The sequence below is a fragment of the Microcebus murinus genome, chromosome 9 (assembly GCF_040939455.1).
Source record: "Microcebus murinus isolate Inina chromosome 9, M.murinus_Inina_mat1.0, whole genome shotgun sequence".
Classification (NCBI taxonomy): Eukaryota; Metazoa; Chordata; class Mammalia; order Primates; family Cheirogaleidae; genus Microcebus; species Microcebus murinus.
Window position 1 is genome coordinate 16,149,794 of NC_134112.1, and position 111,208 is coordinate 16,261,001.

The window sequence follows — 111,208 nt, forward strand, 5'->3', positions numbered from 1 at the left end:
TCTTAAAATCCTCCAAAAGAGACTGAAAATCATTTTATTAATGGAAAGAGCTTTCCAAAGAAACCTAAACATGGTGCCTTTATCTGAATATATGCTACAGTGTTCATTGAAGGACAACTCACATATGTATCTGTTCTGCATTATGGCCCTTGCCCATATGGGCTGGCACTGTTTCCACAACTCACAGATACCATCTCAACTTGAGATCTGGAAACAAAATCATTGTCTGTCCAATGCAAACAATGCAATGGAGCATACTGTCCTGTCCTTGTGCTAACCACATAAAGACTGCTTTAAAACCACCAGTTCAGGCTTTAAAACTTTATAAATATCTTGCCCTAATTTCTCTTTTTGAGACACTACTCAGACTCCATCAAGAGCTGGTTTTGCTTGACCAGCAAGCTCTTCTGATGGTTTTTTGAAGAGTTATCATTTGACACAGTGAATTTCTACAGCGACCTTCTGAAAGTTGAAGGTTTTAAATTACCATTTTAGAGAAGAGAAATTCGAGGGTCTGAGAAACTCAGTAACTGACCACACATTTTATATGCTCGAATTAAATAATGGCAGATGGTGAATACACATCATAGTCTGTTGAATAATAGGAATTTATTCTTTCACCCATTAATTCATTATTTCAACATACATTTATTGAATGCCCTCAAGCCTCAGTTCACAATGACAAATAAGACAAAAACAAAAATATTCCTTTATGACGCTTAAAGTCTAGTGAATGAGATAGAAAAAGCGAGGCAAAACCCAAAGAATAAACAATGTAAGTTTTGCTAATAATAAATGCTCTGAAGAATATAAAGCATTTAAGAGGTAAGGAATGAGGAGCTACAAGCATAGATAGGGAAAGCAGAATGACTTTCTGAGCAATGACGCTGGAGAGATGTGAATGACATGAAGGAACCAGCCATTTGAAGAAACCTCCCAGGTCAGAGGAAAGAGCAAATGCAAAACTTTTGAGGCAAAAACAAAGGAACATAAAGAAGTTGCATGAGAGGGACAGGGGGTCATGGAGTTTATATTTTAATCTGAGTGGGATGGAAACCATTGAGAAAGTTTCAGTGGAGACTAACATGACCTAATTTATAGTTTTAAATGATAAATAGCTAATATGTGTGGGGAATTGACTATAGCTCAGCAAAAATCGAAGCAAGGAGAGGGAAGCTTTTGTTGTAGCCCAAGAAGGCGGTAGTAGCAGAACCTGTGCACAGTGGTCAGATGAGAGACATGTTCTAAGGGCAGAGTCATCAGTCCTAGACGGCGGAGGGTCTGTGGTTGTGAACGAAAGGCAGGCTGCCTGTGTTGCATCTAGATTCAAATCTACCCTCTGCTGCCCTGCCACAAAACTAGAACATTTCTCCCTTGCTAATAGACAAGATGCCAAAGTATGTTTCATCATCACAAGGTGCCGAACAGACTGGGGAGGGGGCAGGAGGAGGAACAGGCTTTTCTCCCTGGTTCTGGCATGTGCTCTCTCAGCAGCCTCCTGCAGTGAACCTAATGCATGCAACACATGCCACCTCCTGACCAGGTGGTCAGCTACCCCTACACCTTAAGGGCAGTTTACAAGGGCATCCAGCTCCTTGGGCAGATTCCCAGGGTCGTGTAAGGTTCCGTTTCTCCCCTCGGATAGCTTTTCATAATACTCCTACATGTGTTTTCCAGAGAGTTCCATCAGCACAGCACCTCCATGATCCGGAGGGCCCTGGCTACACACTTTCCAACAAGGTCTGAATTTCAGCCCTGGCCGGGAGGGTAGGGAGGAGGATCCTTTATCCAGATTTGTTTCTTCTTTACATGCTCTGCCTCTGATCTGAAGATAGTAGCTGTTCCCTGTGTCTCCTATTTTTGTATTCTTTAGAATTCTTTTTACCTCTTAGTAGCTAATTCCCCATTACTTCAATCTCCTGTGATAGCTAATGATTCTTTATATTAAACTTCCCCTGTTCAAATTACCATGTGGTTTCTGTTTCATAATTGGATCTTGACGAATACAAAGGGCATTGAGAATAATTTCTTGGTATTTGGTCAGAGCAAATGGGTAAAAAAGTGTTGCCATTAACTGAGATGGGGGAGGCTGCTGAGGAGAAGAAATCAATGTTCTGCTCTGGTTAAGTTAAATTGAAGCTGCTTATTACTATAAGTGGAGGCTGTTTTATATGTGTGGCAGGGATGTAGGAGAGAGGACAGAGCAAAGGACATAAATTGGAGAAGATCAGCAAACAGATCACATTCAAAGCCACAGGACGGGCTGGGATTGCTTGGTGGAGTGTATAGAGAAGGGAAGGTTGCTAAGGACTGCGCCCTCTGGAACTCCCACCTTTAGAGTCTGAGAAAAAGAGAATGAATGCCAAAGAAATTGAAATGGAGTAACTAATGAGGTAGGAGAAAACCCAAGAGCAAGAGGCATTTTAGTAATTAAATTTCATTTGAAGAAAGTATTTCAATAAAAAGAGATTGCTCAACTGTATCCTACTTTGAGACTAAGAGGTGAACTTGTAATTAACCATTGGGTTTGTAAATTGATATCATCAATGACTTTGACAAGATCGGTATGGCGGAGAAGGGTGCAAAACAAACCATGGAAATGGGCCAAGGAAATAATGGGAGGTGAAGAACTGGAAGCAGAGAATGCAGACAATTCTTTCAATGAATTTTTTTATAGAAAGCTTACGGAGGGAAGCAAAGCAATGGCCTGGCATTGACTGGAGGCAGCAGAGTACAAGGCGTGGTTTTGTTTCATTACTACAAGGTCTTTTATGCAGATGTGGATGGTGCAGTAGAAAGAGAAAGTGATGGTGCCAGATGCTGAGGCCACAGCTGCAGGGGCAAAGCCCTGAGTGGACAGTTGAGGTAGGGGGGATCCACGGGAAGAGTAGATATATTTACACACCAACACTCACAATTTTGTGGGTTCACAATTTGGGAGCATCTTTATTTCAAAAATGATTTGCATTGATCTTTTAGAGCAGTGTCTTAAATTTAAATATCTTAAAATGTTTTATGGTTTCAAAGCATCACAGTGGATAAATCCATTTATATCATACTCTGTAGTTGCTTTGATTGTTTTCATTTAGCTCAGTAAGTCTGAGCTGAATAAGTGGACTCTTGTGTTTTCTAGTAACTCTGCTTGACTTTCCTTGGCAATTTGGATAGTATCCTCATTGTGCCTTCTGTGAACTTACTTGCAACACAATTCATGGCATACACATTTTTACCCTGTCAGGTCTTTTTAAGAACAAACAGACCAATTGGAACAAACTTCAGTTTGACCTGTTCAACATTCTTAACCTTTTAATATCCATAAAAGGCAGAAGTAATTTAAAGATCAAAGTATATTATACGTCAATACTTTCAGGGAAATTCAATGTGTGCTCACATCTTGAATGTTTATAACTAACTTCAATCTCAGATACAAATTTCTTTTTCTTTTAAACTTTGGCAGATCTTCATGAGGCAGTGTGTCATCTGGGGTGACTTTACTGATAGCAACAGCAGATACAAGACTCTTTCTGTCTCCATGGTATACCAAGACTGGCCAAAGGGCATCTAAGGCCAAGGCCTGGAAACTGACCAATGTTGTCAAGAAAAATATCTCTGTGTGGTCCTTAGCGCAACCACTGTCTTGCAGATTACATGATCACAATCTTATGATTAATGTTTATCCTATTTCTATTCCATTATGATATAATACAAATAAAGTGATGCATAAAAGGTATTTCAGAATATATCGCTGAACATAGTTCACTTTAAGAAAGACTCACTACGTTAATACTGAATTTCCTGTTTCCTTGGATAAACAAAGATTCTATAATGAACCACTGCCTGTCATTTGTGGTCACTCAGAGGTTCATTAACCTTGAGGGGACGGGGTTTATGCACAAGGACAGGGCAGTTTCTTTGCCCCAGAGTCATTTTGGGTACACAGGGCTGGATACTTTATGCAAGGGCGTTGCTAACCCTGCAGAAGAAACTCCAGCTCCGGGAGAGTTTTCCATCATCCATACGGCCCCTCTCCTGCCCTCAGGCAGCTGTCACTGGGAACCTGTGATCAATCTCCAAACTTGATATTTAAGTGGGAGCCTCTAAAAGCATGTGATAAAAAGAAGCTGCTGAGAAGAAGCCACTGACACAGTTGATATAGAAAATTAAGGCCCGGCTGATCTCTTATGTATGAATACGTGAACGAAGGAGAATAAACTATGTGGGGCCAAATCACCTGAAATACTCAAATGGTAGGAAAAGCCCCTTTGAAAACAATTCTCTGAATGAGACAGAAAAATTGTAGACAGTGCTCATCACTTTTGAACCATTCATAACATTTTCTGTAGAACAAGAGGTTAAATGTGATGTTGTACGTTAATAGGTTATGACAAAAATGGAAATGGTAAGAGAGATGGAAATTTAATTTTAGGAACGTTTATTAAATAATGTGAAACCAAACATGGCTGTGTGGAGAGAGGGGAAGGTAATTCCTACTGAACACATATCTGGCTCTCTCCCAATTCTAACTGAAATGACAAAGGAATAGTAACATAGGGGTTAGGTGGGGGTTAGACCATAAGCACAAGAAGCCAGGGAAGGCTGCCTTCCTATTGTAAGATTTGTAAGACTCATCAATGAAATTTTTCCTAAGCTCAGTGCTTAGTTGATCATGTTCTAAAAGGAAAGTTAGGATTTGTCAGCAATTGGCCTCCAGAAAAGATAACTTGGCCTCCAGCTTGGCAAGTAGAGTTGATCTCCTACCTGGGGAAGACCCTGGTGTCTAAGAAATAATGGCTTTGGGTTTTGGAGTAATAAACCCTGAAATGGAGAGGAAAATCCCCCACAAGTCCCTTTGTCTACACGGGAGCATGCACAATAATTTCCCTGCTTATGGAGTTCTTAGCCATGATTATTTTCAACCAAAATCTAATAGGCATTGCCACCCGTCTTCAGGCACTTAGGCTGTAAAAAACATATACTAATACTTTAGTAATTGTTTTTTTCTTTCTTTCTTTCTTTTAGAGGTGAACATTTCTCTTGGCTGGTTTTGTGGTATATTGGTTCTTCGTCCTTAAAATTCAAAGCATTCTCTAGGATATGTTTGGACATAAAGTCCTTTCCATTTGCTTTCCAGATACTCAGGAGGTAGCCCCATTAGGAGGACTGAAGTCTTTCTACATCTCAGAGGAGGTGTTTTTCCTTTCTAATACTTTAACTTTGTCCATAGGCTCAGTTCTTGCCTGTTAAAGTTCTTGTTACATATATTAAATCTCCTAATCTTTAAAAAAATTTTATTGTGATAAATATGCACAACCTAAAATCAACCTCTTAGCCATTCTTAAATATATAGTTCAGTGGTGTGTCTCAGAGTGAAGGGCAATGCTGTTAAAGTCATGAAATTCTGCAAAGGACAAATCAGGGAGTGAGATACCCAGCTGGACTGTGTGCTTTGTGTGTGCAATTGGACATTATTCCAGAGCTAACCTAGTTATCTTTCTGGACCTTCCTGAACTTGAGATTTTGTGGTACTGAAAGATGGTACCAAGATTTGAAGAAGGTAAGTGTGGTCTTTGATGAGTTTTCTCCTCTTGACATGTAAGATGATGCTATCCTGAGAACAAAAGGGAAACTCTTTTGACTCTTTTGACTTAGGGATGGGCAGAAAGATCCTTGTCCAAAATCTCTTGTCAGGCAGCCAATGGTCACATCTTTGTAACCATGCACTGCCCTCTGTGAGATTTATGGCCCAGATTAGAAATGAAAAGCAGGAATCATTCATTGCCAATGACATAAAATACTAGGACAAACTTCAAAGAAAACAAACCACACTCTCCAGCCTCTTCTTACCCCCGTTCAGAACTATCTTCCTTCTGTGTTGCCTCCATGGCCCTGTCTTTTTCCCAAGAACTGTCCCTGCTTGCTCAGAACTCTGGAGCAAGGCAACCCCCACCTGCTCCCAATGGGTGGTTCCCAGAGCCAGGCCCTTTTTTCCTGCTGGTTCTTCTGATTCCCTTGGTTTCTGAGACCTGCAGGAGCCCTTTGGCATGCTGAGCACTACCCAAGCAGACCTGCCATCCCTGGGCCCCTTTACCATAGAGCTCTCATTACCAACTATTACACAATTCTCTAGTCACCCCTCTCACCAGGAAAGTTTCCTTCTTGCTAGCAGTCCTAATAGATGTGACAGTGCTTGGCAGATGCTTTATGTTATAAGAGGAAAGTGGGTAAAATCTACCTAATCAAAGCTATAGCAGCTTCACAAATGTTCATCTCACTAACCTCACACCCAAAAGCTGCAACTGAGAGTAGATGGCTTCCAAAAGGCTGAATCTTAACCCAAGAATCAGTTTTAATGGCAGCTTCATGGAGGAGGATTTGGGGAGGCAGGAGGGATTTGCTAGCTCCTCCTGAATCACTCCACCCAAAGCCCATTTCACCTGTAAGTGAAACTGTCTCTTTCTTCCTAATTCATATGAAGTGGAGGAGGCAGGCCAGGGGACTCCATGACATTTTCACAGGCAAATTAAGAAATACACAAAAGCTGAGTAAAGTCTCTTTTAATGGGTGCCAGAAGCAACCTATCTTTCTGGGCCTCAAAAACTATTATCCTTGGGTTCAAAATCTGGTAGATAGTGACCAGGAGCCACTAAGAGTTATGAGGCTCAGAGAAATGCCTTTTTCTTACTAAAGAAAATACATGCCTATATTATCTTTGAATTTTCTTGAAAGTTACATTGAATCACTGTAGAAACAAAAGAGATAAGTTAGAATTAAATCAAGATGAGGTAAGTATTCACAAAATATAGGAATAACAGGAAAAATATGTTAAAATTTGTAAATCTCCCTTTGTGGTCTCTCAGTGGTTCTCAACCTTCTCAGACCCAATGCCTTGATTTGGCTCACAAATATTTGATAAGGCTTTTTACCATTCTAAAACAAAATTCATAAAAAATTTTATCATTATAAAATGAAATTTATATCCTTCTTACACTAATAATGTAAACATATGTATAATGTTCTAATTGTAATATAGGTGAGTAATGAAAGGAAAAGTTAATTGTAGTAAAATAATATGCATTTTCAGTGTGTAAACACTCAGACATGATCACAAAAGAAAGGACAAAAAGAGATAATCTGATGTGGCATCTTTATTCACTATCTCCCTAAATACTAATATTGCTTACGGGTGTGTTGTGTCCTATTTTAATGCCATAGATGGTGTTGCTATAAATCATTAATGATTTTTCAAAGTCATTAACAACTCTTGGTAAAGTTCTAAGGAAATAAAATAAAATCTTCCTTTAATATCCATGATAGCTACATTTCCAGAAAATTGAAACCATACCCAAGATACCATGTGTTTATGAATACTGAATAAAACCCAATAACTGCTCTCATTATTCTGAGTGTGTTTCACTTTATGAATGTCCAGCACAACATTCAAATATGAATCAAGACCTGATAATTCTTTATTGTACAGAGAGTTGTGTGCAAGACAAGATGTCTAGTCCCTGCACCCCCCGGAAATATTTATATTACTCTCTTGTAATGGTGATATCCAACAATGGCTCTGAAGGCCAATATCATCTGCACTCCCATGGGAGATTCATTTCAATAGCAATTAAAGATAGAAAATAGGCCAATTATTTTTTTTTATTTATTCTATCAATACTGATGAATAAGATATGTTGTAGAATATCGTATTTCTATATTTTGAGTAATATTTCTTACAGGTCTACAGAAATAGGCCCTTTATTATAATATATTCATACAGAGAAAACCAGAATTGCCTGACTTCAACATATCTAAAATCGGGGAGAGAAAATAATACAATCTACAAGATAAAATGATGATAGCGACAATATTAACATAAGAAAAAAAGCCTAATGAAATCCCCACAAATAACTTTTTAAATTTAAATATTTTTCTATGTTTCTTTATTTTCTTATTTATTTTACAGGTGTTACAAATTTTCTCAAAACTTTTATGGGTCATAGTAGTTGTCTTACAAATTTTATGAGTCAACGTGAGAAAGAAAAAAAACTAAGAAAATAAATGGGAACAAAAGACAAATAAGAAATAAAATAAATAAAACTTTTTGAAAATGGAAAGATAAAAGAAAATTTATAACAGGAAAAAATTTGAAACAAGTCAAGTTTGAACTATATTGATACTTTTTCTTCCTCAGATTTAATTTCTCTTACTCTTAGAAACTCACACAGGTTTTTCTTATTCATCTGATAAACTGTGGATTTATTGAGTGATAACAAATTAAGAAAGACCTTTAAATCTGGAAGATTTACCTTGATGAAAAAGAAAAAGTTCCCTTAATTCATTCAGTTCTTCTTGTCATATCATTAATTACTTCAGGTTTTCTGAAGCATTAAATACAAAACTGGATCGGTTCCTGGGAAAGTTTTGAGAGTATGAAATACTGAGGGAAAAAGAAAAATGGGGAGGAGGAAAAAACCCAAAAAGCAAAAACCTGTGTATCAACCTAGCCAGTAATAGAGGTTCTTGAAATAAAATCAATTTAACATGCACATGTCACAAGCTATGAATCAAATTTTGCAAAAATTTACTCCAAATTTGATAAGAAAACCAAATTATGTAATGTTTTAAAGAATTATAATTTTATTACTTTCAAGTATGTTTATTCATCCATTCCTCAAATATTCAGAAAACCTTCTTCATGCAGCCTAATCTCACAGGGTCTAAATTAATGGAGTTTTTAATATATTTCCCCAAAGTCCTTTTTTATTTAGTTTTCATTTATTTAAAAACACATAACTTTAGGGGAGTAAGGGAACTCTAAAGATTTCAGTATAACTTTCTTTTCTCAAAGAAAATCTAAATCAACTGTGGCCTAGGACTTTTAGAAATTCTCTCAAAAATCAGAAAAGGAAAAAAAATTAATCACTTCCCTTGGGAATTCATTTTAATGCCTGGTAGTATATTAGGCAAGAATATTCTCTAAGTTATATTTTTACCATTACTTATATGTGTTCTGTAAACTTTGGAATGATTTTGGGGGCAATAGTGCAGTTAGTGATATTGAGGAAGTTGAGTCCCAGGTCCTTAAACCTGACCTGTCAAAGGACAAATCTAGAAAATCTTGTTTTAGCAGAAGGCCATGAGTTCTTTTTGCTTGATTCTTAGATAATTGACTTCCCTTCAGAGCTATGATAATCTAGAAAAATTTCTTACCATTCTCTTATCTTATTTGTTTTTGTCAGGGTGTGAGATGAATGGGACATCTCATCTCGTTAGCCAAGTAGAGTTTGTGCCTTTGGAGCTAAATTGTGACCGGGATCAACCTTCCTAAGGTGAAGTAGAGTGAAAAGAGTTGCATCCAATCCAAAGCCTAAAAAAAGGCCATGTTTCCAATGGAGGAAATTCGAATGAGGTAATGAAACTCTAAAACTCTTTAGACCCATGTTGCCTGAATGGGCCAAGCAGAACATTCTGTATTGGAAAATAGTGCAGAATTGAGACTCCAGGTGGATTCAGCATTCCTGGTCTTTGTATAGGCATCATTCAGAGACCATAGGAATGAAACAAGGACCAGGATGAGTGCGCTCTGACGTTGTATAGTCCTCTGTTTGGCTAGATCAAGGCACGGTTTTGCATCATGTAATGCAATACCATTCTTACGTTCCCTGTGCCCATTTTTACTCCAAATATAAAGGAAGTAATTATGAATACCGTAGTCTGTGGCTAACGGCACAAAATGTGATTCCATAGGTCAATTATCTTTTGCTTAAACCAACGGCTTCCCCCAAAAACAAACAGCAGCAAGTCACAACAGCTGATTGCTGTTATACTCAAGAGGATTTCATTATAAAACACAACATTGCTTTCACAGTCATTGGCATGGCCCACAACTTTTAAGTAGTAGATCCTAAAGAACTGGTAGGGGAGGAAACAAAAAACGATGATCCCTATAAAAAATAGATTTTTCAGTTGAGCCCAGAACTCCTGGTGGGATAGTAAGGAGTGGCCTAGCTTCCGCACCATCGACAAGATGATGAAGAGCTGGAAGACCAAGAGAATCACCGCAATGGCTATGACAATCACGACTATCATATAGTTGATGACTTGCACGGACACGTAAGAAAGTTCTTTGTGGAATTTAAAACAGTGATGCTCATTGTACTTCTCCTGAGCTCCATACTGGGAAACAACCAGGGGTACCACAATGACGATCACCAGCACCCACATGGCAGTGCTGGCAGCCACAGCATGCAGCTTTCTGTAGAATTCCACTTTGTCCTTGCACTTGAAGAAGATGAGGTACCTGGTAACCAGGATCACCACGTAGAACAGGAAGGTGAGGTACATGTGGATGTGCAGCATGGAGCTCACGAACTTGCAGAAGGGCAGCCCGAACGTCCAAGTCTCCTTGATGAGGTAGGTCAAGCGGAAAGGCACCGTCAGCAGAAAAACACTGTGGACCACCACCAAGTTAACGACTGCCGTGGTGGTCACAGAGCGGGTGTTCATTTTCACCAGCAGGAACAGAATGGAGATGACACCCATTAGCCCTCCGATGAGCACTACGAAGTAGAGCCGGGTTAAGTGGGGCATCATTGTAGAATTGCAAGAGGAATTCCTGGAGATGTTGTGGCCAGCCATACTTCCCAAGTCTCCTGGAAGAGACAAAGCATCAGGGTAACTGACAAACTCCCAGAGCTTTCTTCATATCTCCTTTATAGCACTGACAAAGTGACTTTGTAGTGTACCTGTTTACATGACGTAAACTTTGTGTGCTTCAAGAATGAAGATTATGTCATATGCCTGTTTGTATGCACTAGACCTAAAACACCATAAGCCATTGATTTGTAATCTTTAATAGGAATAAAAATGTAATTGTAATCTTTAAGATGCCCCCAGAGACAAGTATATATGTATGTAGACAAAACAATTTGCATAAAACTTCAGGAGGGTTGCAGACCACCTGGAGCTGATACATTGACACTAGTACCACAGTAACCCCTGAGAAAAATTGTAAGATGAATGGAAGGGTGAGTGGATGCATGAAGTACACAGCATATTTCTTTTTCTTTTAGGCATGATTCTAATTCTCTAATTCCTTCTAACTCATTAGCAAATGACCCAAGAGTAAATACTCATTTAAGATACTGATTAATTTGACAAAATATCAACTAAGTCAGACAGGCAGCAGCAAGCAATAGGAAGCTTTACCTGTATTTCTCATTACAGTCAGATGATCATCTAACAGGGAGCCCTCAATTAAATTTTTCCCACTGGGCCCCACCGAAAATGTAGCATGTCTCCTAATTCTCCCATCCCCTGCCCTCAAATGCCTTGCAAATTCATAAAAGAGACACTGTCATTTCTCCTCTGGACTCCTGAAAGATCCCCCTCCTTAAATACTCTCAGTGCTTTCTAATTCATTGTTCATATTCTAATTCATCACTTTCTATAAAAGATTTAGTAATCTTTTAATTTCACTAAGCAAGTCATGTCACATTCCTTATTTAAATCCCTTCCAATGGTTTTTCATCTCTTTTAAGATAAAGATTAATATCCTTACATGCCTACAGTGTACTGGGTTACAGTGGCAAGGTCTGATCCCTTGAGACCTGATTAATCCAGAGATGAAATCGGCAGGCTTTGACGGATTGGATATGGGGAAATGAGGGAAAGGGAAGTGTCTTGATCACTTCAGATTTCTGACATGAACAATTATGTCACTAGAGGTGTCTTTACTGACACCAGGGAGACTCATATGTGAGGAAGAACAGTAACTGAATTATGCACTGACCTTTGTACCACATTTGCAATTGTTCTTACTCATTTCTCAAATGTTTCTTCATGCAATCGAATATTACCCAACAATTAAAAGGAACCAATTCCTAATACATGCAATACTGATAAATCTCAAAAACATTGTACTAAATGATGTATTTTCAATGGGCAATAGTGCCCTGCCTCCTCAAAGGGGCAAAAAATTGTTCTTCAGGTGTGAAAAAAAATTAATTTTATATCTAAGTGTGTGTATGTATGTACATATACACAGATATATAGATATACCTGTGGTATCGAAATTTCATTAGGAGGAGAAGAGAATTAGGAAAAATTTCTTGAGGGTATAGTAATACAAAAAAAGCTAAGAAACACTGTACTAAATAAAAGATGCTAGCCACAAAAACTAGATATTGTATGATTTCTTTTTTCTGGAAAAGGCAAAACTAATGTTACAGAAAGCAGATTAGTGTAGCCTGGGGTCCAGGTTTTAGGGGAAGGGATTGGCTTCAAAGAGGCATGTAGGGACATATGGGGTGATGAAAATGTTTTATATGTCAGTTACCATTGTAGTTATTTGTCAAAGCTCATTGAATTGTATACTTAAAATTGCTGAATTTTACCGCATATAATTTATACCTCAATAAAACTGTTTTTTTAAAAAATAATAATAACTTAAATCCAGGGAGTCTCTGCATTTGTGGGCATGGATTACAATTCAAAGAATTGCAACCCACTTAAGTGGGCATTTTCTTACGGCTCTGCAAGAGGTTGTCTCTTGTTATACTTGTGTTATCTCTCTACTTGCCTTTTATTTTTCTTGGTAGGAAAGTAATTTCATCAGGTAGACATGAAATTATGCTGTGTTCGCATCTGAGTCAAGAGTCGGTGTGCCACCATAAGTTCTTCTCATCCTTTCCTTCAGCTATTGGCCTGGTAGGGCTGACTCCTGAAGGAAGAAAGTAAAATCAATAACATATCACTTATCTCAAGTCCTCTTTCTTATCATAAACTGTCATCATCGCTCTCTTTAGGATATCGGAAATGCATGTTAAACGTCTTCTATATGTGAGGACTACACCACATGCTTGTTGTCCCTTGTTTCATTTAATTCAACCCTCACAACAGTCCTATGAGTTGTGTAATGCACTATTATATGGAATTTACAGATACACATGCATACACATACACACACACACAACTTATTATAAATCATGGGGAAACATTGTGAGTCTCCTAGGCCCAAGTTTCTGAATTTTGACATAAAAAGGATGGGAGGCCATGAAGAAATTTTGTTCTTCTCACATGGTTCTCTGCCAATATATCATCTTGAAAGCTGCTTTTTCCTCTTTTGGGATTTCTTACTTTCTCATTCCCTTTACTTAATTTAGAGCGAAACCTGTAGGTTAGCTAACCTCCATATCCATTCTAACACTTTCTGGCTTGCCTTTCTCTACAGACATTTGCAGTGAGAGTGTTTGTAAGTCACTTAGTCTCTGTAGTCTCTGGCGCTATTGCAGAACTTGGAGTGAGCAATGCCAATATGCGGAGACATTAGATCATTTGGCAAGACAGGAGGGGAATTGTCCGGTTCCTCTGAGACAGCTATGCAGAATTCAGGATTTCAAATCTTAAGATCATATATTAAACACAATTTCAATCAGAAATTACATTAAATGTAAATAGAGTAAACAGCCCAATTAAAAGACAAAGTTTGTTAGAATGACTTAAAGAAACAGGATCCAGCTATATGGTGTTTACAAAAGACACGCAGTAAATCTAAGACTCACAATAAAAGTGATATATTTATTATGAAATGTCCTTGTTATTTCTAATAATGATACTTCTTGAAGATGTATCTTTTCTGATACATCTAAATTTTTTTGTCCAGTGTTTGTACTTTATAACTTTTTCCATTCTTTTACTCACAGCCTTTATGATTCTTATATTTAAAATGTGCTTTTGTGGGGGAAATGGGCATTTATTGAAACCTTAAAATCTGTACCCCCATAATGTACCAAAATAAAAAAAATAATTAAAAAAAAATGTGCTTTTGTAAACAAAACTTACTTTCGCCTCTTCCCTTAAAATCTACAAATCCAGAGCATTTTAATTCCATTTACCCCCTACCTCCTTCCATTTTATGGTTTTCATGCATTTTAATTCTACATATATTTTAAATCCCACACAACAATATAAATATTATTGTATTGTACAGCTAACATTCAACCCATGGTCATTAATTTTTATCCACTTAGCTTACTTATCCATTTCTCTTTATTCTTCTTGCATATCTGTGTTTTCATCAGGGACAACTTTCCTTCGGCTCAAGAACTCCATTTAAACTATGTTTTAGTACAAGTCTCTTAGAGTTGAATTCTCTCAGTTTTTGTGTGTATGTGTCTGAAAATGCTATTATTTTTATCTTCATTTTTAGGCTGTAATTGCAAGGCATAAAAGCTGAGGTTGGCATTTTCTTTCGGTACTTTAAAGATGTTATTACATTATCTTCTGATTTTCATTATCGAGACTTCAGTTGCCAATATTGCTATTGCTTCTATTATAGTTGTGTGTCTTTTTTCCTTTAGTGTTTTTTTTTTTTTTTTGAGACAGAGTCTCACTTTTTTTTTTTTTTTTTTTATTTTGGTATATTATGGGGGTACAGATTTTAAGGTTTCAATAAATGCCCATTTCCCCCCTCCCCCCAAAAGTCTGAGTCTCCATCATGACCATCCCTCAGATGGTGCACATCTCACTCACTATGTATGTATATACCCGCCCCCCTCCCCCCTCCCACCTGCCCAATACCCTATTACTGTAGCACCTATGTGTCCACTTAGGTGCTACTCAGTTAATACCAGTTTGCTGGAGAATATATCTGGTGCTTGTTTTTCCATTCTTGGGATACTTCACTTAGTAGTATGGGTTCCAGCTCTAACCAGGAAAATATAAGGTGTGCTATATCACCATTGTTTCTTAGAGCTGAATAGTACTCCATGGTGTACATATACCACATTTTATTAATCCATTCTTGGATTGATGGGCACTTGGGCTGTTTCCACAGCCTTGCAATTATGAATTGTGCTGCTATAAACATTCGAGTGCAGGTGTCTTTTTTGTAGAGTGTCACTGGATCATTTGGGTAGATACCCAGCAATGGGATTGCTGGATCAAATGGTAGATTCACTTGTATCGCTTTAAGGTATCTCCATATTGCTTTCCACAGAGGTTGAACTAGTTTGCAGTCCCACCAGCAGTGTAGGAGTGTTCCTCTCTCTCCGCAACCACGCCAGCATTTATTGTTTGGAGATTTTTTGATAAAGGCCATTCTCACTGGGGTTAAGTGATATCTCATTGTGGTTTTGATTTGCATTTCCCTGATGATTAGAGATGTTGAGCATTTCTTCATATGTTTGTTGGCCATTCTTCTGTCTTCTTTAGAAAAATTTCTGTTCAAGTCCTTTGCCCACTTTTTAATGGGGTTATTTGATTTTTTCTTCCTAATTTTCGTGAGTTCTAAGTATATTCTAGTTATCAGTCCCTTATCGGATGCATAGGATGCAAAAATTTTCTCCCATTCTGTAGGTTGTCTGTTTACTTTCATGACTATTTCTTTGGCTGTGCAGAAGCTTTGTAGTTTGATCATGTCCCATTTATTTATTTTTGTTGCTGCTGTGATTGCCTTTGGGGACTTCTTCATAAACTCTTTGCCCAGGCCGATGTCTAGGAGAGTGTTTCCAACTTTTTCCTCTAGAGTTCTAATAGTTTCATATCTTAGGTTTAAGTCTGTTATCCAGCGTGAGTTGGTTTTTGTGAGAGGTGAAAGGTGTGGGTCCTGTTTTAGCCTTCTACAGGTGGCTATCCAGTTTTCCCAGCACCATTTATTGAAGAGGGATTCTTTTCCCCATCACATGTTTTTGTCTGCTTTGTCAAAGATGAGATGGCTATATGAGGATGGTTTTATATCAGGATTCTCACATCTGTTCCACTGGTCAATATTCCTGTTTTTGTGCCAATACCATATTGTTTTAATTACTACAGCTTTGTAGTATAGTTTGATATCTGGCTTATTAATGCCTCCCATTTTGTTTTTGTTGCCTAGAATTGCTCTTGGTATTCGGGGTCTTCTTTGGTTCCATACGAAGCGTAAAAGTATTTTTTCTATATCTGTGAAGAATGCTGATGGGATTTTAATAGGTATTGCATTGAATCTGTAGATCAGTTTGGGTAGTATAGACATTTTGATGATATTGAGTCTGCCGATCCACGAGCATGGTATGGATTTCCATCTGTTTACATCCTCTGCTATATCCTTCCTCAGTGTTTCATAGTTCTCCCTGTAGAGGTCTTTTACCTCTTTGGTTAAATATATTCCTAGGTACTTTAATTTCTTTGTTGCTATTGTGAAGGGAATTGAGTCTTTGATTTGGTTCTCAATTAGATTGTTGTTGGCGTATATGAATGCCTCTGATTTCTGTGTATTAATTTTGTATCCTGAGACTTTACTAAATTCATTGATCAGTTCCAGGAGTTTCTTGGTTGAATCCTTGGGGTTTTCTAGATACAATATCATATCATCAGCAAACAGTGAAAGTTTGATCTCTTCTGCCCCTATTTGGATACCTTTGATTCCATTTTCCTGTCTGATTGCTGTAGCCAAGACTTCCAGCACTATGTTGAACAGAAGTGGAGATAGTGGGCAGCCTTGTCTGGTTCCAGTTCTAAGTGGGAATGATTTCAATCTTTCCCCATTCAGTATGATGTTGGCTATGGGTCTGTCATATATGGCTTGTATCATTTTTAGGTATGTCCCTTCTATGCCTATTTTCTTAAGTGTTCGTATCATGAAAGGGTGTTGAATTTTGTCAAAAGCTTTTTCTGCATCTATTGAAAGGATCATGTGGTCTTTGTTTTTGCTTCTGTTTATGTGGTGGATTGCATTTATAGATTTACGTATGTTGAACCATCCCTGCATCCCTGGAATGAAGCCCACTTGGTCGTGGTGGATTAATTTTTTGATAAGTGTCTGGATTCGGTTAGCTAAGATTTTGTTGAAAATTTTTGCATCTATATTCATTAGGGATATTGGTCTGTAGTTTTCTTTTTTTGTTGCATCCTTTCCTGGTTTTGGTATCAGAGTAATATTCGCTTCATAAAAGGTGTCGGGGAGGTTTCCGTTCTTCTCGATGTTGTGGAATAGTTTCTGCAAGATAGGTACTAGTTCTTCTTTGTAAGTATGGTAAAATTCAGGTGTGAAGCCATCTGGACCGGGACTTTTCTTTTTAGGGAGATTTTTAATTGCTGTTTCTATTTCAGCTGTTGAGATTGGTCTGTTCAGGGAATCTATTTCTTCCTGGTTGAGCCTAGGGAGGCTGTGTGTTTCTAGAAATTTGTCCATTTCCTCCACATTTTCCAGTTTGTGTGCATAAAGATTTTTGTAGTATTCATAAATTGTATCTTGTATCTCTTTGGGATCAGTTGTGATATCTCCTTTTTTATTCCTGATGGAGCTTATTAGAGATTTCTCTTTTCTGCTTTTCGTTAGCTTAGCCAACGGCGTGTCAATCTTGTTTATTTTTTCAAAGAACCAACTTTTTGTTTTATTAATCTCCTGAATAGCTTTCCTGTTTTCAATTTCGTTTAGTTCTGATTTGATCTTGTTGATTTCACTTCTTCTGCTGGGTTTGGGGTTGGTCTGTTCTTCTTTTTCCAGCTCTTTGAGTCGTTTCATTAGATTGTCTATTTGTGATCTTCTTGCCTTTTGGTTATAGGCATTTATGGAGATAAACTTTCCTCTCAGAACTGCTTTAGCTGTGTCCCAGAGGAGTTGATAACTTGTCTCTCCATTGTCGTTTTCTTCATAGAAGTTTTTTATTTCCGTCTTGATTTCTTCATTTACGAAGTAATCATTTAGTAGGAGGTTGTTTAATTTCCACGTTTTTGTGTAGAAATGTGAGTTTCTGTTAGGGTTGATTTCTAGTTTTATTCCACTGTGATCTGAGAAGGTACATGGTATGATTTCTATTTTTTTAAATATCTTGAGATTTTCTTTGTGTCCTAGGATATGGTCAATCTTAGAGAATGTCCCGTGAGCTGATGAGAAGAACGTATATTCAGTGGATTTTGGGTAGAATGTTCTGTAGATGTCTGTCAGACCCAATTGTTCTAGAGTTTTGTTTAAGTCCATTATTTCTTTATTAATTTTCTGTTTGGAGGATCTGTCTCGTGCCGTCAGTGGGGTGTTGAAATCCCCGGCGATTATGGAGTTGCTATTAATCCATTTGCTTAGCTCCAGTAAGGTTTGCTTTATGAATCTGGGTGCACCTAAGTTGGGTGCATATATATTTAAAATTGTTATCTCTTCTTGTTGGACTGTGCCCTTCACCATTATATAATGACCCTCTTTGTCTTTTACTACTTTTGTTGGTTTAAAAACTAAATCGTCTGAAATTAGAACTGCCACACCAGCCTTCTTTTGGCTTCTATTTGCTTGGAATATTGATCTCCACCCTTTTATTTTTAGTCTATGTGCATCCTTGCAGGTTAAATGTATTTCCTGAAGACAGCATATACTTGGCCTGTATTTTCTTATCCATTCAGCCAGCCTATGTCTCTTGAGTGGAGAGTTTAAGCCATTCACATTTATTGAGAGAACTGATAGGTAAGGTAGATTACTGATCTTTCTGTTGGGTTGGATGATGTTGCTATGATTTCTGTCTTGAGCCATTGTAATATCTGGCCTTTAATATCTTTGGGTTTTGGTTGTTTTTATATCCGTGGATTATTATTATGATGTTCCGTGCATAACGCTGTTTTAAGTACTTCTTGTAGGGCTGGTCTTGTCTTGGTGAATTCTCTGAGCCTTTGCTTGTCTGAGAATGTTTTTATTTCTCCTTCATATATGAAGCTTAGTTTTGCAGGGAATAATATTCTAGGCTGGGCATTGTTTTGTTTCAAAAGAGTGAGAATGGGGCCCCAGTCTCTCCTTGCTTGTAAAGTCTCATTAGAGAAGTCTGTTGTTATTCGAATTGGCTTTCCCTTGTATGTCACTTGCTTCTTTTGTCTTACAGCTCTTAGAAGGGCCTCTTTAGTTGATACTTTTGTCAGTCTGATGACTGCATGACGTGACGTCTTCCTGTTTGCATTGAATCTCCCAGGGGTCCTCTGGGCTTCTTGAACTTGTATATCGAGATTTTGAGCAAGGCCTGGGAAATTTTCCTCTATTATATCTTCAAAAAGCTTGTCCAGCCCTTGAGTGTTGTCTTCCTCCCCTTCGGCTAAACCTATGACCCTCACGTTAGGTTTTTTCACATAATCCCACAGCTCTTGTAGACTTTGCTCTTTTCTCTTGTTTCTCTGCTCTATTTCTGTGACTGATTTATTTAATTGGAGGGTGTTATCTTCAAGCTCTGAGATTCTTTCTTCTGCTTCATCTACCCTGTTCTTGAGACTTTCCACTGTATTTTGTAGTTCCTTGAATTGATTCTTCATTTCCAGGAGTTCGGTTACACTTTTCTTCAATGTGTCTATTTCTTTTCTCATATCCTGGAGACTTTTTGTGGTTTCTTGGTGTTGGTTGTTGAGTTGTTGTTGCAGCTGGGTGAGTGTTCTTATGTTCCACATACGAAATTCCTCTTCTGTCATATTGGTTGCCTGATTTTGGTCGGTGTCCGTTTCTAGGGGGCTGGTGCTCCTCTTTGGGGGTGTGTTTTCCGTTTGGTTCTTCATATTTCCTGAGTTCTTTCGCTGATTTCTTCCCATGTCGATCAGTTGTTGTTTCTTTCCTTAGGTTATTGTTTGGGTATTCACACACCTTGTTTAGTTTCTGAGGCGTTAGTTGGTGCCTGTGGGTGAAATTGGACCACTCCCTGTATATTGAGTCAGTGGGTGCCGTGGAAAGGCTGTGCAAGATGCCGTCCCTGTCAGTAGGTGGCGTTTGCTTGGAGGAACAGGCTATGGTGTTGATTTTGAGTCCTGTTATCAGCTCTCATTCTGGGCGGAGCTGGGTTGGGTAAGCCTGCCCTCAGGCCGTTAGCAGGGGTCAAAGTTCTGTTCTCTGCTGTCAGGGCGGGGCTGGAATGGTCCCGCTCAGCCAGAAAGTCTGGGTGTGGGGGTGGGGCTGTCTGAGACCCGCAGTCTGCAGCAGGCCTCGCTTCTTTCCACCCTCCCCAACTCCGCAGCTACTCCTGGGCCTCTGCCAGCAGGCCAGACCACAAGCCACCAGGCCTCCCCGGACTGTGATGCCGGCGGGGAGGTTCCCTGCACAGGAACGCCACCTGGGTTGGGCGCATGGCTTCCTCCTGGGAGGAGGGTTGCCCTCTAGGACGCCGATCTGCCCCTGGAGGCACACAGACCTCAGTAGGCTGTTCACGTATAATCCTTCTGTGCCCCGGGCAATGCTAGCCCTCGGTGCAGGGGATCTGGTCTGCAGGTCCAACCTCTGGGTCCCAGAGTTCAAACTGTATTCCCACCAGGGAGAGGATTTCTGGTCCTAATTCACCCACAGGGAGCCCAAGCTGGGTCTATGTCTCTCAGCCTCTGAGTCGGCACCGTTTTCCTGGGAACACGGTGCCCGCAGCACCTGGGAGCGCGGGCAGGGTCCCAAACGGGAAGGTCCCGTTCCCTGGAGGTGCCTCCGGCTGGTGGCTGTATTGTCTCTCTGGGCAGCCGCGGGTAGGGTCGGCGGAGGGGAGGAGGAGGCAATATGGCGCCTGCCGCGCGGCTCTCCATGCACACGGAGTTGCCCGGAGGAAGTTGGGAACCTGGTGCCACGTCTGCTACAGGCTCACCGTTGGCAGGCGGCGGCAGTCTCTGGGCTGATGTCCGCAGGTCTCTCCACCCGCTGGGGAGCCCACCAGCAGTCCCGAATGCAGGGGAGGGGAAACAGCAGGTCCACCTACCCTTGCCGCTGGTCTCCGGGCTGCTCCGGTGGTCTCAGCCTCCAGTTCTCCTCTGCAGCCTCCTCCCGTGGAGTCTCCCAGGGTCTCAGGTACCCCTCCTTCCGGCCCTTGTCCGCTGTATGCTCGTCTTCTTGCTTCTTTCCTCTAGTTTCTGCTAGAATCGGTCTTTTCTGCAGAGACCCTCTGTCTGGCGGTGTTATTCGTCCGCCATCTTGCTCCGCCCCTCCAGAGTCTCACTTTGTTGCCCAGGCTAGAGTGAGTGCCGTGGCGTCAGCCTGGCTCACAGCAACCTCAATCTCCTGGGCTCAGCGACCCTTCTGCCTCAGCCTCCCGAGTAGTTGGGACTACAGGCATGCGCCACCATGCCCGGCTAATTTTTTGTATATATATTTTTAGTTGGTCAATTAATTTCTTTCTATTTTTAGTAGAGACGGGGTCTCGCTCAGGCTGGTTTCGAACTCCTGACCTTGAGCGATTCGCCCGCCTCGGCCTCCCAAAGTGCTAGGATTACAGGCGTGAGCCACTGCGCCTGGCCTTCCTTTAGTGTTTTAAGAAAGATTTTTGTGTGTGTTTATGCCTGGATGGGTGTTGTTTTCTATATTTTTACTGCTTGTGGATTCTCATTGTTTCTAAAATCTATAAGTTAATATCTTTAGTTACTTTGGGGAAATTATCAGTATTATCCCTACAAAGATTGTTTTGCCTCAGTCTCTTCTCTATTCTTACACTTCCGTATTTGTGTTGGACATTTTCACTGTTTCACATTTTGTCTAATTTTTCCTGAATTCTATATACATTTTTTCCATCTTTGCTTCCATTTAGATGTATTCTTCATCAGTTATTCTATCTTTGGCTGTGTCTACTCTGCTGTTTAACCAACTAGAGTTCATAATATCAGATATAAAATATTTTTATTTCTAGAATGTGTAATTTTTTTATACATTCTACTTTGTAAAGTTCTCTCATCTATTTCATTTTCTTCATCTTTTCCTCTAATTTCTTAAATACTTTCATTGTAATTATTTTATAAGCCTTGTCAGGAACATTTATAGATGCATTTCTATTATCTGTTGCTTTCTCTTGGTTTTCCATTATGAGATCTTATCATTTGGCATGTCTAGTAATTTACTATTTCTAGACATTATTAGCAGTAATTTAAGTTCTGTTTAAAACAATGTAGAGTTTCTAGATGGTGTTCCTTTCTTCCAGAGTGGGGTCATCCTTTCCTTCACTATAGTTAGATTATTTTGAGCCAAAGCTTATTTGCAGTTCTAATGAAGCTTAGTGTACTTCTGGGTGTCCTTAGCCTTTTTATACTTGCAACCATGGCCAAAAGTATTATCTTTGATCCCTTTTTATGATGGATCTGGCCTTACCTCAAATCTTTGTCTTTAAAAACTGCTAACATCTCTGCTATGTTTTTCAGAAGGTTTCAGGCTTAGGATTTCAGTCCCCCACCCTAAAGAGCCCCATAACTCATCAAAATGTCATCATGTGTTGGTGAAGAACTTGAATTCTCAGCTTTGAAATAAATGGATAATGCGACTGTGGTGAAAGAAGTTGCTTAATTCAGCTCACCAATGTGAGCTCTTCTTTCCTCTGGGGTCATGGCCTCTTTACTCATCGCCTCAGCTGTGCTCCACTGTCTTCAAGCAAATAACCTCCGTATTTTATTTTATTTGGCTTTTCAGATTGATCTTGGTGGGAACTCTGATCAGCTGATAGCCATTCCATCCCACGAAGATGCAGAAGGTAATGCAATTTTTAATGTTTTCGTATCACAATAAATTCTCCTGGTCTTGAAATTAATTGAGTTTAACAATAAAAGAAAGGAAACTTCTTCCCCACCATGCAAAGATTATTTCTTTATTATAAAAATAAATTTATTATGAAATTATTATTAAATAAATAAGTTTTATAGTAATGTGCTTCGTAAAATTTAAAGTGCATTCTCTGGTCCCTGCTTACAGCAGCCATGCGACCACACTCCATAACATCCTCACCTTCGCTCTCTGAGCTTGGGTCACATTGGATTCTTCAGGTTCTTCAATGCCCCAAGCTCCTTTTCACCTTGGCACTAACACCTCTTCTCTGCCCTCCGCATCCATCTACTAATTCCTTAGATCTCAAGTCTGGTGTCAGTTCCTTAGGTCAGTTTTCTCTGACCCCCATACTGGATAAGGTCTGCCTGACTTTCTCTCTCAGAATTCTCTCTACAAGTATGGCTAAATAATCATCTGAGTAAATGTTGGCAGTAGCCAACACTTAGAAGAAGATGGTCCCTAAGTATTAGGAGAGAAATAACTAAATGTTCATAACATGTAGCTAAGAGCACAGAGTATTTCAATTCTTGCTTCTGCTACTGTTTGTAGCATTACTGTGGGAAAATTACTTAACCTATCTCAGGCTTATTTCTCTCACCTAAAATGTGGATAATCCTTACCTACCTCATATAGTCATTATGAGACAAAATAGATCATTTATGCAAAGGTTTTAAACAATATACAACATAACAATTAATAGTTTCTATTGATTACTTTATGAGATAAATAATAAACCCAAACTATAAAGTGGAAAAATCTTAATATTGCAAACTTCTGCTCTTCCAAGAGGAATAGAAAATCGGTTTGACAATAGCTGAAACAGTAACAATCATATAATACTAGTAATACCTCTCTGTGATTTTCCCCAACAATGTCCGTGGTCCACGTGCTGAAGTACTATCTGTTATGGTGACATCACAGTTATTCCTAAGAACTGGAGCTTCTTTCTGTTCCAAAACCTAGGACCCAAGCTGTTTACAGTAACATTCCTTACGAGGCTGGGTGAGAATAGAGCACCTATAGCTACAGCCGCAAACCACTCAGCTAGCCAAGCACCCCCCATTGTCCCAGCCCAGGCCCATCCACATACTTTATATTACTCCTTCCTGACTTGCCACCAGGCATCTGGTTTTGATTTTCTGCCTGACCTGACACACTTTGGCTCACTCCCACCAGTGCCCTCATGACTCAGATTCAGCTCTCTTGACCCATCTGCCAATATTTTCCATTGGCCTTACTTTGAAACCTGATTTTCCCTTCTAGATAAAACTCTCCTTAAGTCTTGGGTCCCCCGTTCCCTCTTTCTTCTTTCCTGTGGTTGCAGCTCCACCTCAAATTTTGGAACAACCAGCTCCAACTCATGAGGCTTTGTCTTCATCTTGGGAGATTCTGCATGAACCATTTGCTGTTCCAACCCTCTCTGGATGATCCATCTTGCTCTTGTGAGTAGTTTCGCTCTGCTCCTTTGTCCAAATTCTATTTCTGGGACCCCTTGGCTGTGCTGTTTACCTGGACATCAACTTCATAACCTATATGTTGCCCCTATATTGCAATCTTGAGGGTCAAGCTTCCTGATCCCACCTGCCTACGGACACCTGTCCTGAGACTGGGTTCTGAGAGGTTTTCCAGATGATTCCTTGTGTGTCTGCCTGTACCCAGCATGTTTCCAGCTTCAAGATTGCTTTTTTACTTTCTCTATCCACATTTAATCAGTGTATCATGCAAGAATACCAGATGGTCTGCCTCAAATTGCAGCTTCTCCATTCTGCCCCATAGATCCCAGCTGAAATAATCCTTCTGCTAAACTGTGCCATGCACTCTCTCAATCTGCCTGCTGGGGGCGCACTCTCACTTCCCATCACTCCCAAGGAGAAGAGCTCTGACTCAGGCCTAAGTAACAATGAAGAAAGAGAGGAAAGGTTAAAAACTTTCTTTCTTTCTAGAGTGAGGAGGTTAAAAACTTCTTTCTTCCTAGAATGTTCATCTTTTCTTTTCAAACTCTTCCTCTTTGGCTCTTTGTACAAGGCACTTGCTTTTTTACTGCTCTCTTGGAGACTACTTCATCTCATATAATGAGCATTCTACCCCGAAGATGGTTCACCAGCATTAGAAAGCCAAGAAAGAACTATTATAGAATGGGCCAAACAAAGAAGACAATGAAGCATTTAAAAAAGTTTTTGAGATTCAAAGGTAGAAAGAAAGGCCAAATGAGGATGGGGGCCAAATTTCTTTATATAAAAAAATATATGTGTGCAAGGAGTATCTCTCTGCATATGGGATATAACTCTAGGGATTGATAGTAATTTTTAATTAGTTGACCTTAAAATGTTCCCTCTCCTCTCCTTTCTTTCTCAGAGAGACAACCTATTCTTTGTGTGCATGACTTGCTTACAGTGACTGCAGAGCTAGATAGTCAGCTCCCCACCTGGGTAGGTACAAGGGCATTGCTACATGTCCATAACAACCTCTTCTCTGAACCCTGAGAAGGGATGGGCACATGGGACCAACAACAATATTTTATCAATATTACCTCAAAAAATTCTATCCTTTAAAGTTGACACATTAATATCTGCAGATAAATCTCATTTGAGTTTTTGATTCTACTAGCGTCTTTATCTTGCAGGTCACACTTTTTTGTACGGTGATTAATCTCAATGGAAATTAATAACAACACTGATTCAACCAAAGTAAATATATTTGTTTGAACCTAGACTGTTAAATATTTCCTAAAGCTATTAATCTATGTGTCTGTTAGAGTTGGATGCTCACAAATAATGGAGAAAATTTCAAGCTTTTGCACAGAATAGAAAGTTCAAAGCCTTAAAAACCTTGCAAGGAAAAGTTTTTATTGCAAAAAAAACCTTGAGTATACACAAAAATAATAAATACTGCTCAGAAATGCTTCCAATGCCTCACTTCAGAATAATAGCTTGCTCATTAGAACAGTCCCTGAGAGTGCAGGAAAGCCAGGGTACCATCTGAGAGACGTGGTCAAGTGTGGAGCATTGAGCTGGCCAGGTTTGTGACAAACAGGCCTAGGAGACAAACACCTGGCCAGGACCAGGTCACCTGAAACAATGGAGCCAGCACCTGCAGTCACAAGGACAAGCACAGCTGATGGCTTTGAAGTGTGTTACATGCAAAACTTGCCAAATACTGTTAAATAAATGCATGCAGATAAGAAATATACAGTCTCTTATTAAATGAGAAGTTCTTTCTTTCTTTCCTGAGGTGGAATTTAGATGATATGTGTTTGGATTTTTTTAATATTCGGGATCAGGTTTTGAAATTAGCCCTGAGCTTTGGGACACAGACACTTTGAAGAGAAAACAAAACCTGAAGCCTAGAAGGTCCCCAGGATAGAATGTTTGAGACACACTGGTTATTACCTAACACCCAATCTTTGCAGAAAAAAATGACACTTCCAGTATTTGGTACCTGTTGGATGGCTAATATATGTGTAATGATTCAGTGAAGTCATGAAAGGAACAGAAAGATATCAGGAAGATGGGGCTGGGAGAGAAAGAGGAGGAAGAGGTAGAGAAAGCAAAGGAAAGGAATAAGAAGAAGGAGGAGGAGAAGGAGGAGGAGAAGGGAGAAGAGGAAGGTAGGCTCTGAGGTCCCAGCCAGCCATGCTGTTGTCACACTCTGGCGTTGAGCTGGCTGTAGTATTTTCCTGGGTTCAGGTCTTTTCACCTGGAAGTGATGCAAATGCCTTAGTTATTTACCCAGTTGATTGTCTCATAAGATAGGAACTGTTTGCCAGGGAGTGCAGCTGATCCCCTGCAAGGCCCAAACAAAGGTGAGAGAGGTAGTTTCTGCTTCCATGGAGACAATCCTCCTAATACAAGGAGCCAGGGAGTTATGTTTTTTTAAAAACAACATTCATTTGTTGGTGTTACTTAAATATCTCACACATATATCTTCATTGTGTTTCCTCTTCCCAAAACACTCCACTTTTTTCAAATGCTCCTGCATATCTTCGAGATACAAACTCAGATTCCATTCCCCCCCCCCACCGAGGCCCTTGAGGTTTTTCTCAACTGCTTTCTCATACACCTCTCATTCCTTCCATCATGGTTTCACTAATTCCTCTGTTTTAATTCTTTATTTTAGTCATTTGTGCACTTGTTTTTAACTTTCCATTTCTTTCAACACTAGCAGGATTTTTTAAAACAGTGGGCATAAATTGTTAACTGAATGGGTGAAATAATGGTGAAAAATTGCCTTGACTTTATTAAGCATTTTGGGATACAAAATGGGCCACATTGGTATCTAGACCAATAACTAATGTTAAGATCTTAGAAATAAACTTGGACATGTAGCCAACTCTTCCAAGGGACATGGTCTGGCTGTCTGTGGACCACCTTGTCCTAGACAGGGACCCTTTCTTTATCCCTGTCAGTGACCCAGAAGGTCATCATGATGCCTTGCCTCAAACTCTTGATTTTCTCTCATTCCTCCACTTAATACTTTGGTTCCTTTTAGTGAAAAGGACAAATTTGGAGTACCCACCATGTCATACAAGCCCTTGGCAATCTGGCCTCAGCTTATATTTCAAGGCACACCTCTTCTACAGACTCTCTGTCTTCACCCTCCTTCTATGCCCCAGACGTACTTGCCATTCCTGGAATGTTCTATTTCATACCTCCAGGTTGTCTCTTATTTCTGTGGGCTTCAAATATACAGCTAGACACATATAGTAAAGGCCAAATTACATCACTTCTGATTTCATTTCTCTTTCAAAAATTTCCCTGGCCAACCATTGTATATGGGAGATGTAGACACGTCTTTGCCTGACATACTGGGTCAGGTCCCAGTGCTCTTTGGAGCTCTAAACCAGCTTCTCCCCACCTCACTGGACCACCAAGATTCTGCTGTCCTGCCTGCATGATCGCGTCATGGTTTCTGCTCTGACCTTAGCTCACACTTAGACTAAGGAGAGCTCCTTAGATCTGCCTGAGGGTTGGCTGGTGGCTATTTCCTTGTGCCTTGCCAGTTCCTTGCCCAATGCCTTGCCCACAACCTTGCTTGGGCTTTGGTGGTCATTGCCCATGGCCTGAGGACTGCTCCAATGTTAGAAGTGAGACATGGAAGTAGCTTTTGTGGCTGTTTTATAAAGAATCCATGACAGAGCCAACATTGGAGACCAGCCTACAAAATAAGAGTTCTATAAAATTTTTAGAATCCTACAAAATAGCATTAAGCAATCCAAATCCTCATGAGTGAGTAGCTCTATGTCACCAGGCTTCCCCAACCCTTTTTCTAAACAGAAGAACAGCTATAATCTACTCTGGGATTTCTCATTTCATTTGTTAAACAAATGTTATCATTTTAGGTGTCTATCGTATAGTAGGTAGTAAAGATTCTAAAATGAATAAAGCATATCCCTGCATTTAAATCTCTTTCTATTTGGTAGAAGAGAAAGAGACACAAATTATTTACAGGAACACCTACAGGTACATAAAAATGCTACAAGAATTCAGAAAGAGGAATAGTTAGTATAAGATGTAGTGGAAAGTGAGCACATCAAAGTGGAGTAACAAATGCTTGGCTACAGATATGTAGCAGGTACTGGTTCTTGAGGGATGCACTGAAGTTCTGGATGTAGAGAGAAGATAAAGCCCTCCAAGGAAAGACAAGAGTCTGACCAAAGGCTTGGCTGTGCCTGGAACATTAGATAAATAAAGAGAGCACAGGTGAATGCCTATAGATGAGAATGACCAAATAGCCACTATAAGGATATCCTATTTTAGCCTGAAAACTATGAGATATACAGAGTATTTTAGGATCTCAAATGGCATTTTAATATTTCAATTTCAAAAGCTTATTTGGCATTGCTTCTGAGTCTTTTGGCTAAGATCAAGTGTAAAATCTCATTTGGCAACAGAATGGAGAGTTGGAGGAGGTTTGGTCAGGTTTAAATTATAAGCGTTGGTGCAAGTTGGCACCACCTAGGAAAATTTGCCTCCAAAACTAAACAAAAATTGAAGATTCTGAGGTTGGCAGGGGAAGGTAAGTGCTCCAGGCATATTCCTCAGTAAGTGATGTTAAATTCAGCAATAAAAAGACAAGGAAAAGTCACATTTTAGGAAAGCAAATAACACATTAGATGGACACCAAGTTTCCCAGACAAAAGAACTAACAGACTAGTTTGCTAAAAGGGCGAAGAGGAAAAAATTAACTTTAAATGCGCTTGGAAAGAAGAGAAAGATGTAAAATAAAATTCAGAGTTGTTATTGAAATTAAAAAAACGTACCAAAGTACATAATTAGTGAGCTCGTAAGAAGGTTCAGAGGATTTTCACAGATGGAACCACAAAAGACCAAACGATGGGAGATTTAAAAGAAAATGTAAGAAACCCTCAGGGCAAAACTAGAAGTTCCAGCATCATCTGGAGATAGCAGGATAAAATGCAATGCTTAGATAAATAATTAAAGAACATCTCCTACACATAAAAAAAGATGAAATCTTTATGTTGAAAGGTCCCACCTGGTGCTGAACTGAACTAATAGAAAAGATGCATATTTAGACACATGAAGATGGAATTTCAAATCACAAAGAACAAACTCACATATCCACTTTGATGTCTAATAAACATCTCAAACTTAGTATATCCAAAGCTTAACTCCTGCACCTTCCTCCTCCTCACTGCAGGCATGTACATAAACTTGTTCCTTGCCATGTCCTCCAACTTTCAGGAAATAGTAACTCTAATTTCCAGTTGCTTGAGTGAAAAATCTTAGTCATCCCGGTTTCTGTTTCTCCCCTAATTTTTTTTTTTCCTTGTGACAGACTCACTCTGTTGCCCAGGCTAGAGTGCTATGGCATCAGCCTAGCTCACTGCAACCTCACACTCCTGGGTTCAAGTGATCCTCCTGCCTCAGCCTCCCAAGTAGCTGGGACTACAGGCACTCACCACCATGCCCAGATAATTTTTTTGTTTCTATTTTTAATTGCCCAGCTAATCTTTTCTCTTCTCTTCTCTTCTCTTCTCTTCTCTTCTCTTCTCTTCTCTTCTCTTCTCTTCTCTTCTCTTCTCTGCTCTGCTCTGCTCTTCTCTTCTCTTCTCTTCTCTTCTCTTCTCTTCTCTTCTCTTCTCTTCTCTTTCTTTCTTTTCTTTTTGTAGAGAGGAGGTCTTGCTCTAGCCCAAGCTGGTCTCAAACTCTTAACCTCAAGCCTCCCACCTTAGCCTCCCAGAGTGCTAGGATTACAGGCATGAGCCACTGCGCCCAGCCATTTTCTCCCCAAATTTACCTCCATTCCTTTAGTACTCCCACCCCCTCCCTTTCATAATAATCTACAAAGATTATGTAACCTTAACATTTGTACCCCCATAATATGCTGAAATAAAAAAATAATAATAATAATAAAGACAGCAATCTAACACAATTCTCAGGGCCAGAGTTATAGGGGGGAAAACTTTTTTGGTTTCTCTTCTGAAGGTTACATACAGAAACTCCCTATGTGACAAATCACTTCCCCTGAAAGTAAAAAAAAAAAAAAAAGAAAGAAAATCTACAAAGAATCCCTGGACCAGATTTTCTCTCTAAAGGATAACTGGTACAACTGGCAAAATATGACAAGAGTCTGCAGATTAATAGAATTATATCAATGTTATTTTCCTGACCTTGATCATTGTCTGTGGTTTTTTTTAAAGAATATCTTGATCTTAGGAAATATACACTGCATACTATGGGGATAAGGGCATCATGTCTTTAATTTATTCTTAAATTGATCAAAAAAATTATAATGTGTATACAAAAAAAAGGGAAAAGCCAATGTGGTGAAGATTATAATTGTGGAATCTCGGCGAAGAGTATATTGGAGTACTTTATGCCATTCGTACAATGTTTCTGAAAATGGTCTGTGTAGAATTATTTCTAAATTCAAAAGTTACAAAAGATTGAACAAAATAAATCTAACGTTGGTGTACCCTTCACCAGTCACGTTGCTACAACTATGATTTAAGCCACATCATCTCTCCATGGGATTATTACACAAACTCATGAATTCTCCCTTCTTTTACTCCTGTCTCCCCTCTAGTCTGTTCCCAACTCAGCAACCGGAGTAATCTTTCAAAATTTAAGTCTGAAGATGTCATTCTACTTATCCCCATCCTTCAGTGGCTTTTCATCTTACTCAGAGTCAAATCAAGATTTGGGAATGGTCTAGAAGGACTTAGGGGATGTGAGCCCTCCTCCCTACTTGTTGTCTCTAGGACCTCACCTCCTACAGTGTCCCCCTCATTGGTACAGCCAACTGAATGTGATGACACCTTGTTTTTCCTCAAACATCCCTGGCATGCCCCTACCTCAGGGCCTTTGCACATGAAGTTCTTTCTTGAGTAGTGCTCTTCCCCCAGGTATCTGCACAGCTTGCTCCCTCACTCCATGTCTCTGGACATAGGTCACTCCAGTGATTCCTTTCCGGGTCTTACTGTTTGACATGTTGACACACAGCACACCTCAGCCCTCTTCCCTACTTCATTGTTCTGCACAGCCTGTGTCCATGACAGACCACTTACTCACTTGACTTGTGTGTTTGTTTGCCTTCCTGTTGCTCCCTCTACTAGAAGTCAAGAAACTTGAGTCCAAGGAATTCAGTTCTGTTCACCTTTTTGCCTCTGGCATCTGGAATAGTGTTTTGCATATAATAGCTTTTTAATAAATAATTGTCGAATGAATGAAACTAGACATCCTAAAGTTCCCATAGAGGGAAAAAAAAACACCGGATAATCTTTAAAAGAATTGGAAACAAATTGGTATTGGACTTGTGACATATTAAATGCTGAAAAAAAATTTGAATGGTTTTGAAAGATTATTTTGAATTTATAATCGTGCTTTCAACCAAACTAGCAATCAAGAGAGAGAAGAGGAAAGGCATTTCCTGATACATGAACACTCAAAAAGTTTATCTCTCTCAAACCATCCCTGAATTGTTACTGTCTATTCCAGTAAAATGAAAAAGGAACCCAAAAAGGGGAAATACAAGATACTAAAAATATACTAGCAAGCCAAAATGTAAGTGAAACACAATGAAATTTAAAATGTTAATAGTGACCACATGAAACTAAAACACTCATTGGCTTCAACATGGTGGGAGTGGGGAAAATAAAAGGAAATTTGCATGGTAAGATTGGGGAGGAGGTTAAAGGTATGATTTAACTGCAGAGAAATGAAATAAAATATGAATTTAAACTCTGGGTGAAAATTTAAGGACAACTGCTTGATGAATAAAAATGGGATACATGGCTTAGATATTATGAGAAGGAAAAATGAAACGTAGCAAACACAATGAATGCAATCAAAAGCAGGAAGGAACAAAAGGAACAGAAAACAAGTAAACATGGTGAATAGACAAATTTAAAAAGAAAACAATAAAAAGTCCAGACATATCTGAAATCATACTCAATATATATGATTTAAAATTGCTTTCATTTATAGATTTGCATATCTTGAACCATCCCTGCATCTCTGGAATAAAGCCCATTTGGTCGTGATGGATTATTTTTGGGATAAGCATCTGAATTCGGTTTGCTGGGATTTTTTTTTCAGAATTTTTGCATCTATATTTATAAGTGATATTGGTCTGCAGTTTTCTTTTTTTGTTGCGTTCCTTCCTGGTTTTGATATAAGGGTGACGTTGGCTATATAAAACATGTTGGGGAGGCTTCCTTCCTTCTCCATGTTGTGGAATAATTTCTGCAAGATAGGCACCAGTTCTCCTTTATAGGTCTGGTAAAATTCAGGTATGAAACCATCTGGTCTGGGAGTTTTCTTTTTAGGAAGGTTTTTTTATTGCTGCTTCAATTTCAGTACTTGATATTGGTCTGTTCAGAAATTCTATTTCTTCTTGATTGAGCCTAGGGAGGCTGTGTGTTTCTAAGAATATGTCCATTTCCTCCACATTTTCAAGTTTATGTGCATAGAGGTTTTATAGTATTCATAGATGATATTTTGTATTTCCATGGTATCAGTTTTAATTTCTCCATTTTTATTCCTGATGGAATTTATTATAGTCTTTTCTTTTGTGCTTCTCATTAATCTAGCAAGAGGCATGTCAATTTTGTTTATTTTTTAAACAAACCAACATTTTGTTCTAATAATCTTCCATATAGTTTGTTATTGATTTCATTTAGTTCTTCTCTGAAATTTGTTATTTCTTTTCTTCTGCTGGGTTTGAGATTGGTTTGATCATCCTTTTCTAGTTCTTTGAGATGATTCATTAGATGGCTGATTTGTGATCTTTCTGTCTTTTGGATGTAGGCATTTATGGATATAAATTTTCCTCTCAGGACTGCTTTAGTGGTGTCCCATATTTTGATAAATTCTGTCTCCTTTATCATTTAGTTCAAATAATGTTTTAATGTCTATCTTAATTTCCTCCTTACTCAATAATCGTTCAGCAGAAGGTTGTTTAGTTTCCACGTCTTTGTGTAGAGATGAGTGTTTCTGTTGGAGTTGATTTCTAATTTTATTCCACTGTGGTCTGAGAAGATGCATGCTATAATTTCTATTTTTTCAAATTTGTTTAGACATGTTTTGTGTCCTAGGATATGGTCAATCTTAGAGCATGGACATGAGCTGTTAAGAAAAATGTATATTCTGTGGTTTGGGTGTAGAATGTTCTGTAAATGTCAGTCAGGCCCATTTGTTCTAGAATTCTATTTAAGTACTTTGTTTCTTTGTTTATTTTCTGTTTGGAGGATCTGTCCTGTTCTGCCAGAGGGGTGTTGAAGTCTCCAGCTATTATGGTGCTGCTGTTTATCATTTTGTTTAGATCAAGTAGGATTTGCTTTATGAATCTGGGTGCACCTGAATTGGTGCATAAATATTCAGAATTGTTATGTCTTCTTATTGAATTGTACCCTTCACCATCATATAGTGACCATCTTTGTCTTTCATTATTTTTGTTGATTTGATAACTAAGATATCTGAAATCAGAACTGCTATGCCAGCTTTCTTTTGGCTTCCATTTGCATGGAATATTGTTTTCCATCCCTTCACCTTGAGCCTGAATTCAGGCTCAAGGTGAAGGGATGGAAAACAACCTTGTGGGTTAGATGCGTTTCTTGAAGACAGCAGATACTTGGCTTGTGTATATTTATCCATTTGGCTGGCCTACAAATAGTGAACCATATCTTGATAAAGCCATTATTTAAAAGAAAGAGAGAGAGAGAGAGAATGTCTGAACTGAGAGTTGGGGTTGAGGAAGGAGAGGAGAAATATTGGCAGAGAATTAAGACAGAGAATCAATCCCTGGTGCTAGTGACATCTTCACGTCAAGGGTAGAGCAAGGAGTGTACGGCTCACTCATGCTTCCATGGTTAGAGGACTAGGTGGACACAGTGCCAGGAACCCAGAGCTCTGGGTGACCAAGTCCTGCTCAGGATCAAAAGCCTGGCCCCTCTGATGCTGTTGCTCACTCCTCTTTGCTCCCCATCCACCACCCCTGGTTTCACTGCCTCCTGCCACACCCTGAACTGACAAGACCACAGATTCATTTTCCTGACCACTCAGTACGAGGGAATCAGCCCTCCTATCCTAACCGTTTTCTTCTTAGACTTATCACTGTCTTCTTACTTGTAATACTCCACACCCACCCCTGCAATACTCCACACCCACCCCTGCCCCCAAGAAGGAAACACCCACAAGAGCCGCCACTGTGTCTCCAGGACAGGAGGGACCCTTGTGCCAGGAATCAGAAGACAAAAGCACAAAATCTCAGTGTTGGAGTGAAACCTAGAGATCACAGCATCCGAAGCACCGTTAAACTGAGGGAGTCACTGCAGCCCACACAGGGACTTCCCAAAGCTAGCATGAATCATCACCGGCTAGATTTCAGGTCCTGCATTCCCTTGACGCAGCCCTGCTGCAGGGGGACTGCAGAAGCCCAGCGAGTCGGATGGCAGCTCCTGAGTGGCAGAGCCAGGCTTTAAGCCCACCCTCCTCTACCTCACTTCAAGGACACGAGTTAGGAGCCGCGATGGACATCCAGCCCCAGCTGGAAGCGGCAGAACAGGCTGTTCTGAGAAAAGGTTGTTGGTGGACAAATGTCTTCCCTGCCTTTGAGCTGTCCTTAGAAGAAATTACGTCTTGTTGTGTTTGTTGAAAACAGATAGGAGCAGTCACTTTAATCGCTCACTCTGGGAAAGCCAAGCAGCAGTTCATCCATAATAAATTGAGGAGAGACTCTAGGATGACAGCTCCCATATTACGGACCGACTCAAGGTTCCTAAAAGAAAAATCTGTTGGAAAGTATCACAAGCAGTGTGGGAAACAACAAAAAGAAATGTCAACTCTGAAGCAACCCATTTGAGAGAATTATATGCCTCAGTAGCATATAAAAAGTCCCCCTCCCTTTTCCCTATTTGTACTTTCTCGCAGTCCTCTTCCTTTGCACATCCTATTTCTGAATTTTGAAAGGACTCCCCAGAATTTTCAATTACAATCGTAAAAAATGCGTGTTCTGGTGGTTTTAATAAAGTTAAATCTGCAGCCTCACTCATCCAAAACATCAATTTCAACCAACAAGCAGCATTCTGGGTTTGAGCCATTCTTTCTCCCCTCCCTTGGGGAGTTCAGCATTGTCACTGACATTATAACTGATGAGGACACAACTTATAGTTAGTTCCCTACAAGGGACTGGGTGCTGAGGTCTGGGCCCCATGGGGTTGAAACTCAGAGGCTTTTCATCTGTGCAGAGTGAGAGCCACAAGCCACCCGAGACACCTGCGCCACCACCTGCTTTCTCCAAAATAAGGAGCAGAGCATCCTTCGCCCTCCCAAGAAGAGCTTTGCACAGTTCTATAGGTATGGAAACACGCTGTGAATTGTGGTCGTCACGTATAAGCCCCAACTCCTTGCTGGAAATCTTGCTTCAAAGAAATCTCTTGTTGTCCAGGTATTGCTCTTTGTTCCCAGGAAATGTTAAATCTGAGGAATTATGTTCCTGGAATTCCTGAGTGCCCATTGCTGCCGTGGCTGCCTTGCCACCCTCACCGTACCACCTGGCCCACTTAATTCACTGAACCCTGGAAGACAGAGAAACGTGTCAGATCGACATGACTGTATGGACGCTTAGCGAGGAGGCCTTCAGACAACAATGCAACTGACTTCCTTGCCTCCCAGCTTCCTTATGGCCCACGAAACACCGAAACCTAGTAAAGCAAGAATAGGAAATCACAAAGAAGGCTGTTTTTCATGTTATCACTTCATTGAGTCACTCTGAGCGTGAGTCACAAGTGGAGTTTCTCCTTCCTCGCACTGTGACCACTCCGTACGCTGAACCGTCCACTGGCTCATCTCTGCCATGAGCCTGTTTCTTCTGACTAACTACCAGGGTTTTATTTGCTTTTCTTCCCTCAGCATTTCTGATTTTTTAAAATATCTTATTACAAAAAGAGGCAACTAAATTAATGACACTGAAGAAAAACTAGAAGATGAACAGAACGTTTCCACTCTTTTAAATATTAGTATATTTTCTGCTAGTATCTTTTCATGCCGTTATGTTAGATTATTAGAGAGATCATTATAATCTCATTGCATCTCTATTTTCAAACCCATATTTTTCACTATCAATGCATCAACATACTTGATGATTCTCACTGTTAGACAATTGCAGAACATCTTACCAAAGTAAATGTCTCCAAAGATACTTAACCGAATTCTCAGTGACGGTACGTTTCTAACTTACTGTTGTTATAAATAACTCTAGAATAAATATTTTCATGAACTCAGCATTTTACATATTTTGGATTATTTCCAGAAGGTGGTGTCCAAAAAAGAGTGGTCCTATGGCATAAAAATATTTGTGGATATAGATTTATGGTGCCAAATTGCATTACATTGATAGCCACAAAATATTTCCTTAAAGTCAAAAGTTTATTCTTGCCTTCTAATTTAAATTACTCCAGTGGAGGTGTTTTACAATATATTATCCAGATGACTTCAATCAGCCATCAACCTTTACTAGCTGATCTTGTAGGCAAAATTCTGAAAAGAGCAAGACAATAGGCTCTGGATAAAATACCATCTCCAAGTAACTCATTGCCCCTTGAGACACACCCCATATGCTCAGGCCTCAGCGAGCTAGGCCAACAGTGAAAGAAAACTCTTCCAAAAGTTCTACAGGCGTTCTGTCCAAATCCTGCCTTTCTTTCACAACTGAATAGAGCCCTGGAGAAATCATTGACATATGTCTTGGAGCCCAGTATAATCTGCCAAGTTCAATTGCCATGCCAACAGAAAACCTGGGGAGGACCAGCAATGGAAAATGGTTTTAGAAAATGTAGAGCTTCTTGATTAAGGGAAAGAGGGTATTTCATCTGGAAAATTAACCAATATCTATGGTTGGAAAATACCACACCTCCAAGATAAACTTTATATATAATAAGCTCATTCGGAGCAGTAAGACCTCCCTCAAATCAAAGTTCCTGAGAAATTAACCAGGCAAATCTATTGAGGCTCAACCTTATTCCATCTTCTGTACCAAGTACCTCTGGGTTTATGCCTTCTCATTAGTAATGGGTGCATCTATTGCAGCACAATTTGTTGATAACTATAGCGTCCAGGTCTTGAGTCTCTCCTTGGTTCCTGGCACTATGATAGAAATTTCATATACATTACTTATAATCCTCCTAGGAAGTCTAAACATGGGTAATTTTATCCCAGATATTAAGAAATGAAGAAATTGAAGCTCAGGAAAGTTAAGCAACTTCTCCAGGATCACTGAGCTAACAAGTGACAGCCCTGAAATGTTAGCATCAGGCTGTTTGAATCTGAAGCCCAAATGCTCTGCACCTAATCACAGGGTCACAGTAGCACAGACGTCCCCCTCCTGTGGGGAAAAAAAGGTTGACATTCTTTCCCTACTCCATCCCTACTCTTCTGATGGGGGCAGAGGGATAGGATTCAATCCTTGTTTTTCCACTGCATTGTTTATATCTCTGTGACCAGATATCAGGGTATTTAATGGCAATTAATTTAAATACTAGCAGACTTGGAGAAGTAATTAAAACAGGCCCACACAATATTCTCTAAAGCCAATAAATGTTTCAAAAGCAGTTCATTAGATTGCAATGTAAGACAAAAACAAAACTGCATTAAAAACTTAATTACCAAAGTTTAATTTGTCCTAGAGAGAATCCTGAGCCATTTTCTTAATTTCTTTTCATCTTTGAACTCTACGTCCTTAATTCCCCCTTTGTGAGACTAGAACTCATGCTGAGAGATTGGCCCCACTCATGATCTCAGCCCCAGAGGGCCACATGTAGCCATCCATGGGCATCAGGGGCTGGTGTCTGTGAGCTTCTGTGCCTAGTGAGATCCACATGAGTGCTGGGGTGTGGCCCTCTTCTCGAAACGCCAGGCTGGAGTCATGCCCATCTTGCTCTGCCTGTCTTCTGTCCGCCTCCTGGTTCAGTTTCCCTCCCAGCCACTGCTGGGTGTTAAATCTCCCTGAACCCTGTCCATCTCTGCTCCCTCTGGCACTCTTTTCTTCACTTCAGGGCCCCGGCAGCAGTTTAGATGTTCCTCTCTGGTCAACAACCCTCCCGACACCAGCCACACCCTCAGATGCCAGTTCCAGCCTGGCTCTGATGCTGTCTGGGGGCCGCTTCCACTGTTATTCCTGCTGCCTCTGTTTCCAAGGGCTGCTCGTGCTTTCCTTGCCCTGCCTTATTCCTGACGGAATCCCTGGAGAGATCAGAGCTCTGCCTCACACTCTCGTTGCCTTACCTCCTCCCTTCAATAGCTTACTCCCTGCCCTATCCCACAGGGGTTGAAGTAATTTTCCTCAAAAATCCCTGGGGAGGGAGGCAATTCCCACGTAATCCTTAGCCCCTTTTTTTCTGGTTTGCCACCCAGCTGCTTCTGAGCTGCACATTCCAAACATGGCCAAGGTGAACTCTGAGATTGGATGATTCAGACCCTTGCAACAGCAACTCATGACCCGCAGATGTGTGTGGCAAAGGGTGAGGGTCATTATTTTGGAGAAAGGAACTAAGTTGCTAGGAGCATTTTGGTCCTCTGTACAAGACAATGAAGACCCATTTGTTCATTGTCAAGCACAGGGTGAGGTCCATGTTAGAGTTAGAATGGGCAGAGGAAGCTACTGGCCATCAATGCTGGATGCAAGAAAAAGAGGTGCAGATATCCAAACATGATTAGAAAATTTCCCAGCAGATTTTTGTACAAAAAACTCATCACCGAATCTGATGGCCACATGAGATGGCCACTCCTGAGTCTATGATTTGACCAAGCCTCAGCTTTTGAGGTCATCTCTTACTGCAGCTCTTAGTTCACACAGACTTCCTTGCACCTTAGACTTAACCAACACCATCTTGTGGTGGTCTTGGGTGCCAAGGCGAAAGGCATTTCTTTCTGGGCCCGAACTCTGATTCTGGATGTCAGAATAAAGATACAGGTACAGATACAGATCTGCATGGACGTTTTCAAGTACAACTTGGACATGCTTCACAGCTCAGCCTTCCTAGACCACGGGAGAAATTTAAGAGCATTCAATGAAGGTCCTCACGTATAAGCAGTAAACTTAACTCTTCGTGCCTCCATAATGCACACCCCGCCACACACACATGCATAAAACTTCTCAGGGAATCCTAAAACAGAAGAGTAGCATGAATCTGAGCCCTGCTTGAAACGTCACGTCTTCAGTGCTGTTCAGCTGCTGCTGTGTGTCCAGGGCCTTAACAATGTCCCTTAGCTAAGGTGCAAGGAACCAGGGAGATCTTCACAATCTCTATCGCCCTTGAGATCTCAGAAGAGCTCACATAAGTGGACATGGGCAGGGGTCTAGTACCAGTTCATCTCTCATTCACTCCTTCTCAGGACAACCATCATGTTTCCTTTGCCAATCAGCAGCTTCCGCATGAAGCTCCATGAACAGGGATCACTCCATTTGTGTTAAATCAGCCACTCCAGCAGAAATGACTTTCTAACCCACATCTCCTCCAAAGCTTCTACTTCATCTTGAATTGAGATTATTTTCTTCATAGCACTTAAATCAATGTATAACTGCAAATGTACTTGTTAACTTGCATATTGATTGACCATTTTCCTCGTTAGACTAGAAACTCCATGAGGTCAATGACCATGAGTGCTTAGTCCATCACTAGTATGATGCTGGGTACACAGCAAACACCAAACATTTTGTTGAAAAGTTGCTGAATTTTCTGGGCGTCTAACTTTCTGCACTAGTTATAAACTTTTTAATGGTGGAAACTCTCAATATAATTGACTTATTTCTGCTTAGAGAAAAGAAGAAATATTTCACAAGGCTATGAGATGTGGCATCCATTTCCTGGTATATTTATTACACAATTATATTTAATAATTATATTTATAAGAAATATGAAAAATTACATTTAATCTAAGAAACGTGTTTGCCCAAGAGATGCATAAAAACTGTACAGTAATGAATGAGGGTCACAAAGTGAAAGGAGACCAGTCGGCCTTCAAGTAGCTTATGATTTAGTGAAGGAGACAAACGTGTGTAGCAGAAATATATGAAGGTAGAATAAGACAGCATAGAGAGAGCTGTAACTATACATGATAGCCTAGATATCTTACACTATACATGAGAGCATAGTGCTGGGAGAACATGCCAAATTGGGAGGAGGAAAAATCCAGGAAGGCTTCCTAGGAGAAGTTGCCTTTGAAGTAAAACTGAAAGATGGAAAGGATTTGGCATGCAGAGAAGAAGGGAAAGAAGGAGGAGGCAAGAAATGTCAGGGGATCAAGTAGCATGAGCCATGAAGGGCAGACACCAAACATTGAAAGGTTTGTTGATGAACAATGTGGTCTTCTCCCCTAAGGCCTGAAATGTATCAATCAGCAAATACACAACCTCCACCTAGACTTGGACCATCTAGTCCTCATTTTTCAGATATGCCCTCAACTCACTTAACTTTTTGGGAGAAGAGAGGTTTTAGTAAGTAATATATTTGCAATTCTCCTTCATGCATTCGGTTTTAGACCCTACACTAAAGTCTTCTAGTCTAAAGACTAGAAGAAAGAAGTATAGCTTTTCTCTTTCTTAGATTTGAGAATAGTTGTTCATTGGCCCTCTCACAAGGCCTCATCCGCATTTTCTGGGCCACATTCCCTGGTGATACCTATTATGTGTTTAGAAAATGAAGTAAGTTTTAACCTTAGTAGGAAACACCCATAATAAGCAAAGCCCATCCGCCACCAGATGTGTTCATGGATTAGACACGGCCTTATTCTTTTATGATCATCATGGAAATTTGAGACACATTAACTAGGGGAACCTCCCACATCCCCTCCAGGGAACATTATACAGAGCTCAGCCCTACGAAATGCTCACAACACCTTCAGCGCCTTGGCAGGCACTTTATCCTTCTCCAGTCTGTAAACGAAACCCCTCCCCTTAATATGTAGAAACAAAGAATTTGAGTTGAAAACTTAGCTGAAAGATCCGGTACTTTATGTCCTCTTTTAGAACAAAAGAGATATAAGTAAATAAGTGTCATTCAAATTTTACTTATATAACTATTTATTCAACTATAAATAGAAATTCTTAAAAGGGAACCATATAGATGGAGAGAAAACATGCTTTGTAGCACACTGGTTTCCTTACCAAACAGAGCTAACTCAACAAAGAATACAAAAGTTACCCCTTTCAGCCAACAAGAAATGATACTTTTGTCCACACGCTTCTAATTTTTTAACCATCCTCATTGGAAGGCATCCTTATTCCAAATAAAACAGTGAAATTGGGTAATTTTTGTTCTTTGGAGCCCTATATTTTCCATTAAAGCCCTGAGCATCACCTCTTCTAATCTCTTTTTCCATTCTCAGCAACATATCAAGCATGGCTAAAAATATTTCTAAGTAGTCCTTCGTGTTCTAAGTCATCTTTCACATCCCCCCATAATTTTCCATTATTTCCCCCAAAAAGTAGTTCTCCTACCCACCCTAATAGTTAGTTGCCACTTTTATATCACATCATTTCAAGTTTTGATTATAGTTGTTAATTCAGCTCCTCCTTCTCCATAATAAATGATAGACATATTCCTAGGCAGGACAGGAACTATGTCTAATTCTTTTCAGTTTTCCCCATAGTTCTCAGCAACGCTGCTCTCTAGATGCTTCACTAAAAGAATGAATGATGTTGGGGGAAGCTGTGTTTGCCACTCTCCCCACACTCCCATGTCTGCTGTCCTCAAAACCTGTTATTTCCATTTCAAGATCCATGTCTTTGTGAAGACGTTGCCTCCATGTCTCAACTCCAAGGGTGGGATTCTTCACGTGGGCTGAGCTAAACTGAGCAGCACATTTCACCGCCACCTCCCCACTAATCACGATTATTAGTTCAGGATGGACATAGACCTAAGATGGTCCAATCAGAATGAATTTCAGCACTCTTTCTAGGAATGCTGAGCAAAGGCATATTCATTTGATTTAGGTAGTGGAATATGTGTATTTGAGGCCTAGACATGCTGTAGACATTTTACTACCGTAACAGAAGTCAATATATTTAACTAATACTCAGCTCCTGATGCTAATATCTTCTGGCAACAGACGTTTAGGTATCTGGTATAGGATCCATGTTTTAATATGAAAGAAAACAGGAGACAGAAGGTCCTACCAAATTTGGAACCCATCAAAGTAAAAAAAAAAAAAAAGCTTGAGTTCTATCTAGTTTGCATTAATCAAAATGTCATTGTTTCCTCATGTGTAATATGGGACTGAAAATGAAATAAAATGACATAAAGCATCCAGCAGAAGGCTGGATTCTGAGCAGCCACTCCAAAAATATCAATAGTTTCACTTCCATTTCCCTCTCATCTAAAGCTCTTTTTTCCCTAAAAAGTAAAAACAAAAAACAAACAAAAAAACCCACCAATAAATATCAATAGTCCATAATTCTTGTTATAATATATTTTGCAGAATTCAGGATAAAGACAAATAATACCCAGGAAGTGAATTTCATCTTTCAACCTTCATGAGGATAAAACTAACCCATAGCAGGACTCACTGGGCTCTTCAAAACATTTCGTGCTTGAGACAGATTAATGAGAAGTCTTTGTGAAGTACCTAACAGCTTACATCCTGTTTCCACATAGCAGACTAACCACCCATGGCGTAACAGTGCTTGCTACACAAATGGCAATGAAAACAACGAAAAGAAAAATAAACTTGATTTTTGGCCATCTCTTTACAGCAAAATGTGTTCATTGGAAAAGGAGGACAACATAAGGGAAAAACTCCAATTTCCTTTCTTCAAGATTATTTAGATAAATTCAAGTTAGTTTGGCTTCTTTTTGGATTATTCTTTAATTTAAATTGTCCATGAAGTTGCATAATCAACTAGTTACCAAAAGTCCTAAGTTATTAAAAAATCCTATTACAAATCTAATGCTCTAGAACTTAGTAGACCACATGACTGCATAATAATAATCTTCTACCAACTTATTTTTATGTTGTTACAATGTGAGGAACACTCACTCTATTATTATTTCCATACTTTTTTAAAACCTTATCAAGAATGCATTCCTTTGGAGTCCGAGTTTACTGCCTAGTTCCATTAACAATAAGTGTAGACTATCATACCTTTAATCACCATGATTAAACATAGTAATTTAGATAATATAAGAGAAAAATATGCTGAGGCTGCATCCCAGCCCCACCACTTATTGACTGCGTAAATCTCTTCATGTCAAAGTATTAGTTGCCTCAGCTTTATAAAGGATAATAATAATAATAATAATTGGTGCCTTGCCAAACCCATAGGTTCTCAAGAGAGTAAAAAGGGATTGCACTAAAATTTGCCACCAAAAAAATCTGGCAGAAAACCTCCTATTGATTGTATCTCAGAAGAAAATCTAGAAATCCAAGTGTGGGGCTTGGGGAGGAAGATGATGAAACAAAAGACAAGTGGAAAATAGTAGAAAAATTGCAGCCAAACTGTATTTGAGTTCTGATGCTAAAACTGACTTTGGTCTCAAGCAATTTATTTAATCTCCCTGAGTTTAGTTGTGTGTATGTAATGTGGATTACACTATCAATATTGCAGAATTGTTGGAAGGGTTAAATAATACAACAGAGATGTAAAGGATCCTGTTTAGAGTCTTGCATTACGAGACTCTCTAAGAGTGGCAACTAAAATTACACAGAATATTCAAGGAGAAAAATAAGGTTTTAGTCATGTCAATATATAACTGGTGGGTATTCTGAGAGTGAATCGCAGGCCCTTTAGCGGCAACTTTAAAGACAGCGTATATTTAAAGTGACAGAACAAGTGCAAATACAGAGTCTAAGAATTTTAATTGACTAATAAGTTTCGATGTGGACAATGAAGCATTGGAACCATGCAGAACACAGAAAAAGAATTAAAAGAATCTAGACAGCAAAAGAACAAAAGGAATCTGGACAAGACCAACCAGATATGGACACATTGGCTGAAGTTTTTTTTTAACAGCTTATTCATAAGAAAGCATTATAAATTATGCTTTCTTACAGATAAACTGAATCCAATGGTCTTTTATCTGAACTTCCTTATATGTAATAATCTTTAACTTAACTGGTAATATATTATATGTGTGTGTGTGTGTGTGTGTGTGTGTTCGTGTTGTGAGCATTATTTGCCCAATTCTTCACCCCTTTGCTGTATGCACACCCCTGACATGTGAGTTTGCAGTTTCTCCCACCACGGGAACAGAATGTATTTCTGGCCCCCTTGATTTTGTGTTTGGCCAGGTGACTTGCTTTGGCCGATAGACCAAGGTGGAAGTCACATTGTGCCAGGTTTAATCTTAGGCCTTGAGAAGTGGTGTTCCTGTACATCTAACCTGTGCCTGTATCATTACCGTGAGAAGAGCATGCTAGATGAGGTCCCCGATCCCAGAGGAAGACACACGGAGAGGAGCAAAGCCACCCAGGACAGCCTGCGGGAGTCAGCAGACACCAGACCCAACTTAGCCTAGACCAATCAGCTGACGCTCAGCCAGTACCTAGGGGCAAGGGGATAAATGATTTCGCTCTGAGCTATCGAGTCTTGAGATGACTTATTATGCAGCACTTTGCTGGCAGTGGCTAACTGAACACAGTGTTCTGAAGAAGCATCTTGTCTTTTAAATTATGGTCCCCATATGCTCATGCATTGCTACCAGAAGGGTAACCACTCTTTCTCATCTTTCAGGTATCAGATTTCTTTCATTTAAAAAAATAAAAATAAAAACACCTTTGATTCATGACCTGACATTCTTGATGTGATGCATTACCCAGAGAAATAGCGGCAGGTGGTGTGAGGAGTAAATGGCAGTTCTGCATCGATGGTCCAAACCAAAGCAATATTCAGTAGGCAAAATTGATCACCATATTACCCTTCTTTTCTTTGCTTTTTTTTTTCTTAGTCTTTACTATTTGTCCCACCTAGCCCTCTTGCAAACACATCCTGAGTCCCTTAACCACCTTTAACCCTAGGTGCTTCTCCCTACAACATGCACCACCAATGAGGGGTGAGCCCAGGAAATACACAGGTGAAGAAGTTACTGTTATCAGGGAATCCTAGGTGAGAACCCAACTGCTACTGTCTTGCTCATGTCCCAAAGGCCAGAAAGTGTCTCAGTCCCCAGTGATGCTCCACCCATTCTCCTTGGGACTTCTTTCTAGTGCAGATTCTATCTCTCTGGAATCTGCCTTTCGGATTTTCAGATTTTACTGCTAATCAAGTAACAGGACATGAGGAAGATAGATCTCCAGGGAGAATTACAAAACTTCCAGAAACTTTAAAGTCCCAAAGGTGGTTCTTAGACTGAGACATATGAATTGTTATGAACTGTACGCATCTTCCCTGAGTTTGCAGGTATCTGTCATCTATTGTTACCTATTGTTACCATACAGAGAAGACTGAGTTTTCTAAACCCACTGTCACTTCTGGCTACAATTAATCAAACCTTTAGGCCCTTATTCAGGCAAATCAGTGTGCTCTTTTGTCTAGAGTTAAAAATTTGCATCTCTGGGTTACTTAGGTTGCTAGATCACTCCCTGTTCAAGAATGTGTAAACACATCTCCTAGGAAGTATTCAGAGCCAAGAAAGGGACACAGGCAGAGGCTGTGGGATTTCAGAGAAAGATTGTCTCCAGTTAGGAGACTCACATGAAATCTCCTGGTGTTGTCTGAAGTGGTTTTAAATTGAGATCCATGGCTTACATTTGCCAGGAAAGGTAGAATTTTTCTTAAGAACTTATTTTTAAAAGGAATTATCCCAAGGGCATGAACCTGTGATGAAAAATTGAAGACCCCAATAGATTCGGGAAGGTAGCTGAGTTGTCTTCTTGTATCACATCAGGTAGATGATCACCTAGTCAACTCACAATTTACCTGCTCCTGATGCCATGCCTTGATTTTTCTAGCATCTACTCCCCGGTAGCACAAATTGAGTTCATCTGTACTTCAGCAAGAAGATGCTCACTTTGGCTGTTTGTTAGGCAACGCGTAGATCAGTGCCACTCAAATTAATCAGTACATTGGTAGCATCAACATCAGGGCCCCACCCAGACCTACTGAATCAGAATCTCTGGAGTAAGGATCAGCATCCAGGCATTAACAATACCTCCAGGTGATTCGTGGTCATATTAAAATTTTAGAACCATTGATTTGCATCACCTTGAGCAAATCACCTCTCCAGCGTTAGTGTATCTTTCTACAAAATGAAGAGGTCAACTTGAATGCTTTCAGTAGATCCTTGTAGCTCCATTATTCTGTGGTTTACTTCAATAACATCAGTCTCTCCCCTTGTTTCGTTTTTTTCCTTTCTGATTCCTAGGTTGTTGCAAAGTATAAAGGAAGACTTTGAGAGCCAGATCACATGGCAAGCCATTCCCATTCTCACCGGAAAGAACCTAGAAACCTATTAGTTATAATAATCACACCATTTGACTAAGCAGATATAGAGTTCTGATACTCAAGGGGAAAAAGTCATACTGTTATATAAATAAGTAAATGCAATTAAAATTGTGTAAGCAAAACAAAAATTCCTTTCTATTATTTCCTAGCTCTGTCTGGAAATAGTAACCATCAGAGTAACAATGATTCCCTGGCTCCCAGACTGTGGGCATTCAATCAAACACCATTGCCCACTCAAAGTCACCAGAGCCACCTGCTGGATAAAAGGGGAGTGGGATCATACCTTTAAAAAGATACACTAGACAAATCAACAAATGCCATGTACAGATCTTGTGTGCAACTCACTCAAGAAATCAACTGAAAAAATATATGAGACAATCAGGAAAATTTGAACTGTAATTGGCAATTTGGTGATTTTTAAGTAATTATTTTAGACAAGATAATAGTATTTTAGTTTTTCAAACATCACCTTTTAGAGGCATGTACCAAAATATTTATACATATAATGATATCACATCTGGGATTTTCTGGAATTTTCTTCTAGATGATGCAGTTGTAGGAGTTGGAGGGGAGACAATAAACCAGAGCAGCCTTAAGTGGAGTGTACACAGCTGGGTGTAGCTGACTAATGGGTACATGGGTTTATTGCTCTCTACTGTGCAATATATTCCAAATTTTCCATAATAACATTTCTAAATTAGTAATCTGAAAACAAAAAATTAAGGGCAGAACACATTTTCAAAAAAAAAAAAAAAAGTCCAAACAAAAAAGATGATTATACTTCCATATTCTATTATGAAAAGTGAAGTATGATTAAATTCAATGCCTCAGAAGGAAACGATGCCAGCAGGGCATCCTCTAGATCACCAAGTACTCTCAGTTTCTCCTTTCGGAACCCTTCCTTGTTCCACCCCCTGCAAAGAAGCCTCATGAACAGGGAATCCACACTGTGAAACAAATGCTGAGAGAATGCCTAGTGCAGGCATGCAGGGCACACAGCAGGCATTCAATTCCCTCAGTGAAAAGAAAAAAAAAAAAAGCTCAGCATGGAAGAAGGAGAAGCAAGTTGACAAACAGACATGCATTAGTCCCTGCTGCTGTGTTCCCTACTCTCTTATCCAATACCCAAGCCTCCCTCATCCTTTAGTGCTTACCTTGACCCGTTGGGAGTTACTTGTGATTGTCTAATCTTTGCCCTTGGAGGGAAACATCTACTTCAGACTGCCTTTTACAGAGGTTTCTTTTACCATGTCTTTAACGAGTTGCGTTGACAAGGTAAAGCGATCATGCACAGTGAAAATTAAAACAATATCTTTCTCATCTATAAAATTAGTAAGTTAAAAATATTGTGACAATCTTCAATGCTGGCAAAGATAAGGTGATGCTGCTCATTAGCGCTGAAATTGGTACATTTCTAATAATCAGTCGGGCAACGTGTGGCAAGTTCATTGACAGAAATCATGCTCTTTTGGGTAGCAACCCCTCTTCTAGGAATTGCAAAAAGTAATACCAGCAATAGGTACAAAATATATACACTATATGCAAAGAGATTTGTAAACAATAAATTAAGTAAATTATGCTGCAATTACATGATCTACTATGCCATTATGATGATGCTTACTAAGAATACTAAAAAAAATAGAATATTTCTATGATAAATAAAGAAGACAATGCTGTATACACAATATACTCTCTACTATATAATCTGAATATATGTATTTATTGAAAGTAACTATGCCAAATATTTAAGCATGGTTGCTTCAGGCAATTGGATCACGAATAATTTTTATTTCTTCCTTTTTGTATACAATATTTTCCAAATTTTCTGCAATAATACTATTTTCATAATCATAACAATATTTTTAAACTATTGGTTCTTCTATCTCCACCATGCAAAAATGCCCCATATTTTGTACTTGTCTGACGATAATGACTTTTATGACAGAAACAAAACAATAGTCTTAGATACACTCAATATAGGTGCTATAGCTTGGTATCTACATATAATTTTCCGTGGCTCCACTAAAATATAGTTTAATGACAGCTCCATCTCAGGGTCATTTAGAAAATAAATGAGATACTATATATGAAAAAAAAAGCCCTCATAAGCTTTAAGTTCATAGTTTCCTTTGTACATAAAATGTGGAGAAGGCTTTGGTGAGATACTCTACTAGAACATGCATCTATGAAACATAAAAATGGTAGCCATTAGAATGACTTATTTAAGTGGATACTTTAAGTAAGACATTTGGGTTTTGACATCTTATTGCTCTTCTACCTCTCTGGGTGGCTCTTACATAATGAAGTTAATGGTTATGCAAGGGAAGGACCCTGTCTGTATGGGGTCAATACCCCGTGGATCCTCTTAGTTCCCCCTCCCTAGTTTCCTGAAGCAATCTGCCTTTTCCTGGAAGGAACTGTAACTTTGCTGCAAGCACAGTGTGATAGTACTGCCCTCAGATATGATAAGAGTGCTGATTTTTCCAGGTCTTGTAAGGTCAGCTTCAGTGTTCACCACTCTCTGAAAATGACACCTTGCATGGTCACCACCATGACAGTACTTCTTCTAAACCATGGAGGAAGAAGTGTGTCTTCCTCGTACAAAAATAAATTCAAGAACAGCAACTCTATGCTTCATTCAAACACTGTTGCTTTTACCCAGCTCTTTTCCCAAGCAATTTGTCAGGAGACAGTTTGAAATAAATGGTGGCAAAAATGGAGACTAGACTCTGAGCTCAGTTAAATAACTAAATTAATGCTTTATCTCGATTCACCCACTTGCTCTCATTATGCTTCAGTGTGGCCACTAATAAAGTTATTTCCTTAAATCTGTTGGGCTGCTGTGACGGTTTCAATGAGCTAACTTCTATATCCAAAGTATCTTAGAGGTCACAGACACTCTCCAATGTTCTCTTCCATTTAGCAAATTTCTTTAATATCTGGAAACTTCCAGGGCCAGAAAATCCACACTCTGTTTTAAAGGCAGTCTGTGGTATTTTTAGAGAACAATAATTGCTGGATAGTTATTTATCATGTTGTACAGAAGTGGATCTCCCTATAACAACCCGTTGTAGTCATAGCTGTGTTCTTAGAAGCTTTACAATGTAAATATTTTTGCTTTCTAGCTGATATTTCCTCACCAACTGAATCTTTCCATCTTCTTTCTTTGCTCTCAAACTCCATCTTCCTCTATACCCTGCCATCTTTTCTTATTCAGGCAAGTAACTAAGGCTAGCATGGTCAATGACTATAGGCGTTGTCTCTGGAATCTTGCCTTTGTCACTTACTAGCTGGGCCATCTTGGGAAACTTACTTAATATCCCTATACTTCATTTTCCTTATCTGTAAATTGGGATGATTATGTTACCTATTTGATGAAGCTGTACTAAATGTTTTGTCTGCATGCAGATAATCTACATAAAACACATCATAGGACTTGGCATAGAGATTAGACTGATAAATGCTTATTGTTGATGAAAGTAATAAAGATGGTATGGTTTCCATGACCTTCCTCATATAGCCAGGCTATTTGGACACTCTAGTTTGCCAATGACCTTCATAAATGATAATGCCACAATTAGAGGCATACAAATGTTTATCATCAGGAAAACTCAGGACAAAATGAGATGCTTACCACCTGATCTGAATATCAGCTATCTGAAATTGAGTAAGTTAATTAATATCTCTAAACCAACATCTATAAAAGGAGGATAATGATAATAACATCATCTACCTTGTTAGGTACTAAGTATTTGCAAATCATGGTTCTAGGCACTAAATTTACTTAAATAGTCTTGGCAAGTAGTAAACATTTAATATTATTAAAACAGAAGAAGTTCTGGGAGGTTCAGGATCCAGCTGGCTGCCTGTACTGTGATATTTTTCTCATGGCACAGTGTCTGAGGTTACTCTGCTTTTGAGAAATGCCACATGGGTCTGACCACAGCTCTGCCTGGCTCTACCACCAGATATTTTTTAACAGGAAGGACATAAAGGGAAGGAAAGAAAGAGAAAGAGGAAGAGGCAGTGGAGTGAACGAGAAGTGGGGAACTCACTGGGTGGGTGGGTGCTTGCTCTCAGGAGGGAGCAAAGGGAAAGCACCAAGATAGGAAGGTCTCTTATTGTCCTTTGTCCATGTGCAGCTTCTTTGCAAGGATCTATGGTCAGTTATTAAGATTTGTATGAAAAAAAAAATGTATTTAAAAAAATACCCTACAAAATTCACACGGTCGCTTGCTTACAGAGAGGCAGTGGTGTGGAAAGCAAAGAACATGAACTTCGGTACCAACACATTTTTCCCCTTTTTATAGTCACATTTTACTGACACCCATCATTAAACCTCTTCATTTGAACACCAGATTCACCTGAATTTCTGCCAAGTGTTGCCTTTAATCCATTAGAGTAGAATCTTCTTATAGATTCTTTTTGCCATTGAGTTGTGAATTCATTAGTATCACCATTAAAGTTAAAAGAGGTGTGGGGGGTTGGGAGGAGATATTCCCACTTCCTCCTGGTACTTACAGAAGCATGGAGGGTTGAAAAAAGTTGTCTTCACTGGGAGAATTTATCCTCAAGCCTTCTTCTTGAATCTGGATAAACGCTGTTAAAAAATGCGTGTAAGTATTTTCATTTTCAGAGTATACTGATGTGCCTGAATCCATCAGTGTTTTAAATTTTGGAAGTTCACCTATCCCAAACCAGTGGTTCTCAATCTATTGACAGATTTGCACCATTTTACTTCTTCTATGCAGCCCCTAGAGTCCCTTGCCACAGGGTTTAGTGTTAGATGCACCAATAATAAGAGGTAACATTTGACAGTGTGTGGGTAGAACTGAAAAAAAGCCATTACTTTTCTTGTGTCAACAGCAGGCAGGCCCAACAGTGTCAAAAGAAAGGAGACCTGCAGTTCTGCCAATGGCTCCCTCTAACCCACCCATCTTGAAGCATAAGCAGCTGCAGGCTTCAGTGGTGGTTTCCAAAGATTCACACATTCCCTGATGTCTGGAACAGGAGCAACAGCTTTCTCTGATCTTCACTCTCTCAGCCTTTGCAGTGCTGTTGCAGCCTCTGATTCCCTACGTTAGATCCCTTCCTGTTTGAAACACCTAGAGCGGTTTCAGTTTTCTCGTGATAGCCTAGCTGATGTAGCAGTACTGGCTGCACTGCAGAATTGCCTGGGAAGCTTTTTAAAAACAGCGATGCTTGGCCCTTGCTTCTGGGAATAGGATTTCAGTATCTATATTTTTAAAATTCTCTCCAAATATTTTCTCAGTAGGCATCCAAGGAGGAAAATCATCGTCAACTTTGGTCTCTTTTCTGTCAGACCTTCATTGCAAAGTCACTTTAAATCAGATTTATCAAGTCAGAGAACTCACTGTATTCCTTTCCTTCAATTTGTTTTTCCAACACATTGAGAAGAGGCCAGTACAGGCAATTTCCAATGTAAAAACCCTGTATTTATGGATGTACCTTCCTTAGGACAACTAACACAAGGTAGTTCCCCCTTCCGTAGCATGCTCCCCAGAATTTCCTTTCTCTGCTGGGGTCTTAGAAATAATATTGTAAATGAAAAACACATTCTCTAGATGTATTTATGCTGCAGTATAAATAATTTATCAATTATGGCTTACATAGGTTAGTCTTGTGATCAAACCAACATTTTTTTTTTGATCAAATAGTTTTTTTTATTTATTTTTATTTTTTTTATTTCGGCATATGATGGGGGTACAGATTTTAAGGTTTCAATAAATGCCCCTCTCCCCCCACAAGTCTGAGTCTCCAGCATGACCATCCCCCAGACGGTGCACATCTCACTCATTATATTGTTCTCTATAGAGAAAAATACTCTTCAAAAAGCAAACCGCTGAATTCAGACAAATTTTTGGAACTAATCCTATTCCTAAGTTGTGGACTGTCCAACTCCTAAAGCTGCAGGTTGAGGTCTATATTCCATTCAGAGCTTTAACAGATTGTTCCAGATTTAATATTTTTGAATTATTTATAATAGATGTTAAAGTAAACTTTATTCAGCTTCTTAAAGAAATATCTAAATGATACCAAAGATATATTCAACTGTACCTATATTTTTTCATTTATTCAACAAATATTAGAGTGCCAATTGCATAACAAGTACTGAGCTTGTCACTGAGAATTTAATAACTGAGATATGGAACTCATAGGACAATATAGTAAGTGTTGAGCTCAGTTCACGGTAGAATGTATTCTTAAAATGCTGAATTATCTTTTAAACATCTTTTTTAAAGTCATGGAAGAGTTGGAAGTAAATAAAACATCTTAGTTGGAAAAAATAACTTTATAAAGCATAAACCCAGAAATGTAAGCTGGTGAGTACTGAAAGTGGCTGATCTGAAAGTATCTGTCAGTCCTGGAGACCTAGAACCTTCAGGTTAACAGACCAGTGTACACAGGACAGGAGACAAAGCCAGGGTCCCATGTGGCGTGTAAAGTCAAATTAGACCCAACCACACAAAGCCACAACCCAAGAAAAGTAATATACTTGGCAAAAATCCTACCTCAGGGAAAAACACAGTATACTTGCTTGTCTCAGCTTTAGCTTCAGGTGGAAGGGAAAAATAAATTCTCCCCAAACAATTCATAACTATAATCCAGACTTCTCACAGATTAGAGAAAGGAATCTTTAGTCAGTGGGCCTAAAAAAAAAAATCCCATGTTGAAAATTTAATTTGAAATATCTAGAGTTTCTGGGTATCTGGCTGAAGCAAATGCCAATGCATATGCAAATGTATAAAAAATAAAAGAATATATTACTCTTCTACACATTGGTCTAGGCAAAGAATTTATGACGAAGACCCCAAAGGCAATTACAACAGCAACACAAATAAACAAATGGGACCTGATCAAATTAAAAAGCTTCTGTACAGCCAAAGAAACAGTCAAGAGAGCAAACAGACAACCCACAGAATGGGAGAAAATTTTCACAAGCTACACGTCTGATAAAGGGCTGATAACTAGAATCTATTTAGAACTCAGGAAAATGAGCAAGAAAAAAAATCAAACAATCCTATCAAAAAATGGGCAAAGGACTTGAACAGAAACTTTTCTAAAGAAGACAGAAGAATGGCCAACAAACATATGAAAAACTACTCAATATCTCTAATCATCAGGGAAATGCAAATCAAAACCACAATGAGATATCACTTAACTCCAGTGAGAATGGCCTTAATCAAAAAGTCCCCAAACAACAAATGCTGGTGTGGATGTGGAGAGACAGGAACACTCCTACACTGCTGGTAGGACTGCAAACTAGTTCAACCTCTGTGGAAAGCAATATGGAGATACCTCAAAGCAATACAAGTAGATCTACCATTTGATCCAGCAATTCCACTACTGGGCATCTACCCAAAAGATCAAAAGTCACTTTATGAAAAAGACACCTGCACTTGAATGTTCATAGCAGCACAATTCACAACTGCAAAGCTATGGAAACAACCCAAGTGCCCATCAATTCATGAGTGGATTAATTAAATGTTGTATATGTATACCATGGAATACTACTCAGCTTTAAGAAACAATGGTGATATAGCACCTCTTGTATATTCCTGGATACAGCTGGAACCCATTCTACTAAGTGAAGTATCTCAAGAATGGAAAAACCAGCACCACATGTACTCACCAGCAAATTGGTATTAACAGGTCAACACCTAAGTGGACATATAGGAGTAACATTTATCGGGTGTCGGGAGGGTGGGAGGGGGGAGGAGGGGATGGGTATATACAACCACAACGAGTAAGATGTGCAACATTTGGGGGATGGACATGCTTGAAGCTCTTACTCAAGGGGGGGAGGAGGGCTGGGCAATATAAGTAACCTTAACACTTGTACCCCCATAATAAGCTAAAATTTAAAAAAGTAAACAATTTTTTTCAAATGACCAGGCATTTTGAAAAATAATCCAAAAGTACCCTTGGAAAATTATATTTTGAAAATGAAAAATATATCAATAGAACCAGAATCTCAAAGGACATATTAGAAAAAAAATAAAAATTGGTACACTGTATAATAGAGATTTAAAAATTGCTGAGAATGCAACACAGAAAACAAAATAAGAACAAATACACTGTGCAAGCTTCATATCACTTTACACATATTTTCTTTTGTAATCCTTACAACAATCCTACGAAGTAGATACTAATGCTTCCTCATTTTAGAGCTGAGGAAACTGAGGCTAAGAAACTTGCCCAATTTCATATACATACAAAGACTTAGAGCTATCGGTTCAACCCAGAGAGCTTGGCTTCAATTCTGTTTCTTAACAACTCTGCCTTGTTCCTCAAGAAAGATGGGATCACAAAAAAGGAGTCACCAGAGGTGAAAGTTGTCCCAGAATACATGGTACAGAGAGCAAAGTAAAGGCCATTTTTTGAGAGATAATGGCTGAGAATTTTCCAGAATTGATAAAAAAATATCAATCATTAGATTTGGTAAGGTCAAAAGTTCTTAAGCAGGATGAATTAAAAAGAAACCATAAGCATAGAAGACACAACAGAGTGAAACTGCAAAATACTACCACAGAGAAAGAAACTGATATTAAAGCAGCCTATTAAGAAGACAGATCACTAAAAAGAAAAATCCTTTACACAGACAGGAGACTTCCTAAAAGTGGCAGTGGAAGGCAGGAGAGAGTAGCCTATTATCCTAAAAACAATGAGTGAAAATAACCCTTAACCTACAATGTATACCTAGCAAAGAATGTGAGCCAAGTAAAGACCTTTGCAAACAAAGCTGGAAAGTGAATAGTAGCGATTTACCCTTACTAAAGAACTCAAGGAGCATAAGTTCAAAAACGAAGAAAAGTTACACGAGGAGGAAAATCTAATAAAGGAAAAAAGATGAATCAAACACTGCCAATATATAGGTAAATTGAAACATATTTTGCATAAATCAATAATAATAACATCTAGTTTATTGGGTTAAAGCACAAAACAATACTAAAATACTAGGCAACAATATTAAATAACTTGGGAAGGCCTTTTCTATCAGTGTTTTCCAAGGTATGTGTATTGTTCGGGAAGAAAGTAAGACATTGCTCAACTTTGGGTTTCTTAAATTTATATGGAAATTCATATTTATTTGATAGCACTAAAAGAATAGAAATAGATTGCAAATCTCCCAAACTGGTAAAGGTAAAGAGAGAGAGAGAGAGAGAAACTGAAGAAATACAAGCTTAATTAATTCAAAAATTAAAAAAGGAAATGAAGGAAGGAAGAAAAGAAAGAAGAGAGATAGGAAGGGAGCGAGTGAAGGATGAAGAAAGGAAAGGACGGAGAAAAAAATGAAACCTACAAAAATTTATATAAATAGCAAAAAAATTAAAAGGTAGAAATAGATGCACATTTCATTAATAAATAATTTATGCATACCAAACTCCATAATTTTTTTTAAAAAGATGATCACACTTAATATCTAAAAATCCATTAGACATCCATTACTTAGATACATCTTAAACAAAAGGACCCAGAAAGGAAAGAATATATTAAAAAATTATAACTGAGCCAGATGCAGTGGTTCATGCCTGTAATTCTAGCACTTTGGGAGACCAAACGGGGAGGATTACTTCAGTCCAGAAGTTCAGGTCTAGTCTGGGCAATGGCTAGACCCTGTCTCTATAAAAAAATCTAAAAAAAAGAAAAGAAAAAAATGCTACAACTGGGAAACACTAATTAAAAAAAGAAAGAAATTGATATGTCTATACTATCATTATTATAAAACAGGCTTTAAACCACCTAAGATAAATGTGGTAACAGAAATAGTAGAACCTCTTTGGAGGGAGAGAGAGGGTACTTAATTCTTTCTAGAAAGGTCAGGGAAGAACTGGAAAAAGTTGAAGGAAAAAAAGAAAATAAACATTTGACTAACATTTGTTGAGCAATTGCTTAATCTTGGCTCTAAGCTAGGGGGTTTATTTGCATTCTCTCCTTTTAATCCTTAGACAACTCTCTACCATATGAATTATTATACCTCTAGGTTAAGCAAATTTTCTAAAGGCTCATACGTGGTTGAGAAGAAAATTAAATCCAATTCTGTCAAACCAAAATACTCACCATGTGATAACTCTGAGCCTTAAAGATGTGTGCATGATCTTGACAGATAACATGCAGGATACCAGTCAAATTTGAAATTCAGATAAACCACAAATAATTATTTTTGCATAAATATTCCATGCAATATTGGGAACATATTTATACTAAAAATTATTTACCATTTATCTAAAATTTCAAATTTAATTGGGAGTCTTGTATTTTTAGTTTCTAAATTTGGCAACTCTGGGTAGGGGGTGAAGTAGAAGGGTGGACGAGTGGATCCAAGGTGGAAAGGTGTTTCTCAGAGGTCTCTCCTTGGGTCATGAAGCAAGTCTCCCTCCATTGCCCTCCCAACAACCTACTCAAACATAAAATATATATATATACAGAGAGAGATTACTATTTTCCTATTATTATTTATTTATATTTATTATTACTATTTCGTAAATATTCAATAAGGTGTTGGAGAAGGAAAGAGACTTAGGGAAAATATTCATACATTCTCTTTCTTCTGTATTCCATTTGGAGCACTTGGGAGACTTGTTTTCCCTTGCCCAATCACAATAAATCATGAGATTTACTCTGCCTGAGTTTGAATATACTCCTCGGAGTGTATCCGCCGTAACAATGACATAGCTCCATGCACCATGGGGTGTATATTTGCGTTCTAGCACAAGCCAAAGGTACAAACGCTGGCTGGACTAGAAGAATAAAGTATCCAGGCTGGATATAATCAGACAGGATTTCCTGGGGCAAGTAAGGTTTAAAGTAAGCTTGGTTGTAGGAGAAAAAACATAAGTCATACTCTTCTAAAACAAAGCATTGGGTAATGGCAATATTAAAGATTTGAAAATCTGGCTTCAAATTCCATCTGATGTAGATAATATACTTGTGAGATCATTGGAATATTTTCTACACCTATCCATAAAAATATGTAGAAACTGGGTATATATATATTTTTATTTATTTCAGCATATTATGGGGGTACAATTTTTTTTTATTTCAGCATATTATGGGGGTACAAATGTTAAGGTTACGTATGTTGCCCATGCCCCAACTCCCCCCTCGAGTCAGAGCTTCAAGCGTGACCATCCCCCAAACGTTGCACATCTCACTGATTACGTTTGTATATACTCATCCCTTCCTGCCCCCTCCCACCCGCCCGACACCCAATAAATGCTATTCTTATATGTCCACTTAGGTGTTGATCCGTTAATACCAATTTGCTAGGTATATGCTGTAAATTAATGTGTATATTATAGGACTATGAGGTTTGTTTCATTAATTCACCTGAAAAATATCATTGTGTGATATTGGACTAAATATATAAAATCACAAAAATGCATGTGTGCCGGTTCCTTGCACACATTTGTTTTTCACATTTGGAGAAAGGACTGAGAGCAGTGGCCTAGCACGTGGTGGGAAAGGTTCGGAGTGAACCTCTGCTACCATACACCTCACCTCATCTCTCCACCTTCAAGCTGCAGCGGGGATAATCGGACATGGTGCAGGGAGGTGATCTTCGTGTTCAGTTGGGACATTACGGTGTGCCTTGCTGAAAGAGGAGTCTATAAAAAGGGAATTGGCAGCTAAGGCCAGACACGAATGCCTCTCCAATGCTATGGTACTGAACTCCAATTTCCACATTCACCTCGTAACCTTAATTTTTCAAAAAAAAAAGGTAAAACATAGCAAAATACACTCTGCACTAAATTTATCCTGATCACATAATCTCATTTCGATGATTCAAAAGGCAATCCAAGGATCTTCCTACACCTCCAGACTATCAACTCAACCATCTATTAAAATTGAGGTATAGGCTACAGAGGCAAGAATGTGAGGCTCAGCACCAGCTCCACCACTGAGAATGAGTCTCTCAGCCTCTCTGATCTTTGGTTTAGCAAACAAGGGTTATGCTTTAAGGACCAATGAAAGGCAGGGCCAAGGATGGTGCCTGACACACTGAAGCACAAGAAAACTGGCACTTTAGCCTCGAAAGCTCCAGTTGTCCCTACCTAGGATCTGAAAAGCAAATGGCAGGAGGCACCAAGCTTAGAAACATGGGATGAGAAACAAGCGGCCACCCAACCACCAGCTTCATAACCACCTGAGGAGATTGCTCAGGCCACTGTTGTCCAGAGCCTCATCGCAGACCACCAGATCTGAATCTGTGGAGAGACCCAGAAATCGATGCCAATAATAAGTGGTTCGGGTGATTCTGATACAAACCCACCTTGAGAATCACCGCCTTAATGTGCCTGAGTGTAAGATTCTTTGTTGCTCATCCAAATTCCATCCACGCATCCAGACTCAGTTAAGAGTCTCATCTCTTGGATCTCTCCAACTTCGCTGGCCTCTCTCCTCCCTAAAGTACCACAGCACTCAGGGTCCACGTCGGGCAACTCGTGCCTGAGCATGTCCACCTAGGACATAGAGTCAAAATTCACTCTCCTGATCTGACCTTGAGCCTTGATAACATCCTAGCATTGTAAAGGAAAAATGCCCTCAAACCTGGCCTGGGACAAAGCTTTTTTTGTGTAACCCAATTCACCACTTTCATCTGAGAAGCAACTCACACACTTGATAAAAGGCTTTAAATTTTTTTCTAACAAACCTTAATAGTATTAGGACATATTCTAGAAAACTAGCTACAACACTAGCTACCCACTCAGTCATTTGGCTAATGATGTTTACTTGATATTCTTTTTCTGTTTATGCTAATGAAGATTATCTAATCGCTCTTTTTATGTAAATGTCTCTGCCAAGAGCAAAGTCTTTGAATTCGCCCATTTTCAATCTCTTCCCATGTAGAAAATTTGACACTAAACTTGTAATTTCTCTTAATTCAATTTTTTGGAAAAAAAATAGTAATATAAGAATTATTATACCTATCTCCTGTGTATAAGTCATAATAAAGCATTTGACAAGTAGAGATTTTCATAAGACTTCTGATCTTGGCATTTGTTTTGCATGTGTCAATTGTGTCCTTTCAACCAGATTATAGTCCTTTGAAATGCATGGGTTATAAATATTTTTGAATATGCCTATCCATCTATTTATCAGTAGCATTATATGATAGATCAGTATTATAAAGAGTGAAGTAGATATAATGGTCCTTATTTTACTATTATAAATTTTTTCCAGAAAACTCAAGAGAACCTAAATATTAATATATTTGTGTCAAATTTGCTTCATCTAAAATGAGTAGGAAGGGTGTATGGGGGAGGAAAAGCAGAGAGAATAAACATCAAATAGATGTGACAATTGTTTTATCTTTTTTTAAATTTTTGCATTCATGCCTAAATCTCTAAGTTAGGCCATTGCATAGAGTAAAGACAGCTCTGCAAGAATATTACAACCAAATGATGAGATAAAATCTGCACTAAAATTATCTTTGGTGCAAGGCAGAATATGATGTGACATGTGAGTGCCACCGTGCTGGATGACACAGAGAGATGGGAACAAGTCCATCTGCCCACATCAGTGGTCCTTGTGGATCAGTGGACACTAGAAGTCCCACAGAGGAAAATGAAGTGTTGAATACTGGGCATAGATCACAACATTCCAAAGAAAAGGATGGGCAGTATGTGATTCCAGGAGCAACAAGTTGGAGAATAATGGGAGGTTATGCATGAAAAGTGCATAGTAAGGAATTCTCAGACTAGATTTCATTGCGGATTTTCCTTGACTTACAATGGGGTTATATCCCTATAAATCCATCATAAGTTGAAAATGCATTAAATATATTTACTACACCTAAACTACCAAACATCACAGCTTAGCCTAACCTATAATACTTTAAAAGTGCTCAGAACACTTACATAAGCCTACAGTTGGGCAAAATCATCTAACACAAAGCCTATTTTATAGTAAAGTTATTATAAGGAATTTTGAACCCAAATTCAAAATTCAGAGTATAGTTTCTACTGAGTGAGTAGCGCTTTCACACCATCATAAAGTCAAAAAATCTTAAGTTGAACCACTGTAGATTGAGGTTTGGCTGCACTTCCAAACCAGAGGTGGCTGGAAGCCAGGCTATACCGGTAACGTTTTCACTTGGCTCCAAGAAAGGAAGAAAAATTTTTTCTTTAAGCAAAAAAACAAACATTATATAATTTCATTTATATATGTAACCTAAAATACTCAAATCATAGAGCCTGAGAGCAGAATAGAGATTACCAGGGGATAACCTCTCCTGCCAGGTAGTAACCACATGAAGAGTTGGCACATTCAAGCAGGACAGAAGCGTGGAAAGAAAAAGCAGAGCCAGTGACGTCAGCAACATGGCCGACTAGAGGCCCCCAGCACTCATCCTCACCCCAAAGACACAAAACAACCAACAAACAATTATATTTTAACAAAAATAAGTAAAGGAGAGTGCCAGAGTTCCTGAAAGGAGTAACAGAAACCAGAGTGTACACAGAAACTCAAGACAGCCACATAGAGAATGGAGGAAAGACCCCAGACCCCACAATCCCAGCCCCCAGCCAGGATCAGCCAGGAACCGGGAGGACTTTCTCCTTGTGGCCAAAAAGTGAGCAAGAGGACCCCAGCAGCCCCCATCACCACCCTGGACACCTACAGTCCTCACCGCCGGCGTCCCCTGCAGTCCCCACAGGCACGAAGCCCAGCTGAGGGAGCTGCCTGGAGTCCACACAGCTGTGCTGTCCCAGAGAAGGAGCAGACACTGTGCACACCCCCAGTGGCCCATATGGCAGCTGTGTTATGTCATCTTGCAACTGGGACCACTGCTGGAGTGTGTCTGCTCGGGGGCAGGTAGCCACTGCTCCTCTTCATTCCCGAGGCTAAGCGGCCACTGCATCACTCCAGCCATGGCCCTACATCCCAAACTGAGCTGCGAGCAGCTGTTATACCCTTCCCCTTGGGCCAAGTGGCAGTGGAGCCACTCCACCTACCCTCCCCTCAGCCCCCAGGGCTGGAGCTCAAGCTGTGCACTCCCTCTTGGGGAAACCGCGGCAGAACAGCTCCATACACCTCTTCCGGTCACAGCTGCGCCCTGCCCCTAGGGGCCTGAGCAGGAGCTGCACACTGCTCCCAGGGATACTGCTGCCTTAGCAGTTCTGCTGTCACAGTTACTGCCGAGCCCTTCCCCAGGGGCCTGTTGAAGTTTGTATATTGGACCCAACAAACCTCCTGTTGAAATTTGATCCCCAATGTTGGACACGGAGCCTAATGGGAGGTGTCTGGATCATGGGAGCAGATCTGTCCTGAAGGGCTTGATCCCATCCTTGACATAATGAGTGAGTTCTTGCTCCATAATTCTTATGAGAGTCCCCTCCAGAGCTGCATGAACACCTAATGCAACAAGTATCCAGGCAAGCAAGCATCTTCAGAAGGACTAAAAATCAGGTGAGCGATCATACTACCTTGATATAATTTTGAAATTATATCAAGGGAAGAAGCACAGAAGAGAGCAAAAAAGACAGTCTTGCGTTGCCTACGCCACCCCTCCCCCATCCCCTGGCAGTGCCACACCAGCACGTGGAGTGGCGGGGAGAGAATCTGCGTGCCCGGGAGAGGGAGAGTGAAGTGATTGTAGGTCTTTGAATTGAAACTCAGGGCTGCCCTGGCAAAGGGGAACACAGCACGGGGCAGAATTCTGCCATTGCCCATGGAGGGAGCATTTTGCCTAGCCCAGCCATGGAAATCCTCTGCCCCGCAGCCTGAGGATACAGTCTTTGGGCAGTTCCTGTGGCTGTGCTGGCTCAGAGCCAGTGGACTTGGGGTGCACATGACCCAGTGAGATGCCAGCAACTGCGGCCAAGCCAGTGCCTGTGTCACCCCTTACCCAAGCACAAGCAGTGTGGCTCATGGAGAGTCTTCTTCCGCTTGAGGAAAGGAAAGGGAAGAGCTCATAGGACTTTGTTTTGCAACTTTGGTACCAGATCAGCCACAGGAAAATAAAGCTCCAAGCAGACTCCTGAGGCCCCTGAATCCAGGCCTTAGTTCCTGGGTGACATTTCTGGACCCACCCCGGGCCAGAAGGAAACAAGCTGCTTTGAAGGGAAGGAGCCAGTCCAGGCAGGATTCACCAACTCCTGACTTGAATAAACATGAGAGGTAGGCAGGCAACAGTCACCACTGACTTTGGGTGAGACTGGACTGGCTTCAGGTGTGACCTGGCGCTGGTGGCCAGGAGGGAGTGCCCATGTCACTCCTCCCCCAACTCCAGCAGCCCAGCACAGAGAGTGAGGGAAGAGAGTGAGAGACTGTACCTGGTAATGCAGGGAATTTTCTTGTATCTTACCCAAGCTCACCACTGTGGCATCATGAGGAGTCTGCAAGAGTGACAGCATTACTGGGTTTGGGGCACTCTCCAGTGCTGATATGGCTGCACTGACCAAAGACTTAGATCACAACACTCTATTCTCTTTGAATATCTGGAAAGCCTTATCAAGAAGGACAGATACAAACAAGCCTAGACTATGAAGATTAAAATAAATACCTAACTCTTCAATGCCCAGACATTGATGCACAGCCACAAGCATCAAGAATATCCAGGAAAACATGACCTCACCAAACATACTAAATAAGGTTCCAGTGACCAATCCTGGAGTGATGGAGTTATGTGACCTTTCAGACAAAGAATTCAAAATAACTGTCCTGAGGAAGCTCAATGGACTTCAAGAAAACACAGGGAAGGAATTCAGAAGCCTATCAGAGAAATTTAACAAAGAGATTGAAATAATTTTAAAAATCAAGCAGAAATTCTAGGGCTTAAGGATTCAATTGACAAACTGAGAAATGCATGAGAGTCTCTCAACAGCAGAATTGACCAAGCAGAAGAAAGAATTAGTGAGCCTAGAGACCGGCTATTTAAAAATACACGGAAGATAAAAAAAAGAATAAATAAGAATGAAGCACACTTATAAGATATAAAAAAAATAGCTTTATAAAAGAAAGTCTAAGAGATATTGGCCTTAAAGGGAAGGTAGAGAGAGAGAGAGAGAGAGAGAGAGAGAGAGAGAGAGAGAGAGAGAGAGAGATTGTAGCAGAAAGTTTATTCAAAGAAATAACAATAGAGAACTTTCTAAACCTAGAGAAAGATATCAATATTCAGGTAAGAGAGATTTATAAGCAGATTTAACCCAAACAAGGCAACCTCAAAGCATTTAATAATCAAGCTCTCAAAGATCACAGATAAAGAAAAAGTTATAAGGAAAGCAAGTAAAAGATACCGTATAAAGGAGCTCCAATATCTCTGGCAGCAAACTTCTCCATGGAAATTTTACAGTCCAGAAGAGAGTGTCATGACATATTCAAAGTGCTGAAGGAAAGTAAAAACCTTAATCTTTACGAATATTGTGTCTTGCAAAAATGTCCTTCAAACATGAAGGAGAAATAAAGACTTTCCCAGACAAACAAAAGCTGAGGGATTTCATCAACACCAGAGCGAGCTCTCCTACAAGAAATGATAAGAGTTCTTCAATCTGAAAGAAAAGGACATTAATGAACAATAACAAATCTTCTGAAGGCAAACAACTCACTGGTAACAGTAAATACAGACTACCCTATTGCTGTAATTACAATGTATAAGCCACTTGTATCTTGCATATGAAGAATAAAAGACAAACCTATCAAAAATAACAGCTTCATGAGAGATAGTCTAAAAAGATATGGATGGAAACAACAAAAAGTTAAAAAGCAGGGGGAGTGGACTTAAAGGGCAGACTTACTGTTAATTTCTCTTTGCTTATTTATTTGTTTGTAAGCAGAGTTGTCATAGGTTTAAAATAATTGGTTATAAAATATTTTTAGCAAGCCTCATGGTAACCTCAAATAAAAAACCTACAGCAGATACACAAAAAAATAAAAGGCAAGAAATTAAAACACACTGCCAGAGAAAATCACTTTTAACAAAAGAAAACAGCAGGAAGGAAGGAAGGAAGAAAGAAAGACAGGACCACAAAACAACCAAAAAATCAAATAACAACATGACAGTAGAAAGTCCTTATCTATCAATATTAACACTGAATACGAATAAACTCCCCAATCAAAAGACAGAGAATGGCTGAATGGATAAGAAAGCAAGAGGCAAGTATATGTTGTCTGTAAAAAACATACTTCACCTATAAAGACACACACATACTGAAAATAATGGCTTAGAAAAAGATATTCCATGCAAATAGATAGCAAAAAAGAACAGGAGTAGCTATACTTCTATCACATAAAATATATTTCAACACAAAAACTGTAAAGAGAGGCAAAGAGGGTCATTATTTAATGATAAAGGGGTCAATTCACCAAGAGAATATAACAATTCTAAATATATATGCACCCACCACTGGAGCACCCAAATATGTAAAGCAAATATTATCAGAGCTAAAGAGAGACAGAGACCTCAATGAAATAATCACTGGAGACCTCAACACCCCACTTTCAACATTGGACAAATCATCCAGACAGAAAATCAGCAATGAAACATTGAACTTACTCTGCGCTATAGACCAAATGGACTTAACAGATACTTACAGTTGCAGAATTCACATTCTTCTCCTCAGCTCATGGAACATTTTCAAGGATAGACCATGAAAACAAGTCCACAAAACAAGTCTCAAAAAATTCAAAAAAACTGAAATCATGCCAAGTATTTTCTCTAACCACAATGAAATAAAACTAAAAATCCATAACAAAAGGAACATTGGAAAATATACCACATGAAAATTAAACAATATACTCCTGAACGACCAGTGGGTTGATTAAGAGATTAAGAATGAAATTTAAAAATTTTCTAAAAGCAAATGAAAGTGAAAACACAATATATCAAAACCTATGGGACACAGCAGAAGCAGTAATAAGAAGAAAGTTTATAGTAATAAGGGTCTATATCAGAAAAGTAAAAAAGCCTTAAGTTAAAAACTCTAACAATGCATCTCAGAACTAGAAAAACAAGAGCAAACAAAAAACCCCAAATTAGTAGAAGAAAAGAAATAATAAAGATCAGAGAAGAAATAAATGAAATGAAAATAATACAGAAGACCAATGAAACAAAGAGTTGGTTTTTTGAAAAGATAAACAAAATAGACACATTCTTAGCCCAAATAACTAAGAAAAAAAGAAAGAACACCCAAAAAATAAAATCAGAGATGAAAAGGAGACATTACAATGGATACTATAGAAATACAAATAATGATTAGAGACTACTATGAGCAATTATATGGCAATAAATTGGAAAAACTAGAAGAAATGGATAAATTTCTAGACACATACAACCTACCAAGATTGAACCTGGAAGAAAATGAAAATCTGAATAAGCCAATAACTTTCAAAATATATGGAAATTAAACAACATGCTCCTGAATGACCAATGGATCATGAAGAAATTACAAAGGAAATTTAAAATTTTTTAAAACAAATAAAAAGAGAAACACAACATACCAAAATTTATGAAATACAGTAAAAGCAGTATTAAGAGGGAAGGTTATAGCAATAAATGCCTACATCAAAAAAGTAGAAAGATTTCAAATAAACAACTTAACAATGTATCTCTAGGAACTAAAAAAGCAGGAACAAACCTGACCCAAAATTAGTACAAATAAAGAAATAATAAAAGTCAAAGCAGAAATAAACAAAATTACCAATGGAACAGAACTGAGAATCCAGATATAAAACCATCCTCATATAGCCATCTAATGTTTGACAAAGCAGACAAAAACATATACTGGGGAAAAGAATCTTTATTCAATAAATGGTGCTGGGAAAACTAGATAGCCACATGTAGAAGACTGAAACAGGATCCACTCCTGTTTCACAAAAATCACCTCACACTGGGTAACAGACTTAAACCTAAGGCGTGAAACTATTAGAATTCTAGAAGAAAATATTGGAAAAACTCTTATAAATATTGGCCTAGGCAAAAAATTTATGAAGAAGACCCCTAAGGCAATCAAAGCAACAACAAAAATAAATAAATGGGACCTGATCAAATTAAAAAGCTTCTGCACAGCCAAGGAAACTATCATGAGAACAAACAGACAACCTACAGAATGGGAGAAAATATTTGCCTGTTACACTTCCAATAAAGGGCTGATAACTAGAATCTGTATAGAACTCAGGAAAACCAGCAAGGAAAAAAATCAAACAACCCTATCAAAAAGTGGGCAAAGGACATAAACAGAAGCTTTTCAAAAGAAGATAGACTAATGACCAAAAAAAATGTGAAAAAATGTTCAACATCTCTAATCATCAGAGAAATGCAAATCAAAACCACAATGAGATATCACATATCTCCAGTGAGAATGGCCTTTATCAAAAAGCCCCCAAACAATAAATGTTGGCGTGGATGCAGAGAGATAGAAACATTCATACACTGCTGGCAGGACTGCATACTAATGCAACATCTGTGGAAAGTAATATGGGCTACCCCAAAGAACTACAAGTAGAACTACCATTTGATCCAGCAATCCCGTTACTGGATATCTACTCAAAGGAAAAAAAGAAATTCTGTAAAAAAGACACCTGCACTTGAATGTTTATAGCAGCACAGTTCACAATTGCAAAGGTGTGGAAACAACCCAGGTACGCATCAATACATGAGTGGATTCATAAAATGTGGTATATGTATACCATGGAGTTCTGCTCAGCCACAAAAAACAATGGTGATATAGCACCTCTTGTATTATTCTGGGTAAAGCTGGAACCCATTCTACTAAGTGAAGTATCACAAGAATGGAAACACAAGCACCACGTGCACTCACCATCAAATTGGTATGAACTGATCAACACGTATGTGCACATATAGTAATAACATTTATCCGGTGTCGGTCAGATAAGAGGAAGGGATGGGTATATACACACCTAATGGGTGTGGTGCTCACCATCTGGAAGATGGACACGCTCAAAGCTCTAACTTGTGTGGGGCAAAGGCAATATATGTAACCTAAACATTTGTACCCCTGTAATATGCTGAAATAAAAAAAAAAAAAGATTGAAATAAGAATACAAAAGATTAAAGAAAAAAAGTTGGGTGTTTTTGAAAAGATAAACAAAATGGACAAACTCTCCAAGAGAAAATGCCCCAAGAAATAAAATCAGAAACAAAAAAGGAGACATTACAATTGATACCACAGAAATACAAAGGATCATTAGAGACTACTATGAACAACTGTACACCAAAACATTGGAAAACCTAGCAAAAATGGTAAGGTTGAATCAAGAAGACATAAAAAACCTGAGCAGACCAGTTAAAAGTAACTGATTCAAAAGATTGAATCCATAATAAAAAGTCTCCCATCAAAGAAAAAAAGGCCCAGGATATCATGGCTTCACTGCTGAATTCCATTAATACCAAACATTTAAAAAATAACTGATGCTAATCCTTTTCAAACTATTCCAGAAATTTGAAGAGGAGGGAATTTTTCTAAACTCATTCTATACAGCCAGACAAGAATACAACCAAAAAAGGAAACTATAGGCCAATCTCCCTATTGAACATAGATGCAAAAATCATCAGCAAAATACTAGCAAACCAAATCCCGCAGCACCTTAAAAAGCTCACTCACCACAATCAACTGGGATTTATCCCAGAGATAGAAGATAGATTCAGCACACATAAGTGGATAAATATGACATATCACGTCAACAGTATGAAGGAGAAAAACCATATGATCATCTCAATGGATGTTGAAAAAGCATTTGATAAAAATCAAACATCCTTTCATTAGATTACTAGGAGATAGGGGAAGAAAAAAGTCAAAATGATTGTTTAATAGAGTTTCAGTTTGGGATAATGAAAAAGTTCTGGAAATGTTGGTGGTTGTGGTTTCACAACAAAGTGAATATACTTAAGCCACTGAACTGTGTGCTATAAATGTTTAAAATGGCAAATGTTATGTACTTTACCACAATAATAATTTTAAAAGAAACAAAAAAAAGAATTTTTCTTTAGGGCAGACCCTCCCTTTAGTCAAGAAAGGACAATTTTGGTAAGCCCTTAACTAAGTAATACAAATGGAAGGTAAGTGCATCTCGCAGTATTGGAGGTACTTCAGACCTTGATGGACCACATTTCTGTTCAATGGACCTCCCTCTTGTCAGACATGATTATGATACTAACTTGTTCTGGCATCCTCTAGCTGGGTCGTAACATGTAGGGGGAAGAACCTATTATAAATTTGTGGAAATGAAGGCAAGGAGGAGTGAGGACTTCTGGCCAGGAATGATGAGTAGGTCCCAGTAGCATGACCCCAGGCCAGGGCTAAAATGAGACACAGGAACATCCAGGAGGAGGAAGAGCTGATACCTCTAGAAGGCATTCTCTAACTTCAAGGTTTACATAGCCCTCTACTTCGTTGTGATTTTTTTGAAGTTGTCATCAAGCCTTCAATATAGTTTTGGGGTCAGCAAACTATAGCCTGTGGGCTGACCACTTGTTTTTTTCTTTATTTTTTTTTTATTCTTTTTCCAGCATATTATGGGGGTACAAATGTTAAGGTTACGTATATTTCCCTTCCCCCCCTCCCTGCGTCAGAGCTTCAAGCGTGTCCATCCCACAGTTGGTGCACAGAAACAATGGTGATTATCACCTCTTGTATTTTCCTGGCTAGAGCTGGAACCCATTCTACTAAGTGAAGTATCCCAAGAATGGAAAAATAAGCACCACATGTACTCACCATCAAATTGGTATTAACCGATCAACACATAAGTGGACATATAGGAATAACATCTATCGGGTGTTGGGCAGGTGGCAGGGTAGGGAATGGTTGTATAAGTACAAAATGACCGCTTGTTTTGTAAGAAAAAATTTTGTCTAATCACAGCCATGCTGATTCATGTGTGCACTTCTACATTGGCTGCTTTCACAATACAATCTCTAGTTGAGTAGCTGCAACAGAGATTGCGGGGCTCACAACCTAAAATGTTTACTAGCTGGTCCTTTAAGAAAAAGTTTGCCTCAAGAAAAAGGGATGTCTCAGATTTAAGTCAGCTGTGTTGGAGAGGGAACGGAAGGGGCCTTGTCCATCTTTTGGAGCAAAGCCTTCCAGGGAGGTGCAGAGGCCATCTGGAGATAGAGCTTGGAGCAGCAGTTGGAGCTACCTTGGGGTGCAGGCTACCTTGTTTGGATTTGGAGAACACGCAAGCACACCTATAGAGAGTCTCAGAAATCCTTGGGGAGGGAACTAAGTTTCCTACCATCATATAAAGGAGACCTTGGACCATGAGACATGGTTGAGGTACCATTAACACAAGTTTTGGTCTTTGCACAACATCTGTGACTAATCTCAATCCTCAAAGAGATCCATGAATATGTCCTCAGTGCAAACGCTAAACATGTGAACAAATGGTGCTATTTAATGTGGAGTCATACCACCCAGGCTCGCTCGGTAATTACATCCCAAAGCAATAGTACATTGCCGTTTTCCTAACAGCTTCTGAGGTGGAGGGAGTGGAATGCACTCTTTTGAGTTAGGATGTTTCTGGCATAACACTGGGTACATACAGAGCTAAGCAAACATTTCATTAATATTTCTTTAAATATTTGAATCTTAGATTTCCTGCTGAAAAGTGAAAGAACCATAAACCAGCTATTACAGATTGAATTTCTTTATGTGATAAAATTATTCCTGGAGAGAGAAAAGAGGTATTTTTGGATTGACCACAAATGATTCCCCTGCCCCATGGAGCTGTGGGAAATCTCCGGCAAACAGTGCTCTGACTTTGGTGTTAACAGTTGGGTAGGCAATGGAGCTCAGTTTGAATTTCTTTATCAGGAAGCAGAGCAGTGTCCTAAGTTCTTAGATCTGACTTTTGTACATCCCAGAAAAGTCTACCATTTATGCATAATTCCCCAGCTGGTACAGTCTCCTTCCATCTTTAGGCACAATGGCCTCAGACACTGAGGGCAATGCTATTCATTAACAAAATTCCACTCTCCACTCACCACATCTCAAAGAGTACGTTACTGGAAACTTTGTAAGAAATATTTCTCTCTCCCATGTAAATTAATTTCCCAAGAACCTACTCTTTTTTTTAAGTGACTTAATCACCAGGAAATGCAATATTTAGTTGATCAAGTATTTTGAAATCACAGTTACACTCAAATTTGAAAAGAGAAGCAATCTTTGGACTTAGCAACTACTGGTTTTAGAGCATTTGGGGTTCCACGCCTTCATTCAGTATCTGTGACACATAATGTCGATGATGGTGTTTTTACCTTTCCATTTATTCATTCATTCATATATCCATTCCAAGGAGGTTGGGTTTTTACTATGTATCAAATACTATTCTTGAATACAAAGGTGCAAAAAAAGAAAACATAATTTCTGCCCTTAAGCAAATTATATTTTTAGGAAAGAGGCTATGCTTAGATTAAGTTTGGTTATGATTGTCATGAATAATACCACTGTAATCCAAAATAAGATGGGATAATAAAATTTCGCAAATAATTTGGCGTAATTCATGTATTAGTTTTGAAGACACTCTGCAAAGTAGTGTCTCAGAAATATTTGACCAGTTGAGGCTAGGTGTGGTGGCTCACATCTGTAATCCTAGCACTTTGGGAGGCTGAGACAGGAGGATGGCTTGAGGTCAGGAGTTCAAGCCCAGCCTAAGAAATATAGCAAGACCCCCGTCTCTACAAAAACAGTGGTGGTACACACAAGGTACAGCTACTTGGGAGGCTGAGGCAGGAGGATCACTTGAGTCCAGGAGTTTGAGGTTGCTGTGAGCTATGATCACACCATTGCCCTCGTGCATGGGCAACAAAGCGAGACCCTATCTCCAAAAAGAGAAATATTTGACCAATAGAGGAATTTCTCTCAATGTTATTACTTTAAAGGATATCACTGATTTGTATTATTCTTTAAGGTATTTTAACACATTATTTTAGTAATAATGTGCTATGCTTCTTATGGTGCTAGCACAGTGGCTTATACATAGGAGACTGCAATAAATATTTTATAGGTTCATTGAATTTTAGATTTGGAAAGCACTTTTAGAAATAAGCTAGTCCTATGACCATTAACTTTAATTGGGTTTTGGACCATTTTGAAAATCGGATGAAATCTGTGCACCTTTTTACTCATTTACAAAAGAGCACATACTCACGTACACTCAGAGTTTTGTATACCATTTTAGAGGATTGGAGTATCACCCTGAAGACCACCCATGAACACCCTTAGGGTTTCATAATGTCAAGTTGAACATTTCTAATCTAGTCTATGTCTTCCATTTTATAATTTTTGAAAATCACTGCTTAGAAGAAAGGTTGGAAAACTATGGCCCTTAAGCCAAATCTGGCCCACCTCTCGTTTTTATACAGCTTGTGAGCTAAGAATGGTTTTAACATTTTTAAATTGTTACATTTTAAATAGTTATGTAAGTACCTACACACTATTTTCAATTTTACCTCTTGGCCTTCAAAGCTTAAAATATTTACTCTCTAGCCCCTTACAGAAAATTTTTATCAACCTCTGGCCTGGAATTGTTAGATAATATTCCTCAATCATTTACCCAATTACTGGAGAGGACTAGCATTCATACCACCTGATCCCTCATCCATTAGTCTTCTCATTACTCCTATTGATTGATTAAAATCTTGACAAATTGAGTGATTTAAATTCAATAAAAAAGTAAATAAAAAGTTATAATTTTGGAGTACTTAATAAATAATTTCTGAGATAAGTAATCATGCAATTGTGTAGGAAGCTGAAGTCCAGGGAATTAATTAGCCCATCAAAAATCATGTTACAAATTTGTGCCAGGAAAAAGATTAAATGGCCATATTCTGATTCAGTGTTACTAACATTTTTTTTTTAATTTTGCATTATATTCCATTCCACGTATTTGAAGCACATTACTTCTTGTAAATAAGAAATAATGGTATAGAATGAATTTCACTTAAAGTAAAATTATTTAAACAGATGTTGCTCTAAACTTTTATTTATGTGATTTTGAAATGTATCTTCAGATTCTTCCTGTTATGCGGTACTTTAAAAGTGGCATAAAAAGAAATACAACCATCATTTTATATGTTATTTTGAATATGCTTCTTTTAGATATTTCTAAGTACCTGATTGTAATTGGATGTTTCCTTCTTTTGATTAGAGCTGCTGGAATGGTTTCAAACTAAATACTAAAATATTGCCAGTAATAGAGTTAAAATATTTTCATAATGAAAAAAATTAAGGCATCACTTAAAAGTATTTAAGTAATTATATGTAAATACAATTCAATAGTGTGAGGTCCCCTAGGGACTTCTGACTTATGTGATGTTTTCAGCCAGAGTCCTTTTTTTTTGAGAGAGAGAGAGAGATTCTGAAGCCATTTTTGTCCATATTTAATTCCTAATAAAAACTGAGTTTTACCTTGTGATTAATGTGTTTACACAGGAAGATTAGAACAATTCTCAATTCTTTCTATAAAGGAGAAGTTGTGGTCAGAGTATATAAGCTTGTTTTTGTTAGCAAGACTATCTGAATATTTTGAATTAGAACTATACCAACAAGCTCAGTGTGCTTTCTCTATATGCCAATTTCATTCAAATGTCCCCCACCCCAAGCCTTCTGCACTTACCTTGAAAGGCCAGATTCCTCAGGGGCAGGTGCAGAGATAGGCCACATGTCTGACTTCCAAATAGGATTCTTTTCTAACGACAAGGCTGCCGTGGCACTTTCATGGTCTGTGTGCATTTGCAAATGCCAGCCACAGCTCACGACATAAAAGGAAGCTAACGTGTTCTGAGTTCCTCAGAGCGTCAACAGACCACAAAACCTCAAACCATTTCAAACACACTAGCCTTGAAAAGCCAAACTCTTACAGATGAACAGTCAAGATCGGGACATCACAGAAAGGCTAAGAAATACTTATGAAGATATTACGACTACTGAGTCCAGTTTTTAAAATTTTATTCAAACTAAATTTTACAGAGACTAGAGCAAAAAGACAGGGCTGTTGTCAAAAAGAGGATAAACTGTGAAACTGTGTTGTATTTATGGTAATATGTATATATGTTTCCTTTCAGTATGGAGAAAATTTTCCGAGTTGTTCTTTACCCTATTGGTAACCTAGGTTCCTACTCTTATAATTTTAGTGATTAGCTGTGTTATTGATATATGTCATTGACTAGCATATGACACTATAATCATTTTATTTAATTAGAATTAAGAAAGAGGATATGTAAAACCAGAGTGTGTTATAGTGGCAGGGGAAGGAAATGAATTTTTCACCACCTTAGTTTTTTAGACTCTCAACACTGTTTCCAAAAGAAGCTGTACACAATGTGGTCATAGAAATACAATGAAAATAGTGAAAAAAAAAGTAAGTTCCCCAAACTGCTCTAACTTGCCTACCATGCTATGACAACCCTATAAATTAATACTTTATATATGTTATAATTATCTTATAAATCATATAATAGTATTATATAGAAGTTTGTGAGTTAAAATGCTAATTTATTACGTATTAGGTTATTAAGTATGGAATGTCCGATTTCCTTAAATTTGACAGTTGATATCTCTGACATTTCACTTTGACACTTCTTTTTTTTTATTATTGTGAAGGTGCATCCTCATTCTTTCAAACACACATTTTGGCTTGTGATTATCTTTCAATTTTTTTTTAGAGCAATTTTTGTGAAACCATGGATAAATCAAAAATTCGTGTCACTTTTGAATATCAGTTCTGTCGTGGAACCAGTGTAGCACAGACAGCTCTAAATATCAATGAAGTGTTTGGGAAGGATGTGGCTAATGAACGCATGGTACCCTGATGGTTTGAGAAGTTCCATTCTGGTGATTTTAATCTTGAAAATGAGCCACATGAGTGATCTGATACCAAGGTGGATGTGATCTGATTTGATATCAAGGTGGGCTGAAAGCTGTAGTGGAAGTGAATCCATCTCAACCTACATGTGAATTAGCAGCAAGGTTTGACGTTACTATTCCAACAATATTAGACCATTTGAATCAAATCAGCAAGATAAAGAATCTGGATAGATGGGTTCCACAGGAATTAAATGAGCATAAGAAGAAAAATGATCTCAAACTTTGCCTTTCTTTGCTGTCATGTCATAAAGGCAAACCATTTATATATCGTATTGTTAGATGTGATAAAAAAAATGGATTCTTTTTGATAATCACAAGCATTTGGCATAATAGTTGGATAAAGATGAAATGCCAAAACACAATCCAAAACCAAATATTCATCAAAAGAAAGCTAATGGTGTCTGTTTGGTGGTCCAGTGCTGGTATTATCCACTACAGCTTCATGAAACCTGGTCAATCGATCATAGCAGAGGTCTACTGCAACCAGTTGGATGAAATGATGAGGATGCTTGTGATTAAGCAGCCAAGTTGGTCAAGCAGCCAAGATTGGTCAATAGTGTCACGCCAATCCTCTTGCAAGACCACATGTTGCAAAAAACAACTCTGCTAAAACTACAGATGCTGGACTTGGAAACTGTGTCATTCACTGTATTCACCAGCCCTTGCACCAACTGACTACCACTTCTTCCAGGCTTTGGGCCACTACTTGCAAGGAAAAATGTTTAATTCTCAATAAGCTGTGGAATTGCCTTTCACAATTTCATCACCACTTGCTCTTCAAGCTTCTTTGCTACTGGCATAAGCAACCCCCCGTTAAGATGGCAAAACTGTGTCAATGGTTTAGGCACACACATACTTTGATTAATTGTACTGCTTCTTGTTTAAGATATAATAGCTAAACTTTTGATCAAAATAAGATATTTCATACTTAATATCAACATTTAAAACATATTCCCATTTTTAAACTCTATTTCGACATTTCAGAATTTCAGAAAGAAATTATTTATAAAGGTATGAAATTAATACTGGGCCTGGGTTCTCTCTACTTTAAGGGTCCTAAGTAAAATTATAATTTTGGTAATTTTGAATTATCTCTGGTCTCCTTTACAATGCTGGAGCATTAATACTAAATTTTTGCTGTTCTTTCTTTGTCGATGTTCACATTTCTTATTCCAAATATAATGTTGTAAATGCTTCTAACTTTGTCTTTTCAATTTGCAGGGAAGGTCTCTACATCAGGAAGTCCTCAATTTGAGCAGATGTGCACTCTTTCTGTTATATGAGTAAAAATGCAATGTGCTTCAAAATAGCTTATTCTAGAGAGATTTCAAGCTTTAGTAATTGTAGAGAAGATTGTTGCAGACAAACCCTCCTACTGAGACTAGCCTTAAAAAAAGGAAAAGAACACAAAAATTATGAATTTGAAGGCTTTAGAAAGCAGTCCAGCCATTGAGAACTTGAAGATATAAAATCCCCAGGAGAAGGGAAGTACATAATACTAAACCTGATTTTCAACTCTGCTTTTTAAAATTATTATTATTTTATTTCAGCATATTACAGGGATACAAATGTTTAGGTTACATATGTTGCCTTTGCTTCACCTGAGTCAGAGCTTCAAGCATGTCCATCCCCCTACACAGTGTGCACCGCACCCATTAGGTATTAATATTCCCATCCCCTCCTCTCCTCTCCCACTTTCCTGATACCCGATGAATGTTACTACTATATGTGCACATAAGTATTGATCATTTAATACCAATTTGATGGTGATGAGTACATGTGGTGCTTGTTTTTCCATTCCTGGGATACTTCACTTAGTAGAATGGGTCCTACTTCTATCCAGGATAATACAAGAGGTGCTAGATCATCATTGGTTTTGTGGCTGAGTAGAACTCCATGATATACATATATCACATTTTATTAATCCACTCATGTCAACTCTGCTTTTTTACTCAAGGTATTGCTGCTTTGCAACTGGATGCTGAGAAGTGGAGAAATTGAGCAGAAAGGGGTTGGCTAAGATGCTCAGAAGTGAAGGATGTTTGGGTTAAGGGGCAAAACTAGAGTTCAGAGACTACCAAGGAGGTGGTGCAAGTACCTCAAGCTTTCGGTTGGGCTACAGCTTAGGAGAAGGCATGAACTAGTCATAGAAATACCATCAGAAAATTGAAGCCCGATTTCAAGTCAACTAAATGAACTAGGTCATTAGATAATCACTAGATAGATTAGGGGATTTACCACCATTTTAACAACCTCTTCACATACTAAAAATTCTGGAGGATGATAACATTACCCAGATCAGCAAATTGTCTCTCAGACGTTTGATATACAATGTCCAAATTTCAACAACTATTTACAGGCATGTCAGAAGATAAGACTAAACAATCAAAAACATGAAAATAAACAGGAAAGAGAAACAAACACATGAGATACAGAATTGATGGGATTTAAAATAGCTGTGATTAATAGTTTGATGAAAGTAGATGAAATATAGAGAATTTATACTGGAAACTATTTTTAAAAAATCAAATGGAAAATTTGAAACAGAAAAATAAAACAACTAAAATTAAATACTCACTTGATAGGGACTAATAGACGATTTGACAGATAAGATCATAGAATGGGAACATAGGTTAGTAGAAAATAGCAGATTGAAGAATAGAGACAAAAAATGGATAAACAGTACATAAAATCACACAAACGACTTAGAAGACATAGGTAAAAGGTTTAACATGCTTATAATGTGTGCTCCAGAAAGAAGAGGAAATATTTGGAAGAAAAAATATTTTAAACAGCAATAAATTTTACAATTTGAAAATTTAAAAAGATGCAGACTCAAGAAGCATTATAAATTCCAAACAGGGTAGAAACAAAGAAGTCCACCTAAGTACTCTCATATTAAAATTGCTGAAAGTTAAAAATGAAGAAAAAAAGTCTTAAAATCAATTTGAAAAAGGAAAAAAACTTTTAAATGAGCAATAGTAAGAGTGAACACAGATGTCTCAACAATAGCTATGGAACCCAAAGGAAATAGAATAGCATCTTCAAAATTATGAAAGAAAATAACTGACAAGTTAGAGTTCTTTATGCAATGAAAATATTCATTATCTTGATGACAAAACAGTAACATTTTCAGACAAATCAAAACTGTGATATTTTGTACCCTGCTGACATGCACTAAGGGAAATACTAAAAGTGGCTCCAAAGGTACAAAGTTGATCTTACCTGGAAGTCAGAGCGACATGTAGCAATGAAGAGGAATAGAAAGAGTAAATGTGTAGGTAAACCTAAATAAATATTGAAGATATAAGGTAGCCATAGTAATAATGCCTACCAGTATGTAAAATATAAGTAGAATCCATATTCATGACAATAAAAGGATAAAGCACGGGAGAGATACAAATTGAATTAATGTGTTCTAAAATCCTTGCATCTTCTTGAAGGCACTAAAAGTACTAATTGATTTTAGACTTTAATCAGTCAAAAATGCTCATTGTAATATCTGGAATAACCCAAAAAGAATAACAAAATAACATGTAATTAGCAAGATAAAATAGAAAAGAAGGGAATGAAAGAGTATCAATCCAAAAAATGTCAAAAAGTAGAGAAAAGGAATACAAAATGGATAGACCAGCAGAAAACAAAGAGTAAGAGAGTTAACATTACATCTCAGATATTATAATTATATGCAAATGTACTGAGCACATATAAATTAGACTTTTTTTTTCGGACTATTATGGGGGTACAGATTTTAAGATTTCAATAAATGCCCATTTCCCCCCCTCCCCCCAAAAGTCTGAGTCTCCATCATGACCATCCCCCAGTTGGTGCACATCTCACTCATTATGTATGTATATACCCGCCCCCCTCCCCCCTCCTACCTGCCCAATACCCTATTACTGTAGTACCTATGTGTCCACTTAGGTGCTACTCAGTTAATACCAGTTTGCTGGAGAATATATCTGGTGCTTGTTTTACCATTCTTGGGATACTTCACTTAGTAGTATGGGTTCCAGCTCTAACCAGGAAAATATAAGATGTGCTATATCACCATTGTTTCTTAGAGCTGAATAGTACTCCATGGTATACATATACCACATTTTTTTTAAGCTATTTGTTTAGTGTATCTCTTTTTTTTTTTTATTTTGGCATATTATGGGGGTACAGATTTTAAGGTTTCAATAAATGCCCATTTCCCCCCCTCCCCCCAAAAGTCTGAGTCTCCATCATGACCATCCCCCAGATGGTGCACATCTCACTCATTATGTATTTATATACCCGTCCCCCTCCCCCCTCCCACCTGCCCAATACCCTATTACTGTAGCACCTATGTGTCCACTTAGGTGCTACTCAGTTAATACCAGTTTGCTGGAGAATATATCTGGTGCTTGTTTTTCCATTCTTGGGATACTTCCCTTAGTAGTATGGGTTCCAGCTCTAACCAGGAAAATATAAGATGTGCTATATCACCATTGTTTCTTAGAGCTGAATAGTACTCCATGGTATACATATACCACATTTTATTAATCCATTCTTGGATTGATGGGCACTTGGGCTGTTTCCACAGCCTTGCAATTATGAATTGTGCTGCTATAAACATTCGAGTGCAGGTGTCTTTTTTGTAGAGTGTCACTGAATCATTTGGGTAGATGCCCAGCAATGGGATTGCTGGATCAAATGGTAGAATCACTTGTATCGCTTTAAGGTATCTCCATATTGCTTTCCAAAGAGGTTGAACTAGTTTGCAGTCCCACCAGCAGTGTAGGAGTGTTCCTCTCTCTCTGCAACCACGCCAGCATTTATTGTTTGGAGATTTTTTGATAAAGGCCATTCTCACTGGGGTTAAGTGATATCTCATTGTGGTTTTGATTTGCATTTCCCTGCTGATTAGAGATGTTGAGCATTCCTTCATATGTTTGTTGGCCATTCTTCTGTCTTCTTTAGAAAAATTTCTGTTCAAGTCCTTTGCCCACTTTTTAATGGGGTTATTTGATTTTTTTTTCCTGATTTTCGTGAGTTCTAAGTATATTCTAGTTATCAGTCCCTTATCAGATGCATAGGATGCAAAAATTTTCTCCCATTCTGTAGGTTGTCTGTTTACTTTCATGACTATTTCTTTGGCTGTGCAGAAGCTTTGTAGTTTGATCATGTCCCATTTATTTATTTTTGTTGCTGCTGTGATTGCCTTTGGGGACTTCTTCATAAACTCTTTGCCCAGACCGATGTCTAGGAGAGTGTTTCCAACTTTTTCCTCTAGAGTTCTAATAGTTTCATATCTTAGGTTTAAGTCTGTTATCCAGCGTGAGTTGGTTTTTGTGAGAGGTGAAAGGTGTGGGTCCTGTTTTAGCCTTCTACAGGTGGCTATCCAGTTTTCCCAGCACCATTTATTGAAGAGGGATTCTTTCCCCCAGCGTATGTTTTTGTCTGCTTTGTCAAAGATTAGATGGCTATATGAGGATGGTTTTATATCAGGATTCTCACTTCTGTTCCACTGGTCAATATTCCTATTTTTGTGCCAATACCATATTGTTTTAATTACTACAGCTTTGTAGTATAGTTTGATATCTGGCATATTAATGCCTCCCATTTTGTTTTTGTTGCCTAGAATTGCTCTTGATATTCGGGGTCTTCTTTGGTTCCATACGAAGCATAAAATTATTTTTTCTATATCTGTGAAGAATGCTGATGGGATTTTAATAGGTATTGCACTGAATCTGTAGATCAGTTTGGGTAGTATAGACATTTTGATGATATTGAGTCTGCCGATCCACGAGCATGGTATGGATTTCCATCTGTTCACATCCTCTGCTATTTCCTTCCTCAGTGTTTCATAGTTCTCCCTGTAGAGGTCTTTTATGTCCTTGGTTAAGTATATTCCTAGGTACTTTAATTTCTTTGTTGCTATTGTGAAGGGAATTGAGTCTTTGATTTGGTTCTCAATTAGATTGTTGTTGGCGTATATGAATGCCTCTGATTTCTGTGTATTGATTTTGTATCCTGAGACTTTACTAAATTCATTGATCAGTTCCAGGAGTTTCTTGGTTGAATCCTTGGGGTTTTCTAGATACAATATCATATCATCAGCAAACAGTTGATACAATATCATATCATCAGCAGACACTTATCAAAAAAATAATCCGCCACAACCAAGTGGGCTTCATCCCAGGGATGCTGGGATGGTTCAACATACGTAAATCTATCAATGCAATTCACCACATAAACAGAAGCAAAAACAAAGACCACATGATTCTTTCAATAGATGCAGAAAAAGCTTTTGACAAAATTCAACACCCTTTCATGATACGAACACTTAAGAAAATAGGCATAGAAGGGACATACCTAAAAATGATACAAGCCATATATGACAGACCCATAGCCAACATCATACTGAATGGGGAAAAACTGAAATCACTTCCACTTAGAACTGGAACCAGATAAGGCTGCCCACTATCTCCACTTCTGTTCAACATAGTACTAAATTAGACTTTAATGCAAGAAACTTTATTGGCAATAAAGAGGGAGTATTTTGTGATAAAAGTGTCAGACTTTTTAAAACATTACAATTCTGAATTTGCTGAATTCAATAACATAGTTTCAAATATACAAAGCAAATAATGATGCAACTAAAAGGAAAATGGACAAATCCATTATCATAGTGGAAGATGTTAACAAACCTCCCTCAGTAATGACAGAACAAGCAGGCAAAAATTCAGAATGGATATACTAATAGTAGATTTGAACAGTGCAAGCAACAAACTTGGCTTGATTTACATACCTTACACCCAGCAAATGCAGAATTCACAAATGCACAACCTAAATTGACCCATTGGTAGGTATAAAACAAATCTCAACAAATATCAAAAGACTGAAATTATACAGAGTATGTTTTCTGACAAAAATGCAACTAGGCTATAAATCAATAACAAAAAGATAACATTAAAACCTTTTTATGTTTGGAAATATTTAATATACTTCTTTTAAAAAACCACAGGCTAAAAAATAAGTGCAAAGAAAATTAGGCAATATTTTTATTTGAATAATAAAAATTCAACTCATCAAAACTTTCCCAATGCAAGCAAAGCCATACTGAAATGCCCTTAGTAGGCGTGGAAATCTGAAAACAAAAACCCAGGGCGAGCATCAAGTAAAAAGTAATAAAAATAAAGTAGAAGTCAATAAAACATAAAACAAATATATAACAGAACAAATAAATCTAAAATTTGTTCTTTTAAAGATTAATAAATTTTATAAATCCCTAGAAAAACAGATCAAGAGAAAAAGATAGAGGGCATAAAATGCAAATATCAAGAATTATTTTTTTAAGAAGAAGGGGCTTAACTACAGATCCCTCAGTTAATAAAATGCTAACAAGAAGATATCATATCAGTTTTAGGTCAATAATTTCAATAAAATGTTGAAATGAATTTAAAAGCCATAATTTAACAAAATTGCCACAAGAAGAAATATATAATACAAATAGTTTACTATATAGTAAAGAAATTGAATCTGTAACCAAAATCCTTTGAAAATAAATCTTTAGGCCCAATGGTTTTACCAGTGCATTCTTCCAAACATTAAGAAATAACATCTATCTTAAATATTCCAGAGCATAGGAAAAGAGGAAATATTTCCCAATTCATTTTTTGAAGTCATCATAACTTTGACAGCAAAATCTAGCAAGGACATTTTAATAAAGGATCTAAAACAAGTCAACACTCTGATTTATATAGACACAAAGCTCCTACATAAAATATTAGTAAATCAAATCTAGTGTCATATGAAAATTATAATACATTATGGCCAGGTAAGAATTATTCTAGGAAGGCAAGATGGTCTGACACATGAAAATCAGTGAATACAATTCACCACATAGACAGAATAAAAGAGAATTGTATGATCATCTCAAATAAAGGCAGAAAAATTATTCAATAAAATACAATACCTTTCTATGGTTTTTTAAAGGCACCTACAAACTAAAAAAAGAAGGATACATACAAAATCGTACAACAAACATCATGCTTTAATAGAGAAATATTGAAAGCTTTTCTCCTAATATCAGGTATAAGTCAAAGATATCATCTGCGCCCATTTTTACTCAATGCTATATTGTACCCTAACCAAATATAATGAGGCAAAACAATTAATAACAAGCATAAGTATTGGAAAGAAATAAATAACATTATTTTTATTTGCAAGGGACATGATTTTATACTTATAAAATTCAAAGACTCCACAGATAGACTTAACAGAATAAATTTGTTAACTATTGCTAAGCCAAAGGTTGCATGTTAATTTGTAAAAACTAGTTGCATTTCACACTTGTAACAAAAAAGCAAATAATACATTTTTTTAAATAACACCATTTAAATTAGCATTAAAACAAAAAATATTAAATACCTAGGAATAAATTTAACAGTAGATGAGCAAGTCTTCAATGTAAAATAAAATAATGAGAGAACTTAACAAATATCTCAGTGGATAAAAAACTATAAATTGCTTTCAGATGAAAAGATTTAATATAGTGAAGATATCTGCCCAAATCTACCTACATTCAATGCATTTCTAATCAAAATCCCCACAAAATGTTTTTGTGAAATTGGCAAGTAAATTCAAAATTTTTATGGTAATGTAAATAGTTCTAAATGTCTAAGACAATGGAAGAAAATGAAAATATTTGAAAGATTAAATTACCAGATATTGAGATTTATTTTACAGCTAAAATAATTAAGACATTATAGTACTGACACAATAATAAAGAAATATAGAGTCCAGCAACTGATCCACACATACATTAACATTCAATTTATAAAACAAATGGCTATGTAAAGCAATAGAAGAAAGAAGAAAGTAAGAAAAGAAAGAAGGAAGGAAGGAAGGAAGGAAGGAAGGAAGGAAGGAAGGAAGGAAGGAAGGAAGGAAGGAAGGAAGGAAGGGAAGGAAGGAAGGAAAGAAGGGAGGGGGGAGGGAGGGAGGGAGGAAGAAAGAAAGAAAGAAAGAAAGAAAGAAAGAAAGAAAGAAAGAAAGAAAGAAAGAAAGAAAGAAAGAAAGAAAGAAAGAAAGAAAGAAAGAGAAAGAAAGAGAGAAGAATAGTCATTTCAATAAATGTTGCTAGGTCAATTAGACATTCAAATCCTGAAAAAAAATGAAATCTTGACTCCATACCTCACACCATTTACAAAAATCAGTCCCAGAGAGGTTGTTGACCTAACTATAAAAGGAGAGATAATAAAGCTTCTAGAAGATAACAAAGGAGAATATCCTCATAACCTTGGAGTATAGAAAGGATTTTTAAAACAAATAAAAAACTTCCTAGCCACTAAAAAAGAGACTAAGTTGAACTATTTTAAATTAAGTTTTATGCCTGTCAAAGATATCAAAGGGAGAAAAATGGAATGGGAACAGATATTTGTAGTTCATATAACTGACAAAGGACTCATATCAAATATGTATAAATAAGAAAAAAGACAGATAATACAATAAAAGTATCTATAAAATAAACAGAAAAGCAATTTGCAAAATCAACTTTCTCAATAAATACTCAAAATGTTGCTCATCTGAATTGGTCATTTGGGAAATGAAAATTAAAAACTGCAGTGGAATACCACTGAGTATACACCAGATGGCTAAAATTGAAAAGACTCACAATACCAAGTATTGGAGAAGATGTAGAGCAAATAGAATTTTCATGCCCTGCTAAAGAGAGTGGAAAAGTGGTATAACTAAAACTTTACTTCTAAAGCTCAATTTGCAGGTCTCATGATCCAGGAATTTCATTCTTAGATACGTAAGCAACAGAAAATGCATATGTCTATGTACTGAAAATGTTACAAGAATGTTCATAACAGAAGTATACATATTAGCCAAGATCTGGAAATATCCTTGATGTTTCTCAAAAATAAAATGCATTACTTTTTTTAAAATATGGTTGTGTATTAGAGTGGCTCCCCAACAATTAAAATGAATGAAATAATGCTACATGCAATTTCACAAACATAGTATTGAGAAAAAGAAGCCAGTCACAAAAGGATTCACTATGTGGTTACATTTATAGGAAGTTTAAATACAGGCATAACTGATCTATGGTGTTGCGAACCAGGCTCTCAGCTCCCAATGGAGACAAGTGAGAGGAGGGGGGATCAGTGATGAAAAGAAGGGGGACCTCTGCATTATCCTATGATCTGGATGGTGGTTACTCAAATGTGCTCACTTTGTGATAATTCATCTGTTTGCATCCTCATGATTTGTGCATTTTTTTTCTAAGTAGTATACTTAAATAATAATAGTTCATTTAAAAAAAAAACGATCCTCTGAAAATTTAGTGCAACGAGTGATTTAATACTAATTATTTTCTCAGTTCTATTATTTCTAAACAATGGTTCAGCCAACATTCTCTTTTCTCCCATGGGGCTTCAAACCAAATGTCTTCCTTTTCTGAATGACTAGCATGCTACAGCTCATTTTCCTAAGAATGATGCTAAAACATCCTCTTTCTCTCTTTGGAAATATGTTTGGCCAGTGCCTTACCCCCACTGAAATAAATGCCAGAACAATTAGCTCCAAATCCATATTTAGAGCTCATTTAGAACAAATTTGCATATGCCATTTGTGAGCTGCCAGTTCTCACCTAGTAAATCAACATGCAAAGTAAACTCTGGTTGAACTCTGCTGCGTATCTTCAAAATCATCTTAATCGTACAAAAAGAATTATTTCCAATATTGGGCCTCCTTACAAAAACAAGGGTGGTGATGATAATGAGGCCATCGCTAGACCTGAGGAAACCCTAGCCTGCAACTGATCATCAATGATAGTTTCCCTGGTAACCCAACAATGACCCTTTACGTGAGAGGTCCAGAGAGACCATTTGAGTGAGAATGGCCAGTTCTTGCCAGAGAAAGATAAGAAACAATTACAGAAAGGATTCCATAATTGTTTATATGATCCTCACAACACTTTTATGGGGTAGGAATCATTGTTTTATAGATGGGGAACCAAAACTAGAAATATTATGGTAGCTTGCCCAAGACCATTGTTAACAAATACTATTATTACTTGACATTATGTTAGTTAGATTTGTGTTAATGATACTTACAATCCTATTAGCTAGCATTTGTTGAATACTTATTCCTTCAATAAGTATTTTTTTCACCTTATCTTATAAAGTCCTAAGGCTACCCTGTAAGATAGTATGGTACTATTATTATGTCCACTGTATGTGTTCTTTAGTGTCACACTCAAGAGTCCTCTATGTGAGTGACAATCTAAATAAGAGATGTTAAATGCTATCTTTTCACAATCTCCATGGCCAACCCAGGAAGCAGAACATACAAAGACAGCTTCTGCTTTCCTGGAAATAGAGCTACATATGTGAGCTAAAATAAGCTCTCTGCTAACTGAATGGACCCTTCTGGGCCAAGGGAACCCAAGAAATACCTAAAAACTGAGGGCCCAGTCATTATAGGATTAGAGAGATAAAGCACAATTAAATGCATATGATTCCCCTTCATAAATATTCATGACTCCTCCTATAGCTTGTTGAATATGTATATTTGACCACCCCACTCAGTATAAAATCCTATTCCCTTTTCTCTCTTCTTTGAAGCAAGTATGCCTGGCTTCTGGCCAAAGCTCTGCTTCCCAACCTGCTGGAATGGCTGCCCAGCAGGTTACTACCCTTTATGAGAAATAAAGTTCTCCTTTTTCCAAAATATAGACCTCATTATTTTTTTTTAATTAACACCTAAAGCAAATAAAATCTATTTATAATGTACAGTTGCTCCTCTAGTTCCTCATTACCAGAGAAAGAGTCATCTACCATTAGTGAAAGAGATCAGGATAGGGCCAGAAGGTTTTGACACACTGTGATACTAATAAATATATATATTTGGGGGTTTTTTTACACATAATCTCAGACAATTAAATAGTTAAATGGCAGTGTGTTTTTAGGATAGGAGAACTCAACTGTGAGTCAGGTTCATCTGACTTCATCATTCCTGATTTAAATGTACTCTACCACCCAGATTAATGTATTTATCAATTGCTTTCAGATATCAAACCCTCCGTAGTCTCTAATTTCCTTCTATTCATCTGCAGAAACTAAAGCATGCACCAATCACCATGAAGCAAAAGTTGACACAAGGATGAAATTTCCTGTGTCATATTTGTGGCAAATACTGCTATTTCCTACCCAGGAATTTCTCCACTTCCATTCAAATGGGATATCAATTTTGTTTGATTGGCAAAGTGCGCAGCTTTGGTGAATATATTTTTAGCCAATACATTTTTAGCCAAGCTTCGTGATGCACATTCTCTTTGGTAGTTATTGGTCTAAAGATGGGAAAATGACCCAGCCATGGCCACTGGAGTTTCCTGAGGATGACTTCATCATCTCTTTGAGGAACGAAGTAAAAAAAGATAGCAAAGAGACCTGTCCTTTCTTTCTGCAAACTCAGCTGAATGAGAATAAGCTTCCATAGCTATAACCATGCAGGGACAAGTCTAAGAATAAGCAGCTAACACTCTGTGGTTGGTATATCAGATCATTAAAGAGCTGGGTCTTTGATATTAGTTCAGCACTGCACAAAACCTAGTATCCCACCACGCCTGTCTCCACGATTCTTCCTATGTGAGATAATTTAATGCCTGTCACACGCAAGTCACATTTAGTTTCACTTTCTGTTTTTTAAAGTGCAAAATAAAAAACAGGCACTCCAATTCAATCAATGCATGTTATTAGTTGCAACTGAAGAGAAGATGGAGTAGCCTGTACCCTTAAGAGTCAGTCTGAGTCAGCCAGGTGGCCGGCAGCCAGAGTGGGCTCCCATCCGAGGTGCCATGCATTGCCTGCCTGTCCACTTGGGTGAGTCACTAAGCCTCTTGGAGCCACAATTTCTTCATGAAAAAAAAAAAAAACCGGGAATATAATACCTACCACACCAAATTACTGAAGACTGAACTCTGATTTTTGTCCAAAAAAATTCCTTTCTAAGGGGACCTGGTGAGTCATGCCTACAAATGACAAAATCTCAGTAAATAGGTTTCTATAATGCGGTTCACTTCCCAACCTGAATCCCGCATAGGTCACATGAAAGATAGAAGACCCTTTTCTTAACCCAAGCATTCCTTTCCACTTATTCCTAGTTTTTTGGACAAAGCCTGACTCTTTCAGCCAATTGGCAACTGAAGAATCCCTAAATCCACCTATGACTTGTAAGCCCCCACTTTGAGATGTCCCACCTTTTAGGCCAAACCAATGTATGCCCTCCATGTATTGCTTTATGACTTTACCTGTCTCCTCAAAATGTATAAAACAAAACTATAACTCAGCCACAGCGAGTCCACTTGCCCAAGCCTTCTTGGGCATGGCTCCAGGTCATGGTCCTCAAATTTGGCTCAGAATAAACCTTCTTAAATTATTTTTACAGAGTTTGTCTTCTTTTCCATTGACGTTACTGTGAAAAGGAAATGCACATAACACAGCAACACACACCTGATATATAACTACTTTCAGGTAACTGCTAAATGCTAATTTTTAAAATTTCCTTAGAATTATCTCCCATGGATGATGATTGAAGCACTTCCTGAGCAATTGACTGTTCTCATCTCATTTAACTCAATTTACATGGTATGACAAAGGCTGCAGAAAAGGCAGGAAAATCCTCTTTCTCCATGTCTCTTTGATAAGCTTTTTTCAAGACTATCCTCTGTGATTTTCCATTGATGCCACTTTCTAAGTCAACCTTTCCTGTCCTAATTCATGAACAATGTCCTACCATCTGTAGAGAAAAATCCAAAAACAGTTTTCAGAGCTTCCACCATCAGGCTAATTCTACTAGAAAACTGTAAAATAAACCAACAGGGAGTTAAAGCAGGTATTGGTGAAATTTCCCTGTCTTTCATCTTTCTTTCTTTTGGCATTTCTTTCTAGAAAATTCAGCATTTCAGGAACTCATCTAGGGAACGCTGGACAAGATCACAGATCCATTCTAGTAGTACTCCTCTGACTGGACACCTTTAAGCCTGTCCAATATCCAACATCAGTAAGCACAAGATATGCCCACACATTGCTGCACAGGCCTTGCAACTTTGCAAACCAAATGGTGTCCATCCCATTCCTCTCCAGTTTGGGTCTGAATTTAGGCATAATATCCCACATGAAATCTGTTCCTATCCAGTTTTCTCATCTGAAAAATAGGGCAGTTAATATTTTCTGCCTCATCAAACTGATGAAAGGATTCATACATCGTTGAAAAAGCAAAGCACTTGTCACAAAGAAAATTCCAATGACTCAAACACCACTCTTTGAGACAAGAAGACCACATGCATATGTGGATTTCTTCTTCCCCAGACGTGATAAATGTATAATGCAAGCATGAACCTTTTGGTGAGGAGAGTCTCCTATTGACTTTGTGTTACCAATCTTGGTCTCACGACTTCCAGTCTTGACTGACAGGCATTCTGGTGAGGCTAAAACCAAGAATATTTTCTCTATCTGAATCTTTAACTTGCACTCCCATTGTGTTTCTGCTGTGTTTTTGGCAATAATAAGTACTACTTTCTAACAACATATTTTGCCTGGGATAAATTTTAGGGGCTAGGGCTACTGTGATAAACTTTAAAAATATGAGGCACTTAATGACTGGGCATTGAACTAATAACTTTGAAGGAACTATATTCTTCCAAGTGCAAGACTGCAGATAAAACACCAACTCCACCTGGTATAAAGAACCCCGCCAGAGGACATGGAATATATTGAGAACTGAGTAAGACAGATCTGGAACTTTGGTTTTTTTAGACTTTAACTTTCAGCACCAAGTGAATTGGATTTTACACCTTAACTTCTTTTGGTCTTTAATGCGTTTGGATTTAAAACTGCAAGGAAATTTAATCTTCGAACTAAATTTTCTCCCTTGGGATATCATAATGGAAACGACTTATCTTCCAAATTGGGGCATCTCTTCTGAATCAGCATCTAAATGTTATCTGCAGAAGCCTTTATTGAATAATGCAGCTGGATATAAGATGGGCTGGAAAATAATATAGCAAATAAAAATTTTAGCTTTGGGAACAGAGTGGCCATGGGGTTCAATTTATTCAATATTTTCTTCTGACCCTTTTCATAGCCTTGTGGGAGAAAATATTATAGTGAAAGTCTTAGGAGGATTCTCAAAGAAACAGTGGTTGATATTAGAGGAGCAGCCTCTTGGAGGTAGAAGCTGACCTGTGCTAATAGCTCCTAATCTTCCCTCCTAGAGGGTACAGACATTCGTTGTTTAGCACAAGGTTAATGGCTGAGTTAAGACAAGCAGCAGCTGAGGAGTGTTAGAAGATTTCCAATACAGGAGGTTTCCTTTATGTTCTCTTGCCCACCTCATAAGCCTCCCTGCACAGGTGAGAACAATTACCTCCTTGATGAGCAATGGCTGTTGGTCTACATTTCCATATTAAGTGCAGCTAATTTATCAAAAGCCCCAGACATGGAAGATGTTGTCTCTTTCTTCTCTTTCTTCTTCCACCCAAGACCTGTGGCAGTCTGTGGCTCAAAGTTTCCTTTGTCAAGGCTGTGTCCAGTGGGCTTGAGGTTGGCAAGTCCATATGGCCCTCACACTGAAACCAGAGTGTTCAATACCAGCTTATGTTAATGATGATCTTGATTCCATCTCTCTTGGTCCTTTGTCTTGTATCTGCAGTCGTGCAGACCTCACACAAAATATGGGCGCTACTACTAGCCTATCCCTCCAACTGCAACAGCCTGTGTGCTAGCCAGTTTCTGTTTTCTCTGTATCTCATACTCTTAGGTCATATTTCATCTCATTTCAGTGCCCCTGTTTTCTTGTTTGTTCTTGAGGATACACAGTGGAGGCTTATAAAACTGTTATTTTCTATTGTGAATCATTATCAGGAGAAGGAATCCTATTCCTCGGACTCTTGGGGCTAGAAGCCCCTAGGTTTCTCTTCCATATGTTTTCCTGTTATTTGTGCTGTTGCCTCTTACTCCGAGCAAGTTGCAATACTCTGACTGGGAGCAGAGCTAGAGTGAGGGGAGAAGAGGAAAGGAGGATGAAGAGAGAAGAAAAAGAGGAGGGAGGAGTTAAGGGGAGGGAAGGAGAGCAGGAAACCCTTGCTGCTTCAGAAAAGAGGTCCACAAAGAAAGTTGGGAGTTTCCTGGTCTTTTGCTGGAATCTGCTAAAGATACCTTTGTCCTGTCGGGCTCTGTGATTCAGTTTCAAAAATCATAATAAATGTTGGCCGACAGTGATGGCTCAAGACGGGACCACTCATGCTGCACAGATAACATAATTCCTCATAGGGCTGACGAATCATTGAACACCAGTCTCGCACATGCGCACTTCTCATCTTTGAGGATAAACAGCTAGAAGGAAGGTCTTACGCAGGACCCTCGCTTGACACCTCTCACGAGGGCCAGCTCCAACAAAGGGTTCTTGGAAGAAGGGTGAAAAGGGATACCCTTCTTGAAATAATGGTGAATGGATGGTGAGATAATTCTTTAATGAATGGTTATTTTTAAAGGGTCTAGGACTGACTTCTGGGGAATATCCACTTAGCTGGGTCTAAAGACTGAAACAGGATCAGCACTTTTCACCAGTCTCGCACATGCGCACTTCTCATCTTTGAGGATAAACTTCTCATCTTTTCCGTTTCAAAAGTTATTTTTTTAAAAGAAGACTCAGGAAAGGATAAAGTCAGTATAACGGGTATGCCTTTCAGTTCACAAACTGGGGCACAAGAAATGTCCTGTCCATATTCTGTTCAGATGACTCTCTGACTTCAAGTTCCCATTCACACAGGCTGGGGGGCACAACTCAGCACAGTTCTTTCTGGAGATCCCTTCTCTGCCCTACACAAGGCCTCACTTCCAGGGTGTTACATGCTGCCAAGGCCCAGCAGAGCAAGAGGAATCAGGCATCAGGTCCTTAATTGCTTGTCTTACAGTTGCCCTACCAGGTAGCCTTAATAGGACATTCTGTCCCTCCAGCTTGACTTGGAACACAGGGAACATTTGCAAGGCACCCACAGCCTCACCTGCCCAGAAACCTGGGCAGCCTTTCTCCTGCATCTGGCTGCCTCTGTGGTGTCGCTGCCACCAGAACAGCACAGGGTCCCTCTTCTCTCACAACCTGTACACCCCTCTCGCTTCTCTTCCCCCAGGCAGATCCTGGGCCTAGGCTGTCCATCTTCTCTAAATTCCCATCAAGCCACTACTTCTCCATACACGGATAACCTCCCTAAGGATATTAGGATGTACAAACAAAAACCTGGTCTTTTTTTTTTTTTTTTTTTGTATCCTGTGCTTGCTTCAATGTGGGGAAAGAAAAGAGGAATATATCAGTAGAAAAAAGTAACACCACAAAATACCCACCAGCCACCCACCCTCCCAACCACAAACTCCCTCCTCTTACCTCCGCCTGCTCCTCTGTCCAGTACATTTTGTTATTAATCACACACAGTATCAATTGCTGGTTTCCACAGTTATTAATTTGCCATGATGAAGGATTAAATTAAGTGTAAAGTTTTTAAATGATAATTGTGTTTTTCAAAAAAACAATATATGTTTACCTTAGACACTGGAAAATTCATAAAACTATAGTGAAAAAAAAATAACCCACAATCCTACCAGCCAGAAATAAGCATAGACGGCATATGCATGCATGCATTTGGGTAGCTTTCAAGAATTTTTAAGTGGTAGGATAGCTGAGTTGGAAATCAAGAGTTTTGTTTTTCTTCAGCTATAAGAAATATTGTAGCCAATATTTCCATTTAGTTAGGGATTATATATTTCAAAACTCAAAAATTTGGCATACAATTTGGAGCCCAATGTTTTATGAAGCTACCTTTATTATGGAATATTCCTTTTACTAATATAAAATAATATAAAATGTTCTAGTTTAATTTTTTCATTGTTGCCTTAAATATGCTTTCAATACATCTACCATCTTCTTTGATTTTGTTCATGGTTTCCTAATATCTGAATTTTATTTAATGCTTTCGACTTAGTTCTAAGTTCCTTTGTTTTAATTTTTCTCTTAGTTTGAGAGTCTTTCCTTTTAGTGGGTAACTTTATTCATGACAGATATTGTCACAATTTCTGTGTGGTCTTACTTCCGCTATATAATTTCTGCTTCCTTATCATGAGAAAGGAACATGATAAACTGAAAGCAAGCGTCATACTTATGAAACACTACAGATATCCCCATTAAAATCAAAACAAGAAAAGAGGGCTGATATTTCCACTCCTTGTAAAGGTTCAGCCAGTGCCATAAGACTTGAGGTGGACCTACTCACATACCAATGGTGTCTTTGACAATAAGCGAATAAGAACAAATGGAATTGGTATAGGAGGTGACCACACTGTGATACAATATATTGAAATATCAATCCATGTTGTCAGAACAAGGCATTATCTCTTTACCTGAATTTTAGTCATCAGCCTCTTTAGACTTTTTCAATCCAGACAAACTATGCTTTCATACTACTGATTACCAATTCCAATAATTGGTTTAGCATGATTATTTTAAGGTAAGCATATTTAAGGGAATTTAATAAATTTAGTGATAAAGAAAGATTTCCCTCACATTAAGTGAAAGATCTGATACAAACTGTCATTCATAATTTTGCACACCTTTTCTTACTCTTTGGACTACAGAACATAGTCCGGCCTCTCAGATGTCATGAGATGCTGGCTCTCTTTGTCCTTCTTAAATCTGACTGTTTTGTCTCCAATTGCACAATAGTTCTGACCACAACTTTCCTACTAACCAGACCTGACTATTTACTATTCTCCAAATGACCTGTTAATTTTTATATCTTGATGACTTTACTCAAACTTCCAAAAAGCATGCTTCCCTGCCTGTCCAACCAGAAGACTTCTATTCATTGCTCATGACTTAGTTCAAATATCTCATTTTTTGTGACTTCACCTTCCTTTTGAGTAAAAGTAATTGTTTCTTCCAGTTTGTTCCTATAACAATTACCACATTGCACCACATTGATATGCTCACTGCTATCTTTGAGGGAAACGACTGTGCACTGTCTATATTTGAAACCTCAGACCTAGCACAAGTGGAATAAACATCTATCCTGTCACTCATTTATTCAACAAATGCCAACTACTTGCTCTACCCCAGTCACTGTTACAGGCTTGCATATACAATAATGAAAGGCACAAGTCCCTGCTGTCTTGGAACATTATCAATAAATTATAGCTTTGTTGAAATTAAATTTTTTAATATATTCTGTTTTGGATTATATCATTATAAAAATTACATGATAGCCTTTAAAAGAAATTTACAGTCTAATGAATTTATTCCTTATCTGACTTATGTGAGAAATCATTCCTTTGTGATGCTATTTAACTGTTAAATTTTTTCCTGGATTTGAGGATAATAATAATAATAATAATTTTTTTCTTTATCAAAACATACTTAATATAGAGTGAGGAGCTTCTTTCAGAAATTATAAAATTAATATGGCAAAAATGGAAGTGTTACTGAAACTTGAAACTACCCTGTATTCAGCAGGTGGCCTTAGCACCAAATAAGTTCTCACTAAGTATTTGTAGAGTGAATGAGTGAGGGAATGTAGTCAGAACAATGCTTCTATTACGAGACAGATATTGAGAAAGCTGAAATGATAACTAAGTCCTGGTTCCTTGAAATATATGTGATTTTTATACACAGTATATGTTTTCTATATATATGATTCCATGTCCTCTTTTTCTCAGATATTCAAATTCCGTGTTCATAACAAGGTAGGATAGATTCTAATTGACTACCTGAAAACATTTCGTTTCAACTGCAGCAAAGAAATAAATCCACGGCCTTAATTTTATCTAGCTTCATATTAAAGAGAAAACATTGAATGCATTTGAAATAGGATGTAAAAGGTGAAAACATACAGTAAGAAGTTTTAGTACTGATGTCTTGCAAAGGGGACATGTCAAAAGAGTCATTTGAAAGTACAGAGGTTGTATACTCTGAAATGAAGCCGACTGAGATCCTGTCCTTGGCATAGTTGAGGTTTTGGTTCATCTTGCTATCTATGTATCATTAGCCTGTCAAACTGAAGTGAACTCAAAAATGGTGTGAAAAACAGTATTGGTATTTTGGTTTTGATTTTGCAGTGTTCTTTTACTTTTGACAGATCTGACACTTTTCCTTCCTGCAGTATTAAAGAAGAAATTTTAAAAGGTTAAAACATCATATGACTATCTTAAGAGCCGTTGTGTTTCTAAAATTCAAGTTGTTACTTTCATACCTGCAAAATTTGGGAAAAAAATAAACACACACACACACACACACAAACATGCAAAACTATGTACTTTTTACAAATACAGAAAGCTATATTTTTGAAGTTTTAAAGTTTTTTAGATAGATAATGTAGTTACATGATTCAAAATTCAAAACATACAGTAGCATGACAATCTCTCCCTGACCCTTTTCTCTCAACTTCCCCAGAGGGCAACAATGTTATCAGTTTCTTATTCAAAAAGTATTCCTTTCTTTCTACTTCTTTTCCATCCTCCCCTTATTCTCTCATGCCCTCTTTCTCCCTCCCTTCCTTCTTTTCCATACATGGGAGGATAGGAGCATACTACACACCATGTCTTGCACTTTACTTCTTTCACTTAATAACCTATCTTGGAAATTGTTAAATATTAGATCACTAAGTAGTTCTGCCATCTTTTCCTACAGATGCATTGTTATCCATTGTATGGATGTGCTGCAAATTATTGAAGTAGACTAATAGTGAACATTTGTGCTTCCAACTTTACGTTTTTACAAACTATTGTTAAAATTCTTCAGTAGATATCCTTGTCGTTAGATAATTTTGCATATATGTGGCTGCATCTGTGAGATAAATTTCTGCAAATAGAAGAGTTTTTCTTTTTTAAATATTGCCATCTTATACCTCAGAGAACTCATTCCTATTTTTCTCGCTTCAACCATGTATCAGAGGGCTGTTTCCCAAACCCTTTGTAAACAATGTGTGCACTAAACTCTTTGGGTTTCACCAATATGATAGAAGAAAAAACCTACTTCAATGAAGTGTTAGTTTGTATTTCATTACCATGAATAGTGCTGAGATCTTTAATGTGTTTAAAAGCCATTCATATTTGCTTACTCATGAACTACTGGTTCAATTTCTGTACCCTCTCTTCTATTGAATTCTTGGCTTTTTTTCTTATTTATTTATTATATCTTTTGATATTAAGGAAATTTGCTCTTTTTAAAAAATAAGTTGCAAATAACTTTCTCGGTTTGCTGTATGACTACAGACATTGTTTATGATATTTTTTGCTATGGAGAACTTTGATTTTTTAGGTACTATATCTATGAATCTTTTATTTTATGGTTTCTGGGTTTATGTCTTAATTATAACGACCATTTCTACTTCTCATATAGTTTCTTCTAGAACATGAATGTTTGCTTAATTTTAAATATTTCATACATCTGTATCTTGGTGTAAAATGGAGGTATTAGTTCAATAATATTCTTTACAGAAGGCTACCCCTTTATCTTTACATTACTTATGAATAATCTGCCTTTTCCCTATTGATTTGTTATCCTACATTTATCATATGTGGACTTTTTACATATGCTTGGGCTTATTTCTGGGCTTTCATTGTGTTCTATTTATTTATCTAGTCATGTTGACATTACTAGATTATTTTAATTAGTTGTTATAGCTTTAACAGTGTTTGGTAGGGATAATTTTCCCTTCATTACTCTCTTTTTACTCACGTATCTCATAGATTTTATTTTTATTCTTTTTTTTTTTTTTTTTTTTTTTGGTTAGGCAGAAGTGAACAATGTGAGGTGACAGCTACACATGGGGAGATGAAATTTCTATAAGGGTCTGTGGTAGAGGTGACACCAAGGAGGGGGGAGTAGGTGGCAGCAACTTTGAGGTTTCTACTAAACAAACTGTGTCTCCTGGCTGCATCAACCCTGCCAACAAAATAACCAAACTAGGTTCTCTGATTCCTGCAGAAATTCTGTAAAACATATATTTCTTTATGATTAATCTGCTAAATATTCTGTTCATTACAACAATAATCAGAACAACAACAACAAAATGTTTGCAGGCAACAAACCACCAAGGCAATTGGAATTCGGAATTAGCTATCTGACTTAGTTTTGGTTGCAGGGTTATCATTGATGAATGGGATATTATATTTCATAACTCAAAGTAGTGAAATGGTTGTCTAAAGGGTCACTTTTGGGAGACCAACTAGCAGTTGTGATAGACTTTGAAGTGGCAGTAGGTATGCAAGGATCATGCAGTGGACTGGCTGCCTCTAACTACACTGGAAGGTTAAGTAAAGAAAATAATAGAATTTCATCTTTATATTTTGGGGTGATGACATGGTTGATAGCCCTGGTATAGACTGAACTCCTGTTCAGTCTATTGTGCCTGTGTAATTGTTTGGATTCACAGAAGCATTATGCTGGGCGTGCCAGGCAGCACTGTACCATCAAGAGGAAGTGGTCTGAGACTGAGCCCAGTGATGTCCTGAAGGCACAGCAACTGCTCACATAGGAGGTGAGCACCTCCTGTTCTCTGTACATTGGAGTTTGAAACCAGCCAATTTATGAGTTTCTCGTATTGTTTTGCATTTTTCAGTGGATCCTTGGGGTGTACAGTCATGCCATCTGTACATAATAAATCTTACCGATTCCTTTCCAATTTTTATACACCTATCTGTTAGTTTGCCAGAGCCGCCACAACAAAAGAACAAAGACTGGGTGGCTTAAACAATGAAAATTTATTTCCTCACAATTCTAAAGGCTAGAAGTTCAAGGTGCTGGCAGGGATGGCTTCTTCGAAGTCCTCTTTCCTTGGCTTGTAGATGGCCATCTTCTCCTGACAGCTTCGCATAGTCTTCCCTCTATGCCTCTCTGAGTCCTAATCTCTTTCTCTGAAAAAGATGTAAGTCATATATATTGCATTCAGACCCTACCTTATTTTAAATTAATTGCTCCTTTAATAAACTTATCTCCAAATACACTCACATTCTAAGGTATGAGGGGTTAGGAGTTCAACATATGAATTTTAGGAGAACATACTTTAGCTCATAGCCATATAATGTCTATATCTTCTTTAATTTATTTGGCAATATGCTCATTTGACAAAATAATAGAAGTGGTTATTGACAGTATTTACTTCTTCCTGAGTTTAAAGGAAAGATTCCATTGCTTTCCTGTTAAGCATGTTTCAGGATTTGAAGTTAAGATAAGTATATTTTGTCATGTTAAGAAAGAATCCACCTGATCCTGAAATCTCACTTCTGGGTTGATATAAAAAGGACTTGAAATCAGGATTGTAAAGAGATATCTGCACCCCCATGTTCACTGCAGCAGGAATCACAATAGCCTAGACAGAGAAGCAACCTAAATGTCCAACAGCAGACAAATAAAAAAAATTACGTGGCATATATTAATATTATATATAATATGGAATATTACTAAGCCTTAAAAAAGAAGGAAATCCTGCCACTTTTGAGAACATGGATGAACCTGAAGGACGTTATGCTATGTGAAATAGGCCAGACAGAGAAACACAAATACTTCATGAAACCACTTACAATCACGCACTGCATAATGACGTTTTGGTCATTGACAGACCACATATATGATGGTGGTCCCATAAGATTAAAACATCATATTTTTACTGTACCTTTTTTATGTTTAGATATGTTTAGATACTTAAATATTTACTATTGTGTTATTATACAATTGCCTATAGTATTCAGTTCAGTAATATGCTGTGCAGGTTGGTAGCCTAGGAGCCACACCTATACAATAAGCTAGACCATTCTGCCCAGTTATGCAGTAGGCTGTACCATCTAGGATTGTGTAAGCACACTCTGTAGGGTTCACGCAATGAAGAAATCACCTATGGCACTTCTCAAAATATATCTCCGTTGTTAAGCAGCACATGACTGTATATGATGAATCTAAATTAGTTAAACTCATAGAAGCAGAGAGTAGAATGGTGGTTGCCAGGGGCTGGAGGAAGTGGGAAACGGGGAAGTATTAGTCAAAAGGTACATGGTTTCAGTTAAGCAAGATGAATAATTTCTAGATATAAATCATACAGCATAGTGCCTATATAGTTAATAATACTGTATTATATACTTAAACATTGCTAAAAGGATAGATCTTATGTTAAATGTTCTTTTTTTTGGCATATTATGGGGGTACAGATTTTAAGGTTTCAAGAAATGCCCATTCTCTCCCTTCCCCCACAAGTCTGAGTCTCCAATGTGACCATCCCTCAGATGGTGCACATCTCACTCATTATGTATGTATATACCCACCTCCTCCCCCCTCCCACCTGCCCAATACCCTATTACTGTAGCACCTATGTGTCCACTTAGGTGCTGCTCAGTTAATACCAGTTTGCTGGTGAGTATATGTGGTGCTTGTTTTTCCATTCTTGGGATACTTCACTTAGTAGTATGGGTTCCAGCTCTAACAAGGAAAATATAAGATGTGCTATATCACCGTTGTTTCTTAGAGCTGAATAGTACTCCATGGTATACATATACCACATTTTATTAATCCATTCTTGGATTGATGGGCACTTGGGCTGTTTCCACAGCCTTGCAATTATGAATTGTGCTGCTATAAACATTCGAGTGCAGGTGTCTTTTTTGTAGAGTGTCATTGGATCTTTTGGGTAGATGCCCAGCAATGGGATTGCTGGATCAAATGGTAGAATCACTTGTATCGCTTTAAGGTATCTCCGTATTGCTTTCCACAGAGGTTGAACTAGTTTGCAGTCCCACCAGCAGTGTAGGAGTGTTCTTATTATACATACAATAATAATAATAAATAAGCTTTGGAGGTGAAGGATATGTTTATGGGCCTAGATTGTGCTGATGGTTTCATGGGTATATGCATATCTCCAAACTTCTTAAGTTGTCTACATTGAATATGTACAGCTTTTTGTGGGTCATAAACAGACAAACAACACTGCTGATGACAGGAAAAAAAGAAAAACACAGAAAAAGAAAACTCACCTAGTCCTAGTTTCTTAAAAATTATTTTTCAGGAAGCAATATAAAAATTGAATCAATTATTTTTACAACACTAATACAGACGGTCACTTTTTAAAATTTTTTCCTCTGAAGTAATCATAGATCCACAGGAATTTGTCAAAATAGTCCAGAGGGTTATATCATTGTTACCAGTTAATATTATTGATATGATAAAATCTGATAATATATTTCCTAATGTTGAACTTTTCTTGCATTCTTGGCAAAGGCCTATTCGGTCATTGTTGCTGTATAATATGCCATTGGATTCTATTTGCTAAACATTTTGTGTGGTATTTTGGCATCAATACTCCCAAGTAAGATTCATCTTTTTTGTAAGCAACAACTGCTAGATGGAGGTATCAGTTATGCTCACTTCCTCAAAAGAATTTGGAAACTTGTCCCTCTTTTCTGTGTTTGAAGCATTGGGCTTACCTAATCTCTACAGCTTTCGTATGAAAGTGTCTCAGCATGGTTTTTTGCTATTGTAGTTGCTTGTTTGTTTTTGTGGGAAGTGGGTAGCTTTTAGACAAATTTCTTCTAAGGTAAGTGGTCTATTTAGATTCCTTTTATCTATTTAGAGTTAATTTTAGTAAATTATCTTTTCCTGGAAAAGTATTCATTTTATCTAAATTTTTCAAACTTATTAACAAAGCAAATTAGTTCCCTATGGCCCTCTTAATTTTCTCTGATTCTAAGATTATTGTCTCATAATTACTTATTTATGTTTATTTGTGCTTTCCATTTTCTTGATTGGGGTAGGTAATGATTCATTTCTTTTCAACAAAGCAGCACTAAGAATTTTTAATTAATTCTATCATTTTGCTGTTCTAAAATGCATTATGTTTTGTAATTTTATCTCTATTAATCCCAATCTAACTTCTTGAGGTACATGACTAATTTATTCACGTTCATTATTTGTCAGTAGAATGCTTAAGGCTGTGAATGTTCCTCTGTGCACTGCTTAAGTCATGTCCTATAAGTTTTTATAAGTAATATATTATTGCATTTGATTTTTAAGATTTTGCTGCCATCCTATTTTAATTTCTCATATTACATGAGTTGATTAAGAAAGAATTTTTTTTTCTTTTCAGGGAATAAAACTTGTTTTTTAATTTCTGATTTTGTACTTAATTAATTTAAAGCATTTTAATCAAAGAATGTTATTTCTATATTCCTACCTTGGGATACTGTTTAGATTTTATTTGTAATTTAATGTTGGATAATGTTCATGAATGTTTCATGAATGCTTGAAAGTTTATTCCCTATTTGTAGGAATATAGATGCCTATGGAATATATTCTTCATTCTTATTTATTTCTATAAATTTCATTCTTACTTTGTTTTTTCCCAAAATCACTAGCATTTTAAGACTCTAGTTTTGATTGTAGATGGATGTAATTTAATGTAGAGCTATTCCTAATTGTTTTATATTTATTGTTAATTTTACTATTATCATGTAATATGCTATTTTTTATGTTACTTGGGGCTTTTGTCTTAGCATCAAAGTTATATAATATTAAAATGTCCTTTAGATATTAAAATAACAATTCTTGCTTTTAGTTTACATTTCACTAGTATATCATTTTTTGTATTTTATTTTCAACTTCATAAATCATTCTGTGTAAATGTCTCAAATATGCCGTACAGGGTTGGTTTTTGCTTGGTAATCTTATCTAAAAATTTCTCTCTTAAAGGATGAGTTTAGCTCATTTACATTTATCTGTATGATAGTTACGCTAGGATTTAGTTCTCCTTTGTGAAATACTTTCTGCTTTTATAATTCCGGTTTTTTTAGTCTTAGACTATTGGTCTAATTATTAATAGCTTGTTTATGTATATGAGCTTCTGATAATTGACAAGCCTGTATTTTTCTTCTAATTATTACTGTGAGATTTTATCTGATACCAATAATATTATGAATTTCCTATTTCATAATAATATAATAATATCAAGAATCTTATATTGGTCTGATGTTGATAATTCTCCACTCTGATCAATGATGAACTGAGAAAATGTCCACTTTTTCTACCCTCACCTCTCTCTTCTATTTTCTCATTGTATATTTTGTGTTTTTAAATATACATATTCCTCTACTATTTGATTTATTCACTTAAAATGAGGCCTGTTAATTCCTTGTAATGAAAAGATAAGAACATCAAGAAATTTAGACTACCTATCACATTCCCCTACCAGTCCTTATTAGAATATCATATTAATATTGTCAGAGTTTATAACATTTACATTTCTTTAACCATACTGTTTCCATTTATCTTTTAATTTGTCGACAATCTCAAGGAGTGTCTTCGAGAAGAAGACATAGGAATAATATTTATAGGAACAATATTTTGTGAAGACTTGTGTGTGTTTAACCACATCTTTCTTGACTTTTTTGATATGACAGTTTGACTTGGCTTAAAAAATCTTTTCACATTTTCTTTCCATAAGGACTTTAAGCATTTTGCCTGGTTTTGAATGTTGTGGTGTAAATACCTAAGGCTAACTTGATGTTTTTTAAAAATTATAAATTAGTATATCGTTTCAGTTTGGCTCTCCTAAACATCTTTTCTCTTTGAAATCTAATTACTGAAATAGTCCTCCACTTTGACACATCTCTGTCTATTTTTCCCAGATCATGATATGCCTTATGAAGCATAGATTCAGGTAGCCTTTTATATTTTGGAATATTATCTTGAATCATATTTTAGAATATCTGTACACCTCCGTTTCTTGTTATGAGACTTTCACTTTTTAAATGTTAAACCTCCTTTGCCTGTCCTCTGTACCAGGTGTCAGCAAACTATAGCTCAAGGGCCATAGCCCTCCATCATCAGCCGGCTATCATCTGTCTTTGCAAATAACTTTCTGTTGGAATACAAGGTATTGTTTATGACTACTTTCATAATGCAGTGGTAAAACTGAGTTATGACAGAGAACATATGGCCCTCAAATCTGAAAATACAACTGTTATCAACCCCTGCTCTATAGCAATCATTTTCTCTCTAATTTCTTTTAACTCTTTATTTTTTATTTCATTTTGCCAGGCTTTCCTCTTCCTGTCCTTTCTGGTCTTTATTCTTTTATTCAACAATGTATTTTCTTCCCAGAGTTGTTTCCAATTGTGTTGCCCTTATTTCTGTGATATTTTCATTTTAGTCTTTGACATTTTTCTGACTTCCTCCAGAAAACCTTGTATCTCCTTTTATCTCAACATCTCTGATCACTACCTTCAGTGTTTTGTTCTATACAGGCAATGTCTTCATACACTTTTTAAAAATTCAAGGCTATTTAATAGGTCATAAATTTAATTCTTCTCTATGGCAAATTTTTTTCCTTATTTGCCATTTGTTTTGCTTTTCCCATTATTTTTTTCTTGTGGTATTATTATATAGGTACTATGCTGACTCCGATTTTTTTCCTGACATATTTTTGATAGATTTGATTGGACATCTTTCCAGAGTCAGAAATTTTCAATAAATAAGGAATGTGGACAGTACTAGACCTTGCTTTAGAAAATATTTCTCATTACTTAGGGATTTTTGTATTAAATGTTTAGCTTTTGTTTCACCCAAGAAAATGGAACTAGGCAGCTCTGAGGATGTCCCCAAGGCACAGTTGCTTCATCCCACCATCAAATGAATGACAGCTGTCAATAACTATGGCTTCTCCATGTCGTTTCTGCTTCATCTCTACCTCTCTGGTATCACAGACCAACCTGAGAGTCCATTCACTCTTTCACACTTCAGACTCTGTCTCTTCCCAGTGGCTCCTGGGGAGCTCTGCCTTTACCAGTCCCTCCCAGGCTCCACCTTGCTGGGACCCTTTTCCACCCATTTTGTGGTTTGATATTTCACCTATCTCCTTTTTTGTTGTTGTTTAAGAGTTTACATTCTTGTTTTTTAATCTCCATGTTGTTTTATCTTGGTTTTCTGGAAGAGGTATTGAAATGCTGACTTCCTACTGATGTCTGCCTTAACAGTTTTAAGTTTCACTTTCCTCATCTGTGAAATGAGGTCTCAGCTGCCCCCTGGGGCGCTGCAAATGTTTTAAGTAATCAATGTATAATAGATTTCCTAGCACAGTTTTCTCTACTACCCTGAGTATCTACTAAGGAAAGGGTAAGAGGCTAATTCTATTGCTTTTCGGTCTTTCTTGCTAAGGTTTAATTTCAAAATTGTGCTACAAATGTGAACATACATTCATGTTTTCTGGTTATTGAATGAACTTCACTTATGTAAAAAATTAAGTTAGATATTTCACACCTCAAAGCCTTTAAGATACTATTTAGACAACTACAGTAAAATACTTGGGCTAAAATCCAAAGGCATAAATAGAAGTTTTCCAGATGAAACGTGTACAGAGGAAAGCATTGTAGGCAAGGCAACAGAATGTGGGTATAGAAAAAAATTACCAAAGAGTGAAATGTTTGAGACCTTAGAGAAATTCAGCATTGGTGGAGAGTGAGGTCTCAAGGAAAGTTGGAAAGTATGAGATCACAGAGACTCTCCAAGCTACCTATGGGGCTAACTCTTCTGATCACAACATTGCAACAACTGTTTGGTCTCTTTGTGGATTTAGCCATGCTCACGTGCTAATGGATTAAGTCGTAATATACCGTGGACACTTTTAGCACCCTCTTGAGCATATGAATTATAAATTATGATACCTTGGTTTGAAGACAAGAAAAAAATGCTTTGTTAAATAGTTTATTAATGTAAATTTTTTTACTTTTCGGAATAAGAATATTGTTAAACTTATGTATGTGTCTATATGTACATATATACAAATATACAAATGTACATATATGTGTATTGCTTTAAAATTATGTATTATGTTTATGTGAGTGTATGTGTATGCACAAAAATGATATATATTGTATATGATATATATATATGATGATATATATAATGATATATATAAATTCATAGTGCTTGGCCCCTGGGGAGGAAGGAAAAAGAATGGAACTGGAAAAAATAATAAATGAGAATTTAACTCCATCCAAGATATTTTGTTTTCTTTCTTCATTTTTTAATTTATTTTATGTATTGGCTTGGTTTTGGTGGGGGGTTGTTTTTGTTTGAGACAGGGTCTGCTCTGTCGCCAGGGCTAGTGTGCAGTGGTGTCATCATAGCTCACAGCAACCTCAAGCTCCTGGGCTCAAGCAATCCTCCTGCCTCAGCCTCCCTAGTAGCTGGGACTATAGGAGTGTGCCACCACACCTGGCTAATTTTTCTATTTTTTGTGGAAACCAGGTCTTGCTCAGGCTGGTCTTAAACTGCTGGCGTGAAGCGATCCTCCCCCCTCAGCCTCCCAGAGTGCTAGGATTACAGGCTTGAGCCACGGTGCCCTGCCTCTTTCTTTGTTTAAAAAAAAAAAAAAAAAAAAAAAAAACCTAAGAAAACGTACACTATTAACTATGTGGAGCAATCAAGGGTCCAGGTGGTCAACTGGGTCAACAAGACAAACCGAAAGTAACAATGGAGGCTTTAAAATTGCTGACTGCAACAACGCAAGCAACAGGTGCAGGCTCGGGCTCCCTGCATTCCGTTTCCCCCACTGCATGGCACCCGGAGAGGTTCAGGCAGATGCAGCGCAAACGCAGGGGAGTGGAGAAATCATCTCATTACCGAGGAGCCCCACACAAGAGACTCCGCCTCTTTGTGAACCAGTGGACTGGCGGAAAAAAGAGAAAGAAGAGCGGAAAGGGGGACAGCACTGAGTGGGAGTGAGGCAAAGCGCCCCCTCGAGGCCAGGAGGCCTCTGGATGGCGCTGCAGGGTGAGAATTGCAGAGGTGCAGAAGTGCAGAGGGCAGGTGAGCCTAGCTGGAGGCTTGGCCCGGGGCTAAGTCTTTTTTTTGTAACTCCCTGCAGAGCACTAGTTGGCTGCACACCAAGTCTGTAGGGAAGGCAGCTTCCCCAGGCCTGCCAGGCTAACCCTCACAATTGTCCACAGTCATGCCTGAAATATCAGACATCGGATTTTGACCTGGAGCCAGACTCCTCGAATTCTAGTTATAAATAAAGTCATTTGTTCTCTGTACTTTTCCGGATTTTATAGTCTTTCAAAAATTAAGGCTTTGCATATGCATTGAAAAACAATTCAAATAAATGCACAAATGAATAAAGTAAATAGTGAAAGGCCCACTGTAATCACATGACCCAAAGATAACCACTGGTAGCAAGTTGGTGTCCTTTTCTCCCGGATATTGTCTATGCTTCTGTCTACAAATGTATACATTGACATATGCATAAAAGTTGTTATTATAAATGTGCTATTTCTACAACTTGTTTTTACATTTAATAATACAGCATAGCATCTTTCCAAGACAAGATACATTGATGTAGCTCATCCTTTAAAACAACTGCATAATTACAATGTACATAGTGTTACAATATTGCAGTGATGTGGCACAATTTTTGTACACCATCCTTTTAATTTTCTAAATTAAAAATGTAATTTACCATTGCATTTTTATAATTATAAATAAAATTGCAGTGTGCATGCTTATACTCATGATATGCACATCTTTCTGTATTTATCTATTTCCTGAGAATAAACACTTCAAGGAGAAATGCTAGGTCAAAGAATACATTAATGTTGACATATTGTCAAATGGAGTTCCAGAAACTATGTACCACCATGTACAACTTCCAACACTACATAAAAAGAATATCTTTTTCCACACTGTTGCCAAAATTGGGTATTTTTAATACTTTTAATCATTGACAAAGTGATGAGCAAAAGATAATTTTAGTTTTGATTTGTATTTCTTTTATTAATGATATTTAGCATTACTTAATGTTCATTGATGAAAATTAGTAATAATTTTTTGAGTTGCCTGGTCATTTCTTGCCCAGTTTTTCACTGAAGCCTTCCTATTCTATGTTTATATTTTTTCATGTTAATGTGTATTAGCCTTATCTAGATAGACAGATGCATACATATATATAAAAAATTTAGTCATAAATATTAAGAGTATATTTTTATGTGTGTTCCTTGATTTTCAATTCCATGATATTTTTTGACAAAAGAAACTTAATTTTTAGAGAACCAAATTTGTCCCTTTTTTATGTATCTGCCTTTGGGATCATGTTTATTTAGGATTTGAGTTACCTAATATCTGAAAATGTGAAAATCTGAAAATAACTACTTAATGGCTAAGATAAAATAAGTGCAGGGGGATGGAATTTTTTGCTTCTGGAAAGATGAAGGAGACATATTTCTCAATATGCCTATCACTAAATACAACTAAAAACCTTTGTTATTATGTATTAAACAGACATAAGTAGGCACTAAAACTTACAGAAAATAAGGCATTTGCTGGGGACTTTGGGATTCACACAATGACACAACAGTGAGCTCCTTGGGTTTTCTTTTTGCCCTATATATCCCAGACTAGGTGCTGGAAAAACTGGCAACTCAAAAATGCCAATATGCGCAGACAAAAGAAAGCTCCAGCCGAAACCTCCTCTGTCTTGCAGATAGATCAGGAAGGGAACTCTGGCAAGACCCAAAACTCTTAGAAAATGACTGCTCTGTGCCAGCCAAACACCACAGGAAAAAAAAAAAAAAAAAAAAAAGAAATTGTGGCTCCATCCTCAGCCACACCTGTAAAAGTTGAGTGGGAGCCTAGACATCCACCATTGTCAGGCTATCAAGAAGCACCACCTCTCCCTACCCATTGCTGATATGGTGTCAGAGAAGAGAGTATGGAACTAACTGGGATGTCATCAGTGGAGATCACACGGGAAGCTTGGACTTCCACCCCCATCTGGCATTGAGGCACCCCTCCCCCACTGCAGGTGTCAAAGGAGGCCCAGCTGAGCATCAGGACCGCCACCACCACCCAGTGGTAACCAGGCCATCCACCTCGTGGTGTCAGTGGAGGCCACGTCAGGAACCAGAATGAAACACTCCTACCCCTCCCAGCCATGCCCAGTGGAGCCGACTTGAGGACTGGAGCTTCTGCTTCCACCCAGCAGTAATGAGAAGCCCCAAAAGGAGAAGATGACCATCCTCCAGACCTACTTCTGTCAGAATGGAGATGAAGTCTTGGATAAACTCTTGGCCAACCTCTTGGCCTTTGTCTGCGATATCCAGTCAGAAATCCATGAAAATTACTGCATAAATGGATAGGAGAAGAAGAAAGAAGTGCCTATTCCATGATTGGCATTTTAGATGCTCACCTGGAATAAGAAGCTTTAGCAAAACTTGAGTTACATTCTCAATGGATGTCACTGGAGGCTGAGTGAGGAGCCTGGATTTTACCCACATCCAGCAGTGATGAGAACATGCTCCTTTCCTTCCCTGCCATAACAGTGTCCCAGTAAGCCACCTGAATCAGAAAGTTAACTGAGATCCGAACTTCCTTAACATGCTACCCCAAATTCCCAGGTTTCAGCCAAAAATCACTCCTTATATCAAGACAAGAAAGATCTCAAACTGAAAGAAAATAGACAGTGGATGCCAACATAAGGATGACAGATATCTTAGAATTATTACACAAACATTTTTAAGCCACCACCATATAAATGCTTTAATGAGCAACTAAGTACACTCTTGAAACAAATTAAAAGATAGTCTCAGCAAAGAAACAAATGACACAAAAAATTACCAAATGGAAATATTAGAACTAAAGAATACAAAAACCAAAATAAACTTCTCAGTGGATGGACTCAACAGCACAACAGAAAGGACAGAGTAAAGAATCATGAACTTGAAGATAAAATAATAGAAATTACCCAGTATGAGCAATAGAAGGATAATATGGTGAAATAAATAAATACGTAAAAACAAAGTGGAACCTCAGGGAACTATGAGACTATAACAAAATATCTAATGTTCAAATTATTGGCATTCCAAAAGGAGAGGAAAAAGAGGACAGAGCTAGACAAGTACCCAAGGAAATAATGGATGAAAACGTTTTAAATTTGACAAAAGATATAAAATTACTAATTCAAAAAGCTGAGTGAATCCCAAACAAGATAAAACCAAAGAAATCCACACCAAGACACTTCATAGTCAAATTTTTCAAAACTAAAAACAAAGAAAAAAAATCTTGAATCAAGAGAGAAATCCCAATCCCCTACCTATCAAGGAAAACAATGTGAATAACAATGTTTCTTATCAGAAACCATGGAGGCCAGAAAGAATAATCACTTTGTTTTTCAAGTGCCAAAAGGAAAGGACTGCTAATCCAGAATCCTAAATACAATGAAAATATCTTCCAGAAATGAAAGTGAGCAAAGATATCTCAGATAAAAAAAAAAAAACAAACAAGAGAATTTGTTACCAGCAGACCTACCATAAAACAATAGCTAAAGAAATTTCCCTAAACAGAAAAAAAAAATGATAAAAGAAGGAACCTTGGGACATCAGAAAGAAAGTAAGACCATGGTAAACAATAATATGGTAAATATAATAATATTTCCTTCTCTTGAAGTTTTCTAAATTATGTTTGTCAGAGGAAACAAAAATCTTAACATCACCTGATGTAGTTCTAACTGTATACAAAGGAAATATTTTTTAAATATGTTATACATTGGGAAACATAAAAAGACATAAAGGGAGGTAAAGTTTCTATATTTCATTAAAACTAGAAAAATGATGGCAGTAAACTATAATGAGTTATAATAATGTATGTTCAGTGTAATACATAAAGCAACCACTGTGCAAAAGGTATACAAAAAGATACACTCAAAAACACTATTGATAAATCAAAAGAGAACTCCAAAAAGGTACAAGTAACCCACAAGAAGGCAAGAAAAAGCAAACAAGAAATTAAAAACAGAGAACAAATAGAAAACAAAAAATTACAAAGTCCTTCCAATCAAAAGACAGAGATAGGCAGAGTAGATTATAAAACATGACACAACAGTGTACAGTCTATTAAAAACTCACTTGAAATATAAAAAAAATAGGCAGAATTGAAGTAAAACAATGAGAAAAGATATGCAAACATTAATCAAAGGAAAGCAAGAGTGACTATATTAATATCATGTAAAGTAGATTTCAAACGTAAGAAAATCATCAGAGACAGAGACATTATATAGTGATGATTTGGTAATCTAGTCAAAAGACATAGGGATCTTAAACATATACATAACTAATGATAGAGCTGCAAAATGTATGAAGAAAAAATTTATTAAAGTGAAAGGAGAGGTAAAAAAATCCACAATTGTAGTTACATTCCTCAATACCCCTTGGAAATTCATGATGCATTTCTAAATAATTCATGGGTCAAAGAGGATGTCTCAAGGGAAATTTTTTAAAGATACATTGAACTGAATGAAAATGAAAACATGACATACCAAAATTCAGGGTACACAGCTAAAGCAGTGCTGAGAGGGAAATATATACCACTAAATGAATGTGTTAGAAAGGACAAAAAAACCTCAATTTGATAATCTAAACTCCTACGACACCAAATCTAGAAAAAGAAGAGCAAAATAAACTCAAAACAAGCAGAGGGAAGAAAATAATAAGGATAAGAGCAGAAATAAAATAAAAAACAAAAGCGTAGAGAAAATCATTGGAACTAAAAGCTGGTTCTTTAAAAAATCAGTAAAATTGACAAACTTCTATTAAGACTGACCAAAAAAATGAGAGAAATACAAATTAACACTATCAGAAATGCAACAGGGGCTATCACTACAGACCCTGCAGATATATCAAAAGGAGAATAAGGGAATGCTATAAAATACTCTACACAATTAAATTTCACAACTTAGATGAATTGAATCAACTCCTAGAAAAATATACACTACCACAGAAAACAGACAATTTTTCTGAAAACAGAAATAGAAAACAGATAATTTTTATAGCAGTATAACTATTAATGATATAAAATCCATAATTTAAAAACTTGCAAAAAATAATTCTCCAGGCCCAGATTGTTTTACTGAAGAATTTTATCAACATTTAAAGAATTAACACCAATTCTACACAATCTTTCCCAGAAAATAAAACAGGAGGAACACTTCTCAACTCACTTTAAGAAGCTAATATTACTCTGATAACAAAACTGAAAAAGACAGTACAGAAAAAAAATTGTAAAAATCTTATATAAAATATCAGCACGTAGATTTCAGCAATATGTAGAAAGAATAATACAACATAACTTATTGGTTTTAAGCCAGGGATGCAAGTCAGTTGTAATAGTCTGTAACCAATCAATGTAATTCACCATATGAAAGGGCTAAAGAGGAAAAATCACAGTCATATCAATCAACGCAAGAAAGCACTTGACAAAATCTCTCAGAAAAAATTGAGGGGGAACTTTCTCAATTTGATAAAGACATCTACAAAACCTGTACAGACAACATTGTATTTACACATACTGGTGAGAGACAATGTTTCCCCCTTAAGGTCAGGAGCAAGACAAGGATGCTTACTCTTGCTACTTTTATTGAACAGAATGTTGGTAGTTCCAGCTGGTAAAGTAAAACCAAAAAAAAAAAAAAAGGATATAAATAGCATACAGATCCAAAAGGAAGATGAGAAAATATCCCTATTTGCAGAAGACATGATTATATACATAGAAAATTCCAAGGAATCTGCAAAAAAGAAAAGAGAAGAAAAAACACTCCTAGAACTAATGAGTGGGTTCATCAAGGTCGCATGATATAACTATAGAAAAATCAATTTTGCTTTGATATAAATGAACATTTGAATACCAAAATTTAAAAAATCAGTATAATTTGTAATTGCTCAAAATAAGATAAAATACCGAGCTGAAAATCTAACAAAATATCTATAGGTCTTATTTGCTGAAAACTACAGAACATTAATGAAAGAAATCAAACAATGTCCAAATAAATGGAGACACATAATATGTTCATAGATCAGAACACACAACATAGCTAAGATACCAATGTTCTTCCAAAATTTGGCATACAGGTTTAACACAATAAATATCAAAA

At 37.7% G+C, this 111,208-nt stretch overlaps 1 protein-coding gene across 2 annotated transcripts; it reads right to left on the reverse strand.

The window, feature by feature from the left end:
- Positions 1 to 6,916: 6,916 nt before the first annotated feature.
- GPR141 (G protein-coupled receptor 141) lies at positions 6,917 to 73,450 on the reverse strand. 2 transcript variants are annotated; one of them, XM_012777582.2, is made up of 4 exons: positions 72,980 to 73,450; positions 50,906 to 50,984; positions 12,575 to 12,715; positions 6,917 to 10,646 (listed from the first exon to the last, which is right to left on the reverse strand). In XM_012777582.2, exon 4 carries the CDS (start codon positions 10,630 to 10,632, stop codon positions 9,715 to 9,717), a length of 918 nt encoding a protein of 305 aa, XP_012633036.2. In that variant the 5' UTR covers positions 10,633 to 10,646; positions 12,575 to 12,715; positions 50,906 to 50,984; positions 72,980 to 73,450; the 3' UTR covers positions 6,917 to 9,714. The 2 variants fall into 2 exon arrangements, with proteins under 2 accessions (XP_012633036.2, XP_012633034.2); XM_012777580.2 differs by lacking the exon at positions 50,906 to 50,984.
- Positions 73,451 to 111,208: the final 37,758 nt, after the last annotated feature.

What these genes read in the sequence shown, in the direction of transcription:
- GPR141 (XM_012777580.2), bottom strand. Translation starts at nt 10,632, where the DNA reads ATGGCTGGCCACAACATCTCCAGGAATTCCTCTTGCAATTCTACAATG.